The following is a 137,408-nucleotide window of genomic DNA, read 5'->3' as shown; positions in this document are numbered from 1 at the left end:
CTGGGATCGAGTCCCGCATCGGGCTCTCTGCTCCTTGGGAGCCTGCTTCTCCCTCTGCCTCTCTCTCTCTGTCTCTCATGAATAAATAAATAAAATCTTTTAAAAAAAATAAATAAATAAATAAATAAACAAAGTCAAAACCAAACAAAAAACCAAAAAATGCACACCCCACGAATCATTGCTCACACTTTTTGGGTGCCCACTATACGCCAGGCACAGTTCTGGGTGCTCGATGACATGTCTAACCTTGGAAAATACCAGAAACAAAACAGGAAATAAAAGGTACCACTGTCCTTAACGTAGCAGAAATGACAGCATTTTCTGTTATCTCGTCACACGCTGGCCACCACACCGACAGAGAGGCATTAGTCCATTCGTTTCACTGAGCAGGCTACGAGGCCCAAGGATTCCCTGTTCTCAGGTGAGCATGGGAACACCCGTGACCTCCCTGAGATACTGTGCTGTGTCCAGAAGCCTGTTGACGCTTTCTTTATACATGGATCTCCTTTTTTCGAAGTCCTTAGGAAACTAGAAACTGCACGTTGCACTCAGAGCCAGTCACTACTCCCTCCTCCTGCTGAATTCGGGAGAGCCTGCAAGTTCCTCCTGCCCCGCCCTCACACCCACTTCTCCAGCCGCGCGGCGGAGCATCACTCAAGGCCCAGGCGTTTCTTGGCTGCTCTATTACAACAGTCGCTCCCAGCTTCTGTACCTGTCGCCACAGATCTTCCCAAACACACAGACCTGCTCAGGTCACTCTCCTGCTGGATTCTTCAGAGTGCTGCATTAAAGGCAAAATTGTGTGCCCGGTCTCTAGGGCCCGCCCCCTGGGGGCCTCCAGGTCTCACCTGCCCCTCGCATCCCCACTGCCTGCCCCATCACCCTTCTCCAGCTCAAACACACCCTTCCCGTTCCCTCCTTCTGCCAGGCCCAGTTATGCTTTTTTGTACCTGTTCCCCTCTCTGACTCCGCCTCTGGAAAAGTGACCCCTTACTTCTTTTGCCAAGGCACCATCATCAACACAGGCTCGCTAACATTGATGAAACGCACTTAATTACATGTCCATTTCCCCTTGACTGTAAGGGTCTGAGGATAGGAGCCATCCTTCCTTTAAATCTTGGTAGTCATCCCACCTAGCCCGTTACCTGGCACATGGTAGGAGTAAGGAATGAATGAATGTCTGAGGGTTGTTTGACCTGCCTCAGGGGGGAAAGAGATATATAGAAAGACAGTGACGGGGCGCCTGGGTGGCTCAGTCGTGTGAGCCTCTGCCTTCAACTCAGGTCATGATCTCAGGGTCCTGGGACTGAGCCCCAAGTCGGGCTCCCTGCTCAGCGGGGAACCTGCTTCTCCCTCTCCCTCTGCCTCTCCCCCTGCTTGTGCTCTCCCTCTGTCAAATAAATAAATAAAATCTTTTTTTTTTAAAGGCGGTGACATTTGTCAAATGCCTGAATGTGCTAGAATTATAGTGGGTGTTTATCTAATAAAGATATAAGAAATCTTATAAAATATAAGAAGCCTATGGTAGAGCATCTCTGTGGGCAGATGTTCATATTCCCATTGTAGGAGGATAATGCAGGATAATGAAGCTGAAGCTTAGTAACCTCTTTAAAGCAAGTTAAATGTGCCCAGGGGTATGCACTCACCTTCCCCCTTCCACCCGCCTTCAACATATTTGTTGAGAAATCCCAGGAAGCATGGCCTTGGGTGTTGGGGTGGCTCAGTCAGTTAATTGCCTGCCTTCAGCCCAGGTCATGATCCCAGGGTCCTGAGATCGAGCCCCATGTCGGGCTCCCTGCCCAGCAGGGAGTCTGCTTCTCCCTCTCCCTCTGCCCCTCCCCCCTGCTATGCTCTCTCTCTCTCTCTCTCTCTCTGTCAAATAAATAAATAAAATCTTAAAAAAAAAAACAAAGAGCACCCACAAATAATGCTTCATAAACAATGTCCACATCAATGACAAATAGAGCTCTGGAGAAAACCCGCTCAGGAAAACCTGAATGGCTTATCTAGAGATGAAATAAGACAATGGATTTCCAACCTGGTGATTTTCGTAAGTGGATAAGGAGAAAGGTAAATACATACCCAGAAATTGAAATGGAAAAAAAAATGACATTTTTTCCCTGTTATTAAAATCTTGAATTCACTACAGCCTTGCTCTAGCCTGAAGGATCCAGTGCTGGATGAGCTAGTCTGCTCAGGGTCCTGTCTTTCTGTTTAATCCCCCTTGAGGCCTTACACTGCCAGATTTATCAGCAGCCTGCCTGTTCACATACTGTCTCCATCCATTCGGGCTGCTATAATAAAGTACTATACACACGTGGCTTATGAACAACAGAAATCTGTTTCTCACGGCTCTGGAAGCTGGAAGTCCAAGATCAAGTTGCCGGCACGGTTGAGCGGGGGGGCCCTCTTCCAGGTGGCTGACTTCTCATTGTTGACCTTGCATCCAGTACCCTTGTGAAATGTACTTACTATGTAAGTTGGCTGGGGCTGCCATAGCAAATACCACAAACCTAGGGGCTTCAGCAACAGACATTTCTTTTCTCACAGTTCGGGAGGCTAGAGGTCCAAGATCAAGGTGTCAGCAGGTTTGGTTTCTTCTGAGGCCTCTCTTCTTGGCTTGCAGGTGGGTTTCTTCTTCCTGGGTCCTCATATGGTCTTTCCTGTGCATGCACACACCTCAGTCCTAATCTCCTCTCCGTATAAGGACACCCATCATATTGGATTAGGGCCCACCCACATGAGTTCATTTTAGCTTAACTACTTCATCAAAGGCCCTATCTCCAACAGTCATTTCTGAGGTTCTAGGGGTTAGGACTTCAACATATAAATTTCAGGACACACCAATTAAGCTCCGAACACTTCTCAAGTCCCATAGTTTATCTCTAGAGTCTTTTGGGTTGTTTACATGTAGAATCTTGTTGTTGGTGAATATACTATGTGTGTGTTCTACAAGAAGAGACAAAGAGGCTAACCAAACAGAATAAAGCAATAGAAAAAGACATTAAAAACAAAACAAAACAAAAAAAACCCCTCACACCACATGAACAAATGATTCCTGATGAAAAATGCCATTGCAGAGCAGTAATGTAAGAATGATCTTTCCAGTAAAGCGGTGCTGAATCTTTGTGTAGATTCAATGCAACGGGCACCACACAGCAGTGAATAAGAGCAAACTTCTACAAACAACATGGATGGCTCCCCCCAGCATAACGTTGAGCAGAAAGAAGCAGACATACACACACACTCGGGATTAGATAAAGTTCCAAACCGTGGAGAAACCAATCTATGGGATTTGAAATGAGAAAAGTAGTGAGCTTTGGGGAAGTGGGAGGTGGACTTCTGGGGTTCTAGTAATATTCTTACTCTTGACCTGGGTAGTGGTTACATGGTACTTTGGAATAATTTATTAACCTACAACCCTTGCTATTTGTACATTTTTATGAGTGCATAAACTTAAAATTTAACTTCAATTAAAAAAAAAGTTCCAAAGTGTTTGCATTCATTCTATATTGCTGGGTAACAAATTCTCACAAACTCAGTGGGTTAACACAACATCCACTGATTATCACGGTGGTGGCCGCAGCTCAGAAGGGCAGCCTGGGGGCTGTCTCCAGAATGGGGCACACTTCAAAGTTTCCCGGGGGCCGTTTGCATACAGGAAGCCTCACTGTAATTGATTTCTGATACGATTTGGGATTTGCATTTCAGCCTTGGACTTCCACTTGCTCTTAATCCATTTCAAAACCACCAAGAGCTGTGAAGAATGCCCGGATGCAATCACATACAAAATCCACTTAAGAAGCACTTTTAAATGAGATTCTCCAGGTCTTGTGAAACCAGCTCTCTGCTGGAGCCATGACTTGGTCAGCAGGGCCTCAGGAAGTGACCGCTCCCTCACCATCAGCAGAGTTTTGATAAAAGTAAAATGGCACTTGGCATAGATTTCTGGGCTTGTCTTACGGCAGAAGGAGGGGGTGGTTAGGGAGCGGGAGCCCCAGTCTCAGAGATCCCATCTCCCCCACTGTGCTCAGCACAGAGTAGCCAGTCAGTAAATATTTGTTGAATTTGATTAGAAGAACAGTTTTGGTGGGAAAGAACTCTAAACCATAGCCACGTCTAAAAGTCTCAATCAGAATTTTCCAGTAAGTACATCAAGATTATCTTGTCTTCTGTACGGTGAACTCTCCTGAAGAAGTTACCCAGCATGGGTGAGGTTTATAGCACGTAAGATTTCTTTTTCTCTCCTGGATTGTTGGGGGTTGGGGCATTCTTTGTCGTATCTTCTGGCTCTCGATAGGGAAAGCAAGTTGTTTTCCTGTGGTGCCTCTCAAAGACCTTGCCCTCGTCCCACCCCCACTTTGAGAAACTGAGGCTAAGACGACATTTCCATCAGCCAGAGATGGGGCAGATGGGGTCAGATTAGTACGGGAGGCTGGGGAAGCTGAAATTCTGGCACACCAGGTTTCTGGACCTCCTAGTCTGTGGGGAGAAGGCATAGGGGGAAGGGTTGGTGAAAGACAGGAAAACAAGCAGTTTACAATACAGTGTTGATAAGATAAGGTGAACTCCAGCAGTGGGTGCCAGGCCAGGGCTCTGGGCTAACCAGAAGCCAGGGAAGGGCTTCCCAGAGCAAATGGCATGAAAGAAGCCAGTTCAAATTCCCTCCAAGAACTACCTGCCAGCTCATGGAGAAAGAAATACAAGATCCAATAAACCCTGGGCAACAGTATAAATCCAAATAATGAGATACTCTTTTTACATACAGAATTAGTGAAAATTAAGAGGCTTTTTGCAGCCAGCTGGTTAGGAGAGGGATGTGGGGTGGGGGAGCAGAAGTGGGGGATATGTAGAGACTGGTGCAGCCTTCTTGGAAAATGATTTGGACGTGTCCACCCTTCAACCACGCAATTCCAGCACTAGGAATTTGCTGGCTGGGAAAACTTTCTCCCTCTCAGCAATAAGGCTGTTTCCCTTTCTTGTCTTTGTGTGTCCGCTGGAGTCCCACTTTTCATTTCCTTCAAGAACTTCGCCTTTGCATTCACAGCTTGGCTGTTTGGCTCCGGAGGCTTCGCTCGCAGCCTGTCCCGGCTTGGGACATGCCTGCCTCTTAACTAAGCTTCATCATTTCTAGCTTTTGTGGGTTTTTTGTTTTTTGTTTTTTTAAAGATTTTATTTATTTATTTGACAGAGAGAGACACAGCGAGAGGGGGGGGGGGACACAAGCAGGGGGAGTGGGGGAGGGAGAAGCAGGCTGCCCGTGGAGCAGGGAACGGGGCTCGATCCCAGGACCCTGGAATCATGACCTGAGCTGAAGGCAGACGCTTAACGAACAACTGAGCCACCCAGGCGCCCCCATTTCTAGCTTTTGATTTAAAGGGAAAGACATGCGACTCTTCCTTTCCCTTGAACACTTCGAGGTCGCCCTAGGGTTATTAAATGGCTTCATTTCAATATTGGTGTCTCTCGGGGACTGGGAGGCCCCAGGAGAGGAAGAAGGCAGGGGAACCACTGGCCCACGCAGGATTGCCACAGACCTTCAATTTGTACAAAACAAAACAAAACAAAAACAAAAGAAAGCAGTATCTGCAGAGTGCAATACAGCGAAGCGTGACAGCAGGAGGCACGCCTATACGGTACTTCCTTTGCGCTCTGCTTCTTTGCAGTTCCTGGGGCTGGGTGGTTAGCCTTCTCCTCTACACTGCCCTCCCCCGCATCCAGCTTCCAAGAGCTTCTAGCTAAGCTCCCCATTCCTGATGCAACTCAGCATGCCACCTGAAGCTTTTAACAAGTCAAAAGGCCACACCGGGAGCTGAAGCTCAGCAGGAACCCAAGAGCCGGCTGCTTCTATAGTAAAGTAAATGGGCTGCACCCCACCATTGCTCTGATGGGGCCCTACTCCTCAGTAAAAATTATTTTAAATTTAATTCCCCCAAGATGCAGGTGTGGAAGCCATTAAGGGCTCCTCTCAGCACCTGTGGCCCGTGGCCTGCGCACAGGGGACACCGAGGCTGAAATGGCCTGGATGCTGCCTGGTCCTTTCTGCCACGGTGTGACCTCAATGGACAGAGATGGGTGAAAATGGCACAGAGGGGCACCTGGGTGGTTCAGTCAGTTAAGCGACTGCGTTCGGCTCGGGTCATGATCCTAGGGTCCTGGGATCGAGCCCCGAGTCGGGCTCCCTGCTCAGTGGGGAGCTGCTTCTCCCTCTCCCTCTCCCTCTCCCTCTGCCGCTCCCCCTGCCTGTGCTCTCCGGCTCTCTCTCTGTCAAATAAATAAAATCTTTTTTAAAAAATAGCACAGAAAAGCCTCACACCTGTATGCCCCGCAGCAGTGGGTAAACGACAGGCTTTTCCTTTAGAAAATAGAATTAAATGATATCTGAACTACTCATGACTTGGGACGAATTACATCATCTGGAGCACCAACATGTTAGGTGGGGACTCCGACTCAGGGACGCACCTCTCCAGCGGCAGCCTCAGGGGGCTTCCAGGAACCACCAAATAACCACTCGTAGGGGTAACACAGGACCCGGAATAGGGGGTTAATTCCGGTGTCTTGGGGAGTCAGGCGGAGACTCCCCTTGCAATTCGGGCCCACCTGGAATTTACACTCACTCACTCACAGGGGGGTCAGGAGCCCCCAGGGCCCCCTGGCGACCCTGAACTTCCCCTCTGAGAGCTTCCTAGTCTTTGTCCTCCCACTGGTGGAGACACCCAACTCAGCCACCCCAGGACACTCAGGGCCAAGCACCAGACTCAACACGCCTTTTTTTTGGGAAAAACAAAGATGAAATTCAAGTAAAACTTGGCAACAAAATATCAAACTCCTTGAGATGAGACTTTTCGGTGGTGTTGAGGGTTTCCTAATTAAAGCAATCACTTTTGGGGCGCCTGGATGGCTCAGACGGTAAAGCGTCTGCCTTTGGCTCAGGTCATCATCCCAGGGTCCTGGGATCGAGCCCCCAGTCCGGCTCCCTGCTCCCTGCTCGATGGAAAGTCTGCTCTTCCCTCTCCCTCCGCCCCTGCCCCCCACTCGTGCGTGCGCGCGCTCTCTCTCTCTCTCTCTCTCTCACTCCCTCTTGCAAATAAATCAATAAAATCCTTAAAAAAAAAAAAAGCAATCACTTTCCACCGCTCCTCCAATCTGGAATCACCAACTGAACAGAACAATTGATTTGCTTTTTTTTTTTCTCAGAGTAAATCTGATTTTTTTTTTTTAAGAGGCAACTAATGATAGAGATATTAGGGCTAGTTAACCAGTTTAACAAGACCCCGCCTTTTCCATCCCACTTTGTCCCAGGGCTTCACCGCCCTCACCTCAGCCCAGGAGAGGCTCTGCAGGGTGATGGGCGTAGGTCTCCGCCTCCCCCCACCCCCGCCCTCCTGCAGGCCCTCCCCGCCGCTGGCGTGGTTGTTGAGAAAGGAGAGGCCGGGGCCGGGCTGGCTCCCCGGCTAAGGTCAAAGCATTCCTTAGGACCCAGCTGGGTGATGAGCCCCCAGTCTCCCAGACATCCTGGCTCCTGCTCTTCCTAAGACCTTCTGGGGAAAGCATATTTCTCATCGGGGACACTCTTCTTTCTAAATTCCCATTTTCACTTCAGGAAATTCATGTTTTCCTTTGGGTGTTTTAGCAACGACCATGAATGAAAGCCATGCTGACCTTTTTTTCCCCCTAACCTGTTAGGAGCTATGGACCGCAGAAAGATGGAGCGCTTCTCTTGCAGGTATGAACCCATCTTGAATGTGAACTTCAGGGATGCTGTTTTTTCCTAAAGACCCAGAACTTCACACTTACAGAGTCCGTCCAGCTTTGCCGTTGGTTTTTAACATTTTCAATCGGGTTAATGGCGCAGCCTGGGAGATAGATGACTAGCGTTTTCCTCTCTTGGGTAAGAAAAGATCGGTATCAACAACCAGATTAAAATCGGTATCAACAACCAGATTAAAATCTGCTCCTGAGAAGTTTCAAGGCATAGATCCAGTATTTGCAAAACCGTGAAGAGTTATAGGCGGGATTTGTTGCTGAAAATCTTTCAGATGGCCGGTTTAAATGAAATCGTTTGTAAAATGTGATTCACTGATTCCAGAGAATGTCATGCAGTCATTTTAAATTCTTATATGAAATCTAAGAGCAGGAGAATATGCGTTCTGTGAAATCGAAGCTAAAAGATTTACGCCTACTTAAAATTATGGCTCTAGGAGGACAGAGCCTAAGAAGTCATGATACATATTGAAAAGAATTGGCTTTTAGGTGATTTTTATTCTCATCGTTTTTCTTGATGTTGTTACATGAGTTAGCCATTTGAAGAGAAAGAAAGGTAGGACTCTACAATTTCTCCCTAGCGGGCTGTGGTCTTCTCCTTGTGCTGGGAAGCCCCAGGTGTTAAACTCTGTTAACGCAAAAGGTTTTATTTGCCTTGTTTTGCTAATGGGTGTCTGATTTCGTCTTCCCAGTGTGATTCTGATCATGGCCATTTCCAAAGCGTTTGAACTGGAATTGGTTGCTGGTGAGAGACTTTTTGTTATTTTGATCAGCAGCAATTGTCACGGGGCCTGAAATCCTGAGCCCACTGGTTGATTTTTGTCATTAAGGCTTGGGCCACCGTGAACTTGCCAGGAGAGAGCCGCCCTTAAAAGATGACAGCGTTCGGTCCCGGGAGGAGCCTGCAATCCGTCACCGGTCTTCCCAGTTTGTGCCGTCCTTAGGAATCCAGGATAGTAAGACCCACCTGCCTTAGATCTACTGTGTCCTGGTCCTTCCTGTTTCCTCTCTTCCTGACGCTCTTTCTCCTGGGTGGCAAGCTGATTCTGGAGCTGGGCGGATGGATGGACTTGGCTCTGGAGCCTAGAACGGCAGTGTGTACTTGACCTCCCCGGGATGCACTCAGTTTCCCTCCTGATTCCCGGGGCTCTGGGAACCACCCCCGGCCTGACTGAGGACGTAAAAGCTTTCTCTGCTCGGAGGCTCAGGTAGCAGAGCCACACTAAAAAGCAAGCGTGCTGTTCCGTGCGGTTCACAAGATTTAGCCATCTCCGAGCACTGGGGAACCCAAGCCCTTAGCCCTGTATTAACCTTTGCTCCCAGGAGCTTAGCTTTTCAGTCCCCCCCACCCTCTCAGCCACCTCTTCTTACATTTCAGGTAAGGAGTTAAACAGAACTTGCTGTCTGAACGGGGGAACCTGCATGCTGGGGTCCTTCTGTGCCTGCCCCCCCTCCTTCTATGGCCGCAACTGTGAGCATGACTCCCGCAAAGAGTAAGCCATTAAAGGGGGGCGGGGTGGGCGGAGAGGAAAAGAGGCGGGAGTTAAAATCCGTATGCATCGCCTTCTCTGTTCCTTCTCGCCCAGGAACTGTGAGTCCGTGCCCCATGACACCTGGCTGCCCAAGGGATGTTCCATTTGTAAATGCTGGCGCGGCCAGCTTCACTGCTTTCGGCAGACATTCCTACCGGGCTGTGGTAAGCCATAGTCCCCTCTTCTGTCCTTTCAAGTTCCTTAGTTGTCTGTGGCCACTTGGTGAGGGGGGAGGGGTCTCTCCTCTCACCCCACGGCTTGCTAGATCCTGGCAGCCAAAGGGCTGCTTATTAAAAGCATCAAGGGCTCCAGATGGGGTGGTCACGCTGGCGTCCCTCATATCTCGTGCCTCAGAAATGTCACCTTCCAGCTGGAGAGTGATGTCAAGGCTATTTGACATGTTATAGTGTGTAACCTTCTACTAAGGAAAACAAACGAAAAGTTTGGTCTCTTAAACACCAAGAGGTGCTCTTGGGGGTTCCTTTCCTTTGGACAGGGAGACCCAGACAAGCTCCAGGCAGACAACTCCCAACTCCTGCCCTTAAATTCCACCAGAGGCTTGACCCCCCACCCCCTTCTTGTTCCTCAGGAACTTCCTCATGGATACTCAAGGGCCCCCCCTGGTGGACCCCTTGGTGAATGGTCTCAACCCTGTCACCTTGCAGATTTTTATTGATTTGAGGAAAACAGTAGCAAGAAGGACAGGGATCCAAAGGAGAGGGTTCTCACCCCGCCCCGCCCTGAGCCAGATTTCTCGGTCCCCCCAAGTTCAGAGGCCTCTCAGAGTTCTGACCCTGGAGATGTTAGAAATTGCACATGGTCAAGATGCTTCACTTGAGTACAAGCGGGGAGCCCGGACCCAGACGGGGACTGTGGCTTTTCCACTTGCATCCTGGCTGTGTCAGGCCCAGGATAGGTGTTTGGTAAGTGTGAACGGGATGACTGGAGGGGTGGAGACCGTATTTTCTTCCTGGAACTTGGGGCCCAAAATGTGTTGTCTCCTTCTCGTCGATGCCTAACCAAGTTCTGCGGCACCCCTGCCTTTGAAGGTGTCACCGGCTGGGGTAAGTTTCCAGGTGTGAGAGCACGTGTCCAGGGGAAAACCCAAGTTAACGGTAGGCCTGTGGCGACTTTTGCTGAAAGAGTTTTTTTTTCAGGGGAGCCTGAATTCCATGTGATCGGTACTCTTGGTCCCATAAGCATGCTCTACTCATCAAATGTTGAGTCCCAACTGATTTTTGGCTGGTACAGATGTGCCATGTGGGCAGGATAAACTGCTGGAGGGATTTCCTTTAATGACCAAGGGTCCCTACCTTTCAGATGGCCACGTGATGGATGAGCACTTCCTGGTCTCCAGGACTCCTGAATTAACACTGTCTTCCGGCACCACTTTTTCACTAGCTGGCGTCTGCCTCGCTCTACAAAGTTACTGTTAATGGACATTTGCATATGCAATATTTGTCATGTGAGTTTCATAACCCGTAAAGGCTGTCGTTCCAGTGTCCTAAGTGAGAGATGATATTTGTTAGTTGCCTTGAAACAGTGAATGGATTTTTATCACGGTCCTTAACATTTTCTTCAGGTACCAACTACTTTCCTTTGCCCTGCCCTCTCCAAAAAACTTCTTTAAAAAGTCAGCCAGGGCACCTGGGTGGCTCAGTTGTTTGGGAAACTGCCTTCAGCTCAGGTCATGATCCTGGAGTCCTGGGATCGAGTCCTGCATGGGGCTCCCTGCTCAGCGGGGAGTCTGCTTCTCCCTCTGACCTTCCCCCCCCTCATACTCTCTCTCTCTCTCATTCTCTCTCAAATAAATAAATAAATAAAAATCTTAAAAAAAAAAGAAAATAAATAAATAAAAAGTCAGCCATAGGGGCTGCTGGGTGGCTCAGTGGGTTCAGCTTCTGCCTTCAGCTCAGGTCCTGATCCCAGGGTCCTGGGATCGAGTCCCACATCGGGCTCCCTGCTCCGCGGGGAGCCTGCTTTTCCCTCCATCTGCCTCTGCCCACCGCTCATGCTCTCTCTTGCCCTTTCTCTCAAATAAATATATAAAATCTTTAAAAAAAAAAAGTCAGCCATATCTACTCTGTGACCAAGATCTACATTTCTTGATAACACGTATCTCTACCAAGGGTTTCTTACTATTTTCCTTTAACAATTGAATTCTATCTTCAGATTATTAAAAGCTACTCCTAATGTGGAACTGAGGCTTTGAGTAGAGTTGACCAAAATCAATTAAGACCTCATTTTTATTTTTTTAAAGTTTTTTTTTTTATGTATTCATTTGAGAGAGAGACAGAGAGCACACAAGCAGGGGGAGAGGCAGAGGGAGAAGCAGGCTCCCCACTGAGCCAGCCAGGAGCCCGATGTGGGGCTCGATCCCAGGACCTGGAGATCATGACCTGACCTGAAGGCAGAAGCTCAACCATCTAAGCCACCCAGGTGCCCCAAGGCCTCATCTTTAAAAAGAAAGGAAAGGAACAGTCTATAAAAGAAGCAGACAAGAGTGCAGAGGGCAGATATGCTGAAGTATTAGAAGTGTGTGTATGTGTGTGTGTACCAGGGAGACTGGGTAGAAAAGAGGAAGCAAATGGGAGAGATATTGGGAAAAATAAAATGAATTACTTGGTTGATGATTAGACGGGCCCAAGAAGCAAGTTAAAAAGCTAAGTTGAAAGGCAAGTTTCTTATTTTTTTTATTTAAATTCAATTAGTTAACATATAATGTATTATTTGCTTCAGGGGTACAGGTCTGTGACTCATCAGTCTTATACAATACCCAGTGCTCATTACAACACATACCCCCCAATGTCCATCACCTGGTTACCCCATCCTTCCACCCCCCCCCCGGCCAGCAACCTTCAGTTTGTTTCCTATGATTAAGAGTCTACGGTTTGGGGGCGCCTGGGTGGCTCAGTTGGTTAGGCGACTGCCTTCGGCTCAGGTCATGATCCTGGAGTCCCTGGATCGAGTCCCGCATCGGGCTCCCTGCTCGGCGGGGAGTCTGCTTCGTCCTCTGACCCTCCCCTCTCTCATGTGTTCTCTCTCTCTCATTCTCTCTCTCTCAAATTAATAAATAAATAAAATCTTTAAAAAAAAAAAGAGTCTACGGTTTGTCTCCCTCTCTGGTTTCATCTTGTTTCTCAAATTCCACATATCAGTGAGATCATATGATAATTGTCTTTCTCTGATTGACTTATTTCGCTTAGCATAATACCCTCTAGTTATGTCCACATTGCTGCAAATGGCAAGAGTTCATTTTTTGATGGCTGCATAATAGTCCTGTGTGTGTGTGTGTGTGTGTGTGTATGTATCTCACATCTTCTTTATCCATTCATCTGTCGATGGACATCTGGGCTCTTTCCATAGTTTGGCTACTGTGGACATTGCTGCTATGAACATCAGGGTGTACGTACCCCTTCGGATCCCTACATTTGTATCTTTGGGATAAATACCCAGTAGTGCAATTGCTGGGTCGTAGGGTAGCTCTATTTTCAACTTTTTGAGGAACCTCCATACTGTTTTCCAGAGTGGCTGCACCAGCTTGTATTTTCACCAACAGTGTAGGAGGGTTCCCAAAAGGCCAATTTCTATCCTCTATAGAAAGCTGTAGAAGACAAGGACGCCCCCTTTTTTCTCAAGGCATTGTAAAGGAGATGAAGTCTTCCCGGGAAAAAAATTATAACTAATTTCTCCAACAAGAGAGCTTAATAAATTATGTTTTCTCCATACCTTGCAAGAATTTTAACTTGCAAAAGAGAAAATGTTCACAATATATTTCGTTGTAAACCAGGTGATAAAACTATGTATTTTAAAACTGCATTGTATATGTGAGTGTGCCCAGTAAAAATGGGAAATCTATTGACCAAAGTGTGAACTTTGGTTATTTCTGGGCGGTGCTGTGACAAGTGCTTGCAGTGGTGGGTTTTTCCCCTCTGTACTTGGTGTTTCCCATGGTGAGGGTGGGTTGCATCTGTTTTCATGGGGAAAGCCAGGACTACATCAGGCTCAAAACTTAAGTAACTAGAAGAGCCAAGAGCACAGACCCGGTGTTGTTTCTGGCTTTTATGTGTGTTCTCTGCTGTGAAGGACATTTGCTTCCATCATTTAGGTACCACTTGGTCCCCAATTCTTGTTTCTCCAAATTAATGCCCTGCAGATGCAAAGTTCCAAAGGTGCATCCTGAAGAGCTCAGAGCATGGGGGTGGGCTGCCCAGTGTGGAAGGAAGACTGGTCTAGCCACTTAGTTGCGGGGGTGGGGACCGAGTTTCCCAACCTGCAAACCGGGGTGAGTCCCTACACCACAGTGTTGTTAGAATAACATAAACTAAAATAGAGCACTAGTACAAAAATTCTCAACAAATGGCACAATTCTTCCCTTTCTACTTGCCTGTTTACCAGAGTGGTTTTTGCCCAGAAATGGAAATTCATAAAAGGAAAAGGCAACTTCAGAATATTGAAAAAGGCTTCTCATTTGCATGCAAATAACCTGAAACCGCTCTGCAAGTGAGGCTGGGCCACTGTTTTCCAAACCTGGGCATTCACACGTCACCTCAGTTTGGCCACAATAGTCATACTTAATTTTTTTAATATCAACTCATTTTTTTATTGTGGTAAAATACACACAACATAAAAGTTAGCATTGCAACCATTTTTAACTACAAAGTCCGGTGGCTTTCGGTACGTCCACATTGCTGGGCAACCGTCCCCACCATCCCTCTCCAGAACTTTTTCATCTTCCCAAATTGAAAGTTTACCCATTAAAGAGTAACTCCCCATTCCCCTCCCCACCCCCAGCCCCTGGGAGTTGAATCTACTTTTTGTGTCCTTGAATTTGACTATTCCAGACACCTCCCATAAGTGGAGCCATACATATGACTGGCATATTTTGCTTAGCATAATGTCTTCCAGGCTCATCCATGTAGGGGCATGGGTCAGAACTTCATTCCCGTTTTAAGGTGGAACAATATTCCATGGTATGTATGTTATCACTCATCCATCCATGGACATTTGGGTTGTTTCCCCCTCTTAGCAACTGAATAATGTGCTGTGAACATTGGTGTACCTGTTCACGCCCCTGCTTTCAGTTCTTTTGTGTAGCTCCTCACAAGCAGAATTGCAGGATCACATGGCAATCCTCTGATTTTGTGAAGAACCACCACCCTGTTTTCACAGTGGCTTCACCATTTTGCATTCCCACCCACGTTGCACAACGGTTCCAGTTTCTCCACCTCCTCACCAGCACTAGTTGCTGCCTGGGTTTCATTTTGTTTTGCTTTTTTAAGACTAGCCATTTTTCGTGGGTGTGGAGTAGTATCTCACTGTGATCTTGATTTTCATTTCCCTAACGATGAATAATGTTGAGCATCTTTTCATGTTCCGATTGGCCATCAACTCATTTTCTAAAATGCTTTTTACCTGTCCAAAGCACATTGTGAAGTCCTGGATAATTTACACAAGGCCTGAAATTTAAAAGCAATAATGATGAATAGTAACAATGGTCACCTGTGCACTGTCTATGATCATGAACCACACGTACATTTTGCGAAATGGTGCTCCAGAGGATGCAAAAGATGTAGATCCTACCTTCAAAAGGCTTGCAGACTCCTCAAAGCAAAGCGTCCATGTGATAAGGACAGTTTTGGCCAACACACCCAGCAACTGGGGGAATAAGTATCAGGGTCCCGAGGAGGGGATCCAGGTGTCCATCGCGATCAGCCCCTCCTGCTGTGGATTCACTTCCTCTGGGATTCTGATCAGTCCTGGGGGAACTTTAAGAAAAGGAGGAGTGGACCAGGCTGCAGTCGCCAACACTGCAAATGACCTCGGGACACAGCTGATAACAAACACATCTTCTCCTTCCTCCTCCACCCATTCTTTTTTTTAAAGATTTTATTTATTTGACAGAGAGAGACACAGCGAGAGAGGGAACACAAGCAGGGGGAGTGGGAGAGGGAGAAGCAGGCTCCCCGCGGAGCAGGGAGCCCGATGCGGGGCTCGATCCCAGGACCCTGGGATCATGACCTGAGCCGAAGGCAGAGGCGTAAGGACTAAGCCACCCAGGCACCCCGCCTCCTCCACCCATTCTAACATTCCCTCACCCTGAGCTGTCACTGCTGATGCTTTATATGGTTCACCTGGTGGAGTGACAAGACACTTGTCCCCGAGGTCTGTGCCCCTGACCACCCTGCCCTTCTCAGCTGTGGCCACAGTATTTGCCCATTGACCATCTAGTTGGGCAGGGAGGACCCAGATCTGCCCCAGGGAATCACCTGGGCTTTGGACTCTCCACAGTAGCCAATTGTTAGGTGTTCTATCCTGGAGAGGAAGCATCTCCTTGTTCAAGGTGGTTCCCTTCGAGGGCAATTCCCAACGAGATGCAGCTTTGAGCCAACACTCCTTTCTGATTTATCCGCCAGGAAGTCCTGCCTCCTGGGTGGGTCCCTCCTCCCCCCGTCCCCCGCCTTTGTGCATGCATGCACACACGCACACACACACACACACTGCATGGGTCTAGCTGCTTCAATAACAGTAAATAATTAGTTCCCTACTTATATTTCCTGTGGTCCATAATTACTTCTCTTTCTGCCTTATGTTATTTTATGGAACTGTGCACATATCATTTCACCTCAGGACTTAGCTGACAATGTTCAGCAAGTAATCAGGAACAATTGACAGTTGATTGCTTCCTTCTCTTCACAGCTTCGACATTCATCGGGGACCATGAGCTAGTCCCAATTATTAGCCAATATTCTCTAGGGATCCCTCTCTCCCTGCAACAAGGTCCTAAAACAAAAACAAGAAAAAAAGGGATGGGGGAATTCAAGGAGTCTGACTACCCCACACTTTTCCTGCAAGAAGACCTCGCATCCTGAGTGCCCCCACAGCGAGGGTGCCAGTCCTCGTCCCCCGCCCTCGCTGGGCGGTAAAAGGGGCAGCAGGAACGCAGCCCCTCGGGGCCGGCCGGGGCTCTCCAGATGCCTTGAGGCAGGAAGAACACAGGTACAGGGGACCTCGCTGTGTGGGCTTGGAGCTACTTTCCTTTTAAAGCTTCAGTTGAAAAATGTTCCAAAACTAACAAAATCATTAGGCGCTACATTGCCTGTACCATGACTGGAAGAATATTCAGCTGTACCAATTCTGTAAACTAGACACATTGCATTTCTTTGGTGAAAAAAAGGGGGGGAGGCACCTGAGTGGTGCAGTTGGTTAAGCATCGGACTCTTGGTTTCAGCTCAGGTCGTGATGTCAGCTTGTGAGCTCCTTCTCGGGCTCTGTGCTCAACGCAGAATTGGCTTGAGTTTCTCCCGCCCTCTCCTTTTGCCCCTCCCTTCCACACTCTCTCTCTCACAAATAAATAAATCTTTTTTTAAAAAGGCATGAAAGACTAACCCTGTTTATTAAAGAAGCCAAGAGGAGAGAAAGGGAAGGCCCTGGGGAGGGCAGAATTAGAGCCAAGGCAGGGCAGGGCAGCTCAAGGACAAGGTGAGGCACACCACCACCTCTTGGCTAAGGAAAGGGCCAAGGGCAGCCCTGATGAGCATCCAAGGACCAGGTGGAGGAAGACGGAACAGCCCCTGAGAAGACTTAAAGGTGGAAGAAGCTTCCAGAAGGTCATCAGTCATACTAAGCCTGACAGAGAAGTCAGGAGGGAACAGATGTGAACCCCGATTTAATCAGTAGAGGCAACCCAGGACACACAATAGCAAAGCATCCTGGACCCCACTGACCACCCCAGGACTGACAACTTCATGGGCCGGTCAAGGAGAACAGCAAGGACAATTTCACATTCTAAAAGCTGGCATAGATTTTGATAGGCCATTTTTATTTTATTTATTTTTTTTTAAAGATTTTATTTATTTGACAGAGAGTGCGAGAGGGAACACAAGCAGGGGGAGTGGGAAGGAGAAGCAGGTTTCCCGCGGAGCAGGGAGCCCAATGTGGGGCTCGATCCCAGGACCCTGGGATCATGACCTGAGCCGAAGGCAGACGCTTAACGACTGAGCCACCCAGGCGCCCCAGATAGGCCATTTTTAATGTAACACCTCCCCTCGCCTGCCCCCCCCCGCCCCCCCCCCCCAGTCCCAGCGCTGGCCAAAGGGCTGGCCCTGCATAATTCAAGCATCTTACATCTGGGAGGTGAAATGATCCGGGGCTCCCCCAACCTTTCCCAATTTTCCTATCCCTCCCATACCCACCACCCAAGGATGGACCACTCTACGAGCTGAACCCCCGCCCCAACAGTCCTCTCTCAGAGATCCCATAACACTCCATCATGCTGATTTGTTTTCATGCCTGTCCCCCGCACTGGTCCATGAGCATCCTCAGCACCTGTGAGCCAATGGGGGTGGGGGACCTAGAGCTGCTCCCTAGAGCTATGCATGGAGGAAAGAAAGACAGAAGAAGAGAGGGAGGGAAGGAAGAAGAGGGGGAGGAAGGCAAGCAGGGAGCCCTTCCTTATCTTTTCCTTAAACAGCTACACTTTATAAGACAATTAGCACTTCTTGAGACCATCTCCTACGTCTCCTTTTGGAGGGAAGATGATAAAGAAAAAAAAAGAACAAGGCAGAATGCCATTTGGCCAAAGGAGTCCTCAGCATGACCTGGCACTTCGTCAGAGGAGAGAGCCCTTTCCAATTCTGGTCGCCTCCAGGAGTCTCTGAGCTTCTTTACAGACTTGGCCAGCTTTGCTCATTAGGTCAACCCCTATTTGAAAACACAAAAAATAAAAAATAAATGGAGAAATGAGAACAGAAGAGGGAGCTCACATTCTTCTCTTAAGTGATACAGCACTTCTAAGTGACACAATTATTTCTTGCACTGAGTGTATGATGTAAATTTTCTGCACAGATTATCCCCCGTTGCATACAGAGACCTCCATAGCAGAGACCAACACTAGCAATTGAAAGTGAGAAATTACCTAATCCCAAATCATTCAGGTTTCTTTTTTAATTGGAAAAAAAAAAAAAAGGCAAGGACTACAGACTAGATAAATCAGCACGTAATCAATGACAATCAGAAAATCTGACAATCATTATTGTAGGATTTTATCTTCAAAAAAGTCAAACTGACTATCTGGATTTACCAGACCAGCCCAGCAAAACAAAACCGATGCTATGAAAAGAAAACCCAAATCTCATCTGGTGTTGTAAAAAAGCAAGCTGTCGATTTCTCTGTAGTAGTTGGAGGTATTTGGATAAAAGCTGTTTCCCCCTCCAAAGGGTATCCAGGGACCACAAGTTGTACAAATGCATCAGTTAGAAATGTTAACAACCTCACAGGACACAAGATGGCCTCAGTTAGGTCGTTTGCCTGAGACCTTTCCCTTCTCTCTCCACTCACGGTTGTTCACAGTGAATAGCACCTAGCCCCAGACTGGGAGCCAACTCCGTCTGCCTAGGCACCGCCTCCCCAAGGGCATCTATCACCCCAAGTCCAAGGCACCTCCCTCTCTGGGCGGGGGAAGGAGGAGGGAAGTCCACAAAGGGGAATAATGACCAATAGCTTTGCAACTCTATGAGCCCCTAAAAGCTCCACGTAGGAAGCATTGGGTGATAGCAATTGGGTGATACCTTCCTGCCTGACCCCTGTCTTTCCCTCCAGCCTGGGAGACACATGGAAGCTCATCCTCTTCTGGGCCAAGTCACCCTGAGCAGCTCTTAGGAGCCGGTTCGGAATTCAGCTGTGAATAATATGGCTTCCGAGGAGGGGAAGTACAGCTGCCTGGCGCTCCAGGTCTCCAGAGCTGGCAACCAACCTAGGGTGGGCAGATTTGGACCCATGTGACCCTCTTCCCACACAGGGCCACGTTCCCAGCCCCCAGTCTCCTTCCTTGAAACTGCCTGGTGGGCAGAGTTGATTGATGTTCTTTGAAATGGATGTGGCTCTTCCCTGGCTTCTGTCAATCACTGGGGTGGGTACTCTCACTAGTTGTCCTAACCACCCCCTTAGACATGGCCATAAATAGATCAGTAGATACACACGTGGATACACACACAGATGCTCATTCATACGTGCTCCTGGGGATCATGTATCAGCTCACGCAATTTGTACTGAAGGGCTCGTTTCCCCTTTGGACCTGAAGGAAAGCAAGGGAGCCCTTCCTTGGCACATGGGGAGACAACCCTCCTTCTTGGGTCCGGCCTCTTCTGGGAAGAGGAGTGGAAAGAAAGAAGGGTCTTTAAAGAGATGGAGGGGCGCCTGGATGTCTCAGTCGTTAAGTGTCTCCCTTCAGCTCAGGTCATGATCCCAGGGTCCTGGGATTGAGCCCCACATCGGGCTCTCTGCTCTACGGGAGGCCTGCTTCTCCCTCTCCCACTCCCCCTGCTTGTGTTCCCTCTCTCGCTGTCTCTCTCTCTCTGTCAAATAAATAAATAAAATCTTAAAAAAAAAAAGAGAGAGAGAGATGGAGGAGAGCAGGGAGCCGCAGACACACCTTCTCAGGCTGCCAAGAGCTGGCCCGCCCAAACGTTGGTCTTCTTCCCAGCACAGTGGGTTTGGACTCCCTGCCGAAAAGCAAATCTCAGCCCTGCCCTGCACTAGCAAGCAGGGTAATGGCCTGTGCTTGTTGCTTGAAGGCGGAATGAGGGCATGGGCAAGCGTGTAAGTGGTGCTCAGGCAACGCTTTGAAAGGGAAGGGCGGGGGGAAGTCCAACCACTGCTTCCCGGTAATCCCCAGCCTCTTCCCTAAGTCTCTTCCAACCACGTTCCCGCGGCCTTGCCACCGCACCTGCGCCGAACGCCTCTCGCCCAGTCACTGGGCAACGTTGGCACGCGCCCTGGTTCTAAAGCAATGCTTTTAGGGAAGAGATTGGGTTCTCATAATAATTGGATTATTAAGAGAGTTTATCTTTTCAGGCGCCTGGGTGGCTCAGTTGGTTAAGCGACTGCCTTCGGCTCAGGTCATGATTCTGGAGTCCCGGGATCGAGTCCCGCATTGGGCTCCCTGCTCAGTGGGGAGTCTGCTTCTCCCTCTGATCCTCCTCCCTCTCATGCTCTCTGTCTCTCATTCTCCCTCTCAGATAAATAAATAAAATCTTTTTTTTTTTTTTAAGATTTTATTTACTATTTGACAGAGAGAGACACAGCGAGAGAGGGAACACAAGCAGGGGGAGTGGGAGAGGGAGAAGCAGGCTTCCCACTGAGCAGGGAGCCCAATGCAGGGCTCGATCCCAGGACCCTGAGATTATGACCTGAGCCGAAGGCAGACGCTTAACCGACTGAGCCACCCAGGCGCCCTAAATAAATAAAATCTTTAAAAAAAAGTTTATCTTTTCTTTTTTTCCTCCCCTTTGTTTATTCTCTTGCAGTTGTTTTGGCAAAACATTTCCAAGTTGGACACACACACAGTATTGTTGAGTGACTTGAGTTCCACCTCTCTGGGCAGCTCACCCAGCACCCAGCGCCCTTCAGCTCCACTCCACAGCAGGACATCTGGCGTGGCCCGCGGTGGCCCATCTGATCCAGGCTGCGGCCTACCCCATGGGCTTTTCTGTGTCCGGCTTCCACCTCGGTAGGTATTTGGACTAAAAGCCGATAGATGATTTCCCTATTTTGGGAGTATCTCACTTTTTGTGGCTCTTGCCCAAAAGCGATGTTTGCACCTGCCCACGCCGGCAGCCCCAGCAGGGAGGGGGGCTTTGTTCTTCCCCAAGGTGAGGGTGGACACAGGGCCGGACTCCTGGCTCCTGTCAACCAGGCTGGTCCTAGGGACACGCAGTGGGCTCTCCTTGCAGCGGGAGGCAAGGGCGCAGCCGGCTGTCTGGGATTGTGCTCCCGGACTCCAGCGTTCCTCCCCTGAACTCAGCACCCCGGCTGTGGGCTGCCCACTTGCACGCGTGTGGGGGTCCCCTCAGCGAAGACCCTTCCTCACCATTTGGGGCCCCACTGAACTGTTATCTTCTCAGAGACACCCTCCCCCCCCCACACTGCACTAAGGTCCCTCCCCTGAGACATCTTCCATCCCGGGGTCTCTCTTTGTCCTCGTGTGGGTCAGCTATAGGAAATCATCACACTCTGGTGGTCTGTGTCCGTCCACTGGGACTAAGCTTTTCAGGAGGCCTGAGGTCTTATATCTCGTGTGCTGTGTCTAGAAATATGCCTAGCACCTAACAGAGGATCAGCAAATCTTTGTTAAAAGTAAGTGAACGAGCCCTGCCTTAGATTGTTATATGTCAGGGTTCCGTGTTTACAGAACTTTATTTCTTCAATCAGGCTTCCAATTGTGTATTCCACTACATGATAAAACAGTGTTAGAGCCGCTGACCCCGCCGGAGCCCTAAGCATGTGGAAGCGGAGAAGCAGGTTGGCCCAAGGTCACACACGGCGTCACCACATTTCATGGGGTGTAAGGACCAAGCATCCAAGTCCCACTGGACCCGGGAGAAGCCAGACCTGGCACAAAGTGAGGAGTCAAGAAGTCCGCTGTTTGGAGGGGAGGGTGAGCCTGGCCTCGGGGACTCAGTTCTGTCCCTGCTTCTGAACTGAGCGACTCTGGGTCCTGCCTGCGCTGCTGCTTTTGTTAGGAGTTATTTGGACACTTGGGGAGTCAGGGCCAGGGTCCCCAACAAGAAATCAGGGAGCTGGGACAGCTCAGACAAAACCGCCCTAGCGTCCTGTTTTGCAGCTTCGACAAGACCACGACAGCATCCTGTCCAGCAGCCTCTGCAGGAATGACTTTTGCAAAACATCCTGAAACAAAACAATGAACCGTAAAACATTGGTCACTATCACAAGGTGAGGCAGTTCGTCTCCAGATGGCAGCCCAAAAGACCAGCAACACGGGAACAATAACCCGAGAGGTAGACAGGTGCATGATCAAAGCCCTGATTGGGGCCCACCTTAGCGGCCAGTCCACAGGGGCCCACACTCAGGGTGCTCAAGATAGTTCCTTGAAAGAGCTTATAAAACCCCCTAGATTTGAACACCAAAATGGCAACCCTCTCGGGTCCCCTCCCTCTCCAAGAGCCTTGTGCTATAGCTCAATAAACTTTGCTTTGCTGCCCACCACTCTTTGTTCTGGTCTCTTTGTTCTTCGAAGCGCCGTGACCAAAAACCGCGGGCACTAAAGGAAAAAAATCCCATAACACTTTCACCTGCAAAGGGATGATAAAAAGACCCTGCCTGGCAGGACATCCATGAGAATGAGAAGAAACAGGTGGAACGTGCTTGGCATAGCAGCAGTCCTTGGTAAATCCACTGGCCTACCTTTATCTTCCCTGCACAGAAAGCCAGTCTTTTAAGAGGCAAAGACTATGAATAAAATTTGTGAGCTCGCCCGTATAGAACCAGGTGTATTGCACGGATAAGAGGAGGAACAGGATGCGGCATTCAGAGTCAGGATGCGGGACAGTGCACAGCATGGACTACAGGCTCCTTAATGCCCAGAGCTGAGCAAGGAACACCGAGGTGGAAGGAAACTCAGAGAATTCAGAAGAAAGGTTCGTGTCCCCTCCGTCCCTCCCTGGCCATGATGCCTGGGGCACATCACGTCACTTGTCAGCTACTTACCAATGCATCAAGACTGGCTGATGCGCTGGTTCCAAAATCTCCGTGGCCCTGACTTCTCCTGCTTCTTGAAGAATGTTGGAACTACATGCAAGACAGACTCCCACTTTTAGCCTAGGACCACTGAGCAGACGCCGTCCCCTTTCTCCACCCTCTCCCCTGAGTTCCCGAACCTGACAATGTTTTCTGGCCACTTCTCGGGGCGTTTTTCCTTCCTGTTTCCTGCCTGGCTTCTTAGACTGCTTACTTTTTCTGCTTACTGTGCTTCTCCCAAACTCATCACCTTCGTGGCCCCAACTTCTCTCATTGGAATTTTCTGTCCATATTACACTTTCTTCCCTCTTTTCAGAGTGAGATCGGGATGCTGTTCGCATCCCCGGAACCCAGGGTCCCAGCCTTCCGGTGCCCCTCACTCAAAGCGCCTGGCACTGGGACCAATCTTCAACCATGCTGAGGCTTCTCTGACTCCATGCAGACTCCTTTCAGCTGTGTCCTGGAACGTGAACTAGAAGGGGGTCTGCTGGCAAGTGGCTGTTATGATTTTCTTTCCTCTGCGGTCTGTCGTTCTCCCAGGTTTCTGTATTTGTAGGTTTGCTGGAAATGGGCTGGCAAACTGTGGCCATCTGCGGAGGGGATGGAAAGAGCACCCCGAGCATGAGGACCAGGGACCGCTGTCCTAGCTGTGAAGGCCTGGAGCAAGTCAGTCCACTGGTGCAGATCCCTCAGGCTCCCCAATGGTTGGCAAAATGGGGGGACCCTTCCAGGGCCCTCCCCACTCCGGGCAGCGGACGGTCCACCTTCTTCAGGGAAGGACAGGGTGGCCAGCTTGGACTTTGCCTCACACCTAGAGGAGAGGCAAGCCTTCCCCTTGGCTTCTGGCCCACTGCCTCTGGCCCACCTAGAAGCTTGGGGAAGGAAGCCACATGTCCACCCCCTCCTTTGCAAGTCTCAGGAGAACTCGATGCTTCAGACGACCTTTGGGGTAGGAGTGTTAGTCCAAAAAGGCATCAAGAGGACAAGGAAGGCAGGAGAACACATTCACATCACCATCTTCCCAGGATCCAGGGCTGCCTTTTTATTTCTTCAAGACAAACCGACCAATCTATACCCATCTTGCCCCGCTGGTGCCTTTCTCAGACTGCATGGTGGGACTGGCCTTCTCTTTACTCTTCGGGACAGGGGAAGCCAGGCACCTGCGAGCACTGGTCCACTCCTATTCACTCCCTTAGGCCTTGCAATGAACGGGAAATAAAGACAAATTATATACGTTCCTAACACCCTCTCTCCTCCCCAAATATTTTAAGTTAGAACCTCACAGACTATGTGAGGGTTTTTGTTTGTTTGCTTGTTTTTCATTTATTTTATTCTTAGAATCAGGGCTTTCTTTCCATGCCTACTACATTTTTTTCCTACTTCCCTTTTTATTTTTTTTTTTAAGATTTTATTTATTTATTTGACAGAGAGAGACACAGCGAGAGAGGGAAGTGGGAGAGGGAGAAGCAGGCTTCCCACTGAGCAGGAAGCCTGATGCGGGGCTCCATCCTGGGACCCTGGGATCCTGACCTGAGCCGAAGTCAGACGCTTAACGACTGAGCCACCCAGGCACCCCTACTTCTCTTTTTAAATTTTTTTTAATTATAAAAGTAATTTGCACCTGCCCCAAACTATTTGCAGTTTACAGTAATGTTTGAGGAAGACGTGAGCCATGGTGTTGGGAGGCTTCTGGAAGCTGCACCGCCTTTCTCCCGGGGATTTGGGGCTTGCAGACTCCTTTCACCATTCCCCTGCCATGTTGCTGCAGCAAAGCCCAAGGAAGGGCATCGAAATAGGACAGGTGGTTCTCCTAGTGCAGGTGGGTCTGATGCTCAGCTCATTCCTACACTGTGGGGATCCACAGTTCCCAGAGCTAGATTGAACCCCCATGAGACTTCATCTCCCTGAGCCCCAGCCCAACCAGGGCCTCCAGATGGCTGGTGTAAGATCCAGATGGGATTGTCATCTTAGCATAGGGGGCTCTGGGCAGGTGCAGGGAGAGATCCAGGCTCTGAGATTCTGTGAAGCTGAGCACACCTTCGAGGATGAGCTAGATGGGCTTTAAACACATCCTCCCAATACTGGGGCTCTCCCAGCATCCTCCCTCACACACAGGATGGAGGATCCAGGAATTTTTTTTTTTAATTTTTTTTTTTTTTAAGATTTTATTTATTTGCGAGAGAGAGAATGAGAGACAGAGAGCATGAGAGGGAGGAGGGTCAGAGGGAGAAGCAGACTCCCTGCTGAGCAGGGAGCCTGACGTGGGACTCGATCCCGGGACTCCGGGATCATGACCTGAACCGAAGGCAGTCGCTTAACCAACTGAGCCACCCAGGCGCCCAGGATCCAGGAATTTTTAACCAGGTACCTTTTGCTGGGCGTTCCGTCAGTTTCTAGCTCTTTACCATCCCTGTAAAGATCACCTTTATGCCTGTATATTTGTACACTTGTTTGATTGCTTTGGTGGGATTGTAAAATTTTGATACAAAGTACCAAAGTGTCCTTAAACATGTATTTTTTGAGTTATAAAAGCAGGCCCTCTCAGAAGTTTGCAGTGAGACTATAAGCTCCTAGAGCCTTTGTCAGGACAACCGGGCTGGATTGCCCCCGACTTAAGTGGGTCCACAATTTGATTTTATCCCATCGAAAGAATTGCACGTGTGCATAAAGATGTACATATAAGGTGACATAATTCATAAGACCAAAAGTCTGGAAACAATCTACATGCTTACAAAGAAGAAAACAATTAAGACAAACCATGAGAGACGATGGACTCTGAAAAATGGACTGAGGGTTCTAGAGGGGAGGGGGGTGGGAGGTTGGGTTGGCCTGGTGATGGGTATTAAGGAGGGCACGTTCTGCATGGAGCACTGGGTGTTATGCACAAACAATGACTCATGGAACACTACATCTAAATTTAATGATGTAATGTATGGGGATTAACATAACAATAAAAAAATTTAAAAAAAGAAACAAATTGAGGGGCGCCTGGGTGGCTCAGTCGTTAAGCGTCCGCCTTCGGTTCAGGTCATGATCCCAGGGTACTGGGATGGAGCCCCATGTCGGGCTCCTGGCTCAGCGGGGAGCCTGCTTCCCCCTCTCCCTCTGCCCCTCCCCCTGCTCGTGCTCTCTCTCTCTCTCTCTCTCTGTATCTCTGTGTCTCAAATGAATAAATAAAATCTTTAAAAAAAAAAAGAAGAGAACAATTAAACAAAGTACAGTATATACATATGTGCATGCTCTGCACCTGTTACAAGGAGAGCATGAATCTGTGTGTGTGGACGTGGAAAGATCTTAAAGTTGAAGCATGCATGCACAACGTTTCATTTATATCTAAAAAGCCACACATCTTACATCTACATATATATGTACACATGCCTAGAAAGATGACAAGGAGACACACTTCTCTCTTGGGAGAGGGGTTTTGTCGGATCACCTTGGGGAGGGTCATTCCCTACCCACAATGTAGCATAATCGTCGCCCCCATGCCCGCTGTGTGACCTAGTGCAAATCACTTACCCTCTCTGTGTGCCGGAACGCTGACGCGAGGCCTGGATGTGAGTTATGCACCTAGAAGGAATATAGTACTTGGCCTAGAAAGCATGCTCTGTGTCATTGTCACTGTGCCCTTTGCAGATTTAAGGAAGCTGTGGCCTCTATTCAGAAAGAGATGCGTGTATGAATGTCCATACAAGGCCTTCACAGACCCCCTGCAGCCTGTTCTTAACATCAGGTTAAGAACCCTCCCTGGAAAAACCACTGTGTGTTCAGGCTGGAGATGACCTTGAAACCCTTCATTTCACCGGGGAACAGAAGGAGTTTCCAAGGCCACAAGACCTGACAGAGGCACAGCCAGCGCTTAACTCTGGACTCTCCCACCTGTCCATCCGGTCCTCACCCCCACCTGCCCCCAACACAGACCAGGATCATCCCCTAAACACCATGGGAGACTTCAACTGACAGGAGACAGTCAGGCCCCAGGACGCATGGCCAGCAGGCTATTGGCCCAGGTCCTGACCGAACGATGGGGGCCCTTCGGTTCTATGACGGGCAGCAGCCTGCTGGGTCCTTGTTCCCCGCAGGTCACCAGCCATCCTCCAGACCCCGGGTGCCGCGCCCTGCACCCGTGTTCTCACTCACTCACATGCCTCCCGGAGGACAAGTGGGAAGGAGTCCCCTCCCGCTGTCACTTCGGCCTGACCCCTCCTCCACGAAGCCAGCCTCTGGGCTGGGCCACAAAGCTGCCCTTCCCGAGCTATATCCTTGAAACAGTAAGGACGTGCTTGGCCAGACGTGATTGGGCTCAGCAGCCTCGTTCTTAGTGTCTGTAAAGACCCCCCAAAGTCCTTGCTCAAAATAATCTTCCCCACAGCTCTGCCAGAGAATCTTCCCCGTTCTCATTTTTCTTCGGAGAATGACCTGGAAGGCCGGTGAAAATGCAGGTGTAATCCAGGGCAGCTCGCTAACTGGCATCCCCTCCCAGACAAGCAGGAACAGCTTATCCGAAGGTAATGGAACATGGATCAGATTCATAAGGAATAGAAAAGGTCAGGCCAGAGAGACGCAAGCTGGGGCCTTGTCAGTTTCCCAACTCTTATCTTTTGCAAAGCTTGATTTTAAATGAAGTCCTTGAAGATAAACCCCCCGGGGGGACAGGCTTCCAATTCCCTAGAGACTCATGTATCACAAAGTGTCCAGCGCTCCTGGCCACATGAAGGCCCTCAGAGGGAGGCTTCTGTCGGCTTACAGAGGACCTGTCTCAGAGAAGTTCCAGTTCCCAGCTCTGTGTCAGTGGGGTCCGCAGTGGGCAGGCGTCTTAGGAACCAGAGCCTGTGGGTCAACAACTCTGTCTGTCAAGCATTGTCCTGCCCTCGCCCCGGCTGCACCGCCCTCAGGGGCCTGCTCATCTACACACCTCCTCTTTCACTTATCACCCCCGGTTCAGTGGGAACATCGCATCTGGGGCACTTCCCACGCTCATCTTCTGTCTCTTATCATATTTATTGCACTTCTTATCACTTTTCCTTATCCTCATCGATAACTCGTTAAAGCAGATCATGCAGTTAAAAGCACTTCGTAAACTAAAAAGTGTCCTGTGCCAAATGAGAACTAGATTTTGAGCTTCACAGGATCACAATCAGGACCCTGGACTCGTGATTTCTCCATTAGTTCGAGAGAAACCTGGAAGAGAGGAGTCAGGGGAAGGAATTGCTGAGAGAAGATGGAGGAGATGAAGGATCCTCTACACCTTCCTATGTCATCCCCCGTGGGTCCTGGTGCAGGGACCAGAGAGGGTAGAGTAAGGGACAACATGACCCTGTGTCCACTACTAACACAGCCTCGAGACTTCCCTAGATTTGGCTTGGCCATTCGCAGACCTGTTTGCCTATGGTGACCACATTTAACAAATGAACGGAAGGAAGGAAGGAAGGAAGGAAGGAAGGAAGGAAGGAAGGAAGGAAGGAAGGCAGGCAGGCAGGCAAGGTTTTCAAGTAGCAGCATCCTCAAGGGATAACAGGCTGGAATATTTGCTGTCAGGCCTGTCTTCAAAAAGTCACATGGGAAGGTCCTCATTCTTCTGTTGTACACCTTCTAACCATCTCTGCTTAGTGGTATGGACTTTGGGCTGTACACTCATGAGGGTTTCTTGTTTCCTGTTCAGTCCCTGGACACATCATAACCGAGGCTAAGCACTTGGTCCGCATTGCACAGCAAATGGAGCTGAGCTGTAGGAATCCTATGAAATAAACTAGACTCCAGAACCGACAGTCTGAGACTCCCTCACTTTCCACTGATCAAGCCCCAACAGCCCCATGCTATTTGATCATGTATTTGGGCATCTCTTTTTTTAATTGACCACACTGGAGGAAAAAAAAGAAGAAAAAAAGACCACACTGGCCATACTCCACTCTACCTCCTCCCTATTAAAATGAAAACCAGGGATGTTGACATGTCTTAGTTAAATGTGGCTCAAATCACACAATGTTAATCACGTGTTATGTGGATATTTACAATTTACATCTTATGTGCCTAATATATGGGTCAATTTCAACCAGATACAAACATACCAGCTTCAAGAGCATTCATCTGCTTTGAGGTCAGACTGATATAACTTTGCCATCATAAATGTGGGGCCACAGGCTCGCCACCCAGCCTCTCAGCCTCGGTTTCCAGGTCTGTAAAACAGCATGGCAGCCTCACGTGAGGCCTTCAGTAAAGAACCAAAACAGAAGGCAAAAGGCTCCAGTTCCATCTTAGTTTCATCTCCTGCAAAGGATTTTCCAGAGCGGCTATTCGATTTTATATTCCCACCCTGCATATATTTTACTTAGTATCTTCTTTTTCACTTGTCGTGTCTTGCTTTCTTTCTAAAACTTTTTTGTTTTGAAATAATCTCACGATTAATAGACTAGTACAGAGGATTCCCATATGCTTCACCAAGATTGACCAAATGTTATTTTCACTACATTTGCTATAGCATTTCATACATCTTTCTACCATTTGGCATCATTAGTTTCATCTTCCTCTCCCCACTCTTGCAGAAAAAAATCAGTCTCCTATGCTCACATTGAAACATCCTATCTTTTTACCAATTTGACATTCCTTCTGGCTATGAAGTGATGGGGTGACTAATATGTCATGGGTCAAGCACCATCAAACAAAACCAAGTAATGAGTGAGGGATTCTACAAAATACAGGCTTATGGTCTTAAAAAAATAAATGTCAGGGTCATGAAAGACCAAAAACAAAAACAAACAAAAAGAAGTTCGAGGAAATGTTCTGGATTAACAGAGAGACTCAAGAGACATAACAAGTGAATGCAGTGTGTTATCTGAGACTGGATCCCATGGGAAAACAGTGGCTATAGATTGCATTGAGAAAATTTGAAAAACATTTGTGTATTAGATAATAATTGTTAAATTTCCTAATTTTGACCACTAGATGGTGGTTATGTAAGTGGTCTTTATTCTTAGGAAAGACTCACTAAAATATGAACTATTTAGAAGTAAAAGGGTATTATGTTTGCAACTTACTTTCCAACAGTTCAGAAAGGAGACGATAGTAAAGTAGAGAGATGATGATGATAGATAGATAGATAGATAGATAGATAGATAATAGATAGATACATGATAGATGTATGAAATGCTATAGCAAATTTAGTGAAATTACCATTTGGTCAATCTTGGTGAAGCATATGGGAATCCTCTGTACTATTCTATTAATCATGAGATTATTTCAAAACAAAAAAGTTTTAGGAAGAAAGCAAGACATGACAAGTGAAAAAGAAGATACTAAGTAAAATATATGCAGGGTGGGAATATAAAATCGAACAACCACTCTGGAAAATCCTTTGGCATTTTCCTGCAAACCGACACAACGATCAAACTCTTGGGTGACCCAACGATCAAACTCTTGGGTGTTTGTATGAAAACTTCCTTTCACAAAAAAATGCCTGTACATGGGTGTTCACCAAAGCTTTATTTGTAATAGCCAAACGCTGGAAACAACCAAACATCCTTCAATAGGTAGGTGGTGAAACAAAGTGATGCATTCACGCCAGGGAATACTACTCAGCAACATGAAGGAACAAACTATGGATACACACAACAGTTCAGATGGATCTCAAGGAAAATATGCTGAGTGCAAAAAGGCAATTTCAGAAGGTTATATACTGTATGATTCCATTTATATAATGTTCTTGAAATGACAAAATCGTAGAGATGGAGAACAGATGAGGGGTTGACAGAGGTGGTAGGTAGAGAGAAGGAATCCTTGCAACAGAATAGGTCTGTATCCTGACTCTCATATGCACACCTATGAGGAAATTGCATAGGGACACACCTGCACATGCACTCACGCACACACGTGCGTGCACACACACACACACACACAATGCACGGCGGGTCAGTGAATCTTGAAGAAGCCCCGTGGACAGTACCCAAGCCGGCTGCCTGGTTTGGCTATTGTGCTGTAGTCAGTTATGTGAGGTGCTAATTCTGGCAGAAACTGGGTGAAGGGTGCACAGGACCAGCCTGTACATTTCTCTGCAACTCTCTGTGAATCTATACTTATTCCAAAATTAAAAGTTCAAACCAAAATAACCAGCAAGCCCCAGACAGGGCGTGCGCCCACCTCCCTGCCGACATGGCTGTGAGCTCTGCTCCCAAGAAGAACTGTCAGTCCTGTGCAGAGTCTGGCCTGAGTCTTCTCTTCCCATTTTATCTGGCAACCCTGCAGCTTTTCATGAACCCCCTTCCTCATGTAACTTATCGCTGGGGATGATGGAAGCATAAGGGCAAAGACCCACAGAAGTTGGGTGCTGTCTTGCAGTGTAGGGTCACCTCTAAGGGCTAGAGCTCACGTTGGATAAAGAGCTTTGAAGTCAGACAGCTTGGATTCAAACCCCAATCTGTCACTTACTGTTGACGGGGCCTCAGATAAGGTGCTTATTCCTTAGTGTGTTGTTAGTTATTTATAATAAGAAAAAAAACAATAGTTTACTATTATTATATCTCTCTAAAGGTTTTATCATTCCTAGTTTACAATGGAGAAGTTAAGAGTTAGCAAAACCGGGGCGCCTGGGTGGCTCAGTTGGTTGAGCGACTGCCTTCAGCTCAGGTCATGATCCTGGAGTCCCGGGATCGAGTCCCGCATCGGGCTCCCTGCTCAGCAGGGGGTCTGCTTCTCCATCTGACCCTCTTCCCTCTCGTGCTCTCTGTCTCTCATTCTCTCTCTCAAATAAATAAATAAATAAATATATCTTTAAAAAAAAAAAAGAGTTAGCAAAACCAATTAACTAGTGTGGCTCAACACTGGTGATGGGGCTGGTATTTTAATGCAGAGCCTCAAAGTCCATGCCCTGCCCAATATGCCTGTTTGAGTGTGTGTGAAAGCCTTACCAGAAAAAAGAGGAGAAAGAAATTCAGAGAGCAGAGAAAAGGAAAGAGCATCGATTATCTTCGAGGAAGAAAGTTGTGAAAGAACGTCTCAACTGACTTAAACTGTAAAGGAAATGTATTTCCCCACTTACCATGAATTCTTTTTTTTTTTTTTTAAGATTTTATTTATTTATTCATGAGAGACAGAGAGAGAGAGGCAGAGGGAGAAGCAGGCTCCCAAGGAGCAGAGAGCCCGATGCAGGACTTGATCCCAGGACCCTGGGATCATGACCTGAGCCGAAGGCAGACGCTTAACCATCTGAGCCACCCAGGCGCCCCCTTACCATGAATTCTTAAGGTTGGGAGGCTCTGGGTTGGTGAATTCAGTGGCTCATCAATGTCATCAATCACATGGGTCTGTCTCTCTTTCCACTCTGCCAATTTCAGCCATAGCTTGGCTCCTGTTGTGGTCCCAACATGACTGCGCCATTCCAAGAATCGTTAGAAGACACGACCAAATCCAAGGGGATAAAGAAGAGTATTCCCAAAATGTATTCCCTAAGAAAAAGGGAATCTTAACCAGATCCCCCCAACCCAGGAGACACCATCTTAAATCTCATTGGTTAGAGTTGCCACAAGGCCATGGACCAGCATGGTGGCTCGATGAAACATGGTTGTGTGGTGAAAGGTGCGTTACTGTTATGGACTGAATGTTTGTTCCCCCAGCCGCCACCCCTGCCCATAATATGCTGACACCCTCTCCGCCCCCATTCTTGTCCTTTGAGAGGTAATGGGGATGAGATGAGGTCACGACGGTGGAGCCCTCATAAATGACATTATAGTGCCTGTGTGACAGTCACAAGAGAGTTTGTTTCCTCTCTCTGGTCTTACCATGTGAGACTCAGCAGTTGGCCGCCTGGGAGAGGGCTCTCGCTCAACCACGCCAGCTCCCGGGTCTCGGGCTTCAGTCTCCAGAACTGTGGGACGTAAGTTTCTGTCGTCTATAAGCCACCCTGTCCATGGTACTTTGTTAGAGTGGTGCAAAGTGACTGGAGACAATCACCCAAGAGAAACCAAGTTTTGGTCACAAGAAGGAGGTGGACAGTGGCTCTCGGGTCAGTGATCAACAGCTGTGCCATGATGCTAACAAGGTCCTCCTCCCACCGTGCAAAGCACCTTCTCCTGATCAACAGGCAAGATAATAGTTTGAGGACTGAACCACAGCACAAATTGTACAAAGATCCAGCCAGGGCAGACAGTCTTTGACAAGCACGTTGGATGTCTGCATGTATCGATCAGAACAGGCTGGGCTCGGAAGCCACAATAGGTAAACCCCAAAATCCCTGAAACAAACAAGAAATACAGTTTCTCTCTTGTTCCAAAAGTTGCCCAGGTACAGGCAACTTTCCAGGGCCATCCAAGGTCAAACACAACATCCCTGACTTACACGGTCTTCTGGTATCTCCATCTCACCTTGAGGTTTCGGGGTTCACGGCATAGGAGGAGTCAGCTTGGAGAATCTCGCACCAGCCCAGAAGTGCTCCAGCCTGGAAGTAACCAGTATTGCTTCTTTTCCAGGTCTTTGGCTACTGTGAGACCCATGGCTCTGCCCAGCTGTAGGGAAGTCCAGAAAAGAGAGGAGAGCCATAAATATCAATTAGTTCTGGAAAAGTCAAACATATCCCCTGTCCAGGAAGCCACAAAGGGGCTCTGTTCTAGTTGGGTGCAGGCATCAGACAAGGACTGTCCATCAGCCAGAACGAGGTTGGAGCAAGGCGCCGGGCCACTTCCTTCCTCCCAGCCCCCACCTCCAAGAGAATCCCTATAATTCAGTAGGAGCCCATTGCCAGGGGATGAATAACTCCAATTAATCGGAACAATTTGAAATTAAGCCTCAAAGTGACAAATGCAAAATTTTGCAAAAATTAAAAAAAAAATAGAAGCATGCTAAATTGGGAAAATAATTGTGCCCTGTTGTCCCCAGACCCCTTCTATGCTGTGAGTTCTGTTAAAAACAACTTCAAATACTTCTTAGCCTGTAATATGAATAATACTGGTATTAGAGCAGCAAGGACCTGGCCCTAAATATCTCTCTTTCTTTCCCACATGACCATAAACCCTAAAACATAAGAAAATATGTCAGCAACAGGTCCAAGTGAGTGACCTTGGTTCCAAATGCACACGTGGCCAGAATCAGCCTCCCCTCTCCCCCCCAAAGACAAGTTTCTTCCTGTCTCTGAAGTCTTAAACTTCCCAGAGAAAGTTTGTACATGGCATGGATCCTGGGCACACCCTCATTCTCAACAAGATGCCTGGTTTCACTTGATGAAGAATCTGACTGGGAAGGACCCCCTCTAGGAGGAGTCTGCCCATTATATAAATTACAAACACAGAACGAAAGCCTGGAAATTCAGAAGGTTGTCAATTCATAATTTGGTTGAATTGGGAAAAACCACAAATGTCTGTTTCTTTGAAGTAAACAAATTATGGACACATCCAAATTCCATGCTAGGGGATTAAATCGGTTTTCAGATTGCTGTGAGCCCAGGGATGGGGGCAGCAACGCTCAGATGCTTAATAAGTTTTTTCTTAAAGGACGTGCTAATGGTTTCAATAAAATTTGAGGAACCCCATATAACCAGAAAGGCTTTGTCAGCATTCAGCAGTGGAAAGCCAAACAAAACAAAAAAATTCTTCGAGATAATCTTTTACTTAATATTCAGTTCCACTGTGGATTTTTTTTTTTTTTTTTTTTTTTTTTTTTGTAAAAGGGAAAGAGGATATTAAAAAACGTGCAGTGGAAATATTTTACTAGCCTTGTTATCCTACCTCTCCGCTTGCATTTTACACTTACCAGCAGAAACACACGAAAAGTAAAATGGGGATTTTATCTTTAAATATGCTTTGGTGACGTCAGTGTTGCTCTTGGTGATGTTGTGAAGACATGGTGCTTTGAAGGGGGGCTTCCAGGTCTCCCTCCCTCTCCCCCCACGAGAAGCTTCAGCTGCCTCTCAGCTGCTCCAACCGGGCATCCACGGGAGGAGGGAAAGACTTCCTGAAATAGCTCGCAGATTCAAAGTCAGCGATCCCACCTGGCTTCACTTTCGGAAGATCCACAATGAAGGGCTGAGCTCCGACACTGTGACTCGGGTTACTGAGTTATAAGCGTGCTTCCTAGTGACCTAGCGGAGCTGGATAACAACCTGACCCCGTTCTCAGGCAGGGACCATTCCAGATGTTTCATGCAAGGACACCACTTGAGATGGCGTGAAGGTCCCTTTCAACGGAGAAGCCCGTCCCGGTGTGGTGCCCTTTACTGGAAGACAGTCACCAGTGGCCAGGTCCTGCTCCCCCTGGGGGGAGACCAAACAGACCGTACAAGGTCGTCACCAAGCTCCATGAGTGGATTAGCAGCTCCGAAGGACAACACGCCTCCCTAAGTCATCCTGTAAAGTGACCTCTAAGTGTGACTTGTCACGCCATCCCAGGCTTTTACCCTCCGAGGGGTGGAGGGCGGCTTTGCCTGATGCACGGCAGGTTTGAGTTCCCAGATAATCCAGAACATGTTCCGAACCATAACTCTGCTTCCAGCCAAGTCATGGTCCCTGCAGGGCCTGCCAGAGCAGAAGCTCGCCTGCCCTGGGGTGGGTAGGGGGAGCAGGGGATAAAGGCTATTTTTCACCAGGAAGGAGGCCACCGTGTCCCTGGAATGAGACCTCGGTGACTCTGTTACTAATTTGGTGCATGTAACCTTGAAAGGTTGAGGCCTTTCTGTAACTCCTCCGCTCTGCATATAAAGGGTTTCAGTACCAGACGGTGGCCTCTGTAACCCCCAGAGCTGCAGCACTCGCCCTCCTTTCTACCTGATCAAGACAGCAGCAGATTCATCTCAAAGGTACAGGATGTTGAACTTGAGTGTGCCTGGGATGTATGTTTATCTTGCCCTTCTCGGGGCAAGTGGAATGGATATAGTCCTTGTAAGAGCCTGTCATTTTCAGTCCCTGGGATGCATCTTTCCCTATGAACCCCCTACCTCACATCTGCTTGGGAATGACTTAGAAATCTTAATGGGGCTTTTCCATATCATATATATATATATATATATATATATATATATATATATATATATATATGTTTGAATTTATCAAACGTACATACATATATATATCAGAGCTGCTAATCCACTCATGGAGCTTGGTGACGACCTTTTACGGTCTGTTTGGTCTCCCCCCAGGGGGAGCAGGACCTGGCCACTGGTGACTGCCTTCCAGTTATATTATATATATATATATATATTTAAATGATGCATTCAAAACGAGCTAACCTCTGTGAGAAATCCAGAAATAGGGCGCCTGGGTGGCTCAGATGGTTAGGCGTCTGCCTTCGGCTCAGGTCATGATCCCAGGGTCCTGGGATCGAGTCCCACATCGGGCTCCCTGCTCCTTGGGAGCCTGCTTCTTCCTCTGCCTCTCTCTCTCTCTCTCTGTCTCTCATGAATAAATAAATAAAATCTTTAAAAAAAAAAAAAAAGAAATCCAGAAATAAGTGCCAGGGTTCACTTAACACGACTCTGATACGATGAAATACTAGAAAGAAAAACAGTGCCTATTGAGGAAGAGATGCTACAAAGCCCCAGAACCAATAATTCCAGGTAATGTTTAAACAGAGATGCTCAGCCACGGAGGGCTTCTCAGGAGGCTGATGCTCAAGAGCCTGTACTCAATTCTAAAGCAGAACTTCTTAAACTTTAGTACGCATGTGAATCATCTAGGGATTAGGTTAAAATGCAGCTTATGATTCAGATGCTGGGCTTGATAAATTCTGTGTTTGCAATAATCTCTAGGTGATGCCCATGTAGCTGACTCATGGGACAATTGAGTATCAGGGTTCAGTGGTGTTTTGGGGGCAGAAAATAATCTTTAAATAATCAGTGACTGAATCTTATCAAATCAGCAAAAAATCAAGATATGTTTTACTAAAGACAATTCTGTCCTATTTTAAAATTTTTATTTTTATCTTAACATACAGCAAAAAAAATGACTCTCGTGCGCATGCTGGGTTCTATGAATTTATCAAACGTACAGCTCTGTGTAGTTACCATCACAATCAGGATACAGAACAATTCCATCGGCCCCCAAAGTTCCCTCATGCCATGCCTCTGTGGTTGTCCTCACCTCCTTCCACTAACCCCAGGCAGTTATAGTTTTGTCTTTTCAAGAATGTCATATAAATGGAATCATAGAGAATATAGGCTGTTGAGTCTGGCTCCTTCCACCCAGCATGATGCCTTTGAGATTCATCCAGGTTACTAAATGTATCAATAGCTTCTTCCTTTTTATTGCTCCACAGTATTCCATGGTGTGGATGTTTGCCAGTTCTTATCCATTCATTCACTAAAGTACTATTAGGCTGTTTCCACTTTTTCGCAGTTACAAATACAACTGTCTACGCAGGTGCACAGGTTTTTGCTAGAACACGAGCTTGCCTTTCTCTAGGCTAAATACCTGGGAGTGGGATTGCCGTCTATGTTTAACTTTGTAAGAAACTACCAAACTGGTTTCTGGGATAATACCTGTATCACGTGGCATCCCCAGCAGCAGAGTATGAGCCTTCCAATTGCTCCACACCCATCCTCTCTAGCACTTGATATTGCCAGTGATTTTTATCTGGGCCATTCTTATAGGGGTGTGCTGGTATCTCTACCTGGTTTGGATTTGCATTTCCCTGGTGGTTAATGATGTTTAACGTCTTTTAATATACTTATCTGATATTTTTGCATCCTCTTTGATGAAGTGTCTGCTAAAGCGTATTTATTGCCCATCTTTTCATTGGTTGTTTTCTTTCATGTTGTTGAATTTCGAGAGTTCTTTATATATTCTGGGTACAAACCCTTTGTCATCTCTGTGATTTGTAAATCTATTTTTCTCAGTTCGTGTCTTGTGTTTCATTCCCTTCACAGTGTCTTTGCAGAACAATTTTTTTTTTAATTTTGATGAAACCCAATTTGTCCATTTTTCTTTTATAGATGTGCTTTTGATGTCATAGCTAAAAACTCTGCCTACCCCCAAGCCACAAAAAAATTCTCCTATGTTTTCTGCTGGAAGTTTCACAGTTTTAGATTTTATATGAGATCTATGATCCATTTTGAATTAATGAGTTCTGGGGTTTAGTTAGGGGTGGGGTTTTGTTGTTGTTGTTTTTGGCCTATTTGTGTCCTGTTGTTCTGATGACTTTTGCTAACACCTTTTGCCAACATCACATGATAGCTTTGTATTAAGTCTTACAATTAGGTAGTGTGATTCCTTCAACTTTATTCTTCATTTTCAAAACTGCTCAGTTACTCTAGACCTTTTGCATTTCCATATACATTTTAGAATCAGTTTGTCTTTATCTACAAAACATTCAGGTTGGGCTTTTATTACAGTCGTGACAAATCTACACCTTTCTTTTAAGAGAACCGTTGTCCCTGCCATGTTGAGTCTTCCGATCCATTAACGTATGTCTCTCCATTTGCTGAATTTTTCTTTTATTTCATTCTTTGGCATTTTGCAGTTTTTAGCAAACATATTTTGTATGTTGTGTTACCTATGTATCTAAGTATTTCATTTAGGGGAGTTATTGTAAATGGTGCTGTGTTTTTAATCTCAGTTTCCAGTTGTTCATTGCTACCTTATACTAATTTTTATGCAGTGATCTCATGTCCTGCACCCTTGCTAGGAATTAGTTCCAGGAATTTTTTCCGTGGTATGCTTCACGTGCACTAGAAAAGAATCTATATTCTGCCATCATTGGGTGGAGAGATTTATAAATTACACTTTGATCTAGCTGGCTGGTGATTTTGTTCAATTTTTTTCTAAATCTGTGCTGACTTTCTCTCTGCTCTCTCCCTGTCTGGGTCAGGTCCACGCACGTGCAGCTCAGAGGACAGCTTAGGCATCTGTAAGCAACTTCTAGGGGTCTCAGTCCCAAGGTCCGCCCCTTTCGTAGTATCTATCCCTGGTAATTTCCAGTCCCCTGGACTCCCCTTTGCATTCCTTTGGCCAGAAGCCAGGGCTTTGGTTACCTGGTCTGCTGAGGGCTTCCAGTGCTGCGTTCACATCTGGGGTCAAGGGCAAGGGCCACTGAAGAAGAAAAATTTTGCATCTCTGCAGCCTGGCTACTGCCATGGGGTCAATTCCATTGCGGAGCCTCCCACACGTCCGAACTTCCTAGAGACCAGAGGCACTAGAGAAAGAAAAATCACATGATTTTCCTCGTTCCCTAAGCATTACGACTCTCCTTTCTCCCTAGAAGTCAGGGGACACGGAGCTCTCTCTGGCTGTGTGATGCTTCTGGGTCCCCCACTGCCTTGAGTCTGAACTGGGGATCCCAGAGTAAAAATGGGAAACTCGGCACCACCATTCAGTGGCGATAGGGATTCTGATCTTCTCCAACCCCCCCTGTGACTGTTTACTTTTTTGGAGTCCTCAATCAGCCGCCCTGTGCCTTGGTCCAGTCATTGGAGCTGCTTTCTTTGGAGAGACGGGGTAGAGTGTGCTTCCTCCATTTATCTGGAACCGGAACCCTCTGTTCTATTTCAAGCCATGATCTCCACGAAGCTTTTTGGAACGTTGTGGAAAATCATCGCAAAATAGCTGCTTTTATGAGGTGTTGGATGTGCAAGGCTGGTGGCATGTAGGGTTGGCTCGCTCCAGCCGAGCGTCACAAGAATGGTCAGTCTAAGCCAAAATTCTTTAAAAAAAAAGAGCTCACATTCCTCAATTTGGGTTTAATCCTCTGAGTAGCCTGAGAGCTGGAAAATTAGATGGTTTGCCCAGCATCAGGGCTCAGGGGGGACAAGTGTGCCTGTTTTAGTGGACTCACTACCATTAGTTGGCCCTTCGTGCAGCACAGAAGCCTCACAGATGGTCAAGGTTCAACCCAGTCTGTCTAACTGACCCGCTGTGAAGGTGGTCCGTACTGCCTTTCTCTTTAAGCACGAACTGATTTTGTGAAGTTAAGTTCCTCATTGTCACGGAAGTTATGGCTTTTCCCAGTGGGTGGTGATGGGCCCGATGTAGCGCTATGGATTCTCTCGATGGGAGGGCACCAGTGGCTGGTGTTCTTGGTCAAAGGGATGGAGAGAAGAGAGCCATTTGTTTGTCAAGGGCAATCCCCTGTGTTTCCAAAGGCCATTCCAACTATTGACATCTTCCTTGTCACGTTTCTGCAAAGTAAAGTAATTGTCTTCATTTTAGAAGCCAGGAACCCGAAACACCAGTGCTCACAGAAACACCTGTTACCTGCAGAGGAATGGGCTAACCCCCACACTGAGGCGCTGGCAGAGTCTCCCGAGAGCTTAGAACCAGGGAACTTGGATGAATCTCTCTCTAGCCCAAAGACAGAGGACAGTTCTTCTCTGCTTTTATTGAGATATCACTTACATGAATAAAATTCACCCGATTTCAGTGTACAGTTAGATTCGTTTTGGCAAACCATCTCTCTAAACCGGATGTAGAACATTTCCATGAACCTAGAAAGTCCCAGTGCCCCTTTGCAGTCAGTCCCCTCCCCCGCCCCCACCCCAGGCCGCCCCACCCCCGCTTTTGCAGGGCTCTTATCACAGGCCCCTGCAGTGTCTCTGCTTCCTGTGCCCAGGGTGCTCCCACCCACTCATCCTGCAGGTCCCTTCCCCTGAGACCAGGTCAGGTGACTGAACCCCTCAGACCAGGTCAGGTGACTCTTCTTGTGTCCCACCCCCCATTCCAGTTCCTGTCACAGGTAGTGCCGTGTGATGAGTCTGCCCAGCTCATTCCCTGTTACACCTGAATCACCTGAGGGGGACCCTGTATTATTAGCCTGGTATCAGCCCTTGGGGGTTGGGGGCTTAGGAGTCCCATGTATCTTTTTTTAAATTTTATTTATTTTAGGGGCGCCTGGATGGCTCAGATGGTTAAGCCTCTGCCTTCAGCTCAGGTCATGATCTCAGGGTCCTGGGATCGAGTCCTACATCGGTCTCCCTGCTCAGTGAGGAATCTGCCTCTCCCTCTCCCTTTGCCCCTCCCCCCTGCTCATGCTCTCTCTCATGCTCTCTGTCTCTTTCTCTCAAATAAATAAATAAAATCTTTTTTTAATTTATTTTTATTTTTTATTTTTTAAAGATTTTATTTATTTTATTTGAGAGAGAGAATGAGAGAGAGAGAGAGAGCATGAGAGGGGGAGGGTCAGAGGGAGAAGCAGACTCCCTGCCGAGCAGGGAGCCCGATGCGGGACTCGATCCAGGGACTCCAGGATCATGACCTGAGCCGAAGGCAGTCGCTTAACCAACTGAGCCACCCAGGCGCCCTAAAATCTTTTTTTTAAAAGATTTTATTTATTTATTTGAGAGAGAGAGAATGAGAGAGAGCACATGAGAGGGGGGAGGGTCAGAGGGAGAAGCAGACTCCCTGCCGAGCAGGGAGCCCGATGTGGGACTCGATCCAGGGACTCCAGGATCATGACCTGAGCCAAAGGCAGTCGCTTAACCAACTGAGCCACCCAGGCGCCCAATAAATAAAATCTTTAAAAAAATTTATTTATTTGAGAGAGAGAGAAAATGTAGAAGGGGAGGGGCAGAGGGAGAGGGAGAGAGAGAATCTCAAGCAGACTCTGAGCTGAGCGCAGACTCTGATGTGGGGCTTGATCCCACAACCTTGAGATCATGATCTGGACCAAAACCAAGAGTCAGCTGCTTAACCTACTGAGCCACCCAAGCACCCCTAGGAGTCCCAGATATCTTTAACTCCCTCTTTCCTCTTTTACTTTTATGTTTTCCTAAAAGTTGTCATTAATTTTGTTTCCTCGATGCTATACAACTGGGGACAGCAGCTGCTGTCTGGTCATACTGGGGACAATGACTAGAACAATTTGGGAAGAGGATGAGGTAATTTGTCAAACAGCAAAATGCATTTTTTCTTAGAGTAGATCTTGCTTGTTTTCACCATTGTGCCACCGGCATTTTCCAGGTTGTAAAAGAACACAGTGCAGATGGGGGTGGGGGCAGACACCAGTCTTCACCCCAGTGGGAACTCCACACCCCCTTGGGAAAACACGCATCTTCCTTCTTACCCATGTGGGCACCTCCCAATGAATGGGCGTGGTGAGGCTCATCTCTGAGGTGTCAGAGGCAAAAGGACATAAGAATGGCATCAATCAGGGGCGCCTGGGTGGCTCAGTCTGTTGAGTGTCCGATTTTCGGTTTCAGCTCAGGTGCTGATCTCATGGGCTGTGGGATCGAGCACCATGCCAGGCTCCATGTGCAGTGCAGCATCTGCTTAAGATTCTCTCTCCCTCTCCCTCTGCCCCACACCCACGTGCGCGCTCTCTCTCTCTGTCTCTCTCTCTCAAATAAATAAATCTTTAAAAAAAAGGGGGGGGGCGCCTGGGTGGCTCAGTCGTTAAGCGTCTGCCTTCGGCTCAGGTCATGATCCCAGGGTCCTGGGATCGAGCCCCGCATCAGGCTCCCTGCTCCGCGGGAAGCCTGCTTCTCTCTCTCTCCCACTCCCCCTGCTTGTGTTCCCTCTCTCGCTGTGTCTCTCTGTCAAATAAATAAATAAAATCTTAAAAAAAAAAAAAAAAAAGAATGACCCCGATCAGAAGCTTTTATCAAATGCTCCACTGAGCATGATCCTATATGGGACATCGTCCAATCTCAAAACCTGAAAAACTTCTGCCTTGTCATCTAAGTGTTCCTAAACAGCGCCCGACAGACCAGGGACAAAGCTAAATGAATCTCAACCACAGACTTGAGAAGCCAAACATTCAAAATTATGTACAAATAAGGAAAAGCAACACTTAATTTAGGGTTGTCAATTATACTCTATTAGCTGCGGCTAATGATGTCCCTGTGCTAGACAACAGTCTGAGAAAAGCACAGGACTGGGTTCACCAGCGTCCAGCACACAGCATGATGCCCGACACACGTTTGCATTCGTGAACATGATCTGATTTAATCTTCATAGCAATCCCATTTCACAGATGACAGAACTGAGGGGCAGAACACATTAAAGAGGCACATGGTGGGAATACATCTGTAAGAGAGGTATAGGGCTGCAAACGGGCCCAATTTGGCCCAAACTCTTCTTTCCTCTGGCCAGCAGGATCCAAGAAAATGTGTTCTGATGCTCAAGGATAGGGCAGGAATGGACTCTGTGGTGCCTGCGGCCCGGGTCCCTACCGGTCACAAGTGCTTCACTCCCCTGTGATGCGTTGGGTCTGTGATTCTGCCTTAACCTCCTCAGCTCTTGGTGACTCGCCTGGCCTGGAGCCCCAGAAGCTCAGCCCAAAAGGGGCCTGGAGCAGGTGGAGTGTGATGGGTTTCTACAGCTTGCTGCCCGCATTCCACCAGTCTGGCCTCAAGGTGATCGTGCGCTTGGTGGGCGGCCTCCCTTGTTTTCAGCAATTCTCTCACCCTGGTTCCTAAGTCTGCAGCTCGGACAGCCCCCAGACCCAAACACAGCTAGTGCATCCGGGTGAGCCGTTGTAAAGTGCCCCGAAATTGGACACAGTTCATGTTCAGGCTCAGGCTTCTATTTTCCTAAATAAGTAAAACAAAAACAAACCAAAAAAAACTTCAGAGTAAAAATGAGCCCTCCAAATTTTGTGGGGAAAAAAAAATCTAATGAGCATTTACCTCCCCAGAGTGACTCTTCCCTGAATGAAGTTTCTCCCCTGAGTGACTCACCCCTGAATGAAGGCAGAAACTTCATATGAACTCATAATGATCAGGATCAGAGAGTTCTTTCCTTTGCACACCCACGCTTCCCCGAAACATGCGCGACAGCGTCCTGCACTGGCCAGGTCCTTCAGGGCCAGTGGGCAGGCAAGGTGACGTGGGAGTGCCCCTCCCACGTCCCTACACACTTTCCCTCAACGCCTGAAGCCTTGCAAAGGGACCACCACCACTCCCAGGCCAGCCCTTCCGGATAAAGATAACTGGGTGGCAGGAGGGGGGAGTTATTCAATTTAACAGATATTTATTGAGAACTGCGAAACACTTAGGACTTTGAAATAAAACAGGGAATATCCTCGTTTCTGAAAAATTCTGCTCTGGGCTGGGGGGCTGGCTACAGTCAGTGAACTCTCTGCTATTTTGCCAGGAATGTACGAGATCACTGAGCACTTCCAGCAGGTAAGAAAGTCACTCTTCTCCTCCGCAGGGAACAGTTAGGGGCAGGGGATGGAGCCTGGGCCCTGAGAGTGACAGCGGCCCCACTTACCATCTAAATGATTTTGATCAAGTCAAACTGCTACCTCCAAGCCTCAGTTTTCTTACCTGCAAAATGGGAAAATAGTGCCTACTTTGCAAAGATGGCTGTGACCATGACATCACTAGGCCTCTATGCCCAGCCCTCATCCCCTCAGCTTCCTCAGAACCAACACTGGACACAGACGTGACCACCGCATGAGAGGACATGATCCAAGATGGCAGTTCTCACCTTGGCTACACAGGGGGAGCTTTCAAAAACCCGGATGACTGGGCCACACCGCAGCCTGCTCAAATCAGACTCCCTGGGGATGAAGCCCAGGCATCCGGTTTTCGCAAAGCACCCCAAGAGATTCCAGTGGGCAGCCAAGGTCAACAGCCACTGAGCTAGAAGGAAAGAGAAGTGGAATTATTTCATCTCTACAGAAAGTTGGGGGAGGTTATTACTACTCACTGTTAATTATAGTATTATGCCCTGTACAATTTGAGGTTTACAAACTACACAAGTTATATTTATTCAGAAATGTATACATTGCTAAATAGTTTCACATTCATGATCAAATTTCATCTTCAGAGAAATTTTTTTTTAAAGATTTTATTTAGTTACTTGAGAGAGAGTGAGTAAGAGAGAAAGAGCACAAGCTGGGGGGAGAGGGAGAGGGAGAAGCAGGCTCCCCGCTGAGCAGGGAGCTGGGTGCCGGGCTCCATCCCAGGACCCTGGGATCATGACCTGAGCCGAAGGCAGACGCTTAACCGACTGAGCCACCCAGGCGCCCCTTCAGAGAAATGTTAAAGCTGAGAAAATGGAGTCCTGGAGAATTTACTGACAAGCAGAAGGTGTGTCAAGTAAATGGACAAACACGTCCAGAGTGAAGGTCTGGCTTGACATCCTCTCTCCTTCCACCGCGCCCCAGCACCCCCCAGTGATCTCTGCTAGGGAGCTGTGGTCCAGACCTGCACACTGAGCGCCAGACCCTGGGCCAAGATGTCCCCCAAGTATTCCCTCACCCCCCCATGCCCACCCCCCCCACCCCCGGATGTTAGCATCCAGGCAGCTCAACCTGCCCAGCACTGCTCAGGGCCCCTCCCCAGAGCCCCCTCCTCTGCTGTTTCCCATCTGTGCACAGGCACTGAAGTCTCCACCGGCACACCCTCCCCCGCATTTGGCGGGTGGAGTTGGCCACCCCCAAGATGCCCTGTGAACCCGTCCACTTTCCATTAACCTGGCCTCCGCCGCCTGGTCTCAGCCTCTCCCCGGACATTTCCAATAACCCACTGCTCCTCCCCCTGCACCCCTCGCCCCTCCAGTCCCTGCTTCTGGCCTGTCCGCTGGACCCGCTGAGGTCTGGAAGTTGCGCAGTTTCTTCGTGTAAAACAGCGAGCATTCTTGAGTGTCTGACAGGTAGAGCCCCCTACAAAGCGCATGCACTCACGCGCGCACCCCAAAGCGGCCTGCTCCCCGTGCGTCAGACACGGGGACCACTTTGCGTGACGAACCCCTTCAGCGAAGGGCTCGAAAACATTCAGAAGTATGCGGCCTGCCTTCTGCATCGCGGGACCACAGGCAGGTTCTGCAACTCCTCACACGTCTCACCCCTAAAATGAGGACGGGAGCGCCCACTCACGGGGATGCAGGGATAACGAAACGGCCCGCGCACCCAGTGCCTGGCGGGCAACACCTGCTGATGGAAAGTTGAGAAGGCCCATGCTTCTCAGCTGGGAGAAAGGGGGGAGGAAGGCAGGCCAGAGGTATTTGCCGGGTGCCCCTACACCACGCCGAGCTCCGAGCGAGCGTCTGCATTGGCGTCCCTGTATCCTGGCAACAGGTGGGGAGACCGTGACGTCATCCCCCAGGTGAGGCTCAGCGGCTGGCCAGGGCCCGCCCCAGATGCATGGCAGGGGCTGGGTTCGCAGAGTCTGTACCCTCCAGGGTCTGAGGGAGCGTGTTCCACGGGGTTCGACGGACATCTCCTTTTCCAGGGGATGAACAATCAGTACGTCCGCCGGGAGGTCTTCTGCGGGAACACCTGTCACGAGCTCACGCGCTTCTGGGAGCGCGAGATCCGCAAGCAGACCTACTACCGGGAATCCGAGGAATACCGACTGGGAAGAAGTGCTCTGAGAAAGTATGTGGCGCCTTTTCTACCTTCCTTTAAATTCGTTTTTAAAAATAGACTTTAGCTTGGGGGCGCCTGGGTGGCTCAGGCGGTTAAGCATCTGCCTCTTGATGTCGGCTCAGATCAGGATCTCAGGGTGGTGAGATCCAGCCCCCCAGTCGGAGTCAGCTTGAGATCCTCCCTCTCCTTCTGCCCCTCCCCCCTCATGCACGTGTGCACTCTCTCTCAAATAAATAGTCTTTAAAAAAAAATAAAAATAGGGGGGCGCCTGGGTGGCTCAGTTGGTTAAGCAACTGCCTTCGGCTCAGGTCATGATCCTGGAGGCTCAGGATCGAGTCCCGCATCGGGCTCCCTGCTCGGCGAGGAGCCTGCTTCTCCCTCTGACCCTCCCCGCCCATGTACTCTCTCTCAGTCTCGCTCTCTCAAATAAATAAATAAATCTTTAAAAAAATAAAAAATAAAATAAATAAAAATAGACCTTATTTTTAGGGCAGTTTTAGGTTCACAGCAAAATTAAGCAGGAAGTAGAATTCCCATATATCCCACCCCACACACACACAACCTCCCCACCATCAACATCCCCACCATGAACGCACATGGACACAGCATTACCACGCTTGTCTTTTTGGTTTTGGTTTTGGTTTTTTTTTTTTTTTAGAACAAAACCGATTTTCCCCGAAGAATGCCAGATGGGCATCTTAGAGGACGTAATTAATTCCATTTTTCTTGCATATGTTCCTGCACCACCTCTAGTAGACAGTAATTTTAAACATTCTTCCACCTTAACAAATGGACACTTTGATTCATATCTTTATAAATGGAAAAATCTCTCCTCTCTGTCACTGTTTCTAGGGCTTGAGGGTTGCACTAAATTGGGCAAGCAGGTCCTCAGATGTGTCTGTGAAAAGCAGCCAAGCCAAGGAGACAGTGACCGATGCTCAGTGCTTGTTTGAGTGAAGACACAGGATGCTCCGCGGGGTTCTCTGAGGGAGGCCAGCGAGGGGCGGGCCCCTTCGGGGAGCCAGTGAGGGACGGGCCCCTCTGGGTCCTCTGTCCCCTCATGGAACAGCTCGGCTGTCTGCAAAGGGCACAGCTGGGATGGTGGGACAACTGTGTGCTGGCCCGATGGCAGGGGCCGTGACTCCAGGCTGCCGGTACATGCTTGCTGGGCTGATGATATGCACCAGTTCACACCACTGAAACTCACAGCTACCTTCCAAACGCCCTCCTGAGCCCTAGAGGGAACCGGCCTCTTCTACACGTGGAGAACTGCTCGGCCATATTCCTGGCCCCAGACGAGGAGAAGCAGGCTGTCCTGGCTGCTGGAGGGTCGTGTTAGGGAGTGTCCCCCAGGGACTGTCCGAGAAGCTGGGGGGGACGGACGGTCGGTCATTTCTGTGGTCCCTGCCCTCTCCCTTCCCCAGGCCAGGCCACTCAGCATGCTGCCCCCGCTCTGCATATGTGTGTCCCCCAGGGATTACACAGAAGGTCTCCACTACAGTGGAACTGCTTGAAGAGGATGCAGAAAGTGAGGGCACGCTGAGGGGTGAGCAAATCAGCTCTGAAACAAACTGCAGTTCGTTAAAACATGAAAATATATGGGCACAGTGTCCATCTCTGCACTTAGCAAAAGACTGCAGGAAATAAGCTTTCTAGCTGGTGGGACAGTGAGACTCGAACTTATTTATCCTTCTCCCCCTCTTCCCATTTGAAATGCATGCCCCTCTCTGGAGGGTCTCTGATCTTACCCACTACTCCATCTAGTCCCTGCACCAGATGGAGAAGACAGTCCCAGTTCATTAGGTGGTTCTGAGGCTGGGACAGGAAAACATGCCTAAGGTCAGGTCCCCTGCGTCCTGCACTCGGCCACTTAGTCCGGGATTGAATGTAGCAGAGGCAGAATGCCAGGGAACGGCCCAGCCCCTGCGCTCTGGGTGAGTTGGCAGATTCCCTGTGCCTTGGGTTTCTCCTTGTTACTTTTACCATGGACACTAAGAGGAGAGGGCTGTTGGAGAGTCCCTGACCTCCATCAGACTGAAACGGGTGGTCAGTAGAGTTGTTCCAGTGTTCCATGGCCTGACTGATGTCTTGCCTGAAATGTGGGTGTTGAAATCTTCAGCTGTAACTGCGGATTTGTCTATTTCTCCTTACAGCTCTGTCTCATTTCACTCCGTGTATTTTGAAGCTCTGTTTTTATACAAGTGTTTAGGATTGTTATATCCTCTTGATAAATTGATCCCCCTATTGCAAAACGACCCTCTTTCTCTTTGGTAATGTTCTTGCCTTTGAAATCTACCTTGTCTGACTTTACTACAACCATTCGGCTTTCTTTGATTGGGGTTAAGATGGAATATTTTCCCATCCTTTGCTACTACAGGATTTTTGTTCCCTTAGTGCCCAAGGTTCTTGGTCATGGCACTTTGAAGAATGAAGAGGTAGACCAGATGAAGAGTGGTGGGTAGCAAAGCAAAGTTTATTGAGTGATAGCACAAGGCTCTTGGAGAGGGAGGGGATTCGAGAGGGTTGCCATTTTGGCGTTCAAATCTAGAGGGTTTTATAAGCTCTTTCAAGGAACTATCTTGAGCATCCTGAGTGTGGACTCCTGTGGATTGGCTGCTAAGGTGGGCCCCAATCAGGGCTTTGATCATGCACCTGTCTACCTCTCGGGTTATTGTTCCCGTGTTGCTGGTCTTTTGGGCTGCCATCTGGAGACAAACTGCTTCACCTTGTGATAGTGACCAATGTTTTACGGTTCATTGTTCTGTTTCAGGATGTTTTGCAAAAGTCACTCCTGCAGAGGCTGCTGGACAGGATGCTGTCGTGGTCTTGTCGAAGCTGCAAAACAGGACGCTAGGGCAGTTTTGTCTGAGCTGTCCCAGCTTTTTTTTTTTTGCTTTCTTGTTGGGAAGCCTGGCCCTGACTCCTTAAGTGTCCAATTAACTCCAAACACTTTTAATTTTAACCTATTGCCACCTTTATATAAAAAGTGATTTTCCGGGCGCCTGGGTGGCTCAGTTGGTTAAGCGACTGCCCTCGGCTCAGGTCATGATCCTGGAGTCCCTGGATCGAGTCCCGCATCGGGTTCCTTGCTCGGCAGGGAGTCTGCCTCTCCCTTGACCCTCTCCCCTCTCATGTGCTCTCTTTCTCATTCTCTCTCTCTCAAATAAATAAATAAATAAAATCTTTAAAAAAAAAGTGATTTTCCTGCAGGTGACATCTATTTCAATACTGGTTTTTATTCAATTTGATGATCCTGCATTTTAATTGGGTGGCTCATTAATGCTAACTGGTGCGATTGGGTTTAAATCTGCCATCTTGCTATTTGTCTCCTGGTCTCTCATCTGTTCTTCATTCCTTTCTTTTTCTGCCTTCTTTGGAGTTAATTAAATATTTGTCATGATTTCATGTCATCTCCTCTGTTGGCTTTTCCAGGATATCTCTTGGTGTTATTTTAGGGGTTGCTTTAGGATCTCTGTCACGATGTGCCTTCTAGTGCCACATGGTCCCCTGTAGGGCATGAGAGGCTTCCAGTGGCGGAACCCCACTGCTCCCCCTTTGGCCTTTCTGCTTCCACACATGTCATAAACCCCACACAGCATCATTAACAAGTTTGCTTTCAGACACTGATTACCTTTTAAGGAGAGTCAAGTTGTGAGGGAAAATTACTAATATACCCACGCAGTCGCCTTTTCAGAGGCCCTTCCCTCCATCATGCAGATCTCGATTTCCATCTGGTGTCATTATCCCTCCACTTGACAGATTTCCTTTAACTTGTCCTGTAGGGACAGGCTGTTGGTGACAAATTCTTTCAGTTTTTGTATGATTGGGGGCATCTTTATTTCACCTCTGTTTTTGAAAGATAGCTTGGCCAAGTAAACAATTCTAGATGGACAGAGGTTCCCCCCCACCCTGTACTTTTTTTTTAAGGTTTTTTTTCTTCACTTTATTTTTTTTTTAATTTTTTTTTTTTTAAGATTTTATTTATTTGCGAGAGAGAGAATGAGAGACAGAGAGCATGAGAGGGAGGAGGGTCAGAGGGAGAAGCAGACTCCCCGCTGAGCAGGGAGCCCGATGCGGGACTCGATCCAGGGACTCCAGGATCATGACCTGAGCCGAAGGCAGTCACTTAACCAACTGAGCCACCCAGGCACCCTTTTTTCTTCACTTTTAAGTAAGTTCTACACCCAATTTGGGGCTCGAACCCACAACCCCGAGATCAAGAGTTAGTTGCATGCTCCACCACTGAGCCAGCCAGGCGCCCCTCTCCGCATACTTTAAAGACACTACTCTCTCAAAGGAAAAGTTTGAAGGAGTAAGACTAGAATAGGCTGAACAGAAGTGGGAGCTAAATATATACTTATAAAATATAAAATATGCATATATTTACATTTCTAATCCTCTGCATACTTTTTAAAAACTGAATGCACACACACATACACACACAGACAGACACCTTCAGGGGTAAAAAAACCAAGGAAGCATCCCCAAACCAACCAGCATGGACATGGTTGCCCTGCTCGCTGTTTGGTTTCTACTTTCAGGCTCAGAGAGGAATGGAGGCAGAGACTGGAAGCAAAGCTGAGGCTGCGGAACAATCCAGATGAGACCGAAAAGCGGGCAAATGTGGGCCGGGAGCTTCTTGCTTCGCTGACACAAGACGATTCAAAGCACTGAAGTGGCTCTACCAGGAGAAGTTATTGCAAATGCCCGAGTCCTTGAGCTAGGCTAGAGAGGTGTCACACTCCCCCCAACCTGTGACAGATCTACCTGCACGTCCTCACCGGCGCCAAGTAGGAATGATCAGCCAAGTCAGCCCATTCCACATGGGGCCAGGATATTAGCCCAAGTGTCTCTAAAGATGAGATTATTTAATACCAGAACCCCATGCAGCATACTTTATTTCCATATAATTACCTCCTAATTTTAAAATCTACATATTTTAAATTCTAAGCACACGCCGGGGATGGGGGGCTGATCTTCATGGTCACACTTTAAACATTGCCCACCAGTGTCTTCCCACATCTCTCCTAGAAACAGTTTCACATGATCCTTTCTCTTATTTTCCTTTTATGAGAAGAGAAATGCACCCATCTACAGAAATAGCTGTATTGTAAATAGTCGTAAAAATAAGGTTTTGCCAAGAAATTGATCTAATGTTATTTCTCCTTCATGTGAATTTAATTGGCTTCCTCAAAGCATGGTTGCCTGGAACTGTTCGATCAGATCAGGATAATTTTAATAAAGCTCGGTTGCCTGGTCACCACGGACGTGCATGCTATGTGTTTCATGGCTTTATTTTATATCCCCACACGCTTGCACTGGCCAGCTGTCTGTCAGCTCAGCTAAAGTGTATCTGGCCACCCCAACAAAGTGTTTGCCATCTACGTTCTGGACTTTGAAATGTCACGGTCACTCCCCAGCCGTCTCTCGGGTCCCCAGTAGAGGGTTGCTACTTCCCAAAGCACGAACTGAAACTGGGCCTTGGCAACAGTTTCCAGCCAGGGCAAGGGCTCCGAGAGACCATGTTGGAAAGTATCTGAAGGCTCTATGCTGTACACACTCGAGAGCAATGTCACCAGGACACATAGGCAGCAAGGCGGGGGCAGTTCTGGAGAGCAGCCAGTGTGGCGATCTAGTGCTCTAAGGGCCCTGGTGTGCGGGACAGTGCTTCCATCCACATCCCCAGGGAGCCCAGAAGCCTTCCTCAAGGCAATGGGAGCCACCAGAAAGCGAGAAGCGTTGGGAGAGCATTTCCCCAGGTCCCATGCTCACCTGATCCAGCAAACAAGGCTCAGAACCCTTCCTCCCACCACGGTCTCTCATTCAACGTGGGATTCAAGTCAACTAATAAACTACAAATTCCAGCTGGGTTCAGGCGACAACATTGTGACGGAAGAGGCATTTCTTTTGAGTAGGAGGAAAATAGGAATTAAACAGAGGAAGAATAGCGGTCAGGGCTTGTGGGCGAGGGACGCTCAGAGGCAAAGGCCTGCCATCATGAACCACACTGGGAGCCATGGCAGGCAAAGCTGCCCCACCATCCTGGTCTAGGGAGGGCTTCTTAAGAACAGGCTAGTAAAGGAAATGTGACCCAGGTGAAGGTGAGATTCGGGGCTGGTGGGTCCTGGTGGCCCTGAGGGAATACATTCAGCAATGCAAAATTGGGAGTGAGGAGAAGGCTGAGTCTGCAGAAATCACCCCCCAGGGCCTCTTGGGCTGGGACACTTGGAGCTTCTCCCAAGGGCACAGGAAGCCACTGAAGGGTGTTGGCAGGGGAGGGCCGCAGTGGCCTGGGTTCTGGAGGGTTACCCCATACCGAAAGGTAGGAGGAGAGAGGTGGGGAAGCCAGCCAGGAGCTTCTGCAGACGCCTCCCGAGAGGCAAGAAGGCCTCGGTGCCCTGGCAGCAGGGAGTGGAAAGAAAGGGGGAGAGAAGCATGAGGGCCATTTTCTCATCGTCCTGGAGGCTGGAGGCTGGAGGCTGGAAGTCAAAGATCAAAGCACCAGCATGTCAGTTCTGGTGAGGGCTCTTTCCTGCCTTGCAGACTGCCACCTTCTTACAGCGTCCTCACACGGCATGGGGTAGGGGTGGGGGAGTGCTCTCTGGGGCCTCTTCTTTTTTTTTTTTTTAAGATTTTATTTATTTATTTGAGAGAGAGAATGAAAGAGAGAGAGAGAGCACATGAGAGAGGGGAGGGTCAGAGGGAGAAGCAGACTCCCTGCCGAGCAGGGAGCCCGATGCGGGACTCGATCCCGGGACTCCAGGATCATGACCTGAGCCGAAGGCAGTCGCTCAACCAACTGAGCCACCCAGGCGCCCTGGGGCCTCTTCTTATAAGGACAGTGATCTCATCATGAGGGCCTCACCTTCCTGATCTTATCCAAATCTAATTACCTCCCAAGGGTCTCCTCTCCAAAAACCAAAGGAGGGGTTAGGGCTTCAACATATGAATTTGGGGGGCGTGGGGAGGAGGAGAGGACACAAATTCATAGCAGAATGGGATGCTTTAAGCATCCAGTCCTGGACACATCCCATTTATCAAACTGACCAGGATCAACACAGCAAAAGCTTTGAGAGCTCAATGATGGTGTGGAATCATGCCCAGGCTTCAGGCTGGCCTCTGGGTAGCTCATGAGCATCAGACCACAAAAGCACTGCAAAGGCTTTGAAAAGTAATTGACATTTAAAACATAGCCCACAAAAGTGGGCCAGGACATGCGTTCTTAATATAAATAGTTGACTGCCTGCTAAAATAGATATGTAGAAAGAGGAGCATCTCATAACCTTGTACTCAGAATGCCCAGGATATAATCCAAAATTACGCATAACAAGAGCCGAGAAAATCTCAACTCAGACGAGAAAGGATAATCAGCAGATAGCAGTACTGAGATGACGCAGATGTTGGAATTATCTGACAAGGATTTTGAAGCTGTTATATAAATGCTCCAACAAGCAATTACAAGCACTCTTTTTTTTTTTTTTTTTTTGGCTTTTCCAACTTTATTTAGAAAAACAAATCCAGGTCCCGGTGCCCCCGCGCCCTCCCCCCACCCCAGCCATAATTTAAGTAACTTAGAGACAGCATTGGGGGTTGGGGGTTGGGGGTCAGGGCCAGGGGGAGGGGGTAGAGCTGGGAGAAAAACCCACTACAGTACAGTCGCCACAGTGCCCGCTTCTTGTCCGTCTTTTTCTTGGCCGCCAGCTTCTTACCCCGCTCACCTGCATGCTTCTTGGCCATGGGACATTTGGCCCCTCCCGGGCCCATGGGGTCAGGGAGGGGGCCTCACCCCCACTGGCCAGGGCCCTGCTGGCCTCCGCGCTCCCACTGCTGGGCCCACCGGCGCCCCTGTGGATCTCGGTGAGCAGGCGGGCACAGGCCGGGTACTCCTCCTAGTTCTCTAAGAGCAGGTGGCCTGCCTCCTCGTTGAGGGCCGACTCACAAGCACTCTTTAAGCAAATGGGAGAAGTAAACAAATCTCAGCGAAAACATGAAAAATATAAAAAAAAAGAACCAAATGGAAATTTTAGAAATTAAAGATACAATACCTAAAATGAAAGATACAAAACAAAAATAATACTGGATGAGCTCAACAGCAAGTGGAAAATACAGAGGGAAGGATTAGCAAGCTTGAAGAAAGTTAATAAAATTACCTAACTTGGACAACAAGGAGAAAGTAATTTTCTTTTTTTTTCTTTTTAAGTAATCTCTATGTCCAGCATGGAGCTCAAAGTCATGACTCCAAGATCAAGAGTCGCACACTCTACCAACTGAGCTGGCCAGATGCCCCAATAATTTTCTTAAAAAAAAAAAAAAAGGAACAGAGTCTCAGGACCTGTGGGACAATAACAAAAGATCTAAACTTTGTGTCAGTGGAGTCCTGAAAGGAGAGGATGTCCACTTTCACCACTTCTATTCAACATAGTACTGAGTCTAGCCAGAGCAATTAGGCAAGAAAAAGAAACAAAAGGCTTATCTCTGTTCACAGATGATATAACTTCATATACAGATAACCTAAAAGGTTCCACAAACACACACAAAAGAAATGTTAGAACTACTAATAAAGGAAATCAGAAAAGTTGCAGGATACAAAATCAATGTGCAAAAATCAGTTGCATTTCTAGTACACCAACAATGAACAGTCTGAAAAAGATTGTGAAAACAGTTCCATTTGCATTTGCATCAAAAAGAATAAAATACATAGAAATGAGTTTAACCAAAAAGGCAAAAGACTCGTGCATTGCAAACTACAAAACGTTGCTGAAAGAAAGTAAAGAAGGCACAAACTGATGGAGAGACATTCTGTATTCATGGGCTGGAAGACTCAGTATTGTTAAGATGTCAATACAGCCCCCCCAAAAAATGACAGAGTCAGTGCAATCCTATAAAAATCCCAATGGTGATTTTTATAGAAATAGAAGAGTCTTTCCTAAAATTCATATGGTATCTCAAGGAATTCCAAATAACCAAAACAATCTTGAAGATGAAGAAAAAAGTTGGAAGACTCACACTTCCTGATTTCAAAACTTTTTACAAAGCTAAAGTAATCAAAACAGTGTATTACTGGCATAAAGAGAGACATATAGGCCAAAGGAATAGGATAGAGAGCCCAGAAATAAACTCTCACATACATAGTCAGATGATTTTGACAAGGGTGCCAAGACCATTCAAGGGGGGAAAGGAGAGTCTTTTCAATAAATGGTGCTGGGAAAACTGGATCTCCTCACACAAAAGAATGAAATTGGACCCTTACTTCACACCATATACAAAAATTAACTCAAAATGGATCAAAGAATTAAACATAAGGGCTGGACAATAAAACTCTTAGAAGAAAACATGGGGGGGAAGCTTTATGACATTGGATTTGGCAATGATTTCTTAGATATTACTATAAAAGCACAGACAACAAAAGAAAGATAGATAAATTGCACTACATCAAAATTTAAAACTTCTGTACATCAAAGGACGCAATCAATAGAGTGAAGAGGCAACCCATGGAATGGGAGAAAACATTTGCAAATCATATATGTGATAAAGAGCTAATATCCAGAATATACAAACAACTATAACTCAACAACAAAAAAACCCCACCCAGTTCAAAAACGGGTAATGGACGTGAGTAGGCATATTCAAGTAGAAATCCAATAGAAATCTCCAAAGAAGATACACAAATGGCCAATAAGTACATGTGAAAATGCTCAACATCACTGATCATGAGGGGAATGCAAAATAAAACCACAATGAGATACCACTTCACACTCAAAAGAATACAACTATACAAAAACAAAAACAAAAAAAAACAGAAAATAAAATGTGTTGGTGAGGATGTGGAGAAACTGAAATACTTCTGAACTGCTAGAGGGAATATAAAATAGTGCATGCAGTTACTGTGGAAAACAGTATGGTGGTTCTTCAAAAAATTAAATGTAGAATTACCATATGATCCAGCAATCCCACTTCTTTTTTTTTTAAGATTTTTATTTATTTATTTATTTATTTATTTATTTATTTATTTATTTGAGAGAGTGAGAGCGAGAGAGAGAGCATAAGCATGGGGAGCAGCAGGTAGAGGGAGAGGGAGAAGCAGACTCCCCACTGAGCAGGGAGCCCAACATGGGGCTCAATCCCAGGACTCTGGGACCATGACCTGAGCCAAAGGCAGACACTTAACCAATTGAACCACCCAGGTGCTCCACAATCCCACTTCTGTGTATACACCCAAAAGAATCAAAAACAAGACCTTGAAGATCTTGTACACCCATGTTCCTAGCAGCATTATTCACAAGAGCCAAAAGGGAGAGGCAACTCAAGTGTCCATCAACAGATGAATGATTAAGCAAAATGCGGTGCATCCATACAATGGAATATTATCCAACCTTAAAAAAGGAAGGAGTATCAGACACAGGCTACATGAATAAACTTATCGGACATTATGCTGAGTAAAATAAGCCAACCATAAGGGCGCCTGAATGTCCAACTCTTGATCTCAGCTCAGGTCTTGATCTCAGAGTCGTGAGTTAGACCCTGGGCATGGAGCCTACTTAAAGTAATGTAATAATAATAATAATAAACCAACCACAAAGGGACAAATACTATATGATTTCTCTCAGGCCTACATGGAATGGAGAAGGAGCAGCTTCTCAAGTAAAAAGTGGAAAGTGTACTGAGTATAAACTAATGACAGTTCCCATAGATCCAAGGGGACTATGACCAAATGTCAAGCACCCACAGACCCAACGGACCTCCTTGCTGGGGCCCAGTAACGCTCCCACCCTCACTGTTCTGAGCAAAGTCTGCTCAGGACCAAACTTGGAGAAGACGTACTTTCTGGCTATTCCTCTCCAAATCTGCGCCCCCACCCCCACCCCCCACGACAGCCATGTTTGAACCACCAAGCCCCGACCTGACTCTGGTTCAGGAGAGAGCACAGTGCGGACCCAGCAGACATTTCCCCAGAGGGTGGGGTGGGACCGAGAAAGAATCTGTTCTCTTCCATGCATCTGAACTAACACCATGGAAACCTGACCGATCTGGGGGCCGCCCCCTGCTATGACTGGAAAGCAGAGAAGTCTAACCACTAGGAAACAGGGAAGCAGACGCCAGGAGAAAAAGCACAGGAGGTGGAAAAAAGCGCCTTCCAAGGTTCTGAGCGACATTCCAGTCTGGTGCTGGTCCCTTCCAGGAGTCTGGCTGTTTTCTGGCCTCGGGACTGCTGGGTTCATGGAATGAATTCCTTTCTTTTAAGCTGCCTGGAGTTGATTTCTCTTACTCCCAAAGTCACAAATCATATAGATTAAAGGGGATTTCAGGGTCTTGATCAGGAAGTGAAGTTGTTCTTTAAGAGCAAGGCCTCCCACATCCCCTGAATCATCAGCCAGGACCTGAGGCCCTGGGTTTTGGACAATGTTCTAGAATGCCAAGCTGCAACTCAAGGGGAAAGCGTCAGTCTGAGCCATCTGGTATGAGGGGTCATTCCCTGGGAGGAAACTACCCAGAGTCCACTCACTCCAGGGACTAAATCCTGCAAACAGACTCTCCCAGTTCCATCACCAGGGGAATTGAATAAGCTTTCTAGAATTGAACGGGCTTTCCAGAGCAATCCCTACTGCAAATGGGCTACCGATATCTGATCCTGTTCAAAACGTTTGGTGAAGAAATAGAGTCACCATAAATATATTCCAGGAGGGTTCCAAGGGTTTTTCAATGACATCACTCTCAAACTCACTTTTCTCAGAGGGTCCACAGGACTGTGCCCTCCCTGGAGGAAGGCCCTGATGGTCAGGAGAAGGTTCTGGGTAGCAGGCATTTCACAAGGACCAGGGAGCTGGTGCTGTTTTAAAGCCACAAAGCATCTACTGGATTGGGCTGACTTTTCATACAATGTGAAAACACAGGAAGAGAACTTACTGTGCATATTTCTAGCTAGGTGACCTTAGTTGTTTTAGGTCTGAGCTTTAGCTTCGTCATCTTCAAACACAGTTCCTCATAACGAATTACGGTACCTGACGCGTGGTACGTTAAGAGAGGCAAACGGACGGTGACAGTCATGGGTAAACAACTGAAAAGATTGCTAAGCTTTTACGAGTGAAAATCTTCAGAGTCACCAAAGGCCGTCCAGTGAGTGCACTTAAAGGCTGCCCCTACATTGAGACTTTTAAGATCAAAGCATTTTTTCTTCTAAGGAGATATTTCCAGAAAGTTTCTCCATACGCACCTCCAACTTCCACCAACCCCCGATCTCATTCCCTCTGTAACCGGTGCCCTGCCCACCCAGATACTCACACTAAACCCTGTCACCCCAACTCCGTCCCTTCCCTTAAACCGCCCCTCTAGGCCACTCACAAATCTGCCAGGTGCATCTTCAAACTGTCGGTGCCACCTCCTAAAGTTTACAAGGTTTAGACTACACGCTCGTTCAAGGGTGATGGTAATTTTAAAGCAATGAAAATGTATCATCTTTAGGCTGCTTAATCTATAAGAGAAGCTCAGAGTCCCCCATCTTCCCTTCCTCCGGGCAGTTGTCACCTCGTTTCTGTGAACGATGGCTTACTCCAGAAAGGTGCAAGGGAGCTGGCTTGGTGGGTTGTAGGTCACTCAAGAAACTTGGTATGATGTAGTACTTTTAAAATGGAGTGTAGTATGGAGAAGGAATTCTATTCCCAAGTCACTGCCCAGAGAGTCTAGAACGTTACCTCCTCAGGACACTGTTTAGAGAGTAAAAATAGATATCTCAGGGCCTGTTTTGATGTCTGTTTGGTCTTCTAAATGGGGAATAGAGAGCTGACAGGAATCTTGGCTGGTCCCATGCTGGTCTCCAGTGCAATGCGTATGACCCATCAGAGAGAATGATGAACTCACGGCCAAAGGTATGATGAGTGGGAAGAAGAGTTTTGGCTTTGGAGACCCCACTTCCATGGGGAGGGTTTTACTACGGGTGTGCTGACAGGTGAAACCATTTGTAAGTATCCTGTCTCTGAGTATCAAAAAGAGATGCCTTTTTTTTTTTTTTAAGATTTATTTGTTTGACAGAGCACATGCGTGCACAAGTACATCCACGAGTTTGGGGAGGGGCAGAGGGAGAGGGAGAGGGAGAGAGAGAGTCCTCCAGCAGACTCCCTGCTGAGCATGGAGCCCAACATGGGGCTTGATCCCAGGACCCTGAGACCATGACCTGAGCCAAAATCAAGAATCTGCTGCTTAATCGACTGAGCCACCCAAGCGCCCCAAAATGTCTATCTTTTGAAATACATCCAACTGCTAACTTGTTGGGCTCTATCCTATTCTTAGGCTGAATCTGTACTGAAGAGATTTTTATTGATTGGTATGTTTTGGTTACAAGTGTTTTAGATGCTTTTTTGTAACGCACGTAAATACAAGCAGAATGAAAATTACTCTCGTAGGACTGATACATAAAGTCGAATTTTCACATCCACCTGTATGGATGTAACTTGTCATTTTTAAAGCTCTACTGGAATTCTCTTCCAGAAAACATGTTTCGATGGAACCTGCTTTTGTTCCTGGAAAACAACAGATGTATCACATAGGATTCGTTTGTTCAAGGTCAAAAAGAGCCTTAGAGGATGACTCAGGCCTTGAAGCCCATTGGTTTCATTCTGCCCCTTTGGCGCGGTGTCCTCTCAGAGATCTGAATAGTCCTAACTGCTGCCTTTTGGAAAACTTGACTCCCTGGAGGTGAGCCCACACGGCCTCCTCCTCTCTAATGTATGAAAGAGTCACCAGGATAAAGCACCTGCTGGGCTGGAGGCCAGCTTTGGGAGAATTTGAGAAATTAGATGGAAGAAGACTGTGAAGGGTGGTTCCAGGGACATAGTCTGGCTGTGGGGAAAGGGTAGATAAGTTAGCGCAGGACCAGGAAGGGCTAGGACCCATCTCAGGGTGAAGGGTGGGTTCAGAGGCCGAACGCGAAGGCAGAAACTTTGGCTGCCTTGGCATCCGGTACAGCCCTAGGGTCTGGAGCAACTCTCATAATATGTTATGAGACACAAAACTTATCTGTTGGATGAATGAATGGAGTGTTTGCCTATAGCACAAGCACACTGCATGATGACAAAGTCTTTTTTTTTTTTTTAAAGATTTTATTTATTTATTTGCGAGAGAGAATGAGAGACAGAGAGCACGAGAGGGAGGAGGGTCAGAGGGAGAAGCAGACTCCCCGCTGAGCAGAGAGCCCGATGCGGGACTCGATCCCGGGACTCCAGGATCATGACCTGAGCCGAAGGCAGTCGCTTAACCGACTGAGCCACCCAGGCGCCTGATGACAAAGTCTTAAATAACACCCCATTCAAAGCAGGGCTGATGTCACTCGAGGCTTACTTCCTCCCCCTTTTAGCAGACAGCTAGCTCAGCTGGTCTAAGTCAGTCAACATAAAACAGGCTGACGTCAGTTGCTAAGCTTCAGATGCCTCCCCCTTTTACAAGACCAATTCCTGACCAGGAAGTTTTCAGGATTTCATAATTGTCCCAGTGTTTCCATTTGGCCTCTAAAGTGAAGGGCATTACAAGGGTATGGTGCTTCTGGAAACTTCCCACAACCTTTCCACCTGTGCTCTGAAGCTCCTCTGCCTGTAGTTAATAATAAACATAACTGTACACTTATACCTTGAGAGGCTTTAGTGATGGGTGGTCCATGCCCGTGGTCACTACAGTGGCCCCATTCAGATCCTATCAGCCCCAGAAGGCTGTCTTGCAGGACAGCTCCTGAGTCTACGTAGATAGAACTTGAGACAAGAAGAGGGAAGGATATGAAGAAGGCAGAGGACAAAACTGAGGAAAGTCAGGGCGCCTGAGTGGCTCAGTCGTTAAGCGTCTGCCTTCGGCTCAGGTCCAGCTCCCTGCTCGGCGGGAAACCTGCTTCTCCCTCTCCCACTCCCCCTGCTTGTGTTCCCTCTCTTGCCGTGTCTGTCAAATAAACAAATTAAATCTAAAAAAAAAAAAAACTGAGGAAAGTAAAACAGAGGAGAAGATGGTATGGTTTTCTGGAAAGACTCTTGCACAGGATTTAGAAGAATTCATTCTTGACCCAATTCATCTGACTGACACGCTAGCCAAATTCATTTAGTTTGATTAATACAACAACTACGCCAACTATGAGCAGGACTTCAAGCCACAGGAAGAAACCAATCTGCAGGATTGACCACAGCCACGTTCTCCAGGGTCCTAGATCCAACCAGTGGAACAAATCCCAGAGATTTCTACCTAGAAAGCTTTCTCCTTTAGTTTCTGTATTGACTGCTCCTCTTGGCCCGAGGGAAGAATCCGGGTTTGGTGGAATGCTGTAGCAACTGCAGCCTCCCCCTTAGCATGCAAGGAGGAAGTCTAGGGAGAATCCATCATCCAGACCAGCCAGGTCCATGAGCTGAGCTGCCCTGAGTATCTTCCAGAGGCGAGGTAGTACCACTGATCACTTCAACGAAAATCAGGGACAAATTTCATACCATATCATCAGTACTCAAACCCATATCAAGATCACTGTCTCCCAAAGAAACCGACCTTCCTGACTTATCAAGACCCACTGGGATGGGTCCAGCCTGCACAAATCTATGCTTCTCGGTCCCCATGGCTGTGGTCCTCGGGGTCTCTGTGAAGCACCAAGACATCCCCTTTGTCAAGGCCAACAGCCAACTCTCAGCTATATCTGGCTCACCTCCCTTTTCCTGTGCTTCCCCTGTTCCTTCTTCTTTATTGGCCCTCCCAACAAAGGCACCTACCTACTTCAACAAATGACACTTGCATTTGTGTTCGCTGTGGCTACTTCCACTGTTTTGGCTAAAATCATCACTGTGGTTTTTGGCTTTCAAGACAACTGTGCCAAGGAGGAGGATGAAGCAGGACTGTTATCAGGAGCACCTAACTGTCATTCCCATCTGCACCGCGATCCAAGTCACTATCTGTAGAATCCGGTTGGGACCTCTTCCTCCTTTCATTGAAATGAACACACACTCTGCATCTACACACATCATCACTGGATGCAGTGAGGGCTCTGCCACTGCCTTCTACTATATCCAAGGATACTTGGGATCCTTGGCCCTGGGGAGCATCACTGGGGCTTCGATGAAGCCAAGTTCAAGCATGCTGCTCTCCTGCAGTGCCTGGGTGACCTCCCTCCCTGTCCATCACAGCACCAAGGAGAAGGTCAACATGGCCATGGAGATCCTTTCTATCTTGGCCTTCAGTGCCAAGCTACTAGGCTGCCTCTTTGCCCCCAGGCGCTATATTATTATTCCTCCCAGGCCTGATAAGAACACCCTGAAAGGTAGAAGATCCTAGAGTCAATAAACACTGCAAAGATTTACTTTCCAGCTTTCACATAGATGAGTAACAGATGCATGAAAATAAATCACCTTTTTTTTTTTAGAGAGATAGTGGTTCAAAGCTAAATTTGTAATTCTTTTCTCAATCAACACAGGTTTTTTCTATATTGTCTAGTATATCAGGAGCACAGCCTCAGTCATTAATTCCTGAAACTTTAGGGCTATCTTGGATATTCTGTTCACCAACACCGAACTATTATTTATTTACATGCATGAGGACTTCATTTTACCCTCCACTTCTGAATCGGTTTTCTAACCCATGTTCTGATAGGTGGTACAGCTGGTTAGGTTGTCCACTGTTTTAACTTTGCCCAAAGAACCTTTAGGCATCAGCAACAGGAGTTGATGCTTGTCCGTAGATAACGTATGTAGTCTTTCACATCCTAATTTGTGCATTTACTCTCCTGTCTTTTCTTTTAACTTTCTTAGAGTTCTATTTTTATCTTCTAACTTTTCATCTGGTATTCATTTTTGTGAAGGTTCTTGGAAGAAGTGACACCACTCTTTCAAGCGAGAGAACTGGAGGGGGTCTGATTTGTCACCTGCCCTGAGTGAGTGGGGTCCACATGACCAGAAGGGCCTGGAGGGGGTTTAGAGCCAAAAGTCTCCACTTTGAGGAGGCCCTACACGATGACGGGGGAATATATGAGCTGAAGATGTCACGAGCAAGGAGGGGACAGAATCTTGGCTTCCTGGGACCCTTGAATCCTGGGGACTCTGTGCCATCGAGGGGCCAGTGACCGGAAGTACAAGGTCAGAGACAGCGGAGGGAAGAACTTGCTGAGAGTCACAGCCCGCCAGCCCCCAGAGGTAGAGGCAGGAGAAGGGGGGGTCTGCCCACCATCTGGAGTGACAGGGAGCAGCTGGGACTTGAGGGAGTGGGAAGGAGTGTGCGTCCCCAGGGCCGGGGAGGATGACCGCCAGTTATATTATGTGTTTTCTATTGCTGCTATAGCAAATTATCACAAATTTAGTGGCTGAAAACAACATAAATTCATTATCTTTCAGTTCTGGAGGTTAGAAATCTGACATAGCTCTCATTGGGCGGTGCTCCTTCCTGGAAGCTCTCTAGGGCAGAACCCATTTCTTCGCCTCTTGCAGCTTCTAGAGGTTTTCCGTCCTCTGATTTTCTGCTGTCTTCCACTTTTAAGAACACTTGTGATTAGATTGGGCCCACCCAGGTAATCCAGGATAATCTCCTTATTGCAAGACCTTAATCACATCTACAGAGTCCCTTTGGCCAGTAAGGTGACTAATTCACAGGCTCTGGGGATTAGGTCATGGCTATTTTGGGGCAACAATGATGCTGCCTACCACACCCAGCAACTGAAGAACTGAAAAGGCAAAACAAGAATTCTCAAAAGAATTACAGAAAGCAGGGCGCCTGGGTGGCTCAGATGGTTGAGCGTCTGCCTTCGGCTCAGGTCATGATCACAGCATCCTGGGATCGAGCCCTGCATCGGGCTCCCTGCTCCTTGGGAGCCTGCTTCTCCCTCTGCCTCTCTCTCTCTCTCTCTGTCTCTCATGAATAAATAAATAAAATCTTTAAAAAAAAAAAAAAAGAATTACAGAAAGCAGCCCCTCTCCCTAGGGCTGGAGGAAGAAAGGAAAGAGGCTAAAAATACTGAAACTTAAGAGGCTTGGAAGATGGGCCCCATGGGGCAGGAACCCAGAACTCGGAGAAAGGGGTGCATCTCAGCGGGTGGCGGGGCTTAGAAGGGGGCTCGGGAACAGGTTCTGTGAGTGCTGGGAAGCCACCAGCCGGGCTCAGCCCCACCCCGGGGGCTGTCCCTACGCAGACACTGATCACGTCGCTCGTTTCCTGTGCTGCTTTCTCCAATTGTCTTCCACTTATTGCCATCGACGATGGACTTCCACATACAATGGGGATATGAAGCTTCCCATCTTAATAAATTCCGGTTTTAAAAAGGAAGCATATAAGTGTTTGTAACGAAAGGTGGGTAGTAGGTAATGGAGAAAGGACGGTTCTATGTATCTGTTGCTGCATCCAAAAGATACCCCCAAACAGTGGCTTGAAACACAAGCGTTTATGTGGTTTGCCCCCAAATCTGGGGTTGCCTGGCTCGGCTAGGCGGCTGTTGTTCGGGGGTGGGGGGCATCTCCTGAGGTTCCAGTCAGACGGTGGCCAAGGCTGCAGTCACCCCAAAAGTGTTCTCGTTCACATGCTCAGGGTCTGGGCAGGGAGACCCAAGCAACTGGATCCCACATGAGCTGGCTCTGCCACGCATCCATCTCTCTCTCTCTCTCTCTCTCTCTCTGGTGTGCCCACATGGTCTCCCCACACGGCTGCTCGGGGTGGCCAACTTCTCACTCAGTGGTGAAATCCTCCCAGCACGAGTGTCCAGGAGAACACGCAGAGGGCTTGGGGGCTTTTGGAACCCAGCCTCAGCAGGCCGGTGGCCCGGCCATCCCACTGCGTTGTCAAAGGCCAAGGTTGAAGGCGAGGGGTTGTTGCCTCCATGTCTTGATGGCAAGAGGGAGAAAGAACTGGTGGGTGTTTGACAACCATCACCGGGACAGAGGACGACATCGCGGGAGGCTGAAAATCAGGAAATGTGGGGAAAGGCCCCCACTGGTTTTGCAATCCTTTCTCACTTTGGGTTTACCTGACCTCTCCTTGACTCGTTCCCAATCCTCCACATTCTGGAAAAGCCAGGCCCTTCCCCACTTCCCAGCCCTTGTCCCTGCCTTTCCCTCTCGCTGGGCAGGCCATCCGTCCATCTGGCAACTTCATTCCTCAAGGTCCAGTCCCACAGTGCCATCTGCCAAGACACAGCCCTCCCGTCCTGCCCTGACCACACAGACGGCGAGTGTCTTCTGGACTCTTTCTCCAGCAGTGAGCAGGACCCCATGCAGGACGGGACCCATGGGACGCAAACAGCTCCCCAGTCACCGAGGTCACCTTTCCTCGGAGGCATTGGCAAGGTTCACTGTGTGAGTACACGGCTCCTCTCCACTCATCTGTTGTCACCTCTGCTTATCCCTGGGGATGCCTGCAGCCTGGTACGGACCCTTGGCCAAACCTGAATGAAATGCATGAATTAGTGATTAATAGGGTCCTACGCTGGTGTCTGGGACAGTCCAGAGGCAACCTGCAACCACTGGTCTGCACCGTTTACAGAAGGTGTACCAACTGATGGTTTGTACTTGGTCTCTCTCATGTTCTTTTGGTTTCTGAAACTGAGCCTGGTGTGGCCGCATGACCAGCATCCCTTTGTATGAAGCAGTGGCTCCCTGAGACTGAGGTCACTCCTTTTTGGTGGGTCTCCCCGACCCCCGCACTACTCACAAGGACTGCAACAGCTAAGGGTGGGGGGAGAGCACTTGCCTCTGAAGGCAGACCTGGGAGTGACAGTTCAAGGACTGCATAGGAGATAGCAGGACTGCTAGCCTCTTCTCGAAGGTCCTCACCCCTTCCCCACACACAGACCCAGAGCTCCCCATGCACTGGACACAGCCGCTGCAGCTCCAGGCCGCCACCCTGTGGGATCAGCAGCCGGTCTTTCCTGCCAACAGAACAAGGGAAGGTGTCCCTGTCCAAGGGAAAAGCCAGGACAGGACTCATCTATCCCCAGCCACCAGCAGCCTTCACCCAAGGTGTCCCCAGACACTGGACCCTTCCCAACACAGGGGGGCCAGCAGGTCTTACTCCCATGGGTTTGGAGCCCTGCCATGCTCTCCCCCTGCCCTGCCTCGTGGAATGAACGTTTGTTTCAAATCACAGCAGGATGTGGAGGGGGCCAGGATGTAGCCCCCAGCCTCAGGTGAGTCATGAATAATGTACTTAGTTGTTTGAGCCCCATTCTGCAGTCAAACCAAGCCCTTCTCTTCACGTGCACCAAGCACCACACCTGGAAGGGGTTGAGACATGGGGACCTCCACAGCACCAGGGTCCCAGGGTCCCAGCTGTACCTCTTGCCTGCTTTTCCCCTCCTTCCCTGGATGGCAGAACAGTGGTCTTGCACAGCGATTGTTCTTATGGACAGCAAACAGGGCCCAGGGAGGGGAAGGACTGGGCTACCATCACGGGGAGACCGAGGCCCTGGCTGCCCGGCCCCCACCCCTGGTTCCTGCCCACAACAAGAGTAACAAAAGCCAGAGCTCACATCTGCACAACCCTGGACAAGGCCAACCAGGAAAGTCCCAACCTGGACCGGGACCCTGAACTGACCAGAACCTGACTTTTATCCTCACTCCAACGTTGACCCTCACTCCTTCTAAATTCTCGCCCTCACTCCGATCCTAACCCCTAACCCTAACCTGACACTGACCCTGCTTCTGACCTTAACCTTAATCCCTAACATTGACCTTGACCCGGACCCTGAACTTACCTCTTCCCCAGTGCCCAGCCATCCCTCTGGGAGAGCTGACAAATGAGGCCAGGTGGCTCTCCCTCGGGAACCCCGCTCAGGGAGCATTTACTCACAGCATTGCTGAAGCTTCTCCAGCAGCCCTGCACCCTCTTGCTGCGCAACCCCCCCCCCCCCCGCCCTCCCTCCAGCCTTCTCCCAGGCTGCAGTGGGCAAGGGATTTGTCTGGGCCATGCCCTGGCTCCCAGCACCCTCAGGGGTGATCTGAATAGAGGCCTGGTCAGAACTGGGGGCCCTCTAGTCGCCCCCCAGCTCCCACTCTGGAGTAGCCGTAGACTTGGCTTCTCCAGCTTCCTCTTCTGCCATTGGCACCTTTCTGGGAGGAGAGCCAGCCCTCCTCACCTGTTCCATGGTCCAGACGGTACCCCATGCAGGGAAGAGGGCTGGCATTCAAGAGCATGAGGCTCGCTGACTGAGGGAGGGAGGCAGTCCCTACAGGGGACTTCACGGGGGCCCTCTGTGCCCCGCTCCCCTTCAGGAGGACACCATCACCACCAAACACAACCATCCAACAGCTATAACCTGGCCACCCCTTGGCATTTCCTGCAGTGGGAGCTCAACCCTGCAACAGATTAGTGCATGGAGACACCTGCTGGACTAGCCACATTGCTGCCAGGTGGTCAACCTGAGCCCTGGGGACAGAGAGGGCGTCTGTCCTTTCTTCCCTTTCTCTGGGGCTTTGGCATCAACCTCCTGTCTGCGCCTGGCCTGAGCGTGGCCGGGCCTCTGTTCCACGGGGGGCCCCTGCCTATGCTGGTTACACCTCAAGGGCTTCTGTATTCACAGACGCTGCCCTGGCCAGGCTTGAACGCAGACCTGCCCTAGAGCCTGCGGCCCTTCCCCGTCTGACCTTTCCTGAGTCAACCTGTTTCCAGCTTCAGTGCCCACCATCATCGGTGCCCAGGGAGAGGCGGTGAGCACTGTACCTGGAGGATAGGGCCCCCACCTGTCATGCCCCAGAAACATGACAGAGGCAGGGAATGGGCCCCAGAGAGGAGCTGGGAGGCTCCTTCCTTGGGCCACAAGGGCCTCATGGGAGCTGGGCCTGTGATGATGGAGCAGCCTGGGACCCAGTGGGCTGGAGGAGGGCACATCTAGGGCACAGAACGAGGAGGGGTGGGGGCAGAAGTGGGGGGCACAGGGGAAGCAGGGACTGAGAGGTTGCATGAGAGGCTGCAGACAGGGCCTGGGCTGCAGTGGGAAGGGGGTGGTCGGGCTATGTGACAGGTACATCTGCTCACACAGAGGCCATTTAATCTCAGTGTCTCTTTCTCAGCCCCAAATCCAGGCCCCTGAGGACAGGGCTGGTGTGGCCCTTTGCTGCCGGTCAGAAAACCGCCTGCAGCTGTTGAACAGGATCCCCCCACCCCCACCCCCGGCCTCTCGCCTCTCTGGCCCAGGTGATCATGAGGTTCAGTTGTAATGAATTTTATCACTTTGTCACCATCACTGTTGAAAGGAGAATCCTCATCTCAGAAAACAAGATGGGGACCAGATGGGAACAGAGGGCAGACGGGACCCAAGCCAGGCCCCACCAGGCCGCTTTTGACATTGGCCAGCTCACCAAGGTGCTGGAGTCCCCAGTTGCCAGCCTGACCTCCCATATAGATGCTAGTGTATTCTCACTGCAGCCAAGGGGCTCCTGCAGCAGGTGGGAGAGGTCATTGCTGGGGTCCCTGCAGGTGACCCATCTCCATCGGCCTCCCTGAGGCACCCACGCGGCAGGTGATGGCCTGGTTCCAGGTGTCGCTTCTTTAAATGAACACTGACCTCCGTGTCAATATCCTCACTGTCTCTGGTTTTGCTGTAAGGGTCCGCTACAGACCCAGCTGCCCTCGGGGTCTCCCGAGACCCTGTCCTTGAGGGTCCAGCTCAACTGGTGGTGGACAAGGCCCAGCGACGGCGGGTGGGGGCGTCCTGGTGAATGTGAACTACAGGGAGAGCTCACGGATCCTGAAGGAGTGGGGCTAGAGCATCGTGCCAACTCAGGGCCACCTTAAGACAAGTCCGTCTGCACTTGTCAAGAGACAAGAACTCGCTGATGACCACTGAAGAGGATTAAAGTACCGGTGGGCTGTCAGAGCCCTGGGGAAGCATGAACGCCCATGACATCTGGATATCCTCACTCTTCATCAGTCCCGCCCCCTTCCAGGGACCTTCCTGGGGGACACCACGGGGGTTTCTGGCAAAACCAGAGCCCAAGACTTCATTCACACTGCCAAGTTTGGTGGAACCAGCCCCAGAAAACTTCACCCCTGCCCCACAGCCCTACGTCATCTGAGGGTCTGTGGGCGGCCCCCGGCCACCAGCAGCCCCCGACCCTGAGGCTCCCGGTGGGGATTCAGCCTTGGGCTCAGGTGAGACTGGGCTTTCTCAGAGCCTCCCTCAGCCCCTCCCTCACAGGCCTCGAGGCCAGTGCTTTGGTTATGGAAAGCACAGCCAAGGATGGTGACCTGACTCGCTTACAACCCCAGGCATGGTGGCAGGATGGCCATGGTGCCGGGGCCCAGCTTGCCCTCTAGGGGCACAAAACTGCATAAATCCACCCTCTCCCCATGCTTCGCCCCTGGACCCTTCAAAACATGGTCACCCTGCCTACTGTCACACATCTCCCGTTAGGACAGGGGGAGCCCCTCCAGGTCACCTGGTCCAAGCCCCTCGATGGGGGGAGGAGAGACTGAGGCCAGGCAGGGATGAAGCCCCCCCAGGCCTTGCTCCTGTGTCTTTCAGTCCCACACTAGAACCACCATGGGCACAAAGTCCTCCCCTCCCAAGGGGCACCCGTGCCCCCGCTGTCCTCCTGCGCCCAGGCCTGTGGGCTGCGGGCCTGTGGTTTGCAGGCACTTGGGGCCCCCCGGAGGTGTGCAAACGAGGCGAGTGTCCCCACTCCGCCCCGCAGCTTGCTCCGGCGCCAACATGTACCCCACAGCTACACGGGCCGGCAGAGACTTCCAAGCCCCTGCTCGATCGCATACCACCAAGGGGAAAGGCCTGGCCCGAGGCCATCCAGCAGGTCAGGTGGCCCGGGAGTCTGTTCAGCCTTGCCTCCCTGGGAGGCCAGCTCAGCCCCGGAAGGGGGAAGGAGGCAGGTCCCCAAGAGGCCGCTCGTGGACAAGAGTTCCACCACACAGAGCGGTCACTAGCCACTTGGAGCCTCTGACCGAGAGTGGAGAAACAGGGAACAGCACCGACGATGATGCGAGGATTTCAGCCCAGCTGAATAATGGCGGACTTACAGAAAGACTCCAGAATCCAGCAAGATGGGTGGAAGGTCCGTCACGGACCATCTAAGCCACTGGGATACAGACAGCAACGCTGAGGCCTGGGCGGGGTCAGGCGGCAAAAAAGCCCGTGAGCCAAGGCAGGTCAAGGAGGTGGTCCGCGACTGACCGAGTGGCAGGGGGAGGGCTCCAGGGTCACAGTGGGCTGTGCTCAGGGCGGCAGCCTCGTCTCCCTGGGAGACGCTGAACTGCTCATCTCCTCCGAGAGCCACCTCCAGGGCCCCAGACTGTCGTCTGCTCTGTGGGCAGCGAGGGCCAGGCCGGGCCAGGCTTGTTCCCCGGGGAAATCGGTGGCGGCCCCTCTCCACTCTGCAGTGGGCCCGGGGCGGCCGAGCTACCAGGGCTCCCTGGAGTCCCAGCGACCAGCAAAGCGGTGCAGCCTCATGTCTTCCTTCTGGATGTGCTCGTAACAGGACTGGCGGGAAAGAGGCGAGGCTGAGGGGCAGCTCCCCCGGCCCCATGCAAAGACACACCAATACCCAGGGGGCACCCATCTCCCCAGCCTGGGACCACCCCGACCCATCTCCAACTCAGCCTCAGCTACAGTCTGCAAGGAAGGGGGGCCTCCCCTCTCCTGTTATGCCCAGGGATGCATGGGCATGTCCCTGGAACATGCTGGGGGCCCTTCTCCAGCCCCTTTAGCAAGGGCAGGGCCAGGGACTCTGTGGGGTCCCGCCCACAGAAGGACATACGAGCAGTGAATTTGGGGTCCAGGGCAGGGAAGGCGTCTGCCCCACTGGCCAGGGTGTTTCTGCCTCCGTCCACCACCTCTATCCCTCACCTCCAGGGCCGTGAGCAGGAAGTCACACAGGCCTCCTGTGTGGATGGGGTCCATCATGTCGCGGATCAGGTGGATCTCGGCTCCCAGGTGCTGGATTCTGGAGAACGCCCACCCCCACAGTGAGAGGGAGAAGGGGCCCATCAGAGACAGGCACCAAGCAGCCGGGGAAGGAGCCCTGGCCTGGGTGGATGGACACCTGGGCTGGTCCCCGCTCTGCTCCTGGCCCCCACGGGACCCTAGGTGGGGCCTCTCTGGGCCTCAGACCCCCGCTCCATACCAAGGAAAGCTGTGTCCATAAACCCCAATGTTCAAAGACCTCCAAGCGGGTCTGGGCTGGGGGTCAGGGCGGGATGGGAGGTGGTGTCCTCCCACAGCCCACCCCCAGCCCCCGGCCCAGCTGGGGCTCACCGGGCACGTGACACCACGTAGATGAGCAGCGGCAGCAGGTCGTCCATGGGCAGCTTGTGCTCCCGGCCCAACACACGCGACACAGTGGCCTCAATTTCCCCGTATGTCCTCTCCAGCACCTCCAGCTTCTCCCGGGGGTCCACCGTGGTGCTGCAGCAGGGCGGCGGGCTCCAGATCAAGGCCCTCGGGTTCAGCCCCAACCAGGGGCCCCCACACTCCTGCCCCCCGCCCCCCACCCTGCCCAGGGCATGGACTCACATGATCTTCTGCAGACACTCAGTGGCTGACAGGAAGCACTTGTTCCTGACCAGGGAGAGTCTCTGCCGGGGGGGGGGGGGGGGGGGGGGAACAGATGGATGAGGCCATGGTCCCCCCGGCCCTGTCACCGCCTCCCTCCCAGGGCCAGAGCTCTTGCCACCCACCATTCCCCATCACTGGCTCCAGGAGAGCCCAGCCCCGAGTGACCCAGGGCAAGTCACAGCTCCACCGTGAGCCTCAGTTTACTCAACTGTAAAGTGGGATAATGTCTCCGGGAGGTTGGGAAGGAAGATAACGATCCCAATGGCCACTGGGTACCACAGGGGGTGGGTTCCCACGTCAGCGGCACTCCCACCCAAGGACTTGTTGAAACACAAAGTCCAGGTCTGCTGTCTGAGTTTGACTCATTATGTCTGGGGTTGGGGGTGCCAAGAATCTGCTTTTCTAAAGGCTTCCCAGATGCTGCTGGCCCAGCACGCCCACCTCGAGAGCCACCACCTCGTGTGGAGCGGCCCCCCGCCCCCTCCCGACCCTCCCATGAGGGGGCACCAACGCCTCAGCGGCCGGTACTCTCATCCGCGGGGGAACTGAGGCTCCGAGATAAGTATCCCGCCCACGCCGCATAGCCAGGAAGCGGGGTGGAGCCTGGGTCTGCACCTGCTCATGGTGGGCCAGCAACGGCCCCCTCCCCCACACGGGAGATCAGAACAACCCGGGAAGCCGGTGTCTCCCCCCACACCTGCTGGCCAGTGCTGCCCAGGCCCCTCCGTAGCAGGGAGGCGGAGCGCCGCTCAGAAGGCTGAACAGACTCTGGGGGCCCCGCTCAAGGCTCAGGCCTCCCCCTACCTGGGGCAGGTAACGGACCCACCTTCTCACCTGATTGGTTGTCAGCGTGAGGTCCTTGAGGGGCCACAGGTGCCTGAAATGAAACAAGTGTGACACAGAACCTTTACCAGGAGGAGGGGACAGGGTCTGAGGTCAGAGGGCAAATTCCCTGTACACCGTGTCCCCCAGCAGGGCTGAGCTCAGGAGATGGCCTCCGAGTCCACGATGGTCCACAGGGCAAGGGGAGGCTGGGAAGAGTCCTGGAGAAGACAGTGCCCCAAAACTTGGATAGGGGTGAGGGGCAGCACTGCAGGCCAAGGGACCCTGTGAGCAAAGTCCCGGGGGTTGGGCCAGAGAATGACAGCAGAAGAGACTCTTCTGGAGGCTTGATGAGCTGGGGCAGGCTGGTGAACGGGGAGGGACATGGGTGCCATGCGATGCAGCACAGGGCAGGGACCTGGGGAGACAATGGAGCAGGGAGGCCAGCATGGAGGAGGCAGCAGGAGGGGGTGGGGAGGAGGGGACACTTGGGAAGCTGTTGGCACCCAGGTCTCTGGGCTGGTGACTAGTCAGTTGCAGGAGACATTCACGATGGAAGGGGAAACGGGGTTTCAGAGCGGGCGGGTGGGAAGCATCATGGCTGTGTGACAAGGGAGACTGGGTGTGGGGCAGAGAGAGCACCCATGCCCTCCATCGGGCAGGTGGTGACTTGTAGCATCAGTGGATCAGAAGGGGCACTGAGGAGAAAGGATGTTTTAGCAACTGAGGGTAAAAGGGACCTGCTCCCAGAACAGTCCTCAGTTTCCCCTTGAGGACCTCCCCTCCCCCACTCTCAGTCCAGTTGCTGGAAGCAGGACACCTCGCCCCAGCCCCAGTAGTAGATGTTGAGGTAGACTGGCCAATGTGGGCCACAGCCAACATCTAGGGGCAGGCTCAAGACCCAAGCCAAGCCAGTGAGGGACTTCAGCCAGAGCTGTTAGGAAGGGGACACCAGCTCCCTGGGGCACAGTGGGGGACGGAGCTAGTAGAGTATAAACTTTGAGTGGCTGGTACCATGTTTGGCACCATAAATGGGAGCCAGAGATACATCAAGAGAGAAAGAGAAGTTGCTTCCCTTACTACGTAGTTAAGCAGTTAGATCCAGCCATGCCTGAAGCTAGCCACACCAGCATAATCCTAGAAACTCTGTGGATACGTGAGCCAATGAACACCATCCCCTTTTCTACCAAAGACCACTGAACTCCGTGTGTACCCTCTGTGCACACGGGCCCTGGCAAACATGGCAAGGAGGGAAGGCTTACTTCTGCACGTCCAGGAACTCGAGCAGCTTGGTGTCAGGGAAGAGGCTCAGGTTGGCAATGCCTTGGCTGTAGAGACTGTCCTCCGTCTCATGAAGCAGCAGGTAGAGAGTGAAGAGTTCTGAGTAGAAGCTGGGCAGCATAAGGGGCAGCACCAGGCCATGCACCTGCAGGTCCCTGAGTGACAGTAGTCAGGACAGGTTGGGGGGCGAGCAGGGTGGGGCCCAGGGGGGAGGGATCCCTGCTTGGGCTGCCCCTCAAAAAGCCCATAGAGCTCCTTGTCCCACAGCAAAAAGCGTCCCTGCCTCCTCCATCCTCTAGAAAACACTTCCGAAGCCTGTTCTCAGTCATTCACTCCCTCAGTTGAAATCCGTGGCCCCCTGATCCTCTTGTTAGACGCTGAGAATCACTATGAACTCTGGGGCAGGACTGGATCCCCATGTGATTGAAAGCAAAACCAGGGCCCCGGATAGACAAGGGACTTGCAGCAAAGCACTCAGCAGCCATGTCAGGCTGGTCCAGTGCTGCCTCCTCATTTCCTGGGCTTCCTAGGACTCCAGGGGGAAAGTTCTACCTAACATCTAACCCTATCTCCCACGTCTCCTGCAATGTGGAGACAGGCCTCCCTGATCGCAATCTCTGGGCCTGAAATCTGAAGGCAAACTGTAAGGTTTGGTCTTGGGGGACAGAGGAGACAGATTTAATGATGCATTTTAACTCCCGCTCTGTGTGGCCTCAGGCTCAGCCCCTGCCAGGCCCTGAGAGAGGCTCACCTTCTGCACACCTGAGAGAGGAGGCTGGGATGGCACCTTTACAACAAAGATGCACCTGGTGGGGCACCTGGGTGGCTCAGTCGGTTAAGCGTCTGCCTTCGGCTCAGGTCATGATCCCAGAGTCCCGGGATCGAGTCCCGCATCGGGGTCCCTGCTCAGTGGGGAATCTGCTTCTCCCTCTGCCCCTCCCCTCCACTTGTGCTCTCTCTCTGGCTCACTCTCTCTCTCTCAAATAAATAAAAAATCTTTTAAAAAAAATAAAATAAAAGATGCACCTGGTGGCAGCGCCCCTGCCCAGGTGACCCAAGGAAGAGGTCATGGGTCATTCTGATCCTCAAATGGTCAACAAACAATGCTTGGTCAATAGCATGAGCCCCCAACACTTCCCCGGAAGTACCGCTATCCCCCAAGGGAGGCTCCTAGGAGCGAAGGTGGTCCTGAGCCTGGCTGCCCCCAGGGTGGGGACCCTGCAGACCCCATGGGAGCGGTCACCTTGTCTCTGTATCTTCGTCCTCCTCTGGAGCTTGGCCCTTGCGCTGTAAGGCCACCTGCAGCAGACCCCTGCAAACCGATAAGACAGATTGTGTAGCTGCCACCTCCCCCAGAACCCGAGTCACCAAAGACCAGGGCGGCGGGCTCCACCCTCCAGAGCCATGGAGCATGAGGAGCCCAGCCTCCCAGACCTCTGTAGTTAGGAAGCTGGGAGCACAGGACCTCAGCCCGAGAGTGCTAGAACTGCAGCATCTGGGGCCCCCATTTGTAATGTTAGATGGGGTCTCGGCTCGGCCGGGACTGGAGATGGGGTCTGAGTCCAGAGTCAGGCTCAGCCTGCGGAGGCTGAGAGGTCCCCTGGGGTCAGGGGTCAGCCCAGGGCCTGGTCGAGGCCTGGACTCTGGCTACAGGCAGTCTTTGCTATAACCTCCTACCTTCTAACCCCTTTGCTCACCAGCGGGACACTGACCGACCCACTCTCTGGTTCTTTCTCAGTCCGGAGGCACCATTCCCGCCCAGGGCGCTAGGCAGAGCACCTGACATCGGGCAAGGACAGAGCCCTACCTGCCTGCCGTCACAGACAGGGCTGCGGCTGTCCCCATGTGCCACCCCGCTCACCTGTAGGCAGCCCAGAGTTCCCGGGCGTGCTGCTTCACCTCCTCCTGGGCCAGTGCCTGCAGGTGCTTGTTGGCCCCGATGCCCGCATACGTGGCCTGGAAGGTCAGCATCAGCATCCGGAGTAGCTTTCCCAAGGGGTGCAGCGAGTTGCTCAGAGCCTGGCAGGTGCAAAGGCAACAGCGAGGAGTTTGGGGCCAGGAGCTGGAGCATAGCACGCCCCAGCGAGGCTCCCAAGGCTGCTCCCATTTCATAGATGGGAGCACTGAGGCCCTCTGAGGAGAAGCGGTCAGCACCGGGGGCAGTGAGAAGGCCCCCCTCCGCGCACACCGCCTACCCTAGGGCCCTCACCTTCCTGAGGCACTCCCGCAGGGCCCTGGGCTCCCGATGCAGTAGGAGCTCATCTAGGATGCCTTCCATTCTGTCCGCACAGGGCTCGGGCTGGGTCCTGGGGGACCAGGCACACGCGTCTCTCACCCACACCTGGGCCCCGGCCCGCCCCCTCCAGGAAGCCTTCCTCCCCAGCTCACTCAGAGCCCCGCGAACCCCCGCCCTGGCCCTCTGGATGCCCCCACGGGTATGCGTGTGCGCGTGTCTGCGCCTACCTCTCGCAGCACAGGTACTCCTGGGACTTGCGCAGCTCCCTCGAGTTCTGCACGTGGAAGCCCAGCAGGGCCTCCTGCTCGTCCCCAGGGCAGCCAGCACTAACGAAGTCCCGGAAGGGGCCATAGACACCCTGCCAGTGGCTCTCCACAGGGAAGGCGCCCACACCTAGCTGCCTGCGATAGAGGCGGGGGCGGGGGGCGCGTAGTGGTGGGAGGTAGGGATGGGGCTGTGGTGAGGACCCCAGTCCAGGCCCTTGGAGAGATGGGGACGTCCCACCTGGCCCCGAGTCAGGGCCCAGGAAGGGTGGGTGGACTGGGGGGCGCTGACCTCCAAGGCTCCAGAAGAAAGCAGAGGCAGAGAGAGGGACAGAGAGAATCTACTCCACAGTGGAGAAGAAAGGGACACACAGAGCCCTGGAAAGGAGACAGAAAGATCTAGAGAGCTGGAGGCCAGGTCCAGACAGCAGGTTCTTGGCCTAAGAGAGAACAGGGCCCAGAATCCAGGATCCTCCCACCACACCTGGCTCCTTTCTGAGCTTGATCCTGTCTTGGCCAGCAGGCCTGGGGGTCTGGCCACGTGTGTGCCTAAGGGAGCCCCGCCCTCCCACGCCAGGTTCACAGATTTTCCTACACCTGCACCCCACCCAGGCTTGGCCACACCTCTGGGGTTTGCTGTCTACTCCCAGCTCCTGCTGTCAGGGAGAAGCATGCAAGGATGAAGGCTCTAGTAATCAACTCTACTCCCTCCCCCCAATTGAAATGCCGCCTGGGACCATTAGAACTACCACCCGCACCTCAACAGACATGGTAAAAGTCACCACTTGAACTATAGTTTTCCAAGGAAGAACGCTGTCCCCATGGGGAAGAAGTCAATCCCCTTCTCAAAGACCCCATGATAGCAACAATGAGTCCACTTTGCAAGTTTCCTTCTTCACCCTGGCTGCCAGGGAACTCAGAGCTAGGTTCATGCTCAGTCATAACCATTATAGGACTTATTTGTCCCTTCCTTTCCTTTAAGTTCAACTCATACTTTTTTTTTTTTTTTTAAGATTTTATTTGACAGAGAGAGACACAGCGAGAGAGGGAACACAAGCAGGGGGAGTGGGAGAGGGAGAAGCAGGCTCCCCGCTGAGCAGGGAGCCCGATGCAGGGCTTGATCCCAGGACCCTGAGATCATGACCTGAGCCGAAGGCAGATGCTTAACAAATGAGCCACCCAGGCGCCCCTCAACTCATGCTTTTATTCTCCCTTTTATTCTTGTTTATTTGTGTTGTTTTTACAAACTGTCGCGTACCCTTCCCAGAAATAAAGCAGGGCCTAAGCAAAGTCTCTGCATAATATTTTTCTCTGGTTTTGTAGTGTGTGAAGTTATGCCACAGCCATTGATCCTAAGAGTCCCTGACTTGAGGGCTGTGTGACCTGAGCTCTCTGAACTCTCCAAAGAGCTAAGAGGAAATACAGAAAAGCTTCCCTGATGAGGCCTGCATCCCTGGGGTGGAAACACACACACACACACACACACACTCACTCCGGAATGCACAGGCCAGGCGGCCAGCCAGGCTCTCACCTCTTACGGGTGCTGCTTGGATCTGGTGGGAAGGCAGCTGTGTCCAGCACACCCTGGGTATGCAGTCCTTTCCCTGCCCCGCTGCTAAAAGAGCCCTCCAGGGTGAAGCCATTGGGGAAGGTGACCTTGCCCTGCAAACCAGGGAAGGGAAGCAGGGACGCCTGTCTGTCTGTCTGTCCAGCTGCCCTTCCCCCCAATCAGGACAGGCCTCGTGCCTGTCCATCCTGGGTCACGGAGGCTAGGGACTGATAGGTCGCCTTCCCACCATCCATTCGAGGGGCTCATAATCCTCCACACCTGCAGGAGCCCCCGGCCAAGAGCTGTGCCAACGGCCCAGGGGCTCAGCTCAGAGGTGGGAGACTGGGAGGGGAAGGGGAAGGGACCCTCAGGTCAGAGCAGGAGAACCACTGCTGTGGGAATTGGTGGTGGTGGGGGGGGTTAAGTCCAGAAGTAGGAAGAGGCCTAGGAAAGGCATGAAGTATGCTGGCCCTGGGAGAGGCAGTTCCCGCTGCATGGCCTGTCCCATTCCGAGCACTCCTGGCCTCCCCCCCTTTAGATGCCACAGTGCCCCCCAGTCATTAGGTGAATGAAACAGCCCCCACATTTCCAAAAGCCCAAGCAGGACCCAACTGCCTTCTGCTGCGTCAGCTGGGCAGGACCATGCTGAAGGACAGTCACTCCAGGGGCCCCTACCCAAGGCACCTAGGGCCCTGTCGGGAGTCACAGCCTGGCCACCAGCACCCTGTGCACCCACGGCAAGTCCACCTGCCCCTCTTGCCTCCCACCAGGATCGAATCCCCACTCCACAGCAGGAGGGATCATGGCGCCCACCCTCTGGACGCCATGGAGATGGGAGAGGCCCTCCCCTACCTTTCCCACCCACTGCCCACACCCTCAGTCCTGGGTCCAAGCGGGGAGATTACAGGCTCCACCCAAGGCCTCGGCGGGAGTGCAGTGGGTCTCGGTGGTCCTCACCTTCCCCACAAGGGTCAGGTCCCTGGTGAAGGTGCCCTCATACAAGGAGTCATCTTCAGAGAGGAGGATCCCGGGGCCCTAGGGAAGGAAGCCTGAGTAGAAGCAGGGGAAGGGCCAGGAGACTGGGGGTGGGGAGGGGACGGCAGGAAGGCAGGAGGTACGCATCAACCCAGGGGCAGAACAGTCCTGAGCCCTGTCACACCTCCCAGCACTGTGCCAAGGTGGGATGCCAGCCCTTGGCCTGCTGAGCACTGAGCACCAGCCCCATGGACCTCATCCCTGGGTTACCCCGAAGGACTCCCTGGGACCTCGCTCCTTCTCCCCAGCAGCCTCTCTCAGGAAGCCTCCTGGGGGCCCTTCCTTCCCCACCTATGGTTCAAGAAGTGCTGAGCTTCTCCTCAGCCATCCCCACTTCCCTGTCACTGATCCTTGGAGACAGAACTGACCATGCTCCCTTGTTGCATTGGTTGCCAGGAAGCTCAGGGCCCAATGGGATATAATTTGTGTCCTACTTGAATTTATTCTGTGTCTGTTCTTATCTTTTCTTCCTCCTTCAGTCCTTTCCAGAACAAAGTGGAGCATAAGCCAATGTACAAGCCGTAATAACAGTAACAGTCCCCAGGCCAGAGTCCTACTATGTGCCGAAGCATCTGGCCGGGTGTGTGTGAAGTAGGAGGCAGGTGCTGGTGCGCCTGGGCTCAGGGGACCTGGGGGTGAGTCTCAGCCCTGCCACTCAATAGAATGTGACACCAGGCAGGTTCTCTGACCCGAGCCTCACGTATGTCATTCATACGCTGGGGACAGTGACATGATCCGCAGGGTTACTGGGAGGATGCCAAGATCGTGCCGGGAGGCTGAGCCCGGAGCCAGGGCTCCAGTCAGGGGTCTATAAATGTCCACTGCAGAGGCTGCAGGCATCATTGTTACCATGCACTTCATTCTTGCTAATTTCCCTGAATGTTTACAGTAAGTAGTGAACTTGAGTTGCTGATGGGGAAACTGAGGCTGGGAGGGCCAAGGCCAGGGTCGGTGGCTGGCAGATCTGCATTCCTGCTGAGGTTCTGGCTCCTTCTAGCACCTAGGAACCCAGCTTCCTGCCCCATCCACCCCTGCCCAGCCTCTGCTCAGCGTCAGGGCCCTGAGAGCAGCGGGGGGGCTCCAGAATTCAGCCCCAGGGCAGGGAGAGGGTAGCTCAGGGCACACACGGATCACCCCACTCACCACCATCTTGTCCGCCTGGAAGGTCCCCTGGTAGCAGACACCAGCCTGGGTGACCATGACCCCTGGGCCATGGCGCTGGTCGGCCTGCCACATGCCAATATAGCGCTCGCCCCTGGAGAGCAGCCAGAGTGGGATCAGAATCACTCCCGGGCACTTCTGTGAGCTTTGCTGGCACGGTTGGGGTGGGTGGAGAGCAGGTAAGGGGCAATGATATCACCTGAACCCACTCAACTCACACACGGGGAGAGAGAAGTGAGGACCTCCAAGAGGAAGAGAGGGTGGAGGAGGGAGGGAGCCTGCCTGGGGAAGCATATCCTGGCAGGCTTCCTGGGGGAGGTGGCAGGAAGGGCAGATGGAGTGCTAAGCCATGGAGGTAGGAGCCTACAACCGATATGACAATGACGGGTATGAGGGGGCATCCAGTGGTCTAGAAGGCTGGAGGGGTGCAGGGGCAGCACAGCAGGGGGTGAAGTCTCCAATGCCAGGCCGAGAGCCCTGGGCTTTATCTCACAGCCCAGAGAGCTGGGAAGGGCTGTGGGCCTTACGTGGGGCTAGATGGGGGGGGGGGGGGGGGGGTCAGAAACTCCTCCCAGACAGCGCAAGGAGGGGCCAGAGGGGTGTGGGGAGGCTCCTCGGTCAGGGGGCTCAGGGCCCCCTCATTCTAAAACCTCAGCCTCAACCAAGGTTGTGGACAGGAAGTGAGGGGCTTCAGGGGGACTCTGGGGGGACAGATGGACTGGACCCGCTGACGACGGGCCCCGTGCCCTGAGGCACCCTGCTCTGAGGGACTCTGAGCCCTGAGCCTGCCCTCACCCTGCAGGCGGCGGCAGAGCGCTCACCTGGCACTGTCCTCCTCGACGCCGTACCCGCTCCGCTGGCCCCTCTCCCAGTGGCCCGTGTACTTGCAGGGCTGCGGGGCCCGCGGGGCGCTCGCGAGGACCCCAAATCCGTGCCGCAGGCCCGCCTGGAAGTAGCCCTTGTACACCTCATCGGTGCCGTACCTGCAGAGGGCCACCGACAGCTGGCCCGGCCCCCCCCGAGGTGAAGCCCGGGGGACGTGGCCACCCCACGCGCCCGCCCTGCCACCAGGCCACCGGGCACTTACTCACAGATGCCGTAGCCACACATTCTGCCTTCCCGCCAGTGGCACTTGTAACAGTCAAACCTGTCCTCGGGGCCCTGAGGCACCAGGCGGATGCCGAAGCTGCCGGTGTGCGTGCGGGGAGGGCAGTCAGCACCTGGGCCGTCGCCTTGACCCAAGACATCCCACGACACCCCTCCATGCCACCCCGGAGTGTCCCTGCCTCCGAGGGGCCCTCTCAGACAATGGGGACAATCTCGCAGGTGCTCAGGCGTCCTTTCTTCCCAAGGGCCACTCTCAGAACGCCAGCCGCCGCCCCCCCCCTGCCCTTCATGCACCCTGGGAGCACCTTGGGGCCCTGACCACTCCCTCCACGGCCCGCCCCCTCCTCTGGGCTTTCCCTTTTGTGCACTAAGGGGAGCTGGACCAAATGACCTCAAGTTCCTGCTTGAGCTTTGGGAATCGAGGATGGGGCCAGGCTGGTGACAGCAGCGGGGGCGAAAGCCACTCGCCTGCCCACCACCCACTCCCACAGCAGCCCCAGCCTTTTACCCATGCTCCAGGCCCTGGCAAAAGTTCCCCACGTGATTCCGGCCATCGGGCCACTTCAGGGTGCCTCTGGAAGACAGTCGAGGTCCACGGTCCACATATCAGGCCCGCCAGACCCACCCTTCCACACACACAGGCCCCCCGGCTGACCTCCACAGCGGACTCTCTCGGAGGCCTACGTTCCCCTTGGACTGGATTCTCTGCCCCTAGCCAGCCCTCTTCTCTGACCCACAGGGGCTCTCAGCTCTTCTTGACTCCTGGCACAATTGCCCCAGCAGCTTCCAGCACACTCCCCACACCCCACGGGGAGAGCTCTGGAAACATCCAGGTTCCCTTTTTCCCTTGACCCACCGAAAGCTCCGAGCTAAACTTCAAGCTTAAGTCAAATGCTAGTCAGTGGTTTCTAGCATCCTCCTCCCCTCTTCTGATGCAGCATCGTTTTTTCTGGGTTTTTTTTTGTTCATTTTTTCCTCAAGCCCTTTCTGAACTAGGCAAGGTCTCAGAAACTAACGTGCTTGTGAGCATTACCTCGGCAAGGCCCTTCTGCTTTCTGGGCCTCGGCTTTCCCAGCTGTATAGCATGGGGGGGGGGGGAGTCACATGTTCTTCCAAAGCCCTCCTGCTTGCGGGGTCACGCAGACCTAGAACCTGCCCTGAGGCCTTGGGCAAGTCATGCCAGTCTCTGGCCTCAGTTTCTGCACCTATAGAATGGGCGAGAACACTCCCCCCAGAGTGTTCTTGTAAAGACTGGTGGAGATAGGAGGTCTGCGAACCATTTCCACTACCAGCTAGTGCTACGTGGACGTGAGAATTATCCTTCCGTCCTCCCAAGAACAGCAACTGCAGACCTGAAGTCTCTCCCACGTGCTCTGGGCTCATCACCATCATCAAGACTCTACACGGCACAGACCTACAATGGGCCCGGTCCTGTCCAACGGGGCTTAAGACAGACTGGGAGACAGTTGTGGGTAGACCGACCAATGCGGGAAGGAACAGCCTTTGGTTGGTGCCCGGAGGTGATTAGGTCCTGTCTGCCCCTCAGACCCCCAGGAAGAGCCCTGCCTTGTTGGGCCCGGAGCCCCAGTCACTCACCTGCCATGGGGCCTGCCCCGACACCACTCGCCCTCATAGGTGGCCTGGCAGAGCCGGCCCTCGGCGCGGAAGGTATATGCCATGCAGCGGCAGGTAGGGGGCTCAGAAGGCTCCAGGTCCGCCTCCAGCACAGGGAAGTCCTTCTTCCCACGCAGGGCCTGGCACACAGCCTGAGTCACTTTCCACTGCCAGACCACCTGGTGGGGACAGGGGAGACAGAGGAGAGGTCACTGCTGTGCCAGTGGTCCCTCTGGGAAGCCTTGTGGGGTAGCTCCAGACAGTACCCCTCCACCACCCCAACCCTGTTCTGGCACTTGGCGGAACCTCCAACTGCCCCGCACTGCTCCCTCGGGCCCTGCATCCAGACCTGAGATCCCCGTGTGCAGTTTCAGGCCTGCCCAGAGGGGCCAGAGAGAACCACCGGGACCCACACAGGCCTCGATCCTGGCTTCATAGGGAAAAATGCCCTGTGCTCTGTGGCATTCTGATGCCTCACCCCAGGCTGACCACTGCGCCTCGCTCTGACCATGAGCCCAGAGGCCTGACCACTCCCATGGAGCCTCCAGGGTGGTATACCTGTGCCCTCCCCTGCCCCTCCTCACTCCTCTCACCCCACCGCCCCGATTCCCAGCTCACCCACACTCACCCGGTCCTGGGGAGCCTTGGAGCAAAAGGAGAGCTCTTCCTCAGGTGTGAGGAGGTGAAACGTGCACCTAGACAGATGGAGGTGACGAGTAGGCCCCAGCTCTGTCCAGGAGGGTGTTCGGGAGGCCCCAGCCCTGGGGTGTGGGCAGTTTCATGAGGGTGGAGGGAGAGAAGGCCCGAGTATCTTTGGAGGGGGCTGCTCACCCGTCCTGCCCAGGATCCACCCACACCAGCTTCAGATCAAAGGTGTGGACACTGTGACCCTGGAAGAAGATGGGGCACCGGCGTCACCTAGGGCCCAGCCCAGACACTCCCCTACTGCTCTGGCCCAGGCACCAACCTGCTGCCAACACCACTGGGTGTCCCCTGGCCGCTCAGTCCAACATGCCCAGCACTGAGCCTGCTCCCCATCTCCAGGGCGGCCCCTCTGTCTCCCTTCCCATCTGAGGGCTGGCCGGGAACCCAGGAGCAGCCTCCCCCGCCGCCCACATCCTGCTCCATCATGGCTGCAGCTAGACACCATCTGCCCCTGCTGGAAACCTGTCTTAGGCTCCTACCGCCTGGGGGATGGAGACCTCGCTGCTGAGCCGGACCCCTGAGGCCACACAGACCACTCCCAGCTCACAGGTCCCCACTCCTGGTGCCTGCCACACCAAGGCGCCATGGCCCTGCCACACTCACACCTTCTCAAGCCTGCCCCCAACCCCCCTCAATCTGACCCTTTGCTCACGCTGCTCCTTCTACCTGAAAGGCCGTCCCTGCTCTGAGAGCTGATGAACACCCCTTCCTCTAAAATATTTCGTGTAGAGACCTCCTGCCCAGCCTAGGCAGGCCGGTCACTGCCTCCAGGAGGAGGAGGGGGCGCCAGGCCCAGGCCCAAAGGGCAGGAGGAGGATGGCAGACACAGGCAGGGACAAGGGTGGGCCTGGCACAGGACATGTAAAGGCCCAGAGGCAGGAAAGGGTGCAGCGCATTTAAGCGACAGCATCTCATCAGTGTACCTGGAGTGCAGAACGTGAAGTCGGGAGTGGAGGACAACTCAAACTGAATCAGAACCCCAAAACCAGGTTTCAGGAGACACAGGTTTGGGCAAGTAGCCTCCCTGCCAGGCCTCAGCCTCCCTGTCTGCAGGGGAGTCCCAGACTGACATTCTGAGGGGACAGAGAGGACAGTGCTGCAGCTATCACAGGGACAGTCTGAGTCTGGGGGGAACTAGGCACAGTCAAGGTTACAGGCCAGGGAACAATCCCAAACCCCCGGCCTGGCTCCCCGCTGACTTTGCTGATGTCCCGAGCCCAGGTACTGCTTCTAAGTGGTGCTCTTCCCTAGAAGCCTCATGTGTGCCCTGCCCATCCAGCCCTCCTCAGCCACCCAGAGCTACCCAGGACCTCCCATCCGGGGCTCCTCTCCTATGTGAGGAAGACAACTAAGAGTCGTCCGGCATCCGCGGAAGGAGAAACTCACTCCCAAGCATCCCATTTTCCAGATGAGGAAACCGAGGTATGTTTAGCAGGGATGCCGGCTGGCCAGGGCTGGGGCTGGGACACACCTGGAGCAGCCTTGCCCAACAGCGCGCCCCTCCTGCAGGGATGAGTCCACTGCTGCCCCCACCCCAGCGCTGCCTGCCTCTCAGGCCCCATCCCCTCCCCACGAGCCCCGAGTTCTCGCTCCCAGCTGTCTCCCTCCCACTGCCTTCTCAGCCAGACCCCAGGCCCCCACTGCGGCCCCAGGACCTCTGGTCAGCCCCACCCCAACCTGCAGCAAGACGAGGGCATCGTCAAAGAGCAGCACGCGCTCCGCCCGCAGCGGGGCGACCGTCACGGGCACGTCCTGGCTGTCCTGCAGGAGTCGGCGTGCAGGGGTGCAGAGCACATCCTGCGGAGCAGAGCAGGGAGGCACAGGCTCAGGCACCCCCATCCTGGTGGCTGTACCCGCTCCTCTGCCGGGAGCACCAGCCCCCCACCCCCCGCATCTGAGCATCTCCTGGAGGCCCCCAGCTCAGCGATGGACACCAGGGTCCAAGGTCTGGAGGGGCAGCTCAACTTGTCTTAAAGCTTTGCTTTGACGCCCACCTCCCCACCGCCCCCTCCCCCCCCCTTCCCCTGCTGAGCCCCCGACAACACTCACTGGGGCTCTGCAGTCCCCGCCTCCCGCTGGCGAGTCTTGTCCCCTCGCCTGTTCACCTGATTCTCTACACTATGCCCCAGTCCTGTCACGCCCTCCCAGGGCACAGGGGGCTTCCCCCCCCAGCGGGGGCAGTGATGTGAGGATGGGATTGTTTGGTGGCATCCCAGGACAGAGGGTCAGTTCTGACTGCTCTTCCCCAGAGCCAGCTCACCACCTGGCCGGGAAGGTGCTCCACGAGCGTCTGAGCAGGGCTGGATAGACGGCCCTCCCAGCCACCTGCTTCGGCCACCGCTCCCACTCCCAGATGGGGAAGCGGACGCACGGAGAGTCCGGCAGGCCCCTTCCCTCCCCGCCCGTCAGGCCTCAAACTCACTCGCAGCCGGCTGCTCAGGGAGTGCCAGAGAGCCTGCGTGGCCAGGGCCTGGTCCAGTGCCTGCCTCAGGAAGGACTGCAGGTTCCCAAAGAGGGTGGCTGCGTGCACCACCAGCTCCCGAGTGCGGTGAAGCTGTGGGGACACAGGGCAGCTCATGAGTGGGGGGCGAGGGGGGAGAGCTTGTCAGAACCTCCCCCCGACCCTGTGATGCTTGTCCCAGCCCTGGCCGGGCCCCAGCTGCTCCGAAGGTCTGGATCGAAGCTGAAGTTTGTCCCTTTCTCCCTGCCAGCCCTTCCTTCAGGCAGAGGCCAGCGGGAGGGTGCTTCCAGAGGGCCGCTGGGCCTGGGCCACCTGTCCTCACACCCAGTAACACGACTCTCCATCTGCTCCTGGGTCTCTGCCGGCCCCACCAGGGCGCAGCCATGTACCTCAGACAGGCCAGGGCAAGGACAGGCCCCGTCAAACCCTCCCCCACCCCCCCCACCCTGCAGAACACGGCCCTGTCCCCAAAGCGCGGCCAGGTCCTTCTCAAACCGGGATCCCTGAGTAAGCAGAGTCCCCGGAGCCGGGGCCCTATTTCCCTCCTCCTTCAGCTTCAAGCAACAGGCCCAGTGAGCAGCCCCCGGCCCCCCAACGTCCCTGCTACTTACCTCTGCAGCCGTGTCCCCGAGGCTCAGCAGGAGGAGCACATACTGCTGCACGTGATGGGCCAGTGGCTCGCGGAGGGCCTGGGCCAGCGCTGTGCCCACCGAGGCCTCGGAGCTCACGCCCGGCAGCAGCTGCCACAGGGCCTTCCGCTGGCCCCGCCAGAACTCCCTGGGTGGAGGGAGGGCCACACACCGCCTTCACTCCCCTCCTCCATTCCCGAACCCACCGCCATCCACCCCGCCCTCCGCGCTCCAGCTAAGCCCCCAGATCCCAGGAGCAGTCCCAGACCCCAAACTGCTCTCCTAGCAGAGAAATACAGCCACCCTATTGGAGAGTCAATGGCAATAACCACCCCCCCTGAACAGGACGGTCCCCCTTCTCCTTCCCAGGGTCAAGCTTGGCCAGTGGATATCTGGATTGTGCTCACGGCCCCCACAGCCTTCCCTCCCTCTCTTCCAGTGCAGAGCAGTGTGGAATTGTTAGACCCAGGAGCGCTCAGGATGAGTCATGGGCTGTGACACTCTGCTCTGGGGCTGGGACTCCCGCGACCTTCCCTCCCGGGCACCCTCGCCTGCGCAGAGGGCCCCTGCAACATCCTGAGCTCACCTCCTCTTCTTTGCTGCCTTCTGAAAGGCCTGCACCACCACGCAGCTAGTGTAGGACTCGATGTACCTGCGGGCAGCAAAGAAGACAGCCTGCAGGCCCCGCCCACAGCTTTACACCCAGACCCCTGCGCTGCCGGGGTCCCCGGATCCCGATCCCGCTCACTGAGTGGCTGCAGCCCCGCCCCAACCAGACAATTCCAACTCAGTCTTTCTTCCCTGGGAGGCCCCAACACTCAGGTCTGGGGTGTCTGAGCCGGTGCCGGGCTGAGGCCCAAGCCCCTGAGGCTGACCCCAGCTGAGCCCCACCGCAGCCTAAACTCAAACCTTGGCCTAAGCCTGACCCAGGTGAGCCCTGGTGCCCGGCGGCGCCCAGGCCCAGCCCCAGCCTTCCTCGCTGTCTTACTCCACGTGGACCTGCAGGATGCGCTCTGCATGTTGCAGCAACAGCAGGGACTCCAGACCCACGGTGTCCTGGTGGCACAGCCTCTCCCGCAGGGAGTGCAGGCTCTCCTCCGTCACCTCCCAGAGCCGCTGGGAGCTCCGATGCAGCCGCTGCAAGAGCCGGAGGCACTCTCTGCCCTGGGGGTCCGAGGGCTCTGGGGCTGGGGCGGGGGGCACAACCGCAAAGTGAGGGGGGCGCGGCACCCCACAGCCCGGGAGCTGCAGCCGGGGTCCTGCCTCCTCGGGGTCCCTGGGACAGGCCAGGAAGCCAACGTGGCCCCTTGAGCTCAGCAGGGACGGGCAGGCTGGAGCGTAGGGCAGCACCCTTGAGGAGTGAGTGGGGCACATATCCACCCCCCCACGAAACAGGGTCAGCACTCATGACCCAGGGGCACCAAGTACACTAGCTGCCCCGAGTCTCTGAGCTTCCTCAGGTCTGGGATATGGGGTCCGTAGGATCCCGTGGTCCCCTGGCACCCACAGATGCTCGCACAGAGCCCCCAAGTGGAAGGCACCTGACCAAGGTCACTTCACAAGTGGGAGACCCAAACTGGGTCATGCCCTGGGTGAGAGCAGGATGCGAATCCAGGCAGAGCAGGCCCGTGCCCTGGAAGAGGTGGGATTCTGACTCTGTGTACAGCTGGGTCTAGGCTAGGGGTTCACGGCCCGACCCCTGGGGCGCCTCGGAGAAGGGAGCAGCCAGCGGCTGGAGCCAGAGCCCCAGGCCCGTTGGAAGATGCCGACACCAAGTGTCCCCACTCCCGTTTGAGGTGCAGAAAGCTGTGCCTCAGGAGGTCTAACAAGGTAGGACTCGGATCCCCAGGATGCTTCCTGTGTCCCCCACCCTTGCCACTGCCAAGCCGAGACTCACTGGTTTCGAGCAGGGGCAGGAGGACAAGGCTGTTGACGCGGGCAAGGGTAGCCGAGAAGACCTCCTCTAGCCGCAGCAGGGCCTCCTCCTCCAGGCTGCACATGGCTAGAGCGCTGCCCTCAGGACCTGTGAACGGGGCACAGGCTGGAGTGAGGGCACCAGTGAGAGCTGGGTCAGGGCCACGTCTTCCGTCCGTGTGCCCGAGACTGCCCACAACAGGTGTCAGCAATCGGCCCGGGTACCCTCAAAGGGGAATTTCTGGACTAGCCGCTGACCCCTGCCCTGCTCTGCCCCTGGGCCCAGCTGCAGGGACCTGACTGAGCGGGAGAGAGGCCTCAGAACTGCTCAGGGAAGCATCCCTTTTTAGCCAAAAAGGCAGGTGTTCTTCGAGCCCAGTTCTGGCCTGCTCATTCCCTTGCTCACACATCCACTATGGCTCCCAAGGGCTCAGAGTAGTATCTGATGGTGCTCTGACCTCACTCCCTCTCCACCGAGTCTCTGGAAACGAGGACCTACTGTCAGAGAAACCCAGCCTTTTTCTCAAGGCCATGGTTCAGGACCCCCTGTCACCCAAAGGGCTATGTAAGCAAGGAGAGGTCTGGGGGAATAGGGAGGTGCTCTCCTGCTGGAGCCATCATGGATAGGCAAGAAATAAAGAGGCAAAGAGGAGGACAAAGCATGCAGGTGGGGACACCATGAGAGCAAAGGATCATGGGCATGAGGGCCCAGGCTCCGAGGGTGGCCCACCAAGAGTGGCCTAAATGGCCATGGGAGGAGCCATGGAGGATCTCAGGGCAAGGGAGTGGTAGGACCCAAAGCCAGACTTGCAGAGACGGGCGTGATGACAGCTGTAGAGGAGACAGTGCTGAGCAGTGGGAGGGTGAGGTCAGTGTGGGTGACAGCTAGATCCTCCGTGCCCCCAACCCCGCCGACCCTACTGTGCCCGGAGGAAAGAGGGAAGGGCTGCAGGGGTGGGCAGGTGGGCTTGAGTCTTTGACCTTCCCACCCTAGAGTGAGGTACCCACCAAGCAGGCAGGGGATCCCCTGGGAATGTGGCTTTCTGATGAGAGCGAGGGGCCTGGGCTCCAACCCCCCGCCCCCCCACCCCAGCCTCCAAGCAGACACAGCCCTCTCCCACCAGAGCTGGGTGCCCTCACCAAGCAAAGTTCATCTGCCCAAATGACCTGACCAGATGTCTCAGGGTTGAGAGTTGGAGGGTTTTTAGCCCTAGACCCTTGCACTGCCTCTCCCTGGCTCTGACACCCTGAGGCTCCACAGTTAGCTGAGTGGGGTGGGGTGGGAGATCCAATCAAAGCTGCTGGAATGGGTAGGCAACACACACAGACCCAAAAGGGGGAAGAGGAAGGGGTCTCATCCCTCCCAACCCAGCCCCAGGGGCACCAGAGGGCATTCCAGGCCCCGGGCAAAATCTACAGCTCCCAGGGAACAGGCTTTGGGGCAGTGGGACGGGTGCCTCAGAACTCTGGCCAAGGGCCTAGGCCCAGGCATTCCTGCCCCACCTTTCCTGCTACCGCTGCTTCAGGAGGGCGAGGCCTTGGGAGGGACAGGCAGGAAGGGGAAGCAGCTAGACACCCAGCCGTGGCCTGCTCTCTCTGCGGGCCCCTGCAGCAGCCCCGGTAAACTGCGCACCCCCCTGCCTGACCTGGGGCAGCAGGGCAGGTCGCTCCGGGTCAACTCAGGCAGACCAGGAGAGCCCAGCCAAGGGGCCAGAGTACAGCAAGTGTGGTCCGCCTGACCCTCCCCCATTATCTCCAGAAACGGACAGAATGGAAAGGCCCTTTGGGGGGTGACTTTTCCATCCTCAGTTGGCAGCCAGTCAGTCGTGGTCTGAACTGAGAGGTGAGGACACGGGCTAAAGGTAGAGGAAGAGGGTGCAGCCGGCACAGGAGGTGTGGACTAGGAACCAGATCACGGCGAGTGCGGACCTGCAGTCAATAGCTCGAGGCTGGGAGGTCCTGAATACCAAGTATCCCCCACACTTGCACTGACCTGGGACCCACCCCATCCACCCCGCACCCAGGACATGGAGCTCTCTGTCCCTCTCCACCTCAGACTACCCCCTCTCCCCCCTGCAGGGCTCCTCCTACCAACCGGCCTGCACCCGTGGTCCACACTTCAGCTGCTCCCACAGGACTCCCTGCTGACCCTCTACCCACTGCTCAGTCCTGGTCATGCTCCAGCTTAGCCAGAGCCCTGCTCCTCTCTAGGCCTCTGTCACCTCCTCTATGAAATGGGGGTCTGATTAGATCAGGGCTTTCAAACTAAGCCCTCCCTAGAAAGGACAAACTGGTAGGGGGAGCTGCTCTGGGTGTGGAGACCTGGTCCTCAGCCTCCCTCCCCACTCAAAGCGGCCTGGACCCCTCAGGATGTGTCTTACAGACCCAGACTGGCAGACATGACTCTAGGACCCTTCCAGATCTGTGGCCCCAAAGGGATGTCTACCCCTAGGAAACTGAGGCACACTGCCCAGAGGAAAGGTCAGAAGTAAGCATGGCTGGTGAGGTTGTGGGCAGGGGGGGGAAGGCTGCAGATGAGGCTGGGGATCTGGCCTGGTGGTGACCATGGGGCCCTGCTCCTTGGCTAGGGAGCTTGGGGCTTCATCCTGGAGGCAACCAAAGGTGTGAGAACAGGGAGCAGACCAGGCATGAGTGTGTCTGGGGGTGAGGGGAGGTGCTAAGCCATAACATGAGAGGGACCCAGCAGGAGTAATACCTGCTCAAACCCGTCATACCCCCAACACACCCGGCTCTGGTCAAGGGCATGGTCTCCTTACCCTCGCCCTCTACCCAGGTTTAGTGGTAGGCTGCACATGAGGTACGTAAGGAGAAACTGAGGCCTAGGAAGGAACCGGAGGGTCAAGACACTATCTGTAGAGCATGTGCAGGGCTCAGACCCAGGCCTCTGGCTCCCTGTCCCACCAGGCTCACCTGAGCGAGGTGGTTAAGAAAGGCTAGGTGACTTGCCTCAGGGCACATAGCAAATTCCCAGCAGGGCCCAGCCTCCTACCTCCTCAGGCAGCCTTGGTGCTCCCTGTGGGGCGGGGTGAGGACAAAACTGGCTAGTCTCAGCGTGCCCAGGTGAGTCAGCTGCCCGTCCCCATGTCGATCTAACCAGCAGCCAGACCTGCTCCTTCCCTGCATTCCTGGCCTCTGGCTGCGCCAGACTGCTCTCAGGCAGGGTCACTGAGGCCTCCCCTCCCCTCTCCAAGGCCCCTCAGGCCCCTCAGGCCCCTCAGGCCCCTGGGCCACACCCTGTCATGGCACCCACTCTGGTATTTCCTGGTCTGGACAGGCAAGGAAGTTTTGCCTGCCACAGAGACTTTTTCCTGGGCTGCCCCAGGGTGGCCTAAAATAACCAGCAAGTGCAGTAGTAGAGCAGAGAGGGGCTGCCCAACTGCCACAGCTGACCCCTCAGTCTCCACTTTGGCCTCTCCCCCAGCACCCCTTCTCTGGCCCTCCATAGCTCTCAGCTTCTTGTCCTAGACATCTCCCCCCCCTCAGCCCCGCCCCCCTGGCCCCACTCCCAGTCTCTCACAGCTTCTCTGCTCCTCCCTGCCCCCGCACACGCAGTCCCCAGAGTTTCCCAAACATGGGATCCTGTTCCAGCCACCAGGCATTTGCCCATGCCGGTCTCACTGCAGGCGCCACCTCCTCCTGGCAGTCTCCCAGGCTGGGTGAAGTCCAGGGGGCGGCCCTCGTACCCCAGGCGGGGGTGCGGAGGCTGTCCCTGCGCTGCCCCTAAACCTGAGCCGGGTGAGCACGGGGCAGGGAGGACGACGACGCCTGAGCCCGCTGGCACGGAGGGCGCCTTGGGACAAACTCGGACGGCCCCCGTGTGAGTGCCGCCTGGGACCGTGGAGTCGTGCAGGGACGGCGACCAGCCGGCCCAAGGGGGCGCTAGGCGAAAGTCCCACCTGGAGTGAGGGGAACGCGGAGCACAGGAGCCCGCCCACAGACGCGCGACCTCCGCCCCGCCCTCACCTGTGCGGTGCCGATGCCGGTGCCGGGAGCCGGGAGTGTCGCCGCAGCTCCCCGCCGCCCGCCCGCACGCTGCCTCGCGCCGGCGCCCGCCACGCCCCGCCACGCCCCGCCACGCCCCCGCCACGCCACGCCCCCGGCGGCCGCCACGCCACGCCACGCCCCCGGCGGCTGCCACGCCCCTCGCCCCGCCCCGCTCTCGGGAGTTGCTTGTAGAAGTTGGGGCGGGCGCCGACGGACCCGGCTGGCGGGAAGTGGGACGCGGCGTCGGTCCGTCCCCCGCCGGAGGTCTACTCTTAAGGCCTTTCCCCGGAGTTCTCCGGGGTCCGAAGGCTCCTGGCACCCAGCGGGAGCGAGAGAAGGGGGACTGACTCTTCCCGCCCCCTGAAACACACACACATACACACACTCCCTCACTCATTCGCCCGCTCGCTCACACACTCACGCAGGCCCGGGCTAGCCTGGTTTCCTGGGGAAAGGCTCCCGGGACAGCAGGCAGTTTCCGGGAAGCAGCCTGGCTTTCTTGGTCCTGGCGGGGCCTTCCGGTGCACTCGCCCCTGACGCTCTGGGGCCTGGGTGCAGCCCCGTGACCTCCTCCACCCTTACCGAATCACAAGAAACTTGAAGCCGAGAGTGGGGGAAACCGAGGCTGCCCCGCGGCCCCTTGGGCCAGATGTGTACGGCCAGCCGCCACTCCTTTCTATGTGACCTTGGGGAAGTCCCCCTGCCCCCACTCCTGGGTCTCCACGGCCCAGTAGAGCGAGAAGCCAGCGCTTGTCTGCTCCAGGACCTGCGACCTTGGAAAGGGTGGTGGAAGCCTAATCCCAGGAGGGGGAGGACAGTGGTTCAGCCTGGAACAAAGGAGCCTGCTGTGTGCCGCCTGGTCCCCCTCCAGTGGACACGCCAGTCCCCCCCGCATCACTTCCCCTGGGACACGGGTTCCAAGGGATGACAGGAGTCATTGCCCCTTTCATGGCTGACAACACTGAGGCCAACAGGCCTGGTACAGGCAGTGGAAGAGCAGAAAGGGTGGCCCACCAACCCCCTACTCAAGTCTGAGGGGTTGGGAGTCATGCCCCATCCTGCCAAGCTGAAGAAAGATCCCCAGTGGAGGGGGCACATGATGGTTCAAGGGGCTCCTTCCCAGAGGAGCAGAGTCTCAGTGGGTCTGTGGGTCCCCTGGCACATGGGGATGATCAGGCAAGGGGTTTCTGGGGCTTGGGAGGAAGGGTCAAGGGCTGGAGAATGGCCATGGCCACATGCAGAGAGAGCAAGACTCTCCAGGAGTGTGTTCTCACCATGTGTGACAAGCAAGGCAGGAAGGACAGAGTCCGGAGCAGGAGGAAGCTGATTTTGTGTTTGGCTTCTCTGGGCCAGCCCTTCCCCTCTTTGGGTCTCCGTGTCCTCATCTGTACCTGTAGCTGAGGGAGGAGCCGGGCTGGAGCAGGAAGGGACAGGCCCCCCTGCTTCCTCCCCACGGCCCAGACTTCCTGTTCAGCCTCATCTAGGGAATTGGAAGCCTGGGGGCTGGTCTTCCCTTCACCACCACCCACCCCCAGGCTGGGTGACCTCACCAGCATTGCCAATCCCAGTATTATTATCTGCGAAATGGGGCAAAACCTGCCAAGCCTCTCTCTCTCTCTCTCTCTCTCTCTCTCTCGGATAGGGCCAAGTCATTTGTAATGCCCCAAGTAGTGCCCAAAAGACAGCCTCCCCCTGCCCTTGGTCCCCTGCAACATAGCCAAGGGGCCCTGCCCAGTCCCACCACAGATCTGTGCACACCCACGCACACCACTCTCACATCCCCTGCACACAAGTAAGATCCCACAGCCACGGGGATGTGTGGTGTGCACACATACCCATCTACTATTGAACACACTCGCAGGACTCCCATGTAGCACATCTCAGGAGGCAGCCCGGTGCATGGACCCATGCAGACCATGTGCCCATCCCCATGGACACAGACTTACATACTGCGCCACAGAACACACACTAAGACTCACACTCAGACCCACAGAGAGGCAAGTGCAGAGTACGCGTGCACTGCTGTGTCCATGAGAGCCCTGGGACACAAGCACATGCTTCTGTACACAGACGTCTCACCAGGCCCAGCCCAGCCCAGCCCCAGAGCTATTCTGGGCCAGGCCTGGGGCCAACAAGGTCAGATATGGCCAGCTCCCAGCAGGCCCCAGCCACTGTGTCACAGGCCTAGGCAGCCCAGTTCCCCACTCCACCCCACCCCACCTCCAGCCCTGGCTAAGTCCAAGATGTCCCGGATCCCAGCCTAGCTCTGCGACTGGGAGGATACGCACTCCCAACCTTCTGCTTCACCAGAGCTGAGCCTTGAGCCCTGGCATTTCTGGCTCCATGAAAGAACTGTCGCAGTTTCCCCTGGCCACTATCAGTTGACTCTGCCCATGGCCTCCAAACCAGAGGCCCAGGAGACTGGACTGGGTCCCTACCGGAAACCCACAGAAGCTAAAAATAGCACACAAAGGACAAACAGGGTTCCGCAGGCCAGCATTCATGCCATCATGCATGGAGGGGGGACACTGTCTTCCAGGGGAGCCTGGCTGGGGAGTCTGAGGAGCCTGAGGGTCTAGAGCATTGCCACCCCAGATTTGATGGGCCCTACTGGTAGGATAGGGTGCAGGGGGATCTGGGGACCTCATAAAAAATAGAAATAGTACTGGACAGGGGGCAGAGCCCTGGGTTAAGAGCCACAGACCGAGTTTGAGGCCTCAGTTCCTGTGTGACCTAACGCAGGGCACAACCCCTCTCTGGCCTCAATTCCTCATAAGTACAAAGAGGAGAGGAAGAAGAGCCTTCAAAGATGGAAAAGTCTTTAGCTTTCAGGGTGTTTCTCTCACCGTGGTGTTTCACATTTTGGAGAATTGGGAAAAACGCAAATGTTTGACAATAGGGCACTGAATGAGGTGCCGTTGGGTTTTACTACCCTGTAATATCACACTGCACAAAATCCACAATAACCACAACAGTCAGAACAACTAGCATTGCCTGAAGGCTTGTGATGTTCAGGTGCCATGATACTGTCGTTATACCCATTTTACAGATGAAGCAATGAAGCTCAGTCAGAGGTTAAGTAGCCCACTGAGGTCTCACAGCTGTCAAGATGATCATGCCCCAGGAGTCTTAGTTTTAAGCTTTAATAACTTTAGAAGTTATAAAGTAGAAAGCTACAAATCTATAAGAAACACAGTTTGAAAATTTCATTACTTAAATTTTCTTTATGCTACTTTAGTTTTGTGAACTTTGGATAATAACTTCAATTTTTTCAGTCTTCTGCTATCTCTACAGGGCAAAAAAAAAAAAGGAAATTTTAAATAAATAAATAAATAAATAAATAAATAAATAAATAAATAAATAAACTTCCAAACTGTGTTTCTTATAAATCTGTGGCTTTATACTTCTGAGGTTATAAAAGCTTAAAACTGTCCTGTTTCAGGACACCCTGTTCTTTTAAGTCAGTTTGACTTCAAAGCCTGTGTGCAAGTATTTGACAGAGCCTTTGGGAGACATGGGGACCTAGGATTCTCATGTTGGGTAAAAGCCCTGGGTGAAAAGGTATAGCATACAGCGAGATCTCAACTATGTTCAAGAGCCTGCAAAGAAATGGAACCCATGCGGAACAATGGCCATCTCAGGGGACAATAGGGACACACATGATTGTATTCCCTTTCAGATTTCTTCATTGAGCTTGCCCTACTTCTTGGATGGAAAGACTGAACTTTACAGGAAACAATGGCGCCCCACCTCTCCTGGGCTGAGCTGTCCTATGCTCAGCACTCCCATAATCCTTAGTTCAATATAATCCTCCCAACAGCCCCTTGATGAGAGTCTTGTCCTTTCCATTCCACAGATGAGGAATTCAAAGCAGAGAGGAGTAATGGCTTGCCCAAGGCCACTGTCAGGCCCACTAACCTCAGCCCACTCCAGCCAAGCCCTCTCTGACCCTGTGTGTCCCAAGGGTGACCTCCCTGGCTGGTCAGTGTGGCTTTCTCAAGCCTGGCCTATGACAGATGGCCTATGACAGTGGGAGCTTCAGCAAGGGACTTGAGCTTTAGTAGAATTCCTATCTGCCTGGCTAGGGCAAGCCTGGAGAGCCTGGGGTGGCCCAGCCCACCCAGCCCCCAAACTTGGCCACCTACTGGTGAGGATCCCTTGGGCCAGCTGTCCTTTGCCAGTGGCTCTCCTGTTTTTCTGCCTGCCTTATGTTCTCCCAGACCTGTCCCCTGTGAGTGTCCACAGCTGGCCTTCTGGTCTCTGCTGTCGCTCGCCTTGGTCCTTGCCCATCTGCTGCATCTCCGGGCTCTGAATCTACAGGGTCCCTAGTTCTGAGGTTGGGCCCAATGCCCAAAGCACCTCAGCCTGCTCCACTGTCTATGGTGATGAAGAATGAAGGGGTTCAACAGCTGGGCTGCTTCTCCAGCACTCAGCAGGCAGGAGATAAATAACAATGGAAGGAGGGAGAGAGGGGAAGGCAGGAAGGCAGGAAGGCAGGAAGGCAGGAAGGAAGGAAGGAAGGAAGGAAGGAAGGAAGGAAGGAAGGAAGGAAGAAAAGGAGGGAGGGAGGAAAGGGGAGAGGAGGAAGGATGGACCAGAGAAGTCTCCCCACCCCAGACCTCCCTCCTCCTCCTCCAGAGCCTTCCTGGTCTCCACAGCTCCTCGATCCTCCCTCCCTCCATCCCTGGGTTGTCAACGCTCATCCTGGGGTGAGGACCAGAGTACATGTGGGCCAGGTTCAGTGTGAGGTCAGGATCATGGCTCAGACTGGAGTGACAATTGGGGCTCAGACTGGGGCAGAGGCTCTGGGTCAGCCAGAGTCAGAAAATGGTCCTCCAGGCTCTCCAGGTGGAGCCTTCCCCGTCCCATGGGGCAGCAGATGTTGGCTTCTTCAGGAACCTTCCATAGTGCCCGCAACTAGAGACTCTGACCATACCATCCCCTGGTCCCATCCCCCGCTCTAGCTCTGGTGTCCAGAGTGACCAGAGCCGTTTCTGGGCAGAAAGCCAGCCCAGAAAGCCCAGGACATCCCTGAGCGCCTGTCCCTATGGCAACCTGCCTGCCAACCCCCTCCCCCCCCAACTACCGCCACCAGCCTGGGTCCAGTAGGGTTTTTCAAATTCAGAACGTCAGACTGGGAAGGGCCTCCTAGATCAGCAGATGCAAGCCCCTCCCCTTGCCCCAGATGGAGAAACTGAGGCCCGAGTGGGGCCGGGGTGGGGGGGGTGGGACCTGTTGTGCAAGGACCCGCCCCCAGCCCGTCTTCCCCCTCCCATCCACTCCCACCCCTCGGCCCGGCTGTCGGGTTGGGGGAAGGGGGATCGGGACTCTGATTCCCCGGCAAGGGGGCGGGCCCTCCACCCGCCGGGAGGTGGGGGCGGGCGGCACTGGAACCGGACACCGACGATGAATAAATGATGCCCACTCGCGGCCTGCGACCAGATCGCCACCTAGAGCGCCGGCTGGCGGGGCAGTCACCGGGCCACCCGTGCCCGGCCCCGCGCGGCCGGGTCCCCCCACCTGCGGCCGCGGGCGCGGAGCTGCGGGCGCGGAGATGGCGGGGCCCCTCTGGGCGCTGGGCGGCGCCGCGCTGGGGCTCTGCCTCGCCAGGGTCGCCGGGCAGCTGGTGGAGGTGAGGCGGGGCGGCGCGGAGGGGTCAGGGAGGCTGTGGCCAGCCGGCCGGAGGCTTAGGGGACGCCCTTCCGACAGGGAGCTGGATTTTCCCCTTCCAAGTGCCCCAGCAGACCTGGATTCCTGGGGTGACACGGCCCTGCCCCCAGCGCTCCCAGGCTGTGGGGGAGACTCAGCCCCCAACCTTAGGTTCCCTGGTCTGATGGGAGGGCACAGCCCCAGATTTCAGGATCATTAGTCTGGTGGGGGAGACTCACCCTGATCATAAGGATTCCCAGTCTGGGGATACAGCTTTGCTCAGCCCTTACCTTTTGTCTAATGGGGGCCAGGGAGAGGTGGGGGAGGTATAGTCCTTGGTTTCAGTGAACTCTAGTCTGATAGGGGAGATCTAGTCCCTGGTCTTAGGGTCGGCTGGAGGAAATAGCTTCTGCTTCCAGAGATCCTTCAGGCTCCCCTGCCTGATGGGGGAGACATAGCCTTAAGAAGGAGGTGAGGACTTGCCAAGCTGGAGGGTGGGGTCAGGAGACCCTTTATAGAGCAGCCATGTGTTGAGTTCAGCTCCTTGTGGGGCACTTGGCCCTGGAGGGGAGGTGCCGGCAGGGCAGGACCCAGGGCTCAGGGGTCTTACTTGGTCCTGGTGATAATGGAGAGCCAGCCAAGGTATCTGAGCAGGGGAAGAGTCGTGGATGAGTCTTGGTGTGGAAGGAGGAGGATAAATTGGAAGAGGGCATGTAGTTGGGAGAGCTGGGGGAGCTGCTGAGATAGCCCAGCAAGAGGTAAGGAGGGTGGCTGGGGTAGTTGGCCAGGAGCTTGGCTGGGGACAGGAAGGGCTGGGAGGAGAAGAGTGGGGGCCATTGCAACCTCCTTGTCCCCTCTGTCCCCCATTCCTGCTGAGCTGTGAAGGGGAGCCAAAGAAGCAGACCAGAACCAGAATTCTGGAGCAAGAGACCAGAGGGAGAAGGCCCAAGAGGCAGGGCCAGGGAGGAGCAGGGTTCAGAGCCTTTGTAGGCCGGGGCAGAGAGGGCAGAGAGACAGAAGAGCAAGGGACAGCAAGGCGCCCAGGAGAGCCCTCAGGGGCAGGTGCCAGGGGACAGGATGGGAGAGGGAGGACAGAGTCTTATCCTGAGGACCTACGAGGACACAGCCCTGAACCTGAGGGTCCGAGGGACAACAAGACAGAGTGCTGTAGCCCGATACTAAGCCTGTCTGTGCTGCTGACCAGGGGGTGTGATCAAAAGGCTGGGCTGGAGTCAGATGTCAGCTCCAGTGTCCCTGTAAGGGGAGCCAGGCTGGCTTGAGCCCCACAAAGTGTACATGAGCCCCTTACTGGCTGTCCTGAGGCCTCGGGTGCAGAAACTGAGCTGGCCTGGGCGCAGGAGAAGGCTGAGGGTGGGGGTCATGTCAGTTCTGAGCCAAGGATTCTTCCCTTCAGCCCCCAGGAACACATCTTCTCCCTGCCCATCAAGGGAAATTGCATTTGGAGTCCATCTGCCAGCTATCTGCCTACAGCCTGAGCAAGGGCCTGGCTGAGCCCAGGGGATCCAGGGAAGCACTAGAAAGATGGGTAGCGCTGGAGTCCACAGCACCACCCACAACAGCCCCTACAGGCATCATTCTCCAGCTGATGGAGGCCGGGGCTCCCAAGCTTTAGAGTTTAGACCTCCAGCAGTGCCCACCACAGAGATGCCCGACTCTTACCTGTTACCCTCTACCCAAGATCCCTATCAAGGTGAGATTATAAGCTCAGTTCCCCCTGAAACAAGGCTAGAACGAGAAGGTGTCAGAAGTGGGCTCACAGCTGCCTGGGCTCAAAATCTGAGATCCCTCCTCTGGACCTCAGAGTCTTCCAGCCATACAGCCCAGCCGGACCAAAAACACTGAGCCTTAAGATCGGGAACCCCGCCACTGCCCAGACCCTGGCCCTGACTCTACAGACATAAGTCTAACCACACAGGCATACACCAACCACACATGTGCTCTGTACCCACAAATATGTGCCCCAACTCCACACACATGCGCTCTGAACCCACAGAGGTGCCTGACCCCACACACGTGTTCCTTGACCCCACGTACATACGTCTGACCCTGCAAGTGGATCCAGGCCCCTGGGATGATGCTGAGGAGGGGTATCTTCTCGTCAATGTTACCACTCTGATTAGGTAGAGAGAGCTTCCCAGAGAGCCCCGGAACCACCCCACTCAATTTACAGACGGAGAAATGGAGGCCTAGAGGTAAGAAGTCGCCCACCCCAGTTTACCCTGGTGAAGAGAAAAGAGCTGGGGCATCATGTACCAATCCCAAGCACACAGATTACCTGGGACATGCTGAAGGGCGGTGTTCTTGAGTGAGGAAGCACCTGACCTCTGGTAGGTGCCCAATCCATGCTCATGGACCAGGGGAAAGACTGGATGGATGGTTGAGGTGTGAGTTGCCTTTCCTTCCCAGAGAGCCAGAAGAGACTGCAGGTCTGTCCTTATTCAGTTAATCAGGAGACAGTGAATCCCACAGATGCCCCAGGGTCCTCTCCCTCTGAGCATTAACCACCACCACCCCCCCTCCCTCAGTCAAACTTGGTGAGGATAGGGTCCTATCCCTCTCAGCCCCTCAGGCTAGGGACTGGTCCCGCCCAGACCCACCAGGGCAGGGCCTTGTTCCCTCAGTCCCCCAGGGTAGGGCCATGTCCCCTAGACTCCCATGGCATGGTGGCGTCCACTGGGAAGGTGGGAGGTGGCCCACTGTGCTCTGCTCAGGCTTGTTCCAGTCACGCTTACAACATTTGGCCTCTAGGTGTCGCTGCTGCATTGCAGACGATTTATCCCGTCCTGTCCTGGGAGGACTCCGGCCTAGCCTCTGGTCAGAAGAGGTGACTCTGGCAGGATAGGCAACTCTTGAGGTCACCCGGTGGGGGTCCTGGCCAGGCAGCAGAGCCGCGGGCCCTGAGTCCAGCTCCACACCCCACCCACACTGAGGATGCTTGGGAGCAAAATCCCCCAAGGAGAGTACCGGCCTCCCCTTGTCTCTGGCCTTGGTCCTGAGACCCCCTCAGCCTGTGGGGCCCAGGACTGGAGCAGGAGGGGAGACTAGCAGGCTGCCCGAAGGGGACCTGAACCTGATTGGGACAAGCCATCCACCTTTGCCCCTTCAGGCCCTGGTGTCCCCGAGAATCCCCAGGCTCCACGGTTCTGGGGCTCTGCTTTCTTCTCTTGCTCTAAACCTGGAACCTCCCAGGATCTAGGGCGTTGGCTGTGACTATCTAAGACACTTGATTCTAGGAGATTCTGGAATGCTTGGACTGAGACCTTGCTGAAACCTGGGCCTCTCTCTCGGCCCAGCCCCAGCCTCTGGCCTCTGCCTGGCTTCACTTCCCTCTCTCCCGACCTGCAGCCCAGCACGGCCCCGCCCAAGCCCAAGCCGCCCCCGCTGACCAAGGAGACGGTGGTGTTCTGGGACATGCGCCTCTGGCACGTGGTGGGCATCTTCTCGCTCTTCGTGTTGTCCATCAGTGAGTAGCTGCTCCCTGCCCTCCCCCCGCCAATGCAGCTGCAGGAGCACAGCACCCCCTGCCCTCCCCCCACCCCCGCAGCACCACCCCCAGGGGCTCAGAGCAACAATTCCGGGCAGTGCAAGCAGCCCAGTCGCCCGCAGGAGGCCCGCTGTGGTTTCTGGCACCTCCTGATCTACACAAAGTCCCTGTGGAGGGCTGACAGGCTGGTGGTGACCTGAAGTATTCTGCCCAACTGGGACACAGCCACATGGCAATTACGATAATTACAGGGGACTCCACTGAACCAGGATGAGGACGTGTCATTTTCCCCTATCGCTGGCCTCCTGATGCTTTTCCTGCAGTTTGCCCTGCTTAAAGGGCCCACACCCAGAGGCCCCAGCAAGGCCATCCTTGGCCGCAGCTCAGCCTAGAGGCTCCCCAGACGCCCGGCAGATGTGGCTCCCAGGCTGCAAACTGTGTCTTGTCAACTCCTGTTCCCCTGGAATGACTCACACCCCCCTCAATTAAAAGCAGGAGACCCCTTCCTCTCCTGGGACTGGGAGTTGCTGGATGCAAACTCACAACAGAAATGGGTTTGGCATGCTCCTTCAGCCCTTCCAGATTAGGGGTCTGCAGTTGGAGAAAGGGGGGCAGAGAAATGCCAATGGATGGGGGAGGCTGCCAGGGTACAGTGTAGAGTCTGATAAAGGTTCCCACACGCCAAAGGATGCGGGGAGACGCGGCGAGGAAGGGAAAGAAGACCCTCTCTGCCTGCACAAGCTTCTTAGAGAAGGGTCCTCTTCCGCACATCAGTGAGAGGATGAGTGCAGTTTTGCCAGGTGGGCAGCTGGAAAAGGCAGACGGGACGGTGTAGGCAGAGGTGGGAGGAAATGGACCCCGCACAAGGGCTCAGATAACCCCTACAGGATTTTCACTGCGTGCACCCCAGGTCAGGGCAGCGAAAATGGCATTTAAGTTCTAGCTGGAGCTGTCCCAGGATGAGGTCCCCTGGAGGGCAGCACCCCAGCGGAGGACCCACCCACATGTAAGGACTCCAAGGGAGACAAGGACATCTGATGGGCATGTGCTTCTCCTGACACCAGGGAGGCCCTCCTTGGGGGAAAATATCCACACCCCACCATCACCATTTCTTCATGGCTGGGGTGGGAGCAGGATCTGAGCAAGAGGCTGCATTTCATTCTTGACCAAGGCAAGAACTAGTCAGGCCTCTCAGCGGAGGCCCTACGGACAGCTGGTTGTGGCTGTAGCCCCAGCCCAGGTGTCCAGGGAGGAGACCGTGGACCCACCTGCCCCCCCCACCACCCTGCACCCCAGCACCAAGAGGCAGGGTTCAGGGAGGCATCTGCCTGCAGGAGCAGTGTAGGGTGCGGGTCCAGGGAGCCACTCTGGGGCACTCCAGGGAGCAGGAGTGAGGACGCCAAGGGGCCTCTAAATACACACTGGCCTCTCCGGGCTCTGCTCGGCCCCAGACAGTGGAGGTGCCTAGGGCCACACAAGCAGGTTGCAGTGTCAGACCCAAAGAGGCGCTTGGACATAAAGCACACATATCAGCTCTTATTTTCTAGAAAAGAGTAAAGGAGAGTCCCAAAGGCCTCTGAGCAGCTGGTCACCACTCGTTACCTTCAGTGCAGGGCCCTAGGAGTAGGGATGGTACAGCTCCATCTCCTGGGGACGAAGCATCTTTCCTACCTCCCAGTTGGCTTGGGCCTCGGTGGCGTTGCTGTCTGGGGCGTGTCATCCCAGAACCTTGTGCAGAGGGGCTGGGCTTGGATGGGGGCGCCTCTGGAGGTCCCTCCAGCCTGGGGACTCACATTCCAAGCCCCTGTCTGGGCCCTGGAACTCCATCCAACACACATTGTTTTTTTCCCTTCTTTGATAAGAAGTGACCCGGCCAGGCTGGGTGGGGCAGGCCTGGAGCGAGAGGCGGCGTCTGAGCCCTGCTCCAGGTGCCAAGAGCTGAGCTCCCTTGGAAGCCCAGGCCCCTTGGGGCCTGGGACTAGCCTCTGTGGTGAGCCTGAGTAAGCACGGTGAGAGGACATGCCCGGAGGGTGGCTGGAAGAGGTGACCCAAGCCAGCAGGATCGGGGCCCGTAGGCATACACACCGGGGCCTGGAGAAGACTAGAACCCAGCTCTTTGGATAAGAAAAGCTCGCTGTTTGCCCCTGGACAGCACTGTACAGTCAGACCTACTGCTGGGGTCTCGTGCAGCCCCCAGAGGTCCTGATTGCTGGCAGCTCCCCCATCCATCCATTTGGGAGTCCAGTTCTGTCCTCAGGAGCAAAGGCTTTGAGACCATCTCATGCATTCATTCATTCTTTTTTTTTTTTTTTTTTCATTCTGTGAACCTGGGTGAGACTTAGTGGGGCCACAAGATTTGGCTGAAGGGGTTGCACATGTCGACCCCCAAGGGTGCCCCAGCCCCGGCTACATTGGTCTGATCCATCTTCCCTAAAATAGGCCTTGTTTGTCCTGCTTGGCCATCCTGCCCCCAGGAGTCTGCCAGGAAGTTATGTCTTGTCATCCGATTTATAATAGGAAGCAGCCCCGTCCCCTCCCCTGAGGCTGGGGCCAAGGTGGTCAGACTGTGGAGTCTTAGAAAAATAAACTCAGTCCAGCCAGGTCCTGGCAGCCCTGCCCTGTCCTGCCCATCACTAGACAGGCCAGCTCCATTCCCTGGCCCAGCTCGCGTGGGCACAGCTGCCTTCAGCAGAAAACCGCCCCTGGGATAACTGTCTGGGGTGAACGCCCCAGGGCAGGCTCTGTGCCCTCTGGTGGGCCCTCGCGGCCGGGAGAAGCCCAGGCTTGTCCTCAGCAAGGTTGAGGAGGACGCGGCCACGTCCTCGGGTGTCTGAGGTCCTCCCAGGAGCCTGGGGAGGAAGCAGTAGGAGCCGAGAGGCCTGGGTGGGAACACAGGACAGCCCCGGGGAGGTTGTAGCTCGAGTCACCAGTGCAGGCCTCTGCCCTGCGCTCCAGGGGCCTCGATCTAGTCAGAAAGCGAGACCAGAGGCAGGACTTACGGGCCACTGCACAATGAAAGTAGGAGACCCCCTTGTTCAGAAATTGTTAAGAACAGCGACTGCAGCACATAAAGCCCAGCGCCAGGCCCCTCTGAGAGCGGGCCCCTGTGTGCCTGCCCAAAGTCGGCCCCGCTCAGGAGAGAGATCTTGGAAAGAACCCCAGAGCCCACAGGGGTCTCGTCCAAACGCAGAGCCTCCTGCCAGAGACTCCTGGGTGAGACCCAGGTAGGCAGGTGAGGGCAGGTCTGAAATGTGGGGACCGTTCCTGGGGTGTCTGATCTCCAGCCTCGGCCAAGCCTGCTCTGTCCCCGCTACAGTCATCACTCTGTGCTGCGTCTTCAACTGCCGCGTGCCCCGGACCCGGAAGGAGATTGAAGCCCGCTACCTGCAGCGGAAGGCAGCCAAGATGTACACGGACAAACTGGAGACGGTCCCCCAACTCAACGAGCTCACGGAGATCCCTGGAGGTGAGCAGGCCGGGGTGGGGGGGGCCAGCCCCCCCACCACCACCACCACCTGTCCCAGCTGAGCCAGCCACTTCCTCAGTCCTGCCACCGAGAGTGGCCCTGCTCCTCCCCTCCCCTGGTGTTTAGGTTCTGGTCCCTGGAGACCAGAGCGCAGAAACAGGCCCGAGTGGGGCACGTAACACAAGGAGCTCTTCTGCAGGTGGGAGAGGTTTGGAAAGGAAGAAGCAAAGGGCTGGGTGTGGGGGGCTCTGGTGTGGGCCCTAGGACCCCTGGCCTCACTCCTGCCACCCGCCTCTCCTCCACCCCACAGAGGATAAGAAGAAGAAGAAGAAGGACAGTGTGGACACAGTGGCCATCAAGGTAGAGGAGGATGAGAAGAATGAGGCCAAGAAGAAGAAAGGGGAGAAATGAGGAGGGCTTCCTGGAGGTGGCAGCTGGTGCTGGCTAGCCCTGGGGCTCAAGTCCTGGCTGGGGTCCAGGCATCTTAGACTCCCAGCTCATCCATGGACCATAGAGGTTGCAGAACACCCTCTTCTTGGCTCCGAGGGAGGCTGCTGAAGCCCCAGTGTGACAGCCCATCGGGGGCAGGGACCAGACTGCACCTGGTGTCCCGCCTCCCAGCCTGGACTCTGCTCCTTTCACCTCACGCACATGGCTATCCAGCAAAGGCGGTCTTGGGCCACTGTCCCTCTGCAGATCTGGAGTGGAGTGGCCCCGCACCCACCCAGACACGCCTCGGTCCCTCCTGCCAGGAACAGCAGTGGCTATACAGGGCATGACGGGACGTGGCCTGCCTCTTGGAAGGAAATGGCCAAACTGAAGGGGCTGGGGTGTGAGGCCACAGCCAGGCTGGCCACGAGGAAGAAGAGGGTCACTAGGGGAGGCTCTCAGACTTCTCCAGGGAGCAGCCCTGGCGGCCAGGGAGCTCCTCCAGGCCCAGCAGGGGTCCTGGCCCGAAAGGTGAATAGAGCGCCCGCCTGGAGGCAGGGGGACTCCAGCCCAGCGGATACCATGGGCCAGGCCGCTGCCCTGGAGCTGAGGCTGCTGGGAGGCTGAGCACGAGGCCTGGGGGTTCGGGGCTGGGGCTGCAGGGGTGAGTCAGGGGTGCAGAAGGCTGAGGCCAGCAGGCCGAAGGGAGAAGGGAAGAAAGGGGGTAGCGGGGCCCCATCTCGGGGATCCAGGGAGCCCTGGAGAAGCCAAGGGGAGCGTTGGGCTGTGCCGGAAGTCCTTCCCAGGTGGTGGGGGTCCGTCAGGGCCCCAGGGGGTCACGGCAGAGGGCACTCGGGGGCTGAGGCAGCAAGCAGACTTCCACCCGATGAGGAGAGCTGCACACAGCCTCCTCTTTTACCACCTCAAGCGTCTCGCACCTCAGAGAGTCACTGCTGACCGGAGGGGGAAGGCCCAAACACCACCCGGAGACTGACGGCAGAGGCATTTCGGGAGGGTGGCAAACCCCCGCCGAGGCGCGCACATCTGGGCCTGGAAACGCCAGGGTTCCTGAGCTGGGGGAGCTGCCCCGCGGCCTGCCGAGATGTGTAAATAAAGCTGAGTGCCTTCCACTCAGACGACCCCTCAGGATGCCCTGTCCCTGGAGCATGTACGTGGAGGGTGATGCCGCCATGACAGGGGCGCTGGCCAAGCAGAAGCTCCCTCCCCGACTGTTCCCCCAGCCTGAACTGGGATGAGCTGAAGGGAGAGGTGGCAGCCAGCTGGGCATCGAGACCGCGGGAGGAAGCCGCCCCCTGTCCCCTCCCCTCCCCGCCACTTTGTGGCCTGCAGTAGGCCTTCCACGGCCTGAGCCCCGTGCTGGGGACACAAGAGGGGTCCAGTGCGGATCCTGCCCCAGAGCTGGATGACTATGATACAAGGAGAGGGATCCGGGCAGACACAGGTGCCGTGAGGGCGCAGAGAAACTGCAGAGGCCCTGCGGAGGGCTCAGAGTCAGAACCCTGACTCTGCCCTCGCGGTCCGGCCCGCGGGTTTCTCCCGCCGAAGGTTAAGGTTGCAGCCAAGGTCATACAACGCATACAGGCCAGAGTCTTCCTGTGTGGCCCAGGCAACAGAAGCCCAGAGGGGCAGGGGCGTCCTGAGGTCCAACAGAGAAGCCTGGGGCAAGTCCAGACCTGGGCTGCATCTGCCCTGCCCCCTGGCCTCTGACCTGGGGCCTCTACTGGTCTTTCAGGGACAGGCACGGCCGCGGACGGGTAACATCTGAGCCCGGTGGGCACCTGCCCCAGGCTCTAGGCAGGGCGCGGGGCTGGAAGGTCAAGTGCACTACAGGGCTTCAGGGCAGTGACAGGGTGTGCTCCAGCCGCTGGCCAGGAGAGCCTGACTCCCCCTAGAGAATCACAGCAAACACGCTCCCCTCCCCCGCCCAGACAGAGCCGCACCTTTACCCCAGCCTCATACTGCGTCCCGGCAGCCCAGCTTCAGCCTGGATAGTACATTCTAGACCCCAGTATCATCCCTATACTCTCCCTCTACTTTCTGCGGGAGCCACCCCAAACCTATAGACGGAGGCAGACCCGGCGGCTCTGCACCTTTCAGGAGAGAACAGTCTGGAGTCCCCCCTCCCACCCCCATCTGGCTGGCTCACCTCCCACTCAAGCAGGCCCAGGAAGGAGGCAGCTTGGAGAAGAGAAGCATTTAATTGAGCACCTCATCTCTGCCCTGCCCTGCCGGGTGGGGAGAGCTACACCTGCAGCATTCTGGGCACAGAGGGTGAGGATGGCCCCCCCGGGGGACAGCACGAGGCTGTCAGAGGGCAGCAAGGAGGCCGAGGGGCAGCGGTAGCACCAGGAGCAGGGCCCTGGATGGGGCTGGCAGGGCCTGCCCACTGATGCGTTCCCAGATCCAGTGCTGGTAGGAGGTGACCTGCAGGTAGATGGGCGGGGCCTCACTCTTCCGGCAGCCTGGGCCCCAGCTCACGAGTCCCACCAGGTACCACGTGGTGTCCACAGGACAGGCCAAGGGCTCCCCACTTATCTCCTGTGAGGAGGGGTGTGGAACAAAAAGGGTCAGGGGGGCCGGGGGTGGCCGGAGGGAGACGTGCCCCGGCTCACACCACCTCTCTCCCACAGCACGCCCCGCAACCCAGGGGGCCACCAAGCTGAGAGGTGCCCTCGAGGTCCAGATGCAGGAGACCTCCCTCAGAGGGGTTCACCTCCCCTCGCTCATGCCAGGCCCCCACCCCCCTTCTTCCCACCGACCCCCCTTCTCTCTCCTCTCCGATCTTCCTCTCCCATCTCTCCCTCCGTCTTCCCCTCCCCTCTGAGCCCGGCTGCCCTGCGCCCCAGCACCTCTCCAGGCGGCCCTGGAGGTGAGGGAGCAAGGAGGGAGGTGCTCACATAGCAGAAGTTCTCCCTGTCCAAGTCCTCCGCACAGACCATCCGGGAGTCCACCACCCGAACCAGAGAGGGGACTTTGGAGACCTTGTGGTATAACTTGTCACACTCCTTGCTGCTCAGGATGGTGACACCCTTCTCCTGAATGGTCCGGAACTGGGGCCACACGCCTGCAGGGACAGGTCCCCCCCACAGTTCAGGCTTGGCGCTCTCACTGCTGCCAGCCCGGTGGCTGTCCTCGCTGCTCCTGGCCCGCTCCTCCAGCCTCTGAAGAGTCCCTCCTAGAGATTTTGGAGCAGGCTGCCCTCAGCCTGGCCTCGCTGGGCCTGGTCTCACCCCTAACAGAGTCCAGCCCACGGAGTCTGTTCCTACCTCAGCAGCTTGGCTTCTGCTCTTCCATCTCGAAGGCCTGCCCAGCCCCTCTCAGGTCCAAATCCGTCCTTCACTCAAGCCTTCCCCAAAGGCCTCTTCCACCCTAGCCAGCCCAGACCCCCCCTCTGTGGGCCCCAGGCACTAAGTCCTCCCCTCCCTCCCCCGCTCCCCTCCTCTCTCTCTCCAGTGTGACTCTGTCTCTAGCTGGAGCCCCCGGGGGACAGTCTTCCAACCATCCCCAGCCACTCCTCAGATGGGCCATGACAAGAAAGACAAACAGCCACCCCCACCCCCAGGCTGGAGCCGCCGTGGGCTGCTTATAGGCAAGATGACTCCGTGAAGTCAAAGGGAAGAACACCTGTCTTGTGAAAAAGAGGGGCTCCCTGAATGGAACGGGTCTTCCTAAAACTCATAAGGAAATGCTCCCTGGATGGGCCTGGGATGACACTCCTGCTCTTTGGGCTTTGCTCCATCCCTGGAGATGGTAAAGGGCTTGAGGTCCACTGGGGGCAGGGGGCTCCCAAACTCGGGGTGCAGACTGCCCTTAGCCAACCATGGGGGGTCTTTGGGGGAACTTTTTACAGTCACACAACCCTGCTCCTCCCACTGCAAGATGCTCTGCTTCAAATCCTGGACATCCTGGGATTGCGTGCACACAGCAAGATATTACTCTGTGCCCCTCTGCCTTCAAGGAAGTCCTGTTTATAGGTCCTGGCCTGGGGCTGAGGTCTCATGGGCAATCTGGGACGCCTCAGGCCTGAATGGCCACAATGCACTCACTGCCAAGACCCCCAAGGGGAAGGAGACGAGAGCCCGCCAGGAAGACGTTTCAGAAACAGCTGTCCACGGAGACCCCGGCCTGCACCCGGGTCCTCTCCCCCACACCCCCCCCCCCGGTCTGGGGAGGCTCGGACTCACCGTCAAACCTGGGGAGTCCCCAGCCTGTTACAGTGCACAGGGAGCCGTCCTTCACCTCGTAGTCCAAGCCGGGCAGGCAGATGGGCCAGACATACTTGTTGTACTTGAGTGGCCACACGAGCTTGAGGAGGGCAATGTCATGGGCCCGGCCCACCCAGGACCAGTACCGATGGGACCGGTACCGTTTGTTCAAGATAACCTGGTATGCTGGGACGTCGGAGGTAGTCGGAGATATCTGGTCAATCCTTGGGCTCCCCACCCGCACTGAATAGGTAAAGTTATGCCTAGGGGGACAACGAGGGGAGTCTGTCATCAGCTCCAGGCACCCCACCCCCGCCTCCACCCCACTACTGCACTCTGGGTCAATCCCAGCAGGCCAACCCCCTGCTTCAAGCCCCCCCCGGCCCCCACCCCAAGCCTCTCTCTCCCAGCAGATGTGAACAGGGCCCTGCACACACCCTGTGTGGTCCCACCTTTACAACAACCCTGTACTTTACGGAGAGAAAACCCGAGGCTCAGAGAAGCCCAGCCAACAACTCAAGGCTGCACAGCTAGGAAGTGGCAGAGCTGGGATATGGACCCAGTTTTCTCTGGTTCCAGACTCTGGACTCTGTCTGGCACCCCGTGCCAGGCCCTGGAAGTGGCAGAGGCCGGGCACAATCAATCAGCCACGGCCTCGCCCTCCAGCCTCCTTTCCCAGCATGCCCCTCAGGGTCTCCAGGTCGGCCCTTAGGCTTGGAGCAGGCTCTTCCACAGATGCTGCCCTCAGGCCACTGCCCTGGCCCCGGCACATGGGCATGCCCTCTCTTTGGTCCTCACGCTGCCCGGACTCCCCTGTGAGCACCTGTCTTCCCATCTATCTTCCCCAGCAACCCAAGGGAAGTGATGTGTCTGTCCCCTCTCTACCCCTAGGGCCCAGGCCAGGGCCTGGCCTCAAGGAGGGTCAATGGTTGTGGGTGGAAGGAAGGAAGGAATGAATAAGTGAAGCAAAGGGTATGGGATGGAAGAATTAGGACCTCCTTTCTGTGGCTAGGAGGACGGAGGCCTGGCCAGTGGCTTCCCAGCCCCCATGGCCTATCTGTAGCATGACTGCCGAGGACTGGGGAGCCAGGGGAGGGGAGAAAGCGCCCAGCCCTCCCTCCGGGGAGGAATCAGCAGGACTCAGCCTCCACCTGTGGAGAGCTGAAGCCAGGGTGGGGCTGGGACCACAGCGCCCTGCAGAGGGCACGGCTGCTGCTGAAGGACCAGCGGGCAGGATGACCGGGCCCCGTGGCTCCGGACACCTTTCCACCCGCCCACCTAGGCCCCGACTCACTGGATCAGGCAGTGGGCCGCCGTCAGCACCCACCGGGAGGCAATGAGGGTGCCTGCACAGACATGTGTGCCATTGGCCCGCACGCTGACCATCCATGGCCACCGCCGAGCCATGGCGTCTGGGTCCCTGAGCGTGGGGTCCTGCTCGTGCGAGGAGCCGCAGGCTGAGGAGGAAGGTGAGAGCTTGATGCAAGATGGGACCTTGCAGCCCCATCCCAAGGCGCCTTCTCTCCCCTCCCCTCAGCCCCACCTCCTGCCTCTCCAGCTGTGGCCCGCACTCATGCAGCGATTCTCTTTTCCCACTGGGATTTCTCTTTTTCCACATGAAGACTGAGGTCTGCAGCCTCCAAAGGGCCTCAGCGCTCCCCAGGTATCCTTCTCCCTGCTCCCACAGCCCTGGGGACCCAGAGCATTCCCAGCCACCAGCCTGGTACAACAGTGGCCCCCCGAGCTCTGACCAGATCCTTCAAAAACTCATCCGTGTTTGCATCTGGCCCCCCTGTACTTCGGCCAAGGCAGACCCCTCTCCCTCCTCTGGGAACCGTCCTGTGATTCAGTGAGACTACCCAAGAGAAAAACGGGCCGTGGGCGTGAACAGATACATCCCGAGGACGACAGCCCTGCAGCGGGCCAACACCAAAGCTGCTGAGCCCCAGGGGTCCCCGGAGGAGACTTGCAGCAGAGCCAGGCTCCGCTCCACACCACCTGCCAGGCAAAATTCAGGGGCCCCGACCCCAAGTATTGGTGAGGGTTCCCGGCCCAGACTGCTCACTCCCGGCTGGTGGGAGTGTCTCTGGGTGCAGGCACGTTGAAAAAGTTCTCAAACTGAAGATGCACGTGTCCAACCTCACAGCAGCCCAGCCCCCAGTGTTCTCCAGGGGGTGGATAGGGGATTGGGCGATCAGCGTGCATGGGCCAGCACCAGCCTGTGTCAAGTCTGACATGGGAGAGGGGGTGTCTGCACGCACTCGGTCGTGTGTGAGAGGCTTTCGGGGGCCACTTAGTTGTGTGCACTGAGTTCCAGGATAAGAAGTAATTCTGGAGGTCTTCGTTCAACATGAGAAGGTCGCGTGGGGGTGCCCGGAGACGCCCGCGGGGAGGCTCCCTGAAAGCTGTGCTGCAGATCCCCTAAGTCGTTGGCTGGGAGCCTGGGTCAGTTCAGGGCGGCGGGAACATGCAGCCCACCGCAGGCTCCTCCGACTCTCGTTCCTTCCCACCTCACGGGGACGGGAGGCCCGGCCCACAGCAGATGCTCCGTAAACCCTTGTAAAAGGAACCTCCCTTCTCACTCCCCCCTGCCCCTTCCTCCTGCGACCGCCTCCGTCCCCAGGGCTTGCTCCCGCACCCTCCTCCCCCAGGGAGTCCGTCGTACTCACTGAGAAAGCGGATGTCGCCGTTAGAAACAGACACGGTCTGGGTCTGGAGGGTCGTGCGCTGCGACGGGTCCGTGGGGGCCTGGCGGGGGAGGCGAGGCTCGTCTGAGGGACAGGTGACACTGGGGGCACAGGGCACGCCAGGGTCGACGGAAGCGGGCGCAGACGGTGTCCCTGGCGCTTGGCTTGCCAGGCAGCCTGCGGAAGGACGCAGAGAGGGTCACACGAGGCCCGGCGAGGGGGTCAGACCAGGCCCGGCGAGGGCACGGGGGTGGGGGGCGCGGCGGGGCTCACCCGCGGGCCTCGGCGACACCAGCAGCAGCAGCAGCGGAAGGGCAGCCGCCCCGGGGCCCGGGGGGCCCTGCCTGCGGGCCGGCGTCCTGAACCGGGGCTCCATTCCAGAGTAGCAGCGACGGCGCCGGGGTGCTCCTCTGGCGACGGCGCCCCCCATCGGCTGCCCGCGCCGGCGTCCGCAGTGTGGGGAGTGCGGGCGCCCCCCAGTGGCCACCCGCGGTGGCGCTCCCCGTGGCCGCCCACCGGCGCCCCCACAGACGTGGCCTCCCTTCTGCCCGCACCACCAAGCCTCTGCCTCCTTGGCCCCTCGGTCTCGCTCACTGCGCGTGGCCAGGCACTTCCTGGGGACCCTCAGGCTAGCGCAGCCAGTTCCTGTACCGCCTCGCTCCTGCAGCCCCCTGCCCTCAGGCTGGGTTCGTGCTTTCATCCTTCCCGTGGTGAGATGGGACCCAACCCCTGGGGCTGGCCTCCAGGATTCCCAAGTGGCCCACCTCCCCCCACCCCACCCCCAGCCTGGTAACTACAGTGGGGCTTTGCCCCAGGGCACTGAAATTGACCCAAGAAGATTGCATAATTGTAAGCCCCTCCCCCGCCCCACCTCCATTCAGCAAAGGCTCTTCTCTGACAGGTCTATCTGCTTGGGAAAACTGTGTTGGTGAGGTTCCTAGTCACAGATGAAGAGTGATGGTAGTAGCCAGCCGACCCTTCTGGGAGCAGAAGTCCCCTTTAAGGTATGTTGGAATTGGGGGAACATTTTGATGGCTCAGTTGACAGATAACACATTTAATAAGGAGTGTGGGAGATCCTATGAGCAGCTTTGGTTCAAAGCTGTTGGGAAATTCTAGGTGAACGTGAAATCAAGTCAGGACACTCTAACTTTTGCCGGGACCTGCTGTCTTGGGAGACACTCAGGCTGGCCATTCAGCACTCCAATCTCTTCAAAGACAGCAAATCATACCCACTACCTTTGTGGCACCCAAAGGACAAGGGCTCTGAACCGGAGGACCCCCAGGTCTGAGCCGCCCCCAGGCTACCTCCACTCAGAAGGCAGGGCTCTGGCTCCCCTGGGCTAGCCTGGCTTTGCCTTCCTGAGTCTGATGGAGGTCGCTGAGGCAGCTCGGAAGCTCAGGGGGTCATCACCTCCCACGATTCATGCCAGCAAGCACTCTGCCTTGGCCCCTTTTTCTCCCCCCCATCATCATCCATATCTGCCAGGGAAGGAAGAAGAACTGGTCAGGTTCTGTAGACCCTTAGGGGGATCTGAAGGGTTGGGAGAGGTTCACGGGTTCTTGAACGATGTCCATAAATGTAAGTCCGGTCATTGAGTTTCTTGGGAAGAGGACAGGTTCTCTTAGGAAGGCCTGAGGGGACTGCTGGTCAGAGACCCAGGGGAGGGCCATGGGGACTGGGGTTGCTGGGGTGCTGAGATGATTAAGCAGGGACTAGAGGTCACAGAGTCCCACCTGGTATTTGGCAGAAGAGGAAACTGCAGCCCAGAGCGGGAAACGTGGCAAGCAGTCGTACAGGGAAGGCCCTCAGGGAAGGCTCCCCTTGAGAGGACAGACAGGCCTCCTGGGGCTGGGGAGGCTCTGAAGGGTTCTGACCACGGTCAAGAAGAAAGATGACTCTTGTGGCACAAAACTCAAGAGCATCTTCATTGAACAACTTAAAAAACCAGTGGCTCTGGGACCCTCCCCCAAGGGTGCTCTGTCCTGATGTCATGCGCTCCCTGGGTCTGCACAGGTCCTGAGGGCAGACAGGGGGGAAGCAGCGGCCTCTGGGAGTGCCTGCCCCAGAAACACCGCTCACAGGAGCCACAGGGAACCCAAGGACACCAGCAGAATGTAGCCAGTGAGGGTGACTGGGCTCAGGAAGACAGGGCCAGCCCTACTGATGAACCTCATGTCCGTGATCTGCCTCTTAATCCAGTGGGTGAAGTAGGAGGTGCTGGTGTAGATGCCTGGGAAGCGGTGCTGGTTGCAGCTCAGGCTCCAGCTCACCACCCCCATCTGAATCCAGGAGTTGTTCACCTGGCAGACGAGGGAGCTGCCAGAGTTATCCTGTGGAGGGGAGGAGGGGAGGCATGAGGGAGGCAGGGCCTCACTGCAGGCTTTGCAGAAATTCACACCTTCTCGAGCCAGATCCTTAGCAAGAGCTGCCTTAGGCTTATGCTGCCCCTGAAAAGGAGGCATGGCTAGGAACCTGCTCCGGGACTTGGAAGCTCTGCCCTTGGGCCCCAGCTCAGGATCACACTGGCCTCTCTCTTCATTCTCCTGCTAACTCTCTGACCAGAACCCCCCAGTCCCCACCTCTGTCCTCCCTTAAATCCTGGTGGGCCTCCCTTGACCACCTTCTTTCCTACACTACTGCTTGCAGAGTAACTATTTGCAGTGTAAACCAGCCCCCTCTTTTTGTGCAAAGCAGGTGCATGTATAAGAATAATGTTTATAACAGCATGCATCAAAAAGTCATAGCTGTTACGTCTCCTGAAGGTGGGTTTATGATTTTTTTAAGCTTCCTCTGTACTCTTCTGTAATTGTTGAAAAGTTTTATAAATCAGAAAAATAGCTCTCTCTCTATATTTATATACATACCTATATATAGTAAATGTAATTCAAACCAAGATTTAAAGAACATAATCTAATGAAGAGTGCATGAGACACTTAAGGAAGAAAATAATAAAACTATACCTAAGAATTAAATGAAGACTTACATCAAGGTAAAGAGATATTTTGGTTCTTAAGTGAGGCAACTGAAAACAACATAAAAATGCCAATGCTCAGCCCTTGGCTTTCTGCACTATGGAGGACCAGATACACTGCCTGACCTTGCTGTAGATAACTAAATATGTGTGAGGTTAAAAACCTCTCATTTTAAATGCACAGATGAGCCGGCAAGAAAATAAAGACTCCTCAGAGTCCAAAACCCAGGGAGGTCAGCAAAGCCCACATGGCTTTGGTCCCAAGGCTATTTGTCAAATCTGGCGAAACTGAGCTTCCGTTTTCACAGTGTCCTTCATCGGCGTGGGAGATAAAAGGCAAGACCCAGGCCTGCACAAGCAGGAGAGCCTAAGACAAAACCTCCTGCAAAAAGTTACACCTCCAAAAAAGACCACGCCCCCTGAGGGAGGAGAAACTGGGAGCACCTACCCTCATGTGAACTTGCGATTCAAATTCATACTATGCGGGTGGTTCCAAAAACCCAAGCCAAGGATGCCATTCAAAGTGGTCCTGGGTTAGTCATGTACCCAGAGGATTCTCACAGAGAACACCCAAGAACATTTCCTCCCTGTTTAAAACATCACCCCACACACAGGAAGTTGAGATACCATGAGCAAATGCCAGCCAGCAGAAAAAAACAAGAGCATAATTAGAGCCTGCTCATCTTGAAACTCAGGGATTATCACACGTGGAAGGTTCGGAGTTTCTGGTAATGCAGCACTATTTCATAGGCTTGGGAGGGAGTGTCTGGGTGTTGGTTATGTTATTCTTTATTCTCCATATATGTTTTATAAACATGCTCTCGTCTCTTCAATAGAGAGTAAAAACTATTTTAAAAGATTACAGGGTCGGTCCTCCTTACATTAATCTCTAAAGTTCAAGCAATTCCAAATAAAATGCCGGGTGGATTTTTTTTTTTCAGGACCTTGACAGTCTGATTCTAAAATTGATATTGAAGGATAAGAGTCCATGAATTCTATGACAGGTCTGAGAAAGAAGAGCAAATGGGAGAGTCAGGCTGGGGGCAGATATGACCTACCAGAGAGTTAGATATATTTCAAAGCTGTAATTACAGAAACTGTGGCACTGACATAAAAAGAGGAAAATAGACCAGTCATGCATTGGAGAGCTAACCTGATGCCCGCACGTGAGGAGTTGTAGCACATGCTCCAGCAAGCTCTGGGAAAGGGGATCTCTGTTGTAATGGGGGGAAACCGATGAAGAAAGATGAAGTTGGATCTTACCTAACAACACTCCAGAGGAATTACAACTGTCAATGTGAAAAGTTAAAATGATAAAGCTCATTAAAAACATGTAGGACTATGACTTTGACTTGAGATGAAGCATATGTTTTAAAATAAGACTCAAAGCCCACAAGCTTAAAGTGGAGAGATGTGTTGGGCTTAATTACATCAAAGCTATGACTAGTCAGTGAAGGACACCGAATCTCATTGAAGATAGATGATGAATTAAGATAGGGCATTTACTCTGTCTAAAACTAACTAGAAGTCAATGTTTAATATATGCAAGGACACCCTGAACATTAACAAGCAGAGAAAGAGAGTTGAGAGACTTCTGGGGAAGATGGAAGAGTAGGACGATCCTGGGCTCACCTCGTCCCATGGATACACCTAGATATCACCCACATCAGAGTAAATAAACCAGAAAATGACCCAAAGACTGGTAGAGCAGACTCACCACAGCTAAATGTAGAGAAGAAGCCACACTGAGGAGGGTAGGAAGGATGGAGACCCAGTCAGGGGCCAAACTGACCTGTAATACTGTCTGTGGGAGGGTGGGATGCCACAGGTGCAGGGAGGAGAGAGGAGCAGACCCACCCCAGGCACAGGGGATCCCCTCTGCAGAGACAAATGCCCATATCATTTGGCTCTGAAAACCAGAGAGGCTTAACTTTGTGAGTTCTTACAATCAGTGGAGCTTAACACCTGGAACTTTAAAAAAGCAGTGGCTCAGCTCTGAGAGAGCCAGAGGGTGATAGGAAATTGAGCCCCTGCTCTTAAAAAGACAGCATAACAAACAGCCCTTGAGATACAGCATAGAAGTAGCAGTTTAAAAAACACCTAGGGTCTATGAGAAGGAGATTTATTTACTAATCTCAGAGTGTGTGCTGGAGGGGCAGGGATCTTTGGGAGACTTCTCCAGAAACAAAAGAGTCAGCGGGTGCATTTCCCACCCCTACCCTCCCAGCCTAGATACACGGACACCTGCAGGAGCCAGCCCCTTGAGAACACTCCCCACCTAGTTTGCTAACAGTGCATCTCACCCCCACATTCTCCTATGGATGTACCCCCTCCATCCCAGCTGGCCTCAGCAGGAGTTTTCCCAGGCAGCTGCAGGTCATCCTCCTGCAGTGGACCAGCACAGACCTTGCTGGGGCTGTGCATCCTGCACCACGTTCTCCTGAAGACACACCTCCTCCAACACACCTTTGGCGGGAGATCATCCAAAGCAGTGCCACAAGCCTGGCAGGGTGCAAGCAGCCTCAACAAGGGCCAGCACCAATCCAAAGTGACTCTTGCCCTGGAGAGAGGGGAAGATAACCACACACACCAATCCAACAGCAGACATCTGGTCTGACTGCAAGTCCCACCCACCAATGAAAGTTTTCAGGGGACAACACCTAAAAAGAGCACCCTGCAGTTCAATGCTACCACGGTTCTTGCAAATACATGGTCTGACTTAACGCAAGCCCATGGCAACCCCAGACAGACCTAGTAACAACATAGGTACCAAATCCTGCCCACAACAGGCAGAGAGAGCCATTGTAGATGATTGGACTGGAGGCAGACATGACTCAGCCACAATAGTAGGGTGCACACAACACACATAGGAGACACCCCGGAAGTGCCAGGTTCTGGTGAACAGGGAACATTATACTGCAGGGCACTACAAAACCTCTTCTTCATAAGTCTCCTACTTGGAATAGAAGAAGATGTAGCTGACTTTCCTAACACATAGAAACAGACACAGAGAATTAGACAAAATGAGGAGACAGAGGAATATGTCCCAAGTGAAAGAACAGGACAACAGCACAGCAAGAGAGCTAAACAAAATGGAGATAATATGTCTGATAGAGAATTTAAAGTAATGATCATAATGGAGCACCTGGGTGACTCAGTTGGTTGAGTACGAACTTTTGATTTCAGCTCCAGTCATGATCTCAGGGTCATGGGATTGAGCCCCATGTCAGTCTCTGTGCTCAGCGGGAGTCCACTTGAGATTTCTTTCCTTCTGCCTCACCCCTCTCCCCCCTGCCCCATGCACATGCTCTCTCTGTCTCTCTCAAAATAAATCAATAAATCTTTAAAAAATAATAATAAAGGAATGGTCATAAAGATACTCTGGACTTGAGAAAAGAGTGGAGGACCCCAGTGAGTCCCTCAACAAAGAGATAGAAAACATAAAAAAGAATCAATCAGAGATAAAGAACTCAATAACTGAAATTAAAAATACACTAGATGGAATTAATAGTATATTAGAGGAAGTGGAAGAATAGAGCAGTGACCTGGAGGACAGAGTAATGGAAAGCAATCAAGCTGAACAGGAGAGAGAAAAATAATAATAATAAATTAAAATAGATTAAGGGAACTCAGTGACACCATTAAGTGTAATGACATTCACATTGTAGGGATCCGAGATGGAGAAGAGAGGAAAGGGGGGACAGAAAATGTATTTGAAGAAATCATAGCTAAAAACCTCCCTAATCTGGGGAAGGAAAGAGAAACCCAGGTCCAGGAGGCACGAAAAGCCCCCAATAAAATCAACCCAAGGAGGTCCACACTAAGACACATAGTAATTAAATGGCAAAAAGTAGTGAAAAAGAGAAAAAATTTTAAAGCAGCAAGAGAAAAAAAACAGTTACACACAAAGGAAACCCCATAAAACTATCAGCTGATTTTGCAGCAGAAACTTTGCAGGCCAGAAGAAAGTGGCATGATATATTCAAAGTGCTGAAAGGAAAAAATCTACAACCAAGAATACTCTATCCAGCAAGGCTACCACTCAGAATAAAAGAAGAGATAAAGAGCATCCCAAACAAACAAAACAAGGAAATCATTACCACTAAACCTGCCCTACAAGAAACGTTAAAGGTGACACCTTGGTGGAAAGGAAAGACCATAAGTTGGAGTAAGAAAAGTAGGAAGCACAAAAGCAGTAAAAATAACTATATCTTTAAAATTAATCCAGGGACTCATAAAATAAAAGGATGTAAAGTATGACACCATATACCTAAAGTGTTGGGTAGAGGGGAGAGGAGTAAAGAATGGGTCCAAACTTAAGTGACCACCAACTTAATAGAGACTGCTATATGCAGAAGATGTTATATAAAATCTAATGGTAACCACAAATAAAAAACTGATAATAGATATGTAAAAAATAAAGAGAAAGGAATCCAAGTATATCGCTAAAGAAAACCAGCAAACTGTGAGAGAGCAAGAGAAGAAAGGAACAGAGGAGAACTACAAAAACAACCATAAAACAAGTAACAACATGGCAATGAGTATATAACTATCAATAATGACTTTGAATGTAAATGGACTAAATGCTCCAATCAAAAGACATATGGTGACAGAACAGATGAAAAAGCAAGAATTATCTATACCCTGCCTACAGAAGACTACTTTCAGATTTAAAGACACACGTGGATTGAAAGCGAGGGGATGGAGAAGCACTGATCATGCAAATGGAAGTGAAAAGAAAGTTAGGTAGGAAGAGAGTTAAGGGAGACTCCAGAGTGTACACCCCAGTCACCAGATCCCTGACAGTTTGGCGAGGTGGGGACCCCCACCCCCTCCCAGGAGCACCGAAGGAGGGAGATGTGGTAGGGCTTGGCAAAGTTTAAATCAAATTTAAATCTAGACTTGTAATCAGACAGGGCATGTAATAACTAAAAGTGACTGCCCAAAATGATGTTTGAGGGAAGGAAGAACTTTGACATAGGGCATGTGGAGCTGGGGGCAGGGATTTGAAAGAATACAGCCATTTAATGTGGATTCTCTAACAAATTGAGACTTCTCAACAAACAAATACAGGAGGGAATAAGTAGCATGATATCATTTATGCACGTGAAAATACACATACAGCGACCCTATGCATTTTTCAAAGGTACAGGTATCTTTAAAGATATGTAATAAACAGATTTGAGTAGGTGCCTTTGCAGGGTGAGAATATGGAAGATGAAGGGGAAAATCAAGACAGTGATAATCAAGCTAATGATGATAACGTGAGGACCCTTACCTAGAGAGAAGATTAATTGGACTCCGGGGGCCTATAGGGAAAAAAAACCCAAAGAGAATAGTGGGGAGAGAGAAAGATCTCAAATATGGACATTCTCTTACCACAGTGAAATAGAACCAGAGCCCATGACAAAATGTGAACTACCCTATCAAAGGAAAAGAAATTAACTTTCAAAAATGTTAAAGTAAAAACAGAATTAAAATCTATGATTATTTTGTAGAGAGATAAGAATACCACATGTGGCCAAGCCCATGGGATATGGGCCTGAACTGCACATAAGAGTCCCCGTCTAAATATTTACATCAAACAAGAGAGAATGAAAATAAGTTATTCATTATTATCCTCAGTTATGTATTACCACACATTCAGCTCAAGACTCTTGAAAAGGAATTAATAAAGACAAAAAAGGGATAATCAGAAAGCAGAAAATCATAGCCTTGAGAAATGAAATCAATAGCTAGTTCTTAAAAAAAAACAAAAAACAAAAAAAACAGAATAGGTAAGCACCTTGTAAATCTTGCCAAGAAAAACAGAAAGGGAAGGAAAATGCAAATACTTCATGGTGTGAGTAAAAAAGAGGCGAGAACCGTATCCTGGGAAAATACACTTCTTCAGAATCTGAAGAATGTTTGTAACCTCCTCTTTGTGGATTTAAATTCTGGATGAAATGAGTAATTTCTAAGAAAATGCAAATTACGTAAGTCCAATAACCATGGGCAAAACAACTTAAAATTTTGCCCACAACCGGTACCCCTCAAAAGAAAACAGACCCACATAGTTTCAGAGGGCAACTTATGTCCAGCATTCAAGGAGCACATCATTTATATTGTTTCAAATGTTCCAGAACTTGGGCTGACATTTTTCAAGTGAAGCATAGTCTTGATTCTGTATCTTGATACAGGGGGGCGCCTTCCTCAGCGTTCCTTAAAAAGGAGCCCAGACTCACTGGAGAAAGAAAACAAAATGCAAAGGCCGGGTGGGTCATGCTGCCCTGATGTTTCACACAGGACACTTCCTTCCCAGGCCAGTTCCTTTCCTGGGCCCTGCACCCACAGGGCCCTGTGCCTGGCCCAGGGCCCAGCACGGGCCGTCTGTTGTATGAATAAACAAATTAAACATGTTCTAAAAAAAAAGATATTATAAATCTGAATCTGACAGATGAATGAAGCAGAAGGACACCGTGAGCAGGGAAAGACAATCCTGGCACACAAGCTAGGCAGACAGTCTTTTCTCGGGGCTGACTCGGCACATTTGATCAAAGCAGGGAGGATCTTGAGAGCTGCAGAAAACACGTTTTATGAAGCAAGGCATTCACTCCTGAAATAAAATGCTATAGCAGAACAGGATGGAATGGCTCTCTCCCTGGTAGACGATATGCCAGATGAGCCCTGTGCTTTATGATGAAGGCCAGCAATAAGAAAAGGCCCAGCTACAAATTCCACTTGGAGACGTGCCCAAGGGACTGAAAAAAGCAAACATCGTGAGAACCAAAAAGTCAAAATCGTTACTAATTACAGCTCCTAGGAGTGTAGGCCTGCAAAGCCCGAGAGAGTCAACTAAAAACTCTTAGATATAATAAAAGAGTTCAGCTCGCTCTTGTCAACAAGATATTTTCAACAAGAGGATGAGTCTGGGGGAAGGAAATGAAGAAGGTGAAAATGAAGGAAGGTCTTGTCCTGCTGAGGAGGAAGTTGTAGATGCTGATTAACTCTATTTGTTAATTCAGGTCTAAATACGTGTGTGGAATATATAAGGTGACCAGTAGCAACGTGAAATTGAGACGTGACAACTTCTAAACTGTTACAGCAGAAAAGTAGAGTGGGAAAAAAAAAATCAACCCAAAACATAAGGAGGGGGGACAAAAAGAAACATTCTTCTTGGTAAATGGATTAAAGGATATTCTCCCAGATATGCTAACAAAAACAGCATCCAGCTTTATGCCGTTTAACAAGAGACACACTTAAAACAAAATGACACAGTGTCTCTCAGAAGACAGAGCAATCGTTCTGGAATATAGTTCTTGCACTGCAGTAGACAAGAAAAATCAGAAGCATACACACTGAAAAGGAGTCTCTCTACTGAGATTGTTCAGTTGGAATGCACATGGAGAACAGCCAGGCAAATTATTTAAAAGGAGAATAATGAAGGAGGACTTGCCTGACCACAAACAAACAAACAAAAAAGGAATTAAAAAGCTACAATAATTTAGGAAGAGTGGTGTTGGCAGAGGAATGAGACTGTAAGAGTCAGAAACAGACCAAAATAAGATGGGAATGTAGAATATAATAAAGGGGGCATTTCCTTTTTTTTTTTTTCTAAGATTTTGTTTTTAAGTAGGCTCTATACCCAGTGTGGGGCTCGAACTCACAACCCCAAGATCAAGAGGCACACTCCACCAACTGAGTCTGCCAGGCAGCCCCTAAAGGGGGCATTTCTAATTCATTGCCAAAAAAACATTAAGTATTCAATAAGAGATTATTTACAAAACTGGCTATATTTGGAGGAAAATAAAACAGATTGTTTCTCTCAACCTTCCAGATGAATCAAAATTATAATATTTAAAGAAAAGAATTAAGAACATGCATGAGTGAATAAGTTTATAATCTTAGGGAGGGAAAGGTACTTCTAAGCACAGCACAAAAACCACTTCACCAAGGGAAATAATGATAAATTTTTAAATAACTCTCTATGGAGAAAAGTCCACACCGAAAAAAGGCAAATGATGGACAAATAGGGTAAAATATTGTAAAGCATTTTATGAAGGATTAAAACTTCCAGTTCCCAAAGTTTTAAATAACTTTTTATTTCAAAATAATTTGAGACTCACAAAGAAGTTGCAAGTATAATATTTTTACCCACATTTACTAATTGTTAACGTTTTACCATATTTGTTTTATAATCTCTCTCTCCATATGTGTATGTGTGTTTATATAAAAAGTGTATATATTTATAAACCATTTTAAGTTAAGTTGAAAAAGACGTGATGTTCCTTTACCAATAATTACTACAGCATATAATATCCAGAGATTTTACAAATCAATAAGAACAAAAGTGGCTTAATAGAAAATCATGAGCAAAGGACAGAGAAAAGTGTAAAGGGTCCACTGAACACCTCAAGCATCTTAGTCCGGACTCCCTTTGTTCTTTTACAATTTATTTAGAAGTCGAGTTCTTTCCCTGACCCTGGGGAAGAGCTTGAGCAGAACCAGAAGGCTTTGCTCACTGTGGTTAATGTAATCATAGTTGCCAGGTTTGATTTAAAGTAAAACTTCTCCCCACTGCTGTCTAGGGCTTTTGGCAAACAGAAGGCCTGGGAGGGAGGAAGCCAGGTCTGTTTTCCCCATTCCTTCCCTTCAGCAACTGCTCCAACCCCATCCTGCTAACCAGTTTTCTGAACCTGCCAAGGTTAAAGCAGGAGAGTGAGGAGGCGAGAGAACCAGCTCATCCCCCAGGCACTTCCTGCTCCCCTGGTCCTGGGGAGATTGACAGCCGACTCTGCCCCTGAGCGGGCAAACTCCATACTCTGAGTGATCTTGTTGAAACCCCTCAGAGGAGATCTGAGTGTGGGACAGGCACCCCCATCCCTTAGATGGGGAAGAGTGAGTGCACAGAAGCCGCTGTTCCCTGGGAAATCGTCCTCATAAAATCACCTCCCTTTCTACGCTCTTGATCCTGTGATACACATACATTGTGGAATGTCGGTCACACAACTACCTTTGAATCCTGATACACAGTGTATCTTGATGATTTCGTTGAAACTTCGTACTTAATAGCCTGTTGCATAAGCAATTTACAAAATTGCCCGATTTCATGAAATTAAAGCAGAAATAAAAGTTTTAGTCTACCAGAGGAACAAAAGTTAAAATGAAAATAATGCCTAATGCTGGTGATGACACAGAGAAAGGGGCACTCATATACTGCTGGTATTTGAGAAGGCTAACTTGTCAATATCTTTTAAAAATTTTAAATGTGCATACAACTGATCTTGTAATTACACTTCTAAAAATTTATTAGAGAAATATTTGAACAAATGTGCAAAGATCTATGAACAAAGATTTTTACTCTGGCATGGTAGAAAAATACTGAAATGAGTTCAGATGTCTATCAATAGGAGAATGGTTAAACAGATTATGACATAACAATATGAGAGACTTGTTGTTCAGTATTCAAGGAGAATGGAATGTATTTATATAGACAGTCCAAGATAGTTCAAGATCTATTTCAAGTGAAAGTAAAAAATTTGGAGAATAAAATTATAGTACAGTCTTTCATTAAAGATAAAAACTAGAAAAAAACCTAAAACTTTCTTAGAGTTTCATATATGTATAGAAAGAAGTGTTAAGGATAGAAAGTAAACAACTTACAGCAGAAATTTCTAGGTAGTTTGATTATAAGAAAGTTTCATTTTCCAACTTTTTCATTTATGTACTACTTTTTTAAGGAGATGCATGCATTTCCTTTCAAATCACACTATATATTCTTTAAAATAAGGTAGTCATAAGGGAATCACAACAGTACAAAATTTAAGAGATGAAACCACGTTTAATTAAAAGATGATTTCATGGTTTTAAATACTTTAAAGACAAAAACTAGAAAGAGTAAATCTTTTTGCTCACGAAGACAGAAAAAGAAAACCAAATCAAGCCAAGGGAAGCAGAAGAAAAATTAAGAGAAATAGAAAACAATGAAATAAATATTAAAAACTACATACCAGGCCACTAGGCAAGTTGCAACATATTCCATATCACTGGTATCGCCATAGAGCCAATTTTATGACCACGTGAGAACTGGGTCAGAAATGATTAACAAAACAAACAAGCATACATGTATTTGGAAATAATAAAAAAAAAACACTTCCAAATAAGTCATGGGTCAAAATGAAGTAAGAATGAGAATTATAGAAAATATTTAGAACTGCATAACAGTAAAAATGCTACATATTAAGATATGTGGCATTAGGCTAAAGCAGTATACAGAGGGAAATTTGTAGCCTTAAACATCTTTATTAGAAAAGAAAAAAGTCCAAAAATACATTGAAGGTCTTCTTTATCCACTCATCTATCAATGGACACTTGGGCTGCTTCCATATCTTGGCTGTTGTAAATAATGCAATAAATGTAGGGATGCATATATCTTTTCAAATTAGTGTTTTCATTTTCTTCAGGTAAATGCCCAGCAGTGGAATTATTGGATCATAAGGTGGTTCTACTTTTAAACTTTTTGAGGAAATTCCACACTGTTTTCCACAGTGGCAGCACCGGTTTGCATTCCCACCAACAGTGCAAGAGGGTTCCCCTTTCTCCGCATCCTCACCGAGTCCTGCTGTTTTTTGTGTTGTTAATTTTAGCCATTCTGACAGGTGTGGTGATATCTCATTGTGGTTTTGATTTGCATTTCCCTGATGATGAGTGATGAGAATCTTTTCATGTGTGTGTTGGCCATCTGTAGGTCTTCTTTGGAAGAAATGTCTTTTCAGGTCCTCTGCTCATTTTTTAATCCGATTGTTTGGGTTTTTTGTTTGTTTGGGGTGTTTTTCTGATGTTGAGTTGTATGGGTTCTTTACATATTTTGGATATTAACCCATTATCGAAAATATCATTTGCAAACACCATCTCCCATTCCGTAAGTTGCCTTTTCATTTTGTTGATGGTTTCCTTTGCTGTGCAGAAGCTTTTTAGTTTGATGTAGTCCCAACTGGATTGTTTTCATTTTTGTTTTGCTCTTGTTACCCTTGCCTGAGGAGACAGATTCAAAAACATATTGCTAAGACTGATGGGCAAGAGTTTACTGCCTATGTTTTCTTTTAGGAGTTTTATGGTTTGGGGTCTTACATTTAGGCCTTTAATCCATTTTGAGTTTATTTTTGTGTATGGTGTAAGAAAATGGTCGAGTTTCACTCTTTTGCATGTAGCTGTTTGGTTTTCCCAACACTACTTATTGAAGAGACAGTCTTTTCCTCATGGTATATTCTTGCCTCCTTAATTAACCTTTGTCATAGGTTAATTAACCATGTAAGCATGGGTTTGTTTGGGGGCTCTCTATTCTGTTCCATTGATCTGTGTCTATTTTTGTGCCAGCACCATACTATTTTGATTACTCTAGCTTTGTAGTATAGCTTGAAAAATCTGAGACTGTGACACCTCCAGCTTTGTTCTTCTTTCTCAAAATTGCTTTGTCTATTCTTGGTCTTTTGTGGTTTTATACAAATTAAAAAAAAAATTTTTTTTTCTAGTTCTGTCAAAATTACTGCTGGTATTTTGGATAGGGATTGAACTGAACCTATAGATTGCATTAGGTAGTATGGACATTTTAATGATTAATTCTTCCAAACCATGAGCATGGTGTATCTTCCCATTTATTTGTGTTGTCTTCAATTTCTTTCATCAATGTCTTCTAGATTTCAGAGTACGAGTCTTTCACCTCCTTGGTTAAATCTATTCCTAGGTATTTTATTCTTTTAATGCAATCGTAAATGGAGTTGTTTTCTTAATTTCTTTCCGCTACTTCATTATTAGTGAATAGAAATGCAACAGATTTCTGTATATTCTGTATATTTCTGTATATTCTATGTGTTAATATTTACATGTTAAATATTTAATATTTACATTGTAGATTTTCCAGTTTTATTTTATTATTGATCTTTTGTTTTGTTTCATTGTGGTTGGAAAATATCCTTGGTATGATTTCAGTCTTAAATTTGTAATATTTATCATGTCTCTTTTTTGTGATTTAATCAGGGGATTCTTCTATGTATACTTGAGGAAAATTTGTATTCTATTTTTCTTGGATGGAATGTTTTCTATACACCTCTTAGAACCATGTATTATGAGATATGCTTCAAGTAAAAAATGTTCTTGTTAAAAAAAAAAATAGTAACTTTAACTGAGGGTACTCATTTAAAATAAAGCATATCAGAGGGGAGGTGGGTGGGGGGATGGGTGAAATAGGTGATGGGGATTAATAGTCCACTTACCATGATAAGCACTGCATAATGATGCATAAAATTGTTGAATCACTATATTGTACACCTAAAACTAATATAACACTGTATCTTAACTAGACTGGAATTAAAACTAAAAACAACAAAAAATTTTTTAAAAGAACTGCTTTTGCTGCATCTCAAAGATTTTGAACCATTGTATTTCCATTTTCATTTGTCTCAAGGTATTTTTTAAATTCCTCTTTGATTTCTTCATTGACCCGTTGCTTATTTGGGAGTGTGTTGTTTAGCCTCTACATTTCTATTTTTTCCAGGTTTTTTTCTTGTAACTGATTTCTAGTTTCATACCGTTGTGGTCAGAAAAGATGCTTGACAGGATTTCAATCTTCTTAAATTCAATGAAACTTGTTTTTGTGGCCTAACATGGAATCTGTCCTGGAGAATGTTCCATGTGCACTTGTGCACTTGAAAAGAATGTGTATTCTACTGTTTTTTGGATGGAATGTTGTGTGTGTGTGTATATATACATACACACATATATATAATATATGTATATACAAAACATTCAGCATATCTGATCTAGTGGGTTGTTCAAAGGCACTGTTTCCTTACTGATTTTCTGTCTGGAAAATCTATTCATTGAGTAAGTGGTGTGCTAAAGTACCCTAATATTATTGTATCACCATAAATTTCTCCTTTCATGTCTGTTAATATTTGCTTTACATAATTAGGTGCTCCTACATCGGGTGCATAGATATTTACAATTGTTATATCTTCTTGTTAGATTGATCCCTTTATCATTATGTAATGCCCTTCTTTATTACATTAAGGTTTTTTTTAATCTCTTTTGTCTAATATACGTATTGCTACTCCAGCTTTTTTTTTTCTTTTTGCTTCAATTTGCATGGAATATCTTTTTCCATCCCTTCACTTTCAGTTTGTATGTATCTTTAGTTCTGAAGTGAGTCTCTTACAGGTAGCATATAAATGGGTCTTGCTTTTTTTTATCCATTCAGTCAATTGGAGCATTTAGTCCATTTACATTTAAAGTAATTACTGATAGTTATATATTTACTGCCATTTTGTCAATTGTTATCTGGTTGTTTTTATAGTTCTTCTCTGTTCCTGTCTTCCTCTCTTGTTCTTTTCTCTTGCAATTTGATGACTTTATTTAGTGTTTTGCTTGGATTCCTTTCTGTGTGTGGGGGGGGGAGTACCTATTATAGGCTTTTGACTTGTGGTTACCACTGAGGTTCATAACATCCTATATATATAGGGGCGCCTGGATGGCTCAGTCGTTAAGCGTCTGCCTTCGGCTCAGGTCATGATCCCAGGGTCCTGGGATCAAGCCCCACATCGGGCTCCCTGCTCTGTGGGAAGCCTGCTTCTCCCTCTCCCACTCGCCCTGCTTGTGTTCCCTGCCTTGCTGTGTCTCTCTGTCAAATAAATAAAACCTTTAAAAAAAAAATCCTCTATATATAACAATCTATTTTAAGTTAACATCACTTAAGTTTGAACATATTCTAAACACTACATTTTTATACCCCCACCACCTCCACATTTTATGTATATGATGTCATATTTTACATCTAGGAAACGGTTTTTGCAATGGATGCCATTGAGACAAATGAAAGTCCACATGAGGAAGTAAATAAAAATAGTCCTCTCTCTATCTTACACCATTCACAAAATGAATGCATGTGGACTTAAGACCTAAATGTGGAAAACAAAATTTCCAAACTTTTAAGAAAAAAAATACAGGAAAACGTCTTTATGACCTCAGGAAAAGGAAGGATTTCTTAACTAAGATGCAAAAAGCGTAAACCAGAAAGGAAAACACGGATCTACGTTTGACTGCAATAAAACCTAAACTGCTGTTCAGCAAAGGACAGCGTAAACGTAATGAAAAGCTGGGACAAGATATTTGCAATACATACAACGAACACAGAACCAATATCCAAAATATAAAAATATAATAAAAAGAAAAAGGCAAACAATAGAAAATGTGCAAAATATCTGAAAAAGTGATTCATAGAAGAATCACGAATGGAGAACGAGCATGTGAAAAGATGCGTAACTGCTCAGTAACTGGGGACATGAACACAGTAACCACAATGCCATACTATTGCTCTGTTTCTCATCTAACAGAATGGAAAGCACGTTATAGTCTGCCAGTACCAAAAATGTTGGCAACAATTTGGAACAGAATTCTCAAACACTGCTATAAGAATATGGATTCACACAAAACTTCGGAAAACAATTTGGCAATAACTATTAAGGATGAAGGTATGCACAGCCTGTGACCCACCAGTTCCTTGCAAGACACATCCTGTCGAGAAATTCTGGAACGTGTAAATAGGGAGATGTGTGTGAGACTATCTAGCAGTTTGTGATATGAGAAAACTGAACACTGGGGTACCTGGGTGGCTAGGTCTGTTGAGCGTCTGACTTTTGATTTTGGCTCAGGTCACGATCTCAGGGTCATGGGACGGAGCCCTGCGTTGAGCTCCATGCCCAGCAGGGAGTCTGCTTGAGAGTCTCTCCCTCTGCCCCTCCCCCACCCCCTGTGCATGCACATACTCGCTCTATCTCTCAAAAATAAATAAATAAAATCTTTTTTAAAAAATTAAAAAAAAAAAAAGACCTAAGATGCATTGCCATTATTACCATTATTGTGGACAAGTGCAAAGAATATTTTCTGCCCTATTTTACAGACTTGGAAACTGAAGGCCAAGGAAAGGAGATTTTCATAAGGTCACACAGTGCCCTGTGAAAAGGAAGACATGTCCCCTGAAAGCCCTCTCCCTGCCCCGGGCCACACACCCCGCACCTGACAAGAGTCCATGCCCCATTCTGAGCTGACGCACAGCATGTCTTCCCCAATGAACTCCTTCTGGTCCTTCAAGAAGAGGAACTGGTACTGCTGATGGCAGGTTTCACTGTTTATGATCTTGACTGCCACCTCCTGAAGACTGTATGGAGTCTTTGGGGTTACTGAAGAGACTGAGAGAGAGAGATCCTGCCTCGTCATCCCTTCAATCATTTGGCATGCCTCCATCTTGAAGTTGTCCAGATTTACTAGGGTGGGAGGCAAGGCCATTTCCTGGGATGGTAATTTGTAAAGACCCCATCCCCACAGCCTGACTTTTGGAAAAAAAAAAAAAAACCTAAGCTCATTCAAAAGACTGAAGCAAGAGTATCCCCCTGAGCAACATCTAGGCACTGAATGAGGACAAGGAGAGACTCCTTCAATAATTCAGGTTTCATGAGGGTGGGGGCTGAGCACTCACTGCCCCATGACTACCTGGCAAGATGTCAAGACCCCAGAGCCCTAAGTGTGCCACCCCCTGGAAGGCAGGATCCCACAAACACTCCTAGATTCTAGGACTCGAGGGTGGCACCCACAGAGGCCAGATCTTCAGGAATTATTGGTGCCTGGAGCTAACAAGTATGTATGATTGCAGCCCAGTGCCTTACTGCTTCCTGAGACCGTGGCCCACGTGCCACTTGCAGACAGAGAACCCCATTAATAGCCAAAGATTGATTGCCTGCCATGCTGCAAGGTGAGGGCTTGGCACTAGATTTAACTTCACTTTGGCAACAGAGGTTCATGGAAGCCATGTGCATCTTTTACACGAGAGCACTGTGTGTATCTTCCTAGCAACAGAGGTCAGGATAGTGTGCAGCATGTGTGAGCCCTCAGGAATGTTTGTTGATGGAGCGAACAAGTGAATCAAGGAATGAACAAATAAGAGGCACCTGGGTAGCTCCGTCAGTTGGGCGTCTGACTCCCGATTTTGGCTCAGGTCATGATCTCGAGGGTCGTGGGATCAAGCCCCATGTTGGGCTCCGGGCTGGGCATGGAGCTTGCTTGGGATTCTCTCTCTCCCTTTGTCTCTCTCCCTCCTCCCCAGCCCCTGCTCACTCTCTCTCAAGTAGATTAATTAATTAATTTTTTAAAAAAGGTGGGAATAAACAAATGACCCCATGCTGAAGTTGTGTTCTGAAGAGGCCAGCGTCTTGGGCCCTCTGCCTGCCTTCACTCACCTCCAGTGCTTTTATGTCCCCACCCGATCACCCAGCACATGGTTCCGACAGATGGCTTGAATCTGTTACTGGGTAGGCAGACAGGCTGGATGAGCGGGGACCAGGAGATGGGGTCCCTGAGCTTCAGGAGAGCAATGTCCTGGGATATGAGGTTGTGGAAATCCTCGTGAATCACGATGCGGGTGAGCAGGAGCTGGGTGCCGTTGTCTGGGAGGCTCTGGACTCCCACCCTCACGGAGTACATTTTGGGGTCCTTGGATCTGCAAGGCCACGGGTAGGAGGCAGGTTGCCAGCAGTGAGGCCATAAGTGGTTGGAGAGACACAGACTGAGCACAGGGTAACCCAGCCAGGCCCCTAGTCCCAGATGCCCAGATTTACCGAGGGGGCCCCCAGGCCAGAAAGCAAAGCCCCTGGACTGGTTGGGTGCCCTGACTGACCTCTGCAGGCAGTGCGCAGCCGTGAGGACCCACTGATGGTGGATGAGGGAGCCGCTACAGATGTACGTGCCCAGAAACAGGATGCTCACCTGCCATGGCCACTTGCCTACCTCCACCAGCTTCCCCTTCACCATCTTGCAGGCGATGTTGGTGTGACCGCAGGTCTGCAACCAGGGTTCTAAGGAAAAAGGCAGAAAGGGGACTGTGCCAGCCCCGAGCAGGTTCTCAAGCGGCCCTCCCAGCGCCATACACAGCAGACCATCGAGGCAGAGAGGGCCACATTCCAGCCATTGCACAGGTGGGCAAGGGCGTTTCATACAGCCCTAAAAATGACAACCAAAGGCCCAGAAGCAGCAAGTGCCCCACCTGATAGAGCAATCCGCCAAACAAGGGGGACCGGCCGGCCCCTCCAGGGCTTGTTAGGAACCACCACCCCAGGGTTTATCTCTGTGTGCTCGTTTACACAGGCAGATGGTTAGAGTAGCAAAGGAGGAGACTCATCCCAGGAGTGAGTTGCCGGTCAGGGGGTAGGTGATGGGGCACAAGTGAGCAGGATGGCTTGTAGCTGTGCAGGGATGTGGCCTTGTCCAACTCCAGCACCCGCCTTCACAGCCCCCCCAGGGTGTGCTCTCCGTGACCATATGAGGAAGTGAGTAGAGATGCTTGTCGGTCCCCTCCTTGCCCCTCTCTGTCCCCAACAACAGGAGTGGGAGCAGAAGGAGCTACACGGAACTGGTTTTGAGACTGAGGCTTTGAACTGGCCTATCTTGGACTGGTATTTATTAACTGAACATTGTTGAGGACAGGAAAGGGAGAAATTCTACAGCAAAGGTTAGAGACCAAGATGAAAGACAAATAAAAAGGTTTTTTTATGTATATGGCCTTCTGTCAAGTTTGGGCTGGCCAACAAGCTGTTAACACACAGTCATGGATCCTCACAGAGGCAAAGCCAGACATGTGTTTACACCCGTCGGAAGCTGGCGTGGTTCCAGAAAGTCTGCTTCCCTCCGTGTGCATGCCAAGCAGAGCATCAGGGACTCACCAGCAGTAACCAAGGCTTGTCCTTGCTTAGGGAGGGTCCATAATGCTGGTGGAGGGGTTCATTAATAAACAGAACAAGGCTAATAATCTATGGTGGTCCATATACATTAGCAGAAGCACCTAGTGGGCCCTGCCTCATGGAAATTCTCCCCAAACCATTCTACCATGTCCCAGGGCTCCTGGTACAATGACATGTAGATGGCCGGCTCCCTTGCCACAAACTTCCGTGGCTGGACACCTTTACCCTCAACCAGGGCCTTCCACAGGGGTCCACGGGCACCCTCACGAGCCCCCACATCTCCATGGACTTTTGTCTTGCCTTGTTCTCTCCCTGCTCCCTTCTTGTTCGTGTCCCTGTCTGATGGCTTGCCGTCCTATGTTCCACCTCCCCCCAGTGGGAGTCACATTTCCAGCTCCTCTCATGTGCTGTGGTGGGGTCATGGCTACCTTGTTGTTTCAGATTACAGCCTGCCCCATGGACACTGTCCCATTCCGGGAGGGAAGAGGAGTTCCAGAGGCTTGCCCTTTCCTTTCTCACAAAGCTGTGGGCCCTGCAGAACCAGGGCTCCTTAGAATGACCTTCAGCACCTAAAAAGTGACAGTCCTAGGGGGCAGGCGTGGGCTTCGCCTCTGCGCTCCACACCCTTCATGGGTTCCCCAGGCTCAGAGAACTGCCCTCCTCAGAACTCACATCCAAAACAACACCAACTCCAACCTCCTTCCTCAAAACCTCACGCAGGAATGGCAGGATTCAGCCTGGAGATGCCAGCACCCCGCCCCCCACATCCGGGGGGAGCCATGATGGATTGGTTGGGGGCGTGAGGTGTTACAGATCAACCTCGCCAGAGGCCCAGCCTCACCATCCCACACAGAGGGGACACTCGGGGGCTCAAACGGACTCCACTGCAGACGACCTCCACCCCTTCTTGGAGCCTGGAAGTCACAGCACACCCACTTACAAGCCGCACCTTGATGTCGCGGCCCACACTCCCCTGTGGTGACAGGAAGACCTATTGTGGCTCAATGACCTCTGTCTCTGTAAGGTCACAGCCTGCCACCCCCACTCCCACATTATCGTAGGCACCTCAGTCAGCTCTGTGGAGCAGTGCCCGTCCTCACCATCCTAAAATGGGACAGCCTAGAGTGGGAGTGGGAGAACACTCGCTCACTCGCTCGCTCGCTCTACAAGGCACTGGTCTGAGAAGGGGAGTCGCGCAGTGAGGGGAAAAAGAAAGGCGAGGTCCCTGAGTTGGGGGACATGTCCCTACTCACAGATGCCATGCGAGCATGTGTCCTGCCAAGTGGAAGAACGGTCAGCGGGCGGGTGACCTGAGCCAGGGCCGCCACCAGCAGATCACACATGGTTGCTTAGAGCAGGGAGCCAAGAGGACTTCTGTCACACGGCGGCCCAAATGTTTCACCCCGGAGAGTCAACTACAAACTGGTGTTGAATCCTGGCTCCACAAGTCACTTAGGTCCCCTGGGCCTTGGTTTCCTCTCGTGAAATGGGGACACCATAAAGCCCAGCTCACAGGGGGGTTGAGACCTTAAGTTGGTAGCGTTAAGCGGTCACTCACGCCTCACGTTGTCATCCCAAGTCCTGGTCCTCCTAGATTGCACTTCCCAAACAAGCTCATCTGGTCCATGGTTGTTAGCTTGTTCCCCAATTTCTTTTTTTTTTTTTAAGATTTTATTTATTTATTTGTGAGAGAGAGAGCCCAAGCAGGGGGAGCAGGGGCAGAGGGAGAAGGAGAAGCAGCCTCCCCGCTGAGCAGGGAGCCCGATGCAGGACTTGATGCCAGAACCCTGGGATCATGACCCAAGGCGAAGGCAGATGCTTAACCGACTGAGCCACCCAGGCACCCCTGTTTCCCAGTTTCTAACAAGGCTCTTCCCTCATGGTCATGGCCACCCTACAAACTAGAACGGCTGTGACACCGGCTGGGTCCCTAGGCTGGCACACCATGCTGGTGACAATGTGCCCCTCAGGATACAGAGAAATCTAGGCATGAGGACAGCACCCAGGCAAACAGCCCCCTCCTGCCTCTCTCCCATGTCCCTAAGGCCCTACCTTCAAAATACAGTGGGGTCCCAACTCTGGCAGAGGAAAATGGAGATGTGAGGCTCTGAAGATCTCCTGGCCCACACGCCATAGCTAGCAGGTGCCCAGCCTGCCCTGGTCCTCATAAAAGGACGTGGGGGTGGGGTGGGGCAGGGCGTCTCCCCTGTGTGAGAATTCTAGAACTCATGGTTTGTTTATTCACAGTAGCGGGGATTGGGCCATTGCCCCAGGGTCGGCAGAAGCAGGATCCCGAGAAGGAGACAGTGTGGTCATGGCGAGGGCCTGCCAGGGTCACTGTGGGATGCTGCCACCAGGCCCCTCCCTGGAATGATTCTCCTTGTGCCTATCCCTGAGCCTGCGACAGCACCCAGTATCTGGCCCACGACAATGCCTCCTGGGCTCTGTCTTGGCTTTGATGGTGCCCCTGTGTGCCCAACCCTGAGTCCACTACAGCCCACCTGTAGACCCCGGTGCCCGGTCCAGTCTCCTTCATGAAACCCTTCTGAGGGCACCCTGAAGGTGTAGAAACTGATGAGGCACTGGAAAGGGATGATGGCTCATTCCTGCTGGGGGGTGCCTGAGCCAGAACTAGAGTTTTCCTTTCTCCCACAGGCTTGGCTCCTGGGTAGAGGGAGGCCAGGTGTTCTGGGCCTGGGAACGTGACTTTCTGAGAGGAAGCAGCTTGCAGGCCTGGGTCTTCATGAGCCAGCAGAAGAAATGCCTTCTTGGGACAGCTCCCCAGCACCTCACTGAGGTCCTCTCCCAAGGAACCCCATGCTCCTCACACTGTCCATTAGGACTGCTCACTCCTGCCCACCCCATCACCAGCGTTGCCGAGGACGCCGGGTAATGAGGTTGCTGACACACTACTGTGGGGGGCGGGGGGGCGGGGGGTGGATGAACCAGGCCACCACAGTGGGGAACTCCGGGATCTCTTAGTAAAGCAGAGTATGTGCCTACCCCACAACCTGCATGTCCCCTCCTGCTGGTGGGCCCTAGACACGGTCATGCACAGATGCAGCAGGAAAGGTATGAGAGACGGTTCGTGGCAATACTGCTGGTTAGAACCCCAACTGGAAGCTACCCAACAGCCCCCAAATGTGGAGGCTCAGAATACTCACCAGCAGTGAGTGGACTGCTGCATGCAGCAACATGGCCAATCTCATAAACAAACATAAAGAAGTGGGACACAGAAAGGTACATACTGCATGAAATTCAAAAACAGGCAAAACAAACTATGTCTAGAGATCCATGGCAGAAAATCAAGGAAATGATTATTCCTACAATCAGATTTCCCCTAGGGGGAAGAGGGAGAAAGAAGGAGAGAGAAAAAGAAAAAAGAAAAGGAAGGGAGGGGAGGGGAGGGAAGGGGAGGAAGGGAAGGGAAGGAAGGGAAGGGAAGGGGAGGGAAGGAAGGGAAGGGAAGGGAAGGAAGGGAAGGGAAGGGAAGGGAAGGGGAGGGAAGGAAGGGAAGGGAAGGGAAGGAAGGGAAGGGAAGGAAGGGAAGGGAAGGAAAGGGAAGGGAAGGGGAGGGAAGGAAGGGAAGGGAAGGGAAGGAAGGGAAGGGAAGGAAGGGAAGGGAAGGAAGGGAAGGGAAGGAAGGGAAGGGAAGGAAGGGAAGGGAAGGGGAGGGAAGGGAAGGGGAGGGAAGGGAAGGGAAGGGAAGGGAAGGAAGGAAAGGGAAGGGAAGGGAAGGAAGGGGAGAGGAGGGGAGGGAAGGGAAAGGAAGGGAAGGAAGGGGAGGGGAGGGGAGGGAAGGGAAAGGAAGGGAAGGGAAGGGAAGGAAGGGGAGGGGAGGGGAGGGAAGGGAAGGGAAGGGAAGGAAGGGGAGAGGAGGGGAGGGGAGGGAAGGGAAAGGAAGGGAAGGGAAGGGAAGAGAAGGAAGGGAAGGAAAGGAAGGGAAGGGAAGGGAAGGGAAGGGAAGGGAAGGGAAGGGAAGGGAAGGGGAGGGAAGGGAAGGGAAGGGAAGGAAATCTAGGGAAGAAAAACCCTATCTACTCTCCTGCCTTCGTGGAAAATAATACTCTAGGGGGATCAATCAATGAAACAAAATAAGAAAATTCAATAAAAACCAAGCATATCCATCATCACCACCGATGTGAATACAAAAACCCTCTACTTTTTAAAAGTCAAAGATTCTTATATTGGGTAGAAGAAAAGGCCACTCACATGCTACTTATCAATGAGCCACCTAAAACAGAGTGACATGAAGCAGTCAAAAGTAAAAAGACAGGCAAAAATATAGTAAGTATATGCAAGCAAAAATAGAAGTGTCAGTGTTGCTCTCTAGAGATGTGATTCAGGACCAAAGCTTTGCACAGAAAAAGCTATTTCATGCTGGGAAA

General features: G+C 51.9%; 6 protein-coding genes across 17 annotated transcripts; 3 read left to right on the top strand and 3 right to left on the bottom strand.

Annotated features, from left to right (window-relative positions):
- The first annotated feature begins 7,691 nt into the window (after window positions 1–7,691).
- Window positions 7,692–10,851, top strand: CRIPTO (cripto, EGF-CFC family member). The gene is made up of 6 exons (XM_045902208.2): window positions 7,692–7,726; window positions 8,457–8,509; window positions 8,595–8,720; window positions 9,143–9,257; window positions 9,351–9,460; window positions 10,617–10,851. Exons 1-6 carry the CDS (start codon window positions 7,692–7,694, stop codon window positions 10,730–10,732), a joined length of 555 nt encoding a protein of 184 aa, XP_045758164.1. The 3' UTR covers window positions 10,733–10,851.
- A 24,698-nt stretch (window positions 10,852–35,549) lies between these two features.
- On the top strand, window positions 35,550–50,845 carry FAM240A (family with sequence similarity 240 member A). Its single transcript, XM_045863818.2, has 4 exons — window positions 35,550–35,606; window positions 45,915–46,060; window positions 50,593–50,674; window positions 50,813–50,845. Exons 2-4 carry the CDS (start codon window positions 45,918–45,920, stop codon window positions 50,843–50,845), a joined length of 258 nt encoding a protein of 85 aa, XP_045719774.2. The 5' UTR covers window positions 35,550–35,606; window positions 45,915–45,917.
- Window positions 50,846–60,123: 9,278 nt separating this feature from the next.
- ALS2CL (ALS2 C-terminal like) lies at window positions 60,124–93,647 on the bottom strand. Of its 10 annotated transcripts, none has more exons than XM_064596971.1 (27): window positions 93,597–93,647; window positions 88,301–88,426; window positions 87,392–87,590; window positions 86,990–87,055; window positions 86,386–86,551; window positions 85,736–85,867; window positions 84,991–85,110; window positions 83,440–83,498; window positions 83,237–83,303; window positions 82,591–82,787; window positions 81,503–81,568; window positions 80,975–81,073; window positions 80,709–80,870; window positions 79,870–79,981; window positions 78,649–78,726; window positions 77,674–77,804; window positions 76,107–76,280; window positions 75,853–75,949; window positions 75,505–75,662; window positions 74,887–74,955; window positions 73,625–73,798; window positions 72,375–72,417; window positions 71,499–71,560; window positions 71,241–71,390; window positions 70,833–70,929; window positions 70,007–70,466; window positions 60,124–65,423 (listed from the first exon to the last, which is right to left on the bottom strand). In XM_064596971.1, the coding sequence occupies exons 2-26, from the start codon at window positions 88,401–88,403 to the stop codon at window positions 70,386–70,388; spliced, it is 2,862 nt and encodes a 953-aa protein (XP_064453041.1). In that variant the 5' UTR covers window positions 88,404–88,426; window positions 93,597–93,647; the 3' UTR covers window positions 60,124–65,423; window positions 70,007–70,385. The 10 variants fall into 10 exon arrangements, with proteins under 10 accessions (XP_064453041.1, XP_064453046.1, XP_064453034.1 ...); XM_064596976.1 differs by lacking the exon at window positions 93,597–93,647 and adding an exon at window positions 92,302–92,394 and having other exon boundaries at window positions 72,367–72,417; XM_064596964.1 differs by lacking the exon at window positions 93,597–93,647 and adding an exon at window positions 92,302–92,394.
- Window positions 93,648–97,742: 4,095 nt separating this feature from the next.
- TMIE (transmembrane inner ear) lies at window positions 97,743–106,613 on the top strand. Its single transcript, XM_045863816.3, has 4 exons — window positions 97,743–97,954; window positions 101,338–101,455; window positions 104,793–104,942; window positions 105,253–106,613. The coding sequence occupies exons 1-4, from the start codon at window positions 97,877–97,879 to the stop codon at window positions 105,351–105,353; spliced, it is 447 nt and encodes a 148-aa protein (XP_045719772.1). The 5' UTR covers window positions 97,743–97,876; the 3' UTR covers window positions 105,354–106,613.
- Window positions 106,614–107,571: 958 nt separating this feature from the next.
- On the bottom strand, window positions 107,572–113,018 carry LOC123834790 (probable threonine protease PRSS50). The gene is made up of 6 exons (XM_045863815.3): window positions 112,558–113,018; window positions 112,267–112,461; window positions 110,892–111,054; window positions 109,577–109,860; window positions 108,290–108,456; window positions 107,572–107,930 (listed from the first exon to the last, which is right to left on the bottom strand). The coding sequence occupies exons 1-6, from the start codon at window positions 112,982–112,984 to the stop codon at window positions 107,700–107,702; spliced, it is 1,467 nt and encodes a 488-aa protein (XP_045719771.1). The 5' UTR covers window positions 112,985–113,018; the 3' UTR covers window positions 107,572–107,699.
- Window positions 113,019–113,177: 159 nt separating this feature from the next.
- On the bottom strand, window positions 113,178–136,383 carry LOC123833867 (putative serine protease 46). Of its 3 annotated transcripts, XM_064596962.1 has the most exons (5): window positions 135,073–136,383; window positions 131,961–132,138; window positions 131,524–131,783; window positions 130,307–130,479; window positions 113,178–114,617 (listed from the first exon to the last, which is right to left on the bottom strand). In XM_064596962.1, the coding sequence occupies exons 1-5, from the start codon at window positions 135,152–135,154 to the stop codon at window positions 114,363–114,365; spliced, it is 948 nt and encodes a 315-aa protein (XP_064453032.1). In that variant the 5' UTR covers window positions 135,155–136,383; the 3' UTR covers window positions 113,178–114,362. The 3 variants fall into 3 exon arrangements, with proteins under 3 accessions (XP_064453032.1, XP_045718530.1, XP_064453031.1); XM_045862574.3 differs by lacking the exon at window positions 135,073–136,383 and having other exon boundaries at window positions 131,961–134,984; XM_064596961.1 differs by lacking the exons at window positions 113,178–114,617; window positions 135,073–136,383 and adding an exon at window positions 124,606–126,271 and having other exon boundaries at window positions 131,961–134,984.
- Window positions 136,384–137,408: the final 1,025 nt, after the last annotated feature.

The sequence above is a fragment of the Mirounga angustirostris genome, unplaced genomic scaffold (genome assembly GCF_029215605.1).
Source record: "Mirounga angustirostris isolate CCGP_5_RB_7025 unplaced genomic scaffold, mMirAng1.0.hap1 SCAF_1, whole genome shotgun sequence".
Lineage (NCBI taxonomy): Eukaryota > Metazoa > Chordata > Mammalia > Carnivora > Phocidae > Mirounga > Mirounga angustirostris.
This window is presented reverse-complemented; position numbering and strand designations above follow the sequence as displayed.

Excerpts from the sequence above, each read along its gene's own strand:
- ALS2CL (XM_064596971.1), bottom strand. The coding sequence starts at position 88,403 with ATGTGCAGCCTGGAGGAGGAGGCCCTGCTGCGGCTAGAGGAGGTCTTC. Across the intron at positions 71,391-71,498 it reads GAGTGTCTGCAGAAGATCAT|CACCACGGTGGACCCCCGGG; the intron begins GTGAGTCCATGC and ends GCCCTGCTGCAG. Across the intron at positions 70,930-71,240 it reads TACGTGGTGTCACGTGCCCG|AATCCAGCACCTGGGAGCCG; the intron begins GTGAGCCCCAGC and ends GGCGTTCTCCAG.
- LOC123834790 (XM_045863815.3), bottom strand. The coding sequence starts at position 112,984 with ATGAAAGCACGAACCCAGCCTGAGGGCAGGGGGCTGCAGGAGCGAGGC. Across the intron at positions 112,462-112,557 it reads GGTGTCGCCGAGGCCCGCGG|GCTGCCTGGCAAGCCAAGCG; the intron begins GTGAGCCCCGCC and ends GTCCTTCCGCAG. Across the intron at positions 107,931-108,289 it reads ACAGGGAGAACTTCTGCTAT|GAGATAAGTGGGGAGCCCTT; the intron begins GTGAGCACCTCC and ends CCCTCCTCACAG.
- FAM240A (XM_045863818.2), top strand. The coding sequence starts at position 45,918 with ATGAACAATCAGTACGTCCGCCGGGAGGTCTTCTGCGGGAACACCTGT. Across the intron at positions 46,061-50,592 it reads GGAAGAAGTGCTCTGAGAAA|GCTCAGAGAGGAATGGAGGC; the intron begins GTATGTGGCGCC and ends TTCTACTTTCAG. Across the intron at positions 50,675-50,812 it reads AGACCGAAAAGCGGGCAAAT|ATCTACCTGCACGTCCTCAC; the intron begins GTGGGCCGGGAG and ends AACCTGTGACAG.
- CRIPTO (XM_045902208.2), top strand. The coding sequence starts at position 7,692 with ATGGACCGCAGAAAGATGGAGCGCTTCTCTTGCAG. Across the intron at positions 8,510-8,594 it reads TGAACTGGAATTGGTTGCTG|GCTTGGGCCACCGTGAACTT; the intron begins GTGAGAGACTTT and ends TTTGTCATTAAG. Across the intron at positions 9,258-9,350 it reads GAGCATGACTCCCGCAAAGA|GAACTGTGAGTCCGTGCCCC; the intron begins GTAAGCCATTAA and ends CTTCTCGCCCAG.
- LOC123833867 (XM_045862574.3), bottom strand. The coding sequence starts at position 132,277 with ATGAAACGCCCTTGCCCACCTGTGCAATGGCTGGAATGTGGCCCTCTC. Across the intron at positions 131,784-131,960 it reads GCTGCGCACTGCCTGCAGAG|ATCCAAGGACCCCAAAATGT; the intron begins GTCAGTCAGGGC and ends GTGGCCTTGCAG. Across the intron at positions 130,480-131,523 it reads GGGACATAAAAGCACTGGAG|TCTCTTCAGTAACCCCAAAG; the intron begins GTGAGTGAAGGC and ends TCTCTCTCTCAG.
- TMIE (XM_045863816.3), top strand. The coding sequence starts at position 97,877 with ATGGCGGGGCCCCTCTGGGCGCTGGGCGGCGCCGCGCTGGGGCTCTGC. Across the intron at positions 97,955-101,337 it reads TCGCCGGGCAGCTGGTGGAG|CCCAGCACGGCCCCGCCCAA; the intron begins GTGAGGCGGGGC and ends CCCGACCTGCAG. Across the intron at positions 101,456-104,792 it reads GCTCTTCGTGTTGTCCATCA|TCATCACTCTGTGCTGCGTC; the intron begins GTGAGTAGCTGC and ends TCCCCGCTACAG.